The sequence below is a fragment of the Akebia trifoliata genome, chromosome 4, assembly GCF_017979445.1.
Source record: "Akebia trifoliata isolate Shusen 1 chromosome 4, ASM1797944v1, whole genome shotgun sequence".
NCBI classification, from domain to species: domain Eukaryota; kingdom Viridiplantae; phylum Streptophyta; class Magnoliopsida; order Ranunculales; family Lardizabalaceae; genus Akebia; species Akebia trifoliata.
Genome location: NC_141378.1, coordinates 16,413,450 through 16,557,628, shown reverse-complemented (window position 1 = coordinate 16,557,628; position 144,179 = coordinate 16,413,450). Strand labels below are relative to the sequence as shown.

Sequence of the window (144,179 nt, the reverse complement as noted above, 5' to 3'; positions counted from 1 at the left end):
TCACCTGATTTGACTCAACTGGATTTCGAGGTGACTCAACACCAAACATCGATTGAACCAACTCATCGATTTAATTCATCAGCATAGCCAAGACAACTCCAATACGAACTGAGTTATAAGGTTAGAGTCTTGATTGAGTTATTCATTAAATTTAACATTTTAGTTGAGAACAAAAAATAAATATTTATTTAGTTTAAAATATTAAAAATTATTTTTAAATATCTATAAATTTAGCATATTTATATTCTATTCATTTGGGTTGAAGTGCAAGTTTTCGCTGGATTATCTCGGTTGAAACTTGAGTAGTCGGGGTTTGAAACTATGATTAGGACCATTAGTCTAGAAAAATAATGGATTTGGTTAGACAGATGGTCAAGATCATGGTCCATTGTAATTCTTTGTTGGGCAATCATGGTTAAATGTGTCATAGCGGAGAAGGCAATCCTAGGCACATAACAATAGCACGTGTGCTTTTTAGAGAACATGTGACTAACAGCTACGGCTACGCTTTGGCCCATTCCAAGTCATTATGCATCAGGTATAGGTAGTGTATTTAGGCCCATTTTACTATTGGGTCGGGCTACGGTCAGATCAGGTTATGCTCAGGTCCTGACTCCTGACTCCTGAGTTCGATTCTCAGGTTTGAATGCGTTTGGGCTAGGCCTGATACTAGAATTTTGTTAATTTGAAAAGGATCAGTCCGACTGTTCAATTGGATAGACCAGGCATTTAAAGCCCAATATTTCCCTTGTCCACATTAACAAATCTTACTAGCAATTCTGTTGGATGCCAACCATTTTTGGTTTCCTCATCGATCAACCCAAGTGTTAGGAGTATAATGTGAATTCCGAATACCACTAGCCATTGACGTTCAAATATTTTTCATTTTGAAATTTTGAAATAGATCTCTTAGGTTTCTGAAATAATGATGTTTCTTTTGGAGAGATTTTATTGCCACACCAACTTTTGCTAACGCCATCCTAATTCATATGCTAATCACCGAAGAAGTAGCACACATATTTCTTGAGGTGGCATTATCAAAAGTTAGTGTAGCAAAAGTTGCACTAGATTTATTATGAAAAATGATTTGTAAAAACACACAATGCCAACTGTTAGAACTCAAATCCAACGGTCAAGATTTATCCTAGGTAGTATGCCACTTATAAGTGTTTTATCCCAATCTGTGGGTGATTTGAGCATGCCATCCACAATTTGTTCATTATTAGAGATATCCCCTGTGTTTTCAAAGTGATGACATGTCCCTTGACTTAGATCTTCTTCTCTAAGACTAACCTAAATACCCTTGTCTTCAACTTCAACTTCTAATTGGAATGCTTGATTTTCTTTAAAAATCAGTCGACCGATCCTGGCAGTCCACGCATTAATGCCCAATTGAGAAACTATAAGTATGAGGCATGCTCTTCCTCTCATCCATATAGTCTAGCCCCATCGATTGAGCTATAAGAAAGAATAGGAGACACCGCCTCTTTATGTTTAAACATTTCATTATATCACACTTAAGATCCAATGGTTTGGATCTATTTGTCAATATGTCATTAATATTTATGTTTTAGTTTCTTTAATTTGATTTGAAGGTTCTAGATTAAATATTACATGTGATGAGGTTAGATAAAACTCCAATAAATTAACCAAGCACTCAAAGACCACAAATACATTTGTGTTTTACCACGATTTCAAGTGCCAGTTGACTCTGTTAGGGCTTGCTTGACATAGATGTGGTTGCATGGACCATCATTATTAGTTTGGCTCAAAAGAGATAGGTTGACCCAAAAATTCTCTTTTGTTTCCCCTTCTAAGTCAAATCTTTAAGTCATCATCATATAAGTAACTAAAAGATGAGATGGGTTCATTTGAGCCTATCAAAGACTAAGCTTTATGAGCAAGTTGAGATAGGCCCATGGGCATGTCTTTTGCAATCATAACTGGTTGCATTTTGATTCATTGTTTCAAGCAAAGTCCTCTAACTGCAATTATACACCTTTTTTTATATATATATGGAGTTGGCTTAGGTCACAATTAAGAAGCAAGTGAGCATACACTCACATCACATCTTTCCCTAAGTTCAAAGAAAGCTAGAAAGGGAAGGGAGTGGACTCTCTATTACATTAAGGTGATGTGGAGTATTTTATTACTCCAATTCCAGAATGTGACATGTAGCACAATCATTTGGGTCCACACCCATAATATTTCGGCCTACCTTTGATGGACCTACACACCAAAAATTGGCCTAATTAATTATTTTTAACCACTTGTTTTGTTCATATTTTTCATATTAATCCTTTTAATCTATGATAGAAGAATTCATAAAACAGGCTGATTTGGGTGTCTAGGGCTACAAAGAATAAGGTTAGATTAATATGACACGTGTCAGTTTATGGTCAATGAGATCCATAAACTCCTTTCATGCATATATTTTATTAGACCACCCATGAAGCCCTTTTAATGTTGTATGGGTAAGATGATTAGGAATGTTAGTGGTTACGAGCTTATTAAGCAAAGAATATTATTATTATAAGATAGTTTTGGAGAATGTTGTGGGTCATGAAATGACAAAACTACCCTTTTCACATTTTATGTACTTAACTAATAGCCTTATATACGAGCTTAACCAATGTAGGCGAGTTTAGCAGTTCTGATCTTATAATTTAGAAGGCCATATATCACTGTTAATTATTATTTAATAACTTTTAATTTGTTTCACAAACAAGTATATTAAAATTTGTGAACAAGATATTGTCCATGATTTGAATTTTTTTCCATTTCAAAATGTTTTGTACATTTCAGTTTTTTTTTTAAACAATAACAAAATATTAAATGTTTCCAAAGAGTTTTGGGCTATCTCGAAATGTTTTAGTTGATATTGTCTCAATTCTCTTCCTGACCATAACATTACCTAGAGATGAGAATTTAAATCTTGATATTTTCATCAACCCAAACAATTCAATAATCTAGATGATGATGACAACAACAACGAAGCCTTATCCTAAAACTTTGGGTTCAGTTAAATGAATCATGTTCCTTCATTCTATTGTGTCCAAAGTTTATAAGTTTTTTATTATCAAAAGTGAGTTCATATCTATTGTTGTAATCGCCACGTTTTTTTAATTATTTGGGTCTTCCTTTAACTCGTTTAGGACCTTCAACTTGAATATAAATTCTTATTGAAATTACAATCGTTCTTTGTTGAACATGTCTAGAATATCTCTCTTGACTTTCTCTCCATTTGTCGTCTATTAAAACTCCGCCTATGATGAAGAAGATTCTTGATTAATTAATAATCTAGAATCAACATTTAACACTATAGCACTTAATTTCAAAAATGTTATTGCTTAATTAAATAGGGAGCACAAATAATATAAAGGAGCCAAGATATATTGCCACTCGCTTTCTAACACACAAAAATATCATCCCCATCTCACATCTGAGAAAAGTAGTAAAGATAGCTTTTGATGGATGAGAATGATCTTTCTTTTTTTTGGAATACAATGACTCACGCACGTCACATACTCAAAATACTCTTTTGACATGATATATGCTAGAACTGTAGATCTTTACTCCTCGGGATACATAACTTCACATCCCTATAAATATGTGGAGTTGTGTATCCCAAGTAATAAACACCTACGGTTCTAGCCCATGTCACATCAGGAGAGTATTTTGAATATGCCACGTGGGACGGTAATTTAATCATTACTCTTCTATTTGACAAAATTCGATCACTATTTGCTCAGTATGTGTGGTAAGAATGATATATGACATCACATCTTGCACCATCCACAAGAAGTACCATGGGCATTTTTGGTATTGCAATAAGCTTTACATTTATTAATATTATTGTGACTATTATTATTTAATAAATGAGCGCTGATAATCTGACTGAGGCACGTGGCAACTCAATTAACTTACCTGACGTGACAGGCTCGGAAATCGTAGATGTGCTCTCCTCAGGATACAAAACTACGGTTCTCCATAAAAATATATAATTTTATTTCCCGAGAAGAGTAGCTCTATGGTTTTCGAGTTTGTATCACGTCAAGTAAATCAATTGAGTAAGTCACGCGCCTAAGTCAGATTATCACGACTCTTAATAAATATTTTACAGGCTTATTATGTAATGAAATCATGGATAAATGAACCTATAGGCATTTTGGTCATTAAATTAAAGTTTTAGATAAAGTGGTCATCTCCTTTGGATGTTGAGGGAGGCACGTGTGAAATTTTTACACGTGTGAATGCTTACAACATATGTGACGAAATGCTAGGCTAAGCAGCCACCCATGGAAAAAATATGTTCCTTAGCTTTGTGACACAAGACAACCACCCATCAAAGCTGAAAAAGCTAAAAAGCCAACGGAGAATGCACACAGCTCACCAAAACAACAGTGCTTCTTGGGCTCCACCTCCCTCTCCCAAGTTTATCCTCCCTCCCTTACTTAGCCAAACATATCTATCATGTTAGGAAGTTTGCAAATTTTTACAATTTGATCATCAATTTGACATAATTAATCATACTCTTTTATCCTCGTTCGGAATCGTTAATTAATTATCCAAACATGTGCAAATCTTAACTAATAATATCGAAAACAAAACAAAAAAAAAGAATAAGAAATGGAAGCCATTTGAACTTTGAAGTGTTCCCAAACATTGCTACATTTTATATGAAATACTAAGCTTAACATGGGAAAATTACAATTGGATAAAATGTTTATAGTAGGTCACTTAGATCTTAATTTTTTTAATCTAATTGGGCAAACTTATTTCATCAAGATCGTCTAACGATAAGAAAACTTCATCCAAGCATGATAATTCTGTTCCATCTTCATCGTCGCATAAGCTTCCCTGAGAACCTCCATTCCGCTCGAACACTCGACACAAAACCAACTTACTCGAATCCTGAAAAAAGAAAATAAATATTAGAAACCTAAATTTTTTTAATCCAATTAATATACATTTAAAGTTTTTTTTTTTTTTTTGTGACGAACTATTGACACCAAATATTACATTTTTTTCTTCTCGACAACACTTACTATTTTTTGGGTTCCTCTTTTTTTAGAGGACCTACTACTTGACCCACAATCTGAGAGGTGAAACTCGTGCATTATCCAATTTGTCTTGACCCCCATTGGAGCTTCGCCGATATAGAAGCCAAAAAATTTCTTCATACCAACTTTCTTATTAGCACTTGTGACAACAGGTTCATCAACACCCAATGGTTTCCAATAACCATTAGCCGAAACTCGATTTGGCGTCCTTCGACTAAAGAAATACCATTGGTTACCACCCGCGAACGCCTTGCCTATAAGCTCATAAAAATTAAATCTTTAATTAAATGATTCAATGTAACTAAATTAATTGAGATTGATTGAAATTGCGATAATAAGTAAAAACAAATTAAGAATCAAATAATTGCGAGAAATACGGGACAACAATCATACCATTAAGCTCCCATGGATCATAAGGATAGAGATCAAGATCGGGGATGATATCAGGGTTGCAAGGTAAGAGATATGCCTTCCGAGAGAGGAAATGAACGACAAGTTCTTCGTCGGTTGGATAAAATTGAAAACCTGGTGGAAGGTTGACATTATCATCTCCCATCTCTAAAAGAAGATCAAGAATAAGGAGTTTGGTTGATTGGGTGTTGTTGAAGGTTTGTGTGTGATTGATATTTATAGAGTATAAGAGAGACAGAAAAATGATTGGGATGAGACAGATAAGGTGGTTTGATCGCAGATTCACGATAGAAAATTTAGTTGGGAGAGGTGTAGGCGGCGGATAACGGAACGTAATTAATTAATAAATATTCAAAGTTCAAAACTTCAAATAACGGGATCTGTTAGTGCTGGAGGAAGGGAGGGAGAAGAGAGGGTTTGGCTCAATTTTATAATACAATAAGGTAGGCCAGCATCAAACGTCATGCTTATCCTTCCATCTTTCTTCCACGTGGCATCATAATTCATGGGTCTTCATTCTTTTGTTCAATTAATAGCCCATCACCTAAGAGTTTATGATTTATGCTCTTGTAAGGATTAGGGGTGCAACTTGGTCCGATTCAAATTGAGAATCGAACCAAATCGATAGTTTGGGGATGGTTTAATTCGATTTGGAACAAGTTGTGATTCGATTCAAGGTTACGAAAATGGAGAATCGATCAATTTGATTCGATTCTCGAATCAAGTTTGTATAGCTATGGATAAATTAATGATTTTTTATAAAAAGATTAGTGATTTATTGTATGAAATTTTATGTCTATTTTTTCTTTAAAAATTGTTTCTTACAATTTATAGAATGTTGGCAACTCATAGAATCGAACCAAACTCACTTTAGTTCGATTTGATTTGGTTTGATTCCAGTGAAATTTGGTTCGGTTCTGATTCTTATTTAGTAGAACTGACCTATATTGGTTCGATTCTAATTTGACCTCAAACCGAACCAAGTTGTACCCCTAGTAAGCATGGCACAATCATAACCCAATAGTTAAATACTTTGCACTTAACTCAACTCGGATAATTATGAAAATATATTAATATTTTAAAGTAAAATCAAAATTATTTCTTCAATAAAATGTTATAGCCAATTTTTTTACCCCACTCGGAGCATTTTTGTCTTCCGAACAAACTGAACAAATTGGTTCTATTGAGTTTTGTGGCGATTCATTTTGAATTCTAACTCAATTGAGTCGAGTTGACTTGATGAGTTTTAAAACTATGAATTAATATAATACATTGTGCTTGGGTTGGGCCCTAGAATAAAATATGCCGACATTAACATGCAGGAGGATAGTGGCATAGTACACATAGTTTGGTGTGTGGATGTTGGCCAACTTTACAACCAACAATATTTTTTAGATTCCTTCTCATAAAAAATTGTTTGTTCAATATAAGTATCTTTATTATTATAATAAGAGAAGGGGGAGTAGAAGTGGTTCTACACTAAAATTTGAATTTCAAAAATACCCCCACATTTGTATTTAAATTTAATATAATTTAAGTCATTTTCGTCAAAAACCAAGAAAAGTGCAATCCACATCCTTAAAATGAATTGAGTTAATTTTCAAAATTATAAAAATATCATTTTGATGATGTAATATTCAAAAATCAAAACTATCTTTTAATTAATATTAAAATTACAAATAAACCCTTTGCAATGCCACCTTCTAGCTCATAAGAAGGAAAATGTTGAAGTTACATTAAAATTGACATTGTTTGGGGCATTACCAATATGGTTTTGTGCACACCAAGTGAGAAGCATCTATGGTTTTATACACACCAATATCCCAAATGATGCCAATTTCAATGTTACTCCAACACCACTCTTATTTATACATAAAATCTAAAGTGAGAGTATAATGAAAGGAGAGAAGAAAAAGTAAAACAAGGACACCTAGCTAATAGCATACGATAATTCTTATTCTTAGGCCTTTATTGGGAAGAAAAGGTTGATATAAATTGAAAAACCTATGAATATTTGTGGTCGTTTGGGTACCATGAGTCCATAACCTATGTCCTACCACCAATAAGGTTACGGAAAAGTACCATATTTTTCATCTTTAAAGTAGTTGAAAATTTGGATTTCTATTATTCCCTCAAAGAAAATCGATTGATATGCCTCATTCTTTAGAGAATTAAGAGAAATTAAACCTATGCAAATTTACATTTGTAAAACTCGAGATAAAGTAAAATGGGTAGAAGTATGATTCTAAAATGGGCTCAAGACCCAACCCGTGTCAATCTCAACATTGGCTAAATCAAAAACCTCTGTGATTGAGGGCCGTCAATTGATCCTTGATTTTATATCTCAGATTGAAGTTTTGTCTCGTTCACGAACGATATGAGTCATCTCATTGTCTCGTATGATTGATTTTTTTGCACGCAGATAAATCAAAAAGAAGAAGTGCACAAGAAAAAGGAGAAAGCAACAATCTCAATCTAGATTTATGTATCATTGATGGTTATTTATCTAATTCGGCACTTTGGTTTGAACTTATCTTAACTTTTACTTTGGTCTCATTTTATTCACATTAACTCAAGTCTAGATCTTTGTGAAAAATTCACTCATCTCTGCATTAAGAAAGATGAAGTCCTTGTTAAAGACTTAAAATCATAAATTAAGAACCCTAATTCATTTCAATCAACAATAGTACCTATAAACATGGAGATAGCTTAAACACAAAATAATATGATTACTTGGGGTTCATTAGTAGAATCCTTTAGTTGGTGGGTGACCTTTAAGAAGCCAGCAATTATGTTAAACAATTGACATGTGTTATTAAACCCATCATGAAAGAATAGTGCACTTAGAACTTATCCTAAGGTATTATTAAGAGCCGTGTTTTGTGACGTGTCACTCGACTGCTTAGAAGAACTCTTCTGGAAACTACTTGAGGAGACTGATTTTGACATGAGAAGTGACTTTTTTATCTCTTCTTTGACAAAAGTTAATTTAAATGGACACCTTTTCAAATGCCAAAACGGTAACTTTTAGTTGCTTTGTAAACTATTTTATGACTTTTCAACTACCGAAATGGTAACTTTGCACTTGAAGGGTAAAAGGTTAGCTTCACTGATGTCTTGATTTTATATAAAGTCGGTCAAATTATTATTTTTTAATTAATAAGATAAGCTGGGGTTGAAATGACCCCTCCCTGGATAAAAAAAAAACAAGCTCTATCAAATTATTGAAAAAAGCTCAGGTTGAATCTTAAAAAAGAAGTTGGAAGGACAGAGATGGCTCCTCTCACATCTATGCCGACATCCTATATAAATGCCACGTGGGATTATATAATAATCTTAAATTGTAGGGAAGGATTCGGTAGGTAACATTAAGAGCCAAAATTTATTATATATGACTTAAAACTATTAGATTAGATTGATATTCGTGAGGATGATCTTTACGGTGAGGGGATCATCCTCACAAAAAAAATCAGTCCAATCTAAAAATTTTAATCCCATCAAAAGTGATAACAAATTAATAGTAAAAAATCTACGATCTACAATTCAAAATCACATTTGATAGGGTTAGAAGTTTCAGAGTGAACTGGAATTTTATGAAAATAATCTTCTTATCATAGGAATCATCCTCGTAAAAAATCAATCAATTTCAAAACTTCTAATTAACTCCCTAACGTTGGTTGTTGAACACTACCTAAATTATAACCTACTTGATCAAATGAATATCCCAAATTTGGATATATTATTTTAACATTGAACTAAGAAGCAGTTTATTGCTAATTACGATGGTAGAATTTATTTTACTTTTTAAAATTGGTTAACAATTATGGTAATATTAAAATATGTATTTTATCAATAAATAAATAAAAATTTATACTAAAAATAAGAAAAATTTTATTGACACACTAAGAAACTCTGAGGTTGGACCAAAGTATAATATATATAAATTGACACTTTTTCTTCCCTATATATATATATATATATATATAGGGTCCCGTTCGCCACCCTTAGTTTTACCACACACTTTAACAAACGCGTTTTGTCTTACATAGGTTAGAAGTTCCGGAATGAGCCGATTTTTGGTGAGGATGATCTCTATGGTGAGGAGATCATCCTCACCAAAAATCAGCTCATTCCAAAATTTCTAACCCATGTAGGACAAAAAACGTTTGTTAAAGTGTGTGGTAAAACTTAGGGTGCTGAACATTTCCCATATATATATATATAGAGAGAGAGAGAGGGTCGGGTTCCTGCGACACACATTGCGGCACACATATAGACAACGTGTTTGTCTTATATGGGAAAAAATGTTTGGAATGGGCTGATTTTTTGTGAGGATGATCTTTGTGATGAGGGGATCATCTTGGCAAAAAATCATCCCATTCTAAAACTTGTAACCCCATCAAAATTGATTTACAAAAATTGGACGGTCTATAATTTTTCAACAAAAATTGGACGGTCTAGAAGTTTCATAATGAGCTAATTTTTGGCAAGGATGATCTCCTCACCACAGAGATCATCCTTACAAAAAATCAGCCCATTCCAAACATTTTTGCCTATATAAGACAAAACACGTTGTCTATATGTGTGTTGAAATGGTTGTCGTTTGAACCTGACCCATATATATATATATATATTGGCACTTTTTCTTCCCTCTATTTTCTTCTCCTCCTCGTCCGATCTCTCTTTCTCTTTCTAGGTTTTTTTCTTCTTCTCTTTCTCCTCCTCCTCGCCTGAGCCATTGAAATAGGTGTAAAATGAGAGATATGCCTTTTGAAATGGAGTGCCCACAACCATTTTTCAATTTTTAGAGGAGCCCTTAAAAAATGTAATGCCCTTAGAGTTTATTGGGGTATCAATAAAATTTCCCTAACAATAATAGTAGACCCATTCATCCTCAGCATCTTGGAGGGGAGAGAGAGAGAGAGAGAGAGTATTTAATAAGAAATGAGTAAGTCTAACCTTTCTAGCTCAGTAAGATTTCAAATCTTACCAAGTATAGATGAGCTCACCTTGTGGCATCCAATACCACAAGGTTGTAGAGGAAAAATTTAACGAAGTTTTAAAAAATAAGGGGTTATTTTTCACCAATAAATTTTAATTTTAAATTTAAGAATTTTATAACCATCAATTGTCTTTCAAAATCTTCTATCAAGCCCAATTTTTATTTTTATTAGAGTTTTTACATGACATGTAGAAGGCAATGTGTTGGATTGCCAATTTTTATATAAACTATATTTCTTTCTTTTTTTTATTTATTTCGGAAATAATCTATTTTTTCATTTATTTTAAAGTTATTAATTACATGTACAATTCCATTGTGTTATGTCACTGACATTTCTCACAATCAATAATGGATTATCAACTTTAGAATTCAGTATGAGAATGATTAACAAATGGGCCCTAAAAATATCACAAGTTAGAACTTTATGGATAAAATAGTCTTTAATTTAGATAATTTAGTATTGGAACCGATTTGAATCAATGGTAGGACCCAAGACGTGAGATATATGGGAATAAAAATGTTGTATATTATAAGTTCTGATTTTAGATACATTGATCCTAAATTGAAATGCACCCATTAATAGTTGGTCCACCTCTTATTGGACCTACATTATCATCATTTTAATTGAAGCTTAATCCAAAGTTGAATAAATCATGTCTTATGTTAATTTAGTTGTGTTCATCATATTGGTTGTCAATACCTCAATTCTCACTTCTTACTTTTTTTCTTACTCTTTTAAAATCTTTCAACCACTTGAGATTCCCTTAGTTTATCACTTATTGGGAAAAAAAATTTGCTCACAAAAACATGGGATCCACCAATCACATTAGCCCACGTGTATTGAATGGCATAACTATTATTTGTCTTATAAATTATTTATTATAAGAAAAATGCTGAAGTAACATTAAATTTGACATCGTTCACATGACTGATGTGGATGTGTGCATGGAACCATGGTTGCTTTTCATCGAGATATGAATGAGAAACAACGATGAATCTGTATGCACCTCTACATCAGCAATGTGTGAAACAATGCCAATTTTAATGTCACTTAAGCACGACTCTTATTATAATCTAGTTGGGATACAATTCTATTAAATATCAGAATGATACCTCCTCTTTAATCTTTTACCTCTAATTTTAGAGTAATGATTTTCTAGCTCTTGTGCATATTCAAAATACTCTCCTAATTGTGGCATGTACTAGAATCATAAATCTTTTTTGTCTCGGGATACATAATTGACATATTTATGACGATGTGCAGATGTGTTTCCCAAGGCAAAAAATCTATTGTTCTAACATGTGCCACGTGATGAAAAGATTTTGCGTATGCCACGTGGTGGAGTAAGATTATCATGACTTCTATGTAAGAAAAAAGAAAATGGCTTGTTAGGAGTGTTTCCTTAGGGGATTTTTCGCTGTCCTTCCCCTAGGGCTCCCAAATTTAATTTTAAAATTTCAAATATTTAAAAAGCTGGTGGGACGCAAATGGATTATTATATTGACAATCCAACCACACAACCTTCTAGATTTCATTAAAAAAATTCATGGTAAAAAAAAATTTCAAAAAAGCAAAGTTTTCCAAACTTGATCCAAAGTGTTGAAAATGGATGATTACCGAATATCTAAATTTAAAATTAAAATTAAAATTCAACAATAAAAAAAATTAAATTCATAGAATTTCATCCTCTACAACACTGCGGTATTGAATCATGTTTTTGAATTCCACAAGATGATCTAATAAGAAAATTACGTTTTTTTCACCATGGGAGGAGAGAAATTTTCTCTCTTATTGTTTACATCATTTTCGCCATATGTCAAACAGATGTTGAGCCGTGAAGAAAAGTTTGATTAGAAGTGAACGTAGAAGAAAATGAGCCAAGATCATCCACTTAGCGGATACCTTCTCTGAAAACAAGGAAAGTCTCCAATTATGATCTTAACCATATTTATGATTTATATATCATTAATCATGGGTTTTGTCAATAGACCTACAGTAGCTTATGCTTAAATTCAACAATTAGACGTCATCCATCAATCCAACAATTTTTTTTTTTTTGTATAAGTCGACTGATGTGTTTTGGCGAGTCATATAATCTAATTGACTCTCTTATTTTTCTTTTTTCTTTTTTATTTATTTATTTATTTATTTTTATTTTTTTCCGTCTAATGAGTAGTTTAGAGTCGAACCCATTACCTCAAAATTGCATTACAATATGTCAACCAACAAATTATGAGGTCTCTGGACCCTTAATTTGATAATCTAATTCTTAATAGCTAAGACCGATAAATCTATTTATGTTGTTGGACTCTTGTCTTGTGCACACATACACACCCACAAACACACAAAACATTGACTTTCGATACGAAAAGAAACTATTTATATTCAACCAAGGTTCAATGATGCCATTGTGACCATTACAGGTGTATGGGATCAAACAGTGATGCCATTTTTTTTTTCTCAAATTACATGAAGAAAATGTTATTCATAAAATAGTAGATTAAAGTATTCAACAATGTGAAATAAAGATAAAAGTTCTCAATGTCATAAGAGATGAAACATTAAGAGCCATACATTATTGAGTTTCCCACCAGACATAACAACTATGATGTAGACCTAAAAGATAGCGTGCAAAAAACAAAATTTGAACAAATTTCAAATCAATTTTGAATTGGACTCAAAACTCTCGTATAAGAACAAAAAAAACATCCAATCAAAAAGAAATTTACACCTTATTTGTGACAGAAACATATGCTAATTGTGATTAATGACCCCAAAGTCTAGACTCTATTACTTTCTTGGTCTTTGACCCTTTGATTTGACAGACCACATAAGTAATAAAGGGTGGATGAATTTTAATTCAAAAGCAATAGATCTCCCCCAAATAAATTCCCTTCCTTGATGTCCCTCTCATTAGTTTCAAATCTGTTCTAAATACCTCAGTCTGTGTGATTGTGTAATGGTAATTTTCATGCCTTGCATCTTTAGCTAACTTTGTACCCATTATGGGCACAAAATGAAATAAGTCTTATATTTGAAAAGAAAGGTTGCCCTCAAATTTTCTGTTCAACATAATTAATAATACACTATACACTCCACTACTTTTCAAAATAGTGTTTCTGCTTCTTCTCCTTTGATTTCTTTTTCAGTTCTTCTTTCTATTTCTTGTTCAATTCTTGATTATAATATGTTTTAAAAAAATCAGAAATTACTATTTACTTAATTATTCTTCTTGTGGACCTACATTCAACTCACGGGCATAAAGGTAAGCTCTTCAAATTGTGCATTGATAACTATTTTCATATATAAAAAAGAAATTATAAAATCAGGTATTCGCTATTTTCATATATATATATATATATATGAAAGAGAGAGTGACAACATTCGGTAGACAAAATTGTATGCAACGTTATAGACAAAGTGTTTGGTCCTATATGGGCTAAAAGTTTCGAAATGGCCTGATTTTTTGTGAGGATGACCTCTATGGTGAGGAAATCATCCTCACAAAAAATCAGCCTATTTCGAAACTTTTGACCTTATGAAAAGTGATTACAAACTAATGGTAAAAAAATGATGATCTATAATTCTTCAATTTATAAATTAAGGTTAAAATTTTTAGAATTAGCTGATTTTTATATGAGAAAGATTTCCTCATCATAAAGGTCATCCTCACAAAAAATCAGGCCATTCTAAAACTTTTAGCCCATATAGGATCAAACACTTTATCTATAAGTTTATCTACAAAATCCAACCTTATATATATATATATATATATATATATATATATATAGACACCCTAATTTATGTAGACTAAGCCCGAAAGCTCTCGAAATCTAATTAAGAAGATCCTTATTTAAGTCTTCAAATTGGATCGAGTGAGACTCACTTAAATGGAACCCAACTCTCTAAAACAGTATTTCAAGCTTATTTAAGCCAAACCATGGGTACACGGTCTAGAGAAATTTTTCTCAGGATCGTGAGTTACCGCATAATGCATTTGCTAACAGAACCTTAAGCAGATTATCGAATTAGGCACAATCAACATTCCAGCATCCTCACCCAAGGTCCATTTGATTGAGTTTGTTAGAATACACATGCTTACCATATTGCTTATGGAAAATGACTCCTTAAACCCCTCTATAATCTCATCTACTTTCAAAACTCAAAATAAATAATAGTTTTAAAGCTTATTTTAATGGTCATTTTGATAACCATCAATGGATGGGAGGGACAAAGGTGCCTAACACCATCCTTGTCCCTCAACCAAACTTCCTTATCATAGAATCTCTAGGAAGACATTTACCTATCCATTTAGATATATGAGTTATTACAAGTCAGATAATGATAAAAACTTAAAAAAATTAATTTTCATACTTTAAATTTTAATTATGAGTTTGAGAGTTCGATAGGAGTTCAGTAGCCGTCAAATTTCAAAATCTTAGATCAAGTCCAAAAAAAAAATTAAAAACATATTTTTTGGATTTAAGTTTTTTCACGAAATCTAAAGGTTGTGGTGTTGGATTTCCAATTTGGTGACCTATTTAAGCTCAACTGGTAAGATTTATATCAAACAAAGGAAAGTGTTCCTAAAATCTCTATTCTGTGAGAAAGATAAAAAAATTCTTGAACGAAATATATTAAATTTTAAGAAGCACTTTCTTTACTCATATAGTAAGATTTTAAGTCTTACTAAGGATGATATGCTCCGATGGATTACCACATTAGCAATCCAACATGACAGCCCTCTAAATTTCATCGAAAAACTTAGATAAAAAAAATTTTGAATTTAATTTTTTTATTCTTTTGAACTTGATCCAAGGTTTTGAAAATGGACAGCTATTGAACTTCCACTTGACTTCCAAACTTAAAATTAAAATACAACAATAAAATTTACGTTTTTTGTTATAAAAAAAAATCAAAATTCATAAGAGTTTTTATTCTACAATATAAACCATTAGATCATGTGTTTGGATGCCACAAGGTGAGCCCAAAAACCCTTAGTTAGGGTGAAATCCTTACTAACTTAGTAAGGCTAGTCGGACTCGTACATTTTTCCTCACAAAATTTGAGATCCAGCCATCACATGTGTCCTTGTGTATTGAAAGGCATCCTCAATTTGCAAGCACTAAAAAATTGTGTTATGTGACTTTCTTTAGAAAAAATATTATGCATCAAATCCTATCTATTCCATAATAAACTGAGATCTATTACTAGCCCAAGTTAACTCAACTATCCACTTAACACATTTTCATTGGTGTGGTTCAGGAAATCACCTGATCCCTCGGTCCAAATAAGAAACTATATATATATAATAATTCTATGACCCCTTACCCCCTTACGCACACCCCAATATGTTCTTGACATGACATGTGCTAAAATCATAGATATTTTTTCTCAAGATACACAACTACACACACACACACACACACACACACACACACACATATATATATATATATATATCGAGATGTATAGTTGTATATCCTGAGGGAAAAAAAATATATGGTTCTAACCCATGCATGTGTCATGGGGGTGTCAAAAAATAACGACTATATATATATATATATATATATATATATGATTGATTCATTAAGTTAAGCAAAATAGAAAATTGTTTTAGTAATTTCCTCAATAACTCAATTTTTTTTTTACGATTGCCTTCAAGCTTTATTGTAACCGGTCACATCTATCCACTTATGTTTTTTTTTTTTTTTTTTTTCAAAAATATAACTTTATTTATGTTCATGATTTTTTTTAAATTAAATCATTGTTTCCTATTTTTTTTTAATTGATTTGCAATAAGAAGAGTACAATTAGAAAATTCTTGTGAAGATCTTTATTAAAATATTTTATCTAAAAATTAATAAAAACCCTTTAGAAACTTTATTTTTTTTATGTAAAAAAAATGTAAGGTTTATGGGTTAATTTTAAGTCATAAAATGGAATCTTTATTCTAAAAATAAACTCATCAGCTATCAACATCCTTTGTCATCAAAGTCCCATCCTCGAGATTTGAGGTCTGTAAAACCAGTAATGTTCTTGCATTTCTTCTATCATGAATGGTATTGGATCAAATAAAGATTCGATTTGAAATCTTGGTCAGATATAAAATATAAAAAAAATGATCCATTATTGAGAGTTCTTGGTGGTTCAGCATTTTTGCTACCTTATGCTTATGTCAGGTACCACTAGTAAGTGCATCGCCCTCATGAATAGGACTCATTGACACTCCTACGCCGTGAATATTTGGTCTAGGCCTTAAAGGACCTGCATCATCATCATCATTATAATCTAAATTTAGTCCCAAAGAAAAATTGAACTAATTGTTACTCCATTCAATTTCGTTTGAAGTTAAGTCATATATTAGTTTAAATTCTGTTTATATGTATTGTCACTATCTCAATCCATGTTTTGGCCTTCGAAGTCCTGAGCTTCGACATTCTTTTTAATTATAGTTGCATTTTTTTATTGTGACTTCTATTGCAAGATTAGACTTTAATCTAGTGATTATGCTAAGTTTCTTTTTTGAAATCATCATCAATAGCAATGTTAAGATAGTTTTGCATGGATTAGGATTTTTTTTCTTCTAGATTTTGAGAGAAACAAGGGTTTGGGATTAAAACTTGAGTTGTCTTGTATTGTTTCACCTTTGATTCTCATAGTAAAAAAACAAAAATGTTGGATATACCTATGGACGTAAGCTTCATTGTCGAGCCACGTAAATCTTGATATTCTTTGGTTTGTTATTTATTCTTTTGTTATATATTTTCTTCATAATCATATTGAACATGTATCTCTAAAATGACAACAGGTTGTTATATCGGATCATTGTATATGAGCAAATCATGGGATTACTCAAACTAATATGATCATTTGTAGTTTTATCTCTCAAGCAAATTAAAAATTTTGGACTTTTTTCTTATGAGCACTTTAGGGGGTAAATTAGTTAGTAACTAAAAATAAGAGTCGTGATTTTCTGGCGCTCCCTAACATGGCATGGGTTAGAATCATAGATTTTCTCGGGATACATAATTGCACATCTCCATAAATTTGTGCAATTATGTATCCTAAGGAAAAGAATTTATTGTTCTAACACAAGCCATGTGAGGGAGTGTATGGGGCATCAGAAAATCATTATTCTAAAAAAATGACATTTCATTCAAAATATAAAAATGTAACTTTAAGCTCTACCAAATCAAAATAGGTCAAAATCACTTCTTACTTCTATTTTCATGTTTCCGCTCTTGTGGAAGTGCTTCTTAGGTTTGTTACCGAATGTTGATTTTAAATCCCAAAAGAGTAAGAAACACTTAATTCATATGCATTTTTGACTCATTGCCCTACAAAATTATCATATAATTTAATTAGAATGCATGATAGTACTCCAGAATCATACTCCTCTCTAACCTCGTACTTCCAATTTCACAAGCAACTACTTAATGTTCACCATCACCTCGTTCTTTTTCTTATGAATAATATATGGTAATAAAAATTATCACTAACAAAAAATTTCCTATATTTTATTTCTATGCCTTATATTTTGTTGATTGTATTATATTAATAGAATTGATTGTACGTCAAGGAGTAGATATTGTGCAACCTCTATCCAAACCCCAACTCAAATTTTTAGGATGACTTGTAATTCAATTTTCGTAACATTTACCTCAGGACCCATTTCATTTTTGTATGAATTTTAAATTCAAAAATAATTGATTTTAGGATCCAAACAAGGGTTTTCAATTTTTTTTTTAACTAATTGAGAGGAAGTACACCAACAATTTTCATAGAAATAGGGAAAAAATCTCTTTGTCCAAGCAAATCTCGAAAATTTCGTGTCGTATTCCCTTTACTTTAAATTTACATTTTATTTCGTGACTCTCACACCATTAAATTTTTGTGCAATATGTCGTTAATAAAGTTGTGCATCATATCATTAGTCTTACTCAAGAATATAGTGCTAGAACAACAACCGTAGTTTACGCTTAATTCCAACAGCTAAAAGTCACCAATTAAACTAACTTTTTCTTTAAGTCCACCGAAAGTTTGGCAGAATGGCATTAATGAATGGTCTGTGGGATGACAGTTGCATTTTGGGAAATCGTTTAATCTAACTGCTGATAGGGACACTTTCATGACTTTATTCTTGAGGTAAATCTATTTTGTTTGGTTTTTTTCAGGTGGAGAGATGTCCCATCAAATCTATAAACTAAGCACAAGGAATTACTTAGTAATTACTGCTCCATGATATGAGGCTGATGGTCTAGAGTCTAGACAATGTGGACTTTGTTTTTGTTTTTTTTTAATAATGTGGACTTTGATAATTGACCATTTCATCTAACAATCCATGAGGGAGAATGGGTGGAGAAATTTTTTACTTCTAAGTTTATAATCTAACAAACTTTCAAATAAATAATGGAAGGATGAAGTTGATCTTAAAGGATGGTAATTATTTAATATACCTTTTTTAATCTAAACAATTAGTAATTATTGACCACCAATCTTGTTTTTAATAAATAAAAATAATTAGTAATACAATATTATATTACTTTAAAGGTGCTTACCACGTTGGTTAAGATTTGTGAGTATTGATATCGGTACTTGTGCTCAAAAACCCGTCTAATCACTAATCCCTAATGTGGTTGGTTAGCAAATGATTTAATTATTGGCCAATCGAAGTGGTCTAGATTCTAGCTCAAAAGTGTTGTGCTTTTTTAAAATTTTTTGATGAAATATTCCACTTCCGACCAAAATGAGAATGCAATTTTGACCTCAAAACATTAAATGTTCTAAAAATATTTTGATCGAAATTTTCTCCCCCATCGAAACATTATATTAAATTTTATTTTAAACATTGATTTAGACTATTTGATACTATTTTATACCTTCAAGGCTATAGATCATTGACCTTCTGATATGACAATCCATAAGTGATAATGGGTGGAGGGATTTTCGCTCCAATCCACTTTACTTCATAAACGTTCCTTTCATCAGTTTCAATCAACATTCAAAAACTCAATATATATTATTATAGTCTGGTAATTTTCATGGCCTATATAGATCTTTAGTTAAATATCCATGATGCGAAAATGAAATAAGTCCCATAGTTGAAAAGATGGGTAGTTTTTTAATAACCGTTCAACTGATCAAAATAACAATTAGTAATTCAAGCATAATTATTATTTAGGGGTTATGTTGACTCCATTATATTTGATTTGAAATTTGATCTATCCTAACAAGTATGAGTGCAGATCAAAGATTGGGGTTCTCATAAGGGCCCAATCTGATTTGCTAATTTATTAGATCATCCATGTCATGAACCAGTAAGCATGGGAGAATTTACGGTGAGAAAAATGAGGGCACTTTCCCCTTTAAAAAATTTGAAAAAATATAAAAATTTATATGCTATTGTAACAAATACATTACGTGAAAAATGGGTAAATTTGATCCCTAGGTCCGTCAAATTTACCCATTTTTTCACATCCTGACAACAACGGTGGAAAAGCAAAATTCGTCGCGATAATCCTTACAAGAATTTTAAATTGTGTATAGGTCTTAATTGCCTTCACATAGACAAAATCATGGCTCCACCCTTGCCAGTAAGGACCCATTCTGAAAATGACAAGTTCTAGTGAAGAAGAATAGGACGTTTAAATTTTGAAATCATCGTATTCAGAACAAATATAAGATAAAGTTAATTGAAATGATTTTGGATTACGGTCTCATTTGAAATAAATATCCAAGTTCATTGTCCTGAAGGCGCGGAGAAGAAGATCCAAAAGGACTTGAATAGAGACATAAAAGTAGATACAAACTCACATTCATGAATAATGGAATGGAGGAACATGATTCGAAACCGATAAAAATCAGATTTGATGTTAAAAACAAACCTAGTGACAGTTTTTTTTTTTTGCTTATGTCAGACACCACTAATAAGTGCGTCAGCCTCACTAAGGGTGACGTGGTAACAAAGTACAGGTGAATCACTTGTGAAGGAAAACCAATACAGCCCCCACACTAGCAATCATTCATAAACTCCCGCATCATTTAATCCATTAAAATCTCCTTTTATTCTTTCATATTTTTTATTTGATAATTATATATTTTTTTTAAAAGTGTTACAATGGACCTTAGTGGACAATGAAGCATTATCATCTCAAGATCTTAACCCTCAATGGGTTTAAAAACAAGATCCCAATGACCATCTAATGATCTGGATGATGGTATTGGTGAATTACTCAACATGCGTGTGTATATTATCATTTTTCAAATTTTATAGGGGGGTGCGTGTGTGGGTGGAAGGGAAGAGTAGTGCCTTACAAGGACGTAAGCTGTGAGTTAGTGCCACATGCAGACACACACATACAGACGCTATAAGGAACACTCAACAAATATCTCAAACACACAAATCCTCATGATGACGTCTTATGATGCAATTTATAATTATTTTTATTTTCTAAAAAAAATAATGATCTAGTACATCTTTAGTACATTGAATTCGGCAAATGAACTTGATTTGGACCATTAAAACTTCCTTGAGTTGACTCTATTTGATTGGAAAGTGACTCAGCCCTACAACTTGAAAGAACCAAATCATTGATTCAACTCAAAAAATTATCAAGTCAACTCAAGTCATAGAATTGGCCTTGTCAATTAGCAAATACTCCAACTCATGAAATCAGTTGAGTTATTCAGCTATATATAATATTTTTGTGGAGAACAAAAAATTACATATTTTCATTTATTTTAAAAATATTTGTGGATTTAATATATGCTTATTTGACCAATTTGAGTCGAGTATTAAGACTATGGTCCAATCCTTAGTATGTAAGAAATCAGTATCCTCTCATATATTATTCATTGGAAGGAAAGGGATATGTATACATTACAGAGATCAATTTTGAATCCTAAATTAAAGCCTATACATTGTCATTGCCTAATTTACATTGCTATATAAATGAAAATCCAAACAATAAAAGTTAACTGTGCATAATTCAAGGAGATCACAGATTTTATACACTAACTATCTTTACATTCCTTAACACTCTCCCTCAAGTTTGGAATGTATGTTAATAATTCCTAACTTGCCAAGTAAAGTTGAGAATTGTGAAGAGCTCAGTGGCTTTGTAAAAATGTCAGCTGGCTGATGTGATGTGGATATGTGAGTTGTTTTGATCATTCCTTCTTGAATTTTTTCTCGTATGAGATGACAATCAATTTTTATGTGTTTTGTTCGCTCATGGAAAATTGGATTTGAAGCAGTGTGGAGTGTTGCTTGATTGTCACAATATAGATTGGCAGGATGTGAATGCTTTATACCCAAATCTTGTAGAATGTACTTCAACCAAGTAATCTCACAACAAATTGTAGTCATGGATCGATATTCAGCTTCTGCACTAGATCGCGACACTGTGGTTTGCTTCTTGATTTTTCAAGAAATTAATGATTTGCCAAGAAATATGCAGTATCTAGTAATTGATTGTCGAGTATCACGACACCTAGCCCAATTTGCATCGTAAAAAACATTTAATTTGATCGAACTAGCTGTAGGAAGAAAATTTCCTTAGCCTGGCATGTTTTTAACATAACGCAATACACGATAAGCTACTTCTAAATGTGGAACTCGTTGTTTGTCCATAAATTGGCTTAGAATGTAAACTGCATATACTAAGTCAAGCCGTGTGATGGTCAAGTAAATTAGTCACCCAACAAGTCTTTGATATGAAGAAGGATCACTAATATAGTCACGATCAAACTTATTGAAAGACAAGTTGTGTTCCATAGGAAAAGAGGTTGGTTTTGCACCAAGGTATCCAGCATCCTCAAGAATTTCAAGAGCATACTTTCGTTGTGAAAGAGCAATACCCTTGTTGGATCGAGCAACCTCTATGCCTAGGAAGTATTTTAATTGTCCAAGATCCTTCAATTTAAATTGATCCTTTAAAAACAACTTGGTGTCTTCAATATCTTGTAGGTTAGTTCCTACCAAAATGACATCATCTACATAAATAAGAAGAGCAATGAATTTACCACCTTGGGATCGGACGAATAATGAATAATCAACTTTGGATTGTTGATAGCCGACTTGTTTGAGAGTTATTGATAGTTTGATAAACCATTGACGGGAAGCTTGTTTAAGACCGTATAATGATTTGTGAAGTTTGCAAACTCGTATCTGCCCCTTTCGTCTAAAACCAAGGGGTAAGGACATGTAGACATCTTCATCAAGGTCTCCATGTAATAAAACATTATTGACATTGAGTTGATGAAGGTGTCAATGTTGAGTTGATGACAGCAAGAAGGAGACGAACAGTCATAAGCTTGGCAACTGGAGCAAAAGTCTCATGGTAATATAGTCCTTCTATTTGACCGTATCCTTTTATTACCAATCGGGCTTTATAACGCTCAATAGTACCATCAGGTTTGAATTTGATCTTGTATACCCATCTGCATCCAACGAGTATGATCATCGACAATAGTGAGAAAGTATCGTGCCCCATTGATTATAGGAATATGGTACCCTCCTCAGATATCAACATGAATTAATTCAAATGGTGCATGAGTATTAATAGAACTTAACGGAAATTGAGAACGAGTCTGTTTAGCCAATGGGCAAATTAAACAATCATCAATATCACAAAAAATCATGTCTTTGACGAAATGAGAAATCAAACAAAGATTCTTATTTGAAGGATGACCAAGGTGTTGATGTCAAAGCCTCGAGGAATGACAGACTATTGTGGTGACTGAGTTGCATCTAATTTTCTTCGAAGTATCAAGGTAGTAAAGTTCACCTCGTTTAGTTCCCGTCCCAATCATCTTCACCGATCGTTGGTCCTGAAGCATACAAACATCATTAGTAAATATAGCAAGACAATAGGAACTTCAAACAAGCTTGCTAATAGAAATCAGGTTTAATTTAAAGGTTGGAACATAAAGCACAGCATGCAATGCAAAATTGTCAAAATGGATGTTGCCTATATGTGTGACAATAGCCACTGCTCATTGGGAAGGTGGACAGTTCGGTTGGTAACTTGAGAATTTGTAGTCAACAAGTCAGGGGAGCAAATCATGTGATATGTGGCTCCTGTGTCGAGTATCCAACACATTCTCTCACCAAAAATAGAGGCACAAAAGGTTGTACCTGAGAGATCACTCATAGTGGATGCACTACCAACATGATTAGCCATGGAATTAGACTTATTGTTGTTGAGAAGTGTCATTAGATTCTAATATTGTTCTGTTATGAGGGTGAAGGAGGTGGGAGGTGTTGTTGTATTGGCATCAGCATGATTAACCTTAGGGGAAAAATTCTTACGTTCATGTTGATTAGGTTTACCACCGACGAAGTTCATCTTCTACAACTTACAACACACATCAATGGTGTGACATTTCCAGCCGCAATAATCATACTTAAGATGTGCTCGGCAAGTCTCTGAGGTGTGCCCAAATTTGTCACAAATTTCACATTTCAAATGAGGATTTTTTTTTTGTAAAATTTTTCCCAGAATTCCATGAGTTGTTCCTTATAGCAAAGGCCGTAATGTCAGACACGAGTGCACTTCCCTTTGATACTGCTCGTTGTCTTTCATCCTGGAGAATAAGAGAATGAGTTTTGTTAACTATGGGAAGTGGGTCCATGAGTAGAATTTGTCCCTGAACTGCAGCGTAGGCTTCATTAAGGCCCACAAGAAATTTCAAAGTCTTTTGACTTTGTTGGAACTACAAAATCTCTTTCACAATGCCGCAAATGCAAGTTGGAATAAAGCACAGTGTGTCTCATTCATCCCAAAGGCCCTTCAGCTTGGTATAATAAGCACAAATAGTCATGTTGTCCTGTTTACAATCATGGATTGCTTCTTCAACATGAAAGAGATGGACACTATTGATTTGTGAAAAACTCTCCTTCAGGTCAGTTCAAATTTCATGAGCAACCTTGTTATATATTACACTTGCTCTGATATCGTGTGAGATTGAATTGAAAAATCATGATTTCTCGAGATTGTTGCAGTACGTCCATTGTTGGAGTTCTGTGATGGATGTAGTTGGTAGTTTTTGAATGGTGCCATTGGTGAAACCTTCTTTGTTTTTTATGTTGAGGGCCATGAGCATGGCACAACTCCAGGTGTTGTAGTTTTCTTCATTCAATAGTTGAGTGACATGCACAACTCCAGGTTGATCGGAGTGGTGAAGCTAAAGAGGATTGTCCGAATTGTCATGTTTGTCAGCCTCAAGCTTGGCTTGCTTTTTTGCCATAGATATTGACTAGAGGAAGAAAGGGAAAACTAATGTTGTCAGGAGCTTTACTGCTTTTATACCATGTAAGAAATCAGTATTCTCTCATATATTATTCATTGAAAGGAAAGGGATATATATACAATACAGAAATCAATTTAGAATCCTAAATTAAAGCCTATACACTGTCAATGCCTAATTTACATTGTTTTATAAATGGAAATCCAAACAATAAAAGTTAACTATGCATAATTCAAGGAGATCACAGATTTTATGCATTGACTGTCTTTACATTCCTTAACATAGTAACCAAGTTCGGACTCGACAATTATTATCCTTTGGTTAATTCGGAAAAATTGGGGAAAATTTAGAGAGGAAGGATAGGTAAATAAAAAAATTGAGTGGAGGGATAAATAAAAAAATCGACAATTATGCTTGAAAGAAGGTGATCACTTCCCAAACAACCAATTAATTGTCGATTTTTTACAGAGTTAATTTTTTACTATTTTTCCAAAATTTGATGAATTTTATGACTATGATCCAAATCTTGACCCTTTTTATTAATTACATTAGACAGGCCTGGCCATTAAAAAAATAAGAGAAAGACAAGTGAGTGACAGAGGGGGGGTTAGGGGAAAAGGGCCAGGTCAGACAGTCTAGTGGACTTAAATCGGAAATTGAAGCCCAATCTCTTACTTTAATAGGCTTGGCCTTATCCACCTAAAAAACTGAATTTGGTCCATTTGCCTAGTCAAGCCCAATCCATTGCAGGCTCGACCAAACTATTAGGTGGCAAAACTATTTGATAACTTGTAAATCGTATTGTTAATGGACCAGACCCAAAGGACCAGACGATCAAATTGAAAAATGAAAACAGTTATGAGGCTTGTGGAGGACTTACAAAACTATGTCAAAATAATGGGCTAGAGCGCAAGAATATGTTCTATCATTTTTTCTCTAAAAAAACTCTAAAGCCATCTACAAGCCTCATACATATGGGTTTATCCATAATTAGACTAAAAAAAAAGACGGTTCGACTCATTTTTTACTTTATCTTCTTTATTTTGTGTGAATCACAACACATGAGATTCCTAAGAAACAGAAAGGAATGTTGGCCTTCTTATATCAACAATCCTGACAGTCACCATTTCAAGGGATAGAAAAGTTCTCATAATGTTCTCCATCAATTGTGGTGACAACATTTACACTTAGTGGTACACATTTATCCTCAATCGAACTCGTTCTCATTCCCTTAATTACCTAATGTATAGTAACAAACCATTTTTTACTTCTTCTAAAAGCATGGGTCAACTTGGTTGAGCTCTTCTAGGCTTGGTCTCTCCATAAACTATGAACCATGATACGGCCCAAATTACGAGTCCCTTCATACTGCAGAGGCCTAGTTCTGAGGCAGGGCCATAATTAACATAGTTCATGGACTAGGCCCATGAATAATGGAATTGAGTCTGACTAGCCTTGCTATGATAGTGAAGAAAAAAGGCCTTACTAAGTCTCGTCCACCATCAAAAAGACCTTGAGATGTGCAAAACAAGCCCTCAAGTTTTGTAATAAATCTCGAGGTCTTGTTTTATGCATGACGAGGTCTTTTTGATGGTGGATGAGGCTTAGTAATGCCTTTTTCTCCACTATCATGGTAAGAAAACGGTTTCATTTTTGAATTTGTGTATTGCTTACTTATTCTCAATCATTCACTTATTTTCTTGAGACATTTCACAAAACGTGCGCAACTTATGTCAAAATCCGATTTTAGTATACTGTTCATTTTAATTCTCAAAACATGTTTTTCCAGTGAATTTGTCACTTTTATAATCAACGAATTTGTTGATAAATTACTAACGAGATTGTTGATATGGAAAAATCGCAAGTATTTCATCAGCAAATTCGTAGATTATAAAATTCAAGAATTCATTAAAAAAACATGTTTAAGGAATTAAAATGAATAGTGTACCGGACTTAGAATTTCGTCATATTCAGCTTAGGAAATGAAGATTCACCCTATTTTCTTTATTTTTAATTTGGGGTCTAATAATTAAAAGTTGAGATTCCAAAAGCAGCTCTCTTACTTTGATGTTTCCACGATTGGTATAGATGAATTTCTTGTTCTCTTCATTTTGTTTCTTTTCTTGTTCCAGATTATTTCAAGGATTATGGGATTAGAACAAATTTTGATACTTCAATTAATGGCATTGGCAGCTTTTGGAATGAATTGCATTATTTAGTAAAACAACAATACTTAAAATCCCTAAGAAATAATAACTACAAGTAAACCCTAAAAAGAAATAGATTAAACTGGGGTCTTGTTAGCAGGTGTCCTAAGGGCACACTTTAAAGTGCAATAAATACACTCTGGAAATTGTCGTTCAATAACAGCTCAACCTTTAAGTTTTGCTAAATGTAGAAACTGATAAAAGATAAAGATAGAGACGTTAAGAAGCATTAAATATACCTTGGAAATAAGCATTTAAAGGTATTTTTTTTTTTTAGGAAAATTGGAAAATAAACTTTCAAAAGGGTATTTAATGCACCTTAACGTGTGTCTTTAGGGCACATGTTAACAAATAAACAAAACCCTAGATAATTCATTGTGTTTGGATCATACAAATCAGATAAGGTCCTGATTCAACAATATGAGAGAAAAAATATGAATAACTTCAAATTATGGATATGATTCGGGTTCGAATATAATGAAGTTCTTACTGGATTGGTATAATTAAATCCAACTTGAATTTGAACCCGACCCATTGACATCCATAATTTGGGTGAATTACTTATTTAGGAAAAAACTCAAATGGGATCATTATCATATATAATTAGCACCCACTATTTCAATAAATGAATACAGCTTACCTATGTGAACCATTAATATAAAATTTGATCCATTAATTCATTAAAAATGGAAAGATTTAGATGTGACCTTTAACAATTTCTATTTGATTACATTGTAAAATTTTCAATGGGAACAGTGACAACTGGTAAATATTTACTAACTTAGAAGAAGAAGAAGTTAATTTGTGAAGATTTAGAATATTTGGAGCATTTTAAGAAAGATTTAGGCGTACAAGTGTGGTGTAATTTCCAAAGATAGACAAATCCACTTGTCTCGACGTTGCTGTTTACAAGATAGAAATGTGATTCATCTCACCAATTGCTGTGCACCACAGCTATTATAAGTGCCACGTTCAACCTCAAGGATAAACTTGAGTTTTACCGGTCATTTGTCCCAAACAAGTAAAATAAGAGTGTAGATGTTATACTCCAGTGTGTTAGGTACTTACCCAACTCCACTTCTCCTTTGTTTGCCATGTCGCACACTCTTTAGGTTGATTGGCAAATGAATGATTAATCAATCTTATGGTGTGATTGTTTTTCTTTATGACAAATGCCTCGGAATCACCACCATCACATGTCTCAAGCTTGTTTAAAGTGATATTTGTCATTATTATGTATATTAGTATAATATCTATCAAAGAATCTATGATGCTTAAAATTAGATCATATCTTAAAATGTTAAATTAATAAAAATAAATATAAGAAAAATTCTTACTCATATCATTTTGATATTTAGAGTTTTGTCATAATCCATGATTTTAGTGAATCAAGATTATTCATTTTCTGATATTTATGTCGTTAATTACGTTTTTAAGCTAGTATCCCATCCAAAAACATAGTGACTAGCGAATTCTACCATCTACGTAAGTGTAGCCGCAATGGGTGGTCCACAGCATTTCTCGTGTGTGATCATTTCCCAACTAGAGATACCATTTTTCCTTATCTTAGCCAAATTACTTTAATACGGGATTTGTTTCTACTTTCTCAATATTAATCTTAAGGTGATATGTGTACGTTTGTATTTAGTTATATATTTTTGTTTATACATAACCAATAGTAGAGTAATTTTAAAACTAATTTACAATGGGAAGTACACAAATCCGTGTTTGTCCACTTTTTCATTGGTCAATAAGATCACAAAAAAGGGTGCCACGTGGTAGACAATGGGATGTGTAGTTGGGTAGCAACCCAGTTCTCTGAATTACATCATCTCAACTCCAAAAATAAGAAAACAAAAGAAAAAAAGTTACAAGAAAACAAAATACATGCATTCTTGTTGACACATTTCATCTCAACCCTCCAAGTTATAAACTCAACCTCTCTCCTCAGCTTCCATTACTTTGTTCTTATTGTTGTTGTTCTTTGCCTTCAAATATGTTTAAAGAGAAAAACCAAATTTCAGATACAATGGCACTACTCTTGGCTGTGATCATACTTAGTTGTTTTATAGAATCATCACAAGGACAACTCAGAGTTGGTTTCTACTCCTCAACATGTCCAAATGCTGAAAGAATTGTCAGCAATGTTGTTCAAGCAGCTACTTTGTCCGACCCAAACATGGCTGCTATCTTACTTAGGCTCCACTTCCATGACTGCTTTGTTGAGGTCTGTCTTTCTCTCAGTCTCAAAAACTTTATTAGTGTAGTCATGTTCTTGTTATGGTCTCACCTTAGTAGGTAGCCAGTATTTCACTGGAGCCCATAGAACTCTCTCATATTCATAACTGATTAATATGGTTGTTAATGTCTCAAGGGCTGCGATGGGTCAATACTAATTAAAGGAACGAACACAGAACAACAAGCATTCGGTCATCAAGGTGTTGGTGGCTTCGAAGTGATTGAGAAAGCAAAAGCTCAATTGGAAGCTATGTGTCCAGGCATAGTTTCTTGTGCAGATATAGTAGCCATGGCAGCTCGAGATGCCATAGCTCTGGTAAAAATTGTAATATTTATCAATCTAATATTATTTTTCTCAGTACAACCCATTGTTGCTAGCTTTCTTGTGATTCAGAGCAATGGGCCAGCTTATGAAGTTCCCACGGGACGAAGAGATGGTCGAATTTCGAATGAGTCGTTGGCAGACAACATGCCAGAAGTCGGTGAATCAATTCAGCGGTTAAAAGCTCTGTTTAGGCAGAAAGGACTTTTAAATAAAGATCTTGTGCTTCTTAGTGGTAAATTAACACCACCCATCTCTCTCTATTTTTTAAGACATAGTGAAAATTTCATTTTAGAAAATGTGGAAATTTTTTACATCGGTGGCCAACCTGACATAATCATCGTCCTTTAGTTCTTAATGAAGATTCATTTTGATAAGCCATTCATGCATACCATGTCAAATTCTGTTATTTTCTCTATATTGCCAACTCTAGGTCTTATTGAAGACTGATTTTTCAATAAGATGGACAATGATGATGAAATAAACATAATAAATAATGCGAAAAAAAAAAGGAATTTTTATCTTGCACATTATTAAAGCCAAATCAGAATAAGTAAGCCCAAAAATCAGATTAATCAGGATGATCTAAAATGCATACAAGTATAAATTACTATGTAAATGGTTTTGAAAAAAGTTCATTGGATCGCTGTGTCTTAGTTTAGTATAAATTAGCAAATGTTGTAATAACTTGAAGTGTAACAAAAATTTTACAGCTGCGCATACCCTTGGAACTACGGCATGCTTCTTCATGACAGAAAGACTCTACAACTTCAATGGGAGTGGTGCTTCCGATCCGAAAATTAACCCTCAGTTCCTTCCACAACTAATGGCCAAATGCCCACGAAATGGAGACATTAATGTTCGATTACCTCTTGATTTAGGAAGTGAACATACATTCGATGTCCAGATCTTACACAACATTAGAGATGGGTTTGCAGTTTTACAATCTGATGCTGAGCTTTATGCTGACAAGACAACTAGGAGTGTGATAGACTCCTACCTTGGATTCATGAACCCAATTTTGGGACCATCTTTTGAGTCGGATTTTGTAGATTCAATTGTGAAAATGGGAACTATAGGTGTCAAGATGGGTTCTCAAGGAGAGATTAGGCGAGTTTGTGGGGCTTTTAATTGAATTATGGTGGGTTCATCACATTACTTGGTCTGTGGTCATCATGTCATGTCTGTGAGTATGAGTAGTTAAACAGTTGTGTAAAGCACTCCCTAACATTTAAGTAATATGATCTCAACTACCTATCCTAACTATTGTTGTAAGGTTCACATGTTTGAATGAAATATTTATCTTTGAATTAATGGTATCAACTGAATGCAATCACCTACGAAAAGTGCGACTCGCAAGTTAAGGTGCTGCCACCTATACATCAGGAGATGGCGCCGTCACATAGACCCTGCGTCCTGATCTATATGTAGTGAGTCCTTGACCTGTGAGGCACCCTTACACTTTTGATTTTTCCGTTCTTTTTTACACATAAGACTTACAGGATCTTGTGTGGGTAGAAAATTGATTGCAGCTCCTTAACAAATCTTTTCTAATCAGCTTTTCGATTCTTGAAGGTTGGTTGGGTGATCCTCCCCTGATTTTTCAAAATCAAGGCAACTGATGGGACCTGCAAAGTGATTTTTCAAGTCAATTCACCAGAAAGATGATCATACCTTGTGAGGGAAGAGTCTAGTTAAAAAGATCAATTCCTTCGATTTATTTTTCTTAGAATAACATCAATACTTCATTAAAACCTGAAGAAAATATACAACCATAAAGGAAAGGCTCCAGTGAAGGTCCAGGAGAACCCCCCGAAATGCTCATATAAAGAGAACCCCTCAATACATCATCCATGGGAGCCATAAAAACCCAACTCAACATAGACATAAGATCAAAAATTTCATCTGAATACAAACTCCTCAAGAAATACCCCCTTAAACTCCTCCAAAATCTTAGACCAAAGAAAAATGGTTGCTTTTTTATCTTCAGGACTATAGCATTGGCTGCCTTCTCTTTGCCTTCAAAGGCTTTTTCCAGATACACCATTGTTTATTGTGAATGGTAATCTGTTCCATAACATTCTTTCTCAAATATTAAATGCATAAGAGGACCTAAACCGAAAACAGTAATAACCAGCACATATGAAATAACGCAAAGAAATAGGACAATGAAGAAAATCTTGGCTGACATTCTCAACACTTTTTTTTCACACGTGACACAGAATTCAAAATGATCTTTTCAGCAATAGATTAAATGATCAATGGTCCGCTTTGTTCCCTCTAAGGTATCTTTTTTTGTTTGGCTAGCCTCCCTAGAGAGGATTCTTACCTTGGATAATTTGTTTTCCCGAGGTTGGATCGTTCCTAATTTTTGTTCTCTTTGTAAGAGAGACAAGAGAATCTGTTAAAAAAAAATTTATTCATTGTTCTTTCTCCCGGGATATTTGGATGTTTTTTCTCTCCCATTTTCAGGTTGAGTGGGTTTTTCCTGATTCGTTCTTTTCTCAATTGGAAAGGTGGACTAATAATATCTTTTCTCTTAGAAAAAGACATCTGTGGGCTATACTAACCTCGGCCATTGCTTGTGGTCTTTGGAAAGAGCAAAGCAAGGAAAGTATGACCCAAGCCGTGTTTCTGGAGATTTTGGACCTCCTTTCTTTTGGTCCAAGCTGAGTACTGATTTCGTGGATGTATCTTTTCACGATTTTATTTTCAGATGGGATTCTATTTGTGATTTGTAGTCTTATTAGTTTGTACAGTAGGCTTTGGTTTGGTTATCTTTTCTTTGCTTTCTTTGTTTTTTCCTTTGTTTGTATGGTGGACTATCTCAGCCTCCCCTCTTCCTACATTTATAAAATTTTACACTTAATCTAAAAATAAAATAAAATTTGATCAGTGGTTAAGAATTTAGCAAGAGAGGGCACTCACACACACACAACGAACTAGGGAATACTTCTTTTTGTATATTGAACCATGCACAATACAATTATGAAATAATTTCTAACTAAAATACTAATCCCCCGACTTCAGTGATGCCAGATAACAACCCGGAAGTTCAAAATGGATGAGCTATGCAAAGAATTCTAACCGCGAAGGAGGGGGTGATTTACCTTGGAATGACTGAAAATAAGAAATGTAAGAATATCACAGAAGGGCTTGTTTCTAGTGTTGGCTATGGCCAGAGTGATCACCAAGCATGAAATTGTTGGTCAGTGCTCGTAACCACAATTGAACTGCAGCCAGGTGTCTTTTGAATCCCATTCTTCACCATCATCCTCCTCATCTTCTCTGCCTTCTCCCATCGATCTGAAGCAGCATAAATATTCGAAAGCAGCACATAACATGCATCATCCTCCACATCCTTGCAAGAATCCATGATACCAGCCTCCCCTATAATCCGCTCCACCATCTTTGTATCCAAGTGAATCTTACAAGCTCCAAGCAGAGCCCCCCACACCACATCATTTGGTTTCATTGGCATTCTCTTTATCAAATTGTAAGCCTCTTTAAGTCTACCTGCCCGTCCCAAAAGGTCAACTAAGCACCCGTAATGCTCAATACCCGCGACAAAACCATATCTCTCCTTCATCTTGGAGAAAATTTCCAATCCTTCTTTTACAAATCCCCCATGAGCACAGGCCGAGAGAACGACAAGAAATGTGATCTCATTGGGCTTCTCAGTGGACTCCTCCATTCGCCCAAAAAGCTCAAGCGCCTCTTTGCTTTGGCCATGAGAAGCAAGGCCTGAGATCATCGCATTCCAACAGACATCATTCCTAACTGTCATCCTTTCAAAGATTAGCCTCGCATTGCTTATATCCCCACATTTTGCATACATGTCGACTAACCCATTTAGAACAAATTGATTCAGCTTGATCTTTTTCCGATTTATTAGATCATGAATTTCTTTACCCGAATCTAATGAACCCAACTGTGCACAAGCGGATAACACGCTCGCCACCGTAACTTCATCCACCTCAAACCCCTCAGCTTGCATTCTCTCAAAGGCTTCCATAGCTTCCTTACAAAACCCATTTTGAGCGTACCCAGCAATTAACGCATTCCAATTCACCAAATTCCGCATTGAAACCCTATCAAAGATGGCCTTTGCTTCCCTGACTTCACCCTTCTTGCAATAACCCGCAATCATAGATGACCAAACAAAGAAATTCCGCTCAGGCATCTCTTCAAAAACCTCTCTCGCCGCCTCCATCTCTCCATTGCTCACATACCCGTAGACCAGCACAGTCCAAGTCACCACATTTCTCATCTCAGGTGGGACCTCATCAAAAAGACGCCTAGCGGCCACAATATCTCCACTCCTGGCAAACCCATCAATCATCTCTGTCCATGTTACCGATGTCCGCATTGGCATCTGTTTGAATAGAAACGACGCAGAACACATGTCGCCATTCTTCGAATACCCATGTATCATTGCATTCCAAGTCACAACATTTCTTTCAGGCATTTTGTCGAACACTTTACGGGAGTCGATTATATTATGGCATTTAGAATATAAGCTAACTAATGAGGTCCCTATCATCACATTGGATATGGACCCAGATTTGATTGATTCGGCGTGCAAAGCTTTTCCATGGTTAAGGAAGGAGAGAGAGGCACAAGCTTTGAGAATAACAGGGATTAGAGCATGGTGGTTGGTCCCTTTACATCGAATTTGGGTGTAAATGAGAAGGGCCTCTCTAAAATCTCCTTGAGAGAGATACTTCCTTATGAGTTGAAAGGAAGACTGCATATATATAGCCTCTCTATCACTCACACTTCACAACGGTTTTTAACTGTCTATTTGATTATCGTCGTGAACAGGGAGGAATCTACAAATATGGATAATTTAAACATAACCCTCCGATTTTGGTGATATTTTAGATCTATCCTCCATTTTTAAACAGATATACTATACCTTCAGGCACCCTAATTAGAAGCCGATGCTTGCTGTGCCCAAGTGTGTTTGGTTGTTTCGTTATGAATGGGACCTCACCTTCATTTAAAATTCATTATATTCGAAATGAGAAAATGACATGTTACAATCATGTTACAATCGTAAAATAAAACTGAAGGGAGCTTTTTTGGAATCATTGCTTTAAATCTCATCCAAGATCGAGACGATTTGTCTGATATGTCTCGGTATCGTCCACCAATAATACGGATAGATAAGTCAAAATGTATCGAACGAGATTTGAAATCATGGTTCATTTGTCTCATTGTTGAATGCGATGACTCAAACACATCAGAAAACTCATCTGACACGACTCGTCCATGGACGAGACATTAAAACGAGTTTTAAAACCATGCTTGGAACTACGTCAAATTCTTATTTTATTCATCTATTTTGTTGTACTCTATTGGGTCACCTTACTTAGAAGGCGTGCTCTCTTGAATATTATTACTAAACTAGTTAATATCTTGCTCCATTGTTCAAAGAAAAATGTTAAAAATGACTTGAAATAACACTCGAAGTGGCATAGAGTGTACTCGAGTGTGCAGAAAATAATAGATGCTCTTTTTTTAATACGAGTGTATAACACTCGAGAAAAATCGATGGTTCTCTACATACACAATGCTATATCGAGTGTTATTTCAATAGTAAGACTCTAATATGCTCGAGCTCCATACCATAATCATTGCTATGCAAACAAAGGCTTGGGGACCAACAACCTTGTATTGAATTACGAATTCCTAGATGTTTTTGTAAAACTTCTATTTTTTTTTCTTCTAAGTAAAAGAGGAAGTCAAGTGTGTATTTAACCTCCTTGATTGTTATATTCTATAAGATGTTGGCATGCAATTATCAACATACTCCTTTTTTTTAACTTACCAAAAATATATTTGATTTTTTTTTTTCCCCTTTGAAAACTATCTATCTACTACCTTAAATCTAGTGATTAGATCATTAGTTGTTGTAAAAAAAAATTAAGAGTTTTTTAGGAAAGTTTTGGTCATAAAATTTAAGGAGTTAAAGACAGAAGGGGAGGTTTTTTTTTTTCGGGGGGGGGGGGGGGGGGGGCAGAGTGACTTCTTTCTTAATAGTCCATAAGTTTTTACGATTTCTTAATAGTCCATTTAGTAAACTTTCTCTTTCTAAACAATCATTGGACCTCATCTCTCACATTTCTCACGATTAAATACCCTAATGGTTCAAACTCATTGTTTTCATCCAAAATATTAGATTTTTGGCATCTCCATCGAGTTTTGGAGACTCAATTCGAACAGAAAGGATTTAAGAAGTAGAATAAATCATTTTCAAGGTTTTTCACTTTTTTTCTTAATTTTTGGATGAAAAATGATCAAAAATTGTTCTTTTGGGTTGAAATCATCTAAACAAGACATTATCTCAAGTTTTTAGTTGCATATATTTTAGTCAAAAAATTTCAAAATTTGAAAATGGATAGGTTTTACTAGTGTCAAGTTCACCATATTTTATTTAAAAAGTGGCAAACTCAACAGTAAATAAATAGCGTCGAGTTCGATAGTAAATAAAAAGTTGTGAACTCGACAGTAAATAGTGGTGAGTTCAACAATAAAAATTGTGAACTTGACAATAACAAGGGACTGTTAAGAAAGAAAAAGCTTAGTAAATGTCCTATCAAGCTATTGCGTAAAATTTAGGGACTAATTAGAAAGAAACCCTTCCACAAATGTCTTTTAAGTAATTTTCCATCGTTTTTTTGTTACGACGGATCAATGATCTTCAGTAGGAAGTTTTAGACGGGGTTACACATTTTGGTTATTTTAGTTATATTAAGTTAATCTTTCAAAGAAGACCATGGTCAATGTGTGTGTCATCAATTTAAAAACATATTCATAACTTAAATATCCACCAAAGTCCAAAGTTGTATGTCTAAATTTCTCTAGGGGCGCCAATGGGTCCGTTCCATGATTTTAAACTAGGACAAGTCGATTTTATAACGTAGTAACATATGTGACTATGAAAGTAATAAATGGTGTGTCCATGAAAAGAATACGATATTCAAGGAGATTGAAGAGTATCTAGCAAAGTTCCTAGCCATTGCAAGTGGAAAAAATGCCGATGGGTTTATCCCTCGACGTCAAGTAATAATATTTTCGAGGAGAAAATAATCATTTTATTGAATCGTGTCGAAGAAATATTTTTTATTGATAGTTTGATGTCATTACAAGAACTCTTTGTAAGTTTACACTATAGAAAACTACAAGGGCCAAAATTGGAAAACACTGTCCCCAACCTTCACACATTTATCGATAATAATGACCTTCTAAATATCTTTCGCAGTCCCTACCATAATCTTTCGTACATCGTAAATTAAAAAAATGTAATATATCTCATGTACCATATTATATTGCAGTATGCACTCTATTATTTGGCATCCATTGTTGTCATATGTCTTGTTGAGGGCATGACACATTCATCCTTCCAATGGCCAAATAAATAAGCCCACACTTTGGCATTCCATCTTTATTCTTTACGTCACCGAAGTCCTGCATAATCAAATTAAAATACATTTCAAGCCTTCATTATGTAGAAAAATTGGCTACTTGATCCGTAATTATGAAAGACATAACGAATTAGTACCTTAAGCCAATTAATTAATGTTGGCTATGCTCTTGTAGGCCGTGGCAAAGATAATGGCTTCGAATTGATACATCATGCCATTTTCAAACGCCACATTTTTCCTCTTCGATTCACGATATAGCCAGAAAAACCTACTCATCACCATGTGATAGTCACCAAGTGAAATGACCCAAAAATGGATTTCAATGGTTCGATCAGTTCGATCATAGTAATCAAGTTCAGATGCAGCAATCATCCAAGGGGAGTCGAGTCGGAAAATTTTGGAAAAGTGTCGGGTGAGGATACTTAGAAAAAAAAATGTGGGACAGATGGATTGAAAAAATTAGCAACTAATTGAAAAATGGTGATTTTTTCTATTAAGTGCAAATTTCTTAGCAAACTCCCTATTTGGGAAGACCAAAAGTGACCTCAGTTTTACATTTAACCTCGCTATTATTTTTCCTTGAAATTCCACGTTTCTAGCTTTCCAAAATTACAAAAACTAAATACCCTTTTTATTATTCTATCTAAAAATTCATCTTAGGTAATATTTTAAATTATTTTTAAAATATAGTAAATGATAAAAATATGATCTAACTATTTAAATTTGTTAAAGTACTTATAAAAAATCTAAATGATGTATAAATCCCAATTTTTGTAATACACATGCATATGTGCCACCTACTAGTTTTATTTAATGTATGTAATTTATTTAGATTTTGTATATCCAATCAGGTTTGATCCAATCCATAATAGATCCAATTGATCCTATCATAAAAATCTTACAAAAACTTGATCCGAAAAGATTTTGATCTATGTTTGAAGGATATATACAATAAAAATAAACCAATTTGATCATTTTTCATTATAGATTTTTAGAATCTAATTTTTTTCACAAGTTGTGCTGGAGTAAAATTGAAATTAACATCGTTTGGGACATTGGTATGCATAGAATCATATATGTTTCTGTCGACAAAAAATTTCACAGATCTACCTTGAAATTCTAGGAGTGACATTGGAGAGGTTCAATTAGTTTGGAACTACCAATTTTCGTCATTGTTCGTGTTATAAGATAATCGTGATCTATAACTTGAGTAGATTCAAGGTTAAAGGAAAGGATTTTCTTACATTTTTCAACAGTGACAGATGCGATAGCATTGGTGTTGCGATATGTCATTGATGTTTTTATAGTAGACTGGAAGATGAGAGATTGAGATAGTCCCACCAAACGTGTCAAAAATTTGTCAACAACAAATTTCACAAATCTACCTCAAAATTTATGAAATAAGATCGCAAATAATTTTATTGATTTTGATAAAAAGTGATATAGATCTCAGTATTATCCTCTGATTAACAATCCAGTGCAAAAATAAAGTTGTCATGTGTAACATTCTTCTCTCTGGGTTTCGCACGTGATCGACTAAAAATGTTACTTTGACTGTGATTTTATTTGTGCTTGATTTTTTTGGGGCTTCTGTAGATTTTCTTCTCTTCGGACTTCGCGTTTTATTGTCTAAAAAAATTTTCTTGACTTTCGGAGAAATACTTTAGGCTAAATCTTCTCTTTAATTGGAATTCGAGTCTTTTAAAGAACTTTGTTTTATCTCTAGAGGAGAGCTTATTCTTCTCTAAGGGAGAGTTTATGTCTTCTGAAAGAAAGTGATCTAAATCCCTGTGGTGGGTCTTGCATGCATTTCACGAGCCAGAATAGTCTCATTATTGTTCTATTTCGCATGAAGCCATATACGATTCGGAAGTGAATCCTGGAGGATGCTAAGGTCTAGCACTTAATTCATTCACTTTGTCTTTCTTCTCTTTGTCTATCTATGATTATATGTCGTTGATGTAAACACTAAATACCCTATTTTTTACTTATCTGGTTTGCCAACTCGTTCTTTCTTGTATTAACGTCATTACCACTCATCCCTTTTTATTTATTTACATGCAATGTTTTGTTGAAAAATATTGCAAAAAAATTTCTACTTACTCACTACTTTTTCTAACTAATATTTTATGATAATTTTTATAAAAAAATTTACTTTAATTAATTAATTTTATTAATTAAATATCTCAATTTTCATACTTGAATTTTTTTTTTCCCACATCTCCCTTAACACTCACCAATATATCTAAGATTTATGTTGGTTTTTTTTTTTTAATCGATATCCTTATAAATAGTGGACCGGGTTCGTATCTAACTTTTGCCAAGTCCATAAACCATGGTCTTGTTTAAGGACTAGTCTCAGGGCACGTGCAATGTCCGCATATCACACACACCAGATAAGTGAGGGTGTATCGTCGCAGGTGGCCCTTGAGGAATTAATGCTCATACCAGGTATGGAAATCAATGCCTACGTGCATCAATCGCTTATCGATTCGAAATTACCATTGAGCTAACCCTCCAGAAGTTATTTATACTACTTTTTAATTAATTTATACTTAAGAAGTTATTTATAATTAAAGTTTATTCTAATAATTAAAAGTAGCTTATTGATGCAAAAAATAATTAAATGTTCAGATTTTTAGTTGATGACTTCACACCTTTTCTTAACCACACACCAATTTTTCTTATTAATGGACTATTTTATAATTTTTTGTTGGACATTTTTTACTCATAAAAATCCATATCTATTTCCCTATAATTATGTCACTTCACGAGGATTTGCGAGGGCAAAAATCTATGATTTCTAGGGCATGCCACGTCAGGCGGCGTGTGTTTGAGGAGGCGTTAGAAAATAACGACTCTATTTGTTATCCTATCAATATAAATTGTTTGATACAATCCTTCAAAAAATAACACATTCTGGAATATTCTATTAGGCCCAATTGCCAATTATTAAAGAGTTGACTTGCCCCAAAGAGGATATTTAAACCAAATTCGCTGTAAAGTTAGTGGGCCCAATTGTCTCACAAGCCATTTTTGGGGGACCTCGAGCCATTTATATTATAGAGAAATTTTCGTATAACTTATAACGAAATTTCGATCGGGCATACTGTTCATTTTAATTTTTAAAACACATTTTTCAAAGAGATAATCCTTTTTACAATCAGCAGTCTCATTGATAAATTAAGCAAATAACTTTTGTATTTTTTTAATAATCTATATCCCTATAGATAGCAAACCAAGCCTATGTCTAGGCTTTGCCCAATCCATAGACCATGGTCTTGTCCAGGACTAGTCCCAAGGCATATGCAATGCCCGCAGATCACACGCACCAAGTAAGTGAGGGTGCATCCTCGCAAGTGACCCATGAGGTATTAATGCTCATACTAAGTATCAAACTTATGACCTACGGGCATTAATCACTTATCAGTCCAAAATTGCCATTGAGCCAATTCCTCGGGATTACTAGCAAATAACTTATATAATAAAATAAAATGAAATTTTTTGGAGAAAGTTTTGATCATAAAATTTAAGAGGCTAAAGAGGAAGGTGTTGTTTTTTGGGGGATGAGGGGTGGGGGGTGGGGTGCTCAATGATTCTCAGCAACAAGAGGTTGAAGATGGGATTATATATCTCTTCTATTTTAAGTTAGTCTTCTATGGAAGACCATGATCATTGGAGGTGTGTCATCAATTTAAAAATAAACTTGTATTTTAAAACATCCACCAAAATTCAAAGATGTATTTCCAATTACCCTAAGGGTGTCAATCGGCCAGTTCCATGATCTTAAACTAGGACAAGTCGTTTCATTTCAGGTTGCTTGGTTGCTTGGTTTTAAAACTCATTAGCTATATGTGACTGGGAATAATAAATTGTGTCTCGAGGCAAAGAACATGATGTCCACGGAGATTGAAGATCATGTGGCATACTTCTTAGTCATTCCAAGAGGAGAAAATGATGACGGGATCATCTCTCAACTTTGAATGATAGTGTTCCAAAGAGAAAAGAATCATTTTATTAATTATAAGTGTACTTGCTATATGGAGAAAAACCAAATCTCTATTGCCATATTTAGATTATCAACAATTGAAGCAAAGTGTCACATATACATTTTCACAAAGACTAATGATAATCTGACGCTCCTTTTTTCAGACGCCTCCATATTCTCCCTAACCACAATTACAAAATCATAAATCTTTTTTTGTGTATCTCAAGGTAAATGATCTACTGTTCTGTGATGGGGGCATGTGGAAAAAAAAAAGCCTCAGATTTCACGATTCTTTCACAAAACCTGGATGCATAACTTCTTATAGATAATCATCTATTATGAATTTTTTCCTCATCAACTTATAAACCATATTGATGTCATCAGTTATAATTTGTGTGTCGAAGGAATAACTTTTATTAATAATTTAAGGTCATTATAAGAAATCTTGGTGAGTTTATAATATAGAAAACTACAACAAAATTAGAAAACACTATACTCAATCTTGGCGCATTAACGATAAGAATAATATTCTAAATATCTTTCATAATCTCTACCACAACAACCTTCCATACATCACAATTTGCAAATGATATACATTTAATATGTATGGTTTGTGGGGGTATTGCATGTAGCTGGGGATTTGAGCAAGATATGGTGTTCTAGGAGACTAATTGCCTCAATCCTGTTAGACAGGCCGATAGGTCTCGAACTCATGATAAAAAATAAAAAATAAAAAGATACATTGAATATGATATAATATATCTCATGTATTATAGTATATTGCACCATTTACGCTATTGTTGGGATTACTATTAATGCGCTCCTTCATCTTTCTCCTCCTTCTAATGTCCCAAAAACCTACGCTTCGGCATTCCATATTTATTTAGTATGTAAACAAAGTCCTGCATAATAAAATCAAAATAAATGTCAAGCCTTAATATATCATTATGTAGAAAAAGTTGGTTACTTAATCCATAATTGTGAAAGGCCTAATGAATTAACTACCTTAAGCCAATTAATGAAGGTTGGTTGTGCTCTTGTAACCTATGACAAAGATAATGGCGTTGAAGTAAGGAATCATGCTTGTAGATGCAAAAACTTGCATTACTTTGAGATCTATGATGATGCCTCGCGATTTCCTCTTCTCGTATCTCTGAGTGTACCTGCAACAACATCTCTCCGACACCTAAGTCAGAATCTTAGTACAAAAATAATGTAAAATTTAGAGGGGGAACTTATACATTTTAGTACATCTGTCTATCTATATTTATAGATATGAAATCTTAAGATCCCTTTAGATCCTATTACCACTTTGACCCTTATTCGATCTAGAAGGTAGATCTTCATTGGTGATTTGGAATGTATCTAGTAAATATCTGGTCCTCATACACACATTTTTTTGTGGCACTTTCCTTCACCAGAATTTTAACCTCTTTTGATCTAATCCCTGATTTTCTCCAACTTAGACCCGAACTCATTGTTGATTTGTAAAAGCCGCTAAGCTTACCCTCGTCTCTCCATATCAAACTTGAATCTCTTACGTGTTATGTGTCGTCCCTTGGTACTCAGCGAGAACTATCCTTCACAATGCCCATGCCAAGTTTTCTTCTTGCATTCTCAATATAGTTGGAAAAACCTACTCATCACCGTCTACTAATTAACAAGAGAAATTACACAAAAATAGATTTCAATGGATCCATCATAGTAATCAAGTTCGGATTTGGCAATCATCCAAGGGGGTCAATTCGGATAATTTTAAGAAAATTTTGGGTGGGGTGTACTTGAAAAAAATAATGTGGAACATATAGATCGAAAAAATCAGCAATTAATTGAAAATTGGTGATTTTTCAATTAGTTGCAAATTTTCTTAGCAAATTCCCTTTTCGATGTATTCTCCCAATTTTCGAAGAAAAAAAATTCAATGAATTTTATCACTTTGGGCTCAATAATCCATAAATGTGGGTCATTAATAGAGATATCTTAATCGATAACAGGAGATCTTCCTCGGAAAGTGACCTTTTGCTTGCACAAATCTTCGTAAAGTAGTAATTTTTTAAGCATTGTGTTTCAAACTACCTACAAAATTACATGGGAGGTAGCTAAGCATGAGCATTCCCATATGGCCCATCTCCTTGTTGAGCCCATGCACCTGCACATAGAGACCTCTGAACATGATTATTCGCTGAGATTCTGATTTGGTTAGGTTTGGGATCAATACCTCACTGGATTGAAATGTCGATCCAAACCTGATTTAATAATATTTGGGTCTGGATGATATCAAATTAATGTATATGTCTATAGTACATTTAAACAAATGATATATTATAGTTTGTCTGCATTTTTATGTATTATTGGATTGTATAAGTATCAATTGGGATTTGGGACTTGATTGACAATTGATCTGATTAAAATTGCTTGAGATCTTAATTGAATCAAGTTCTTTAGGGTGTCAATAGATTGGATCAGACCCAAAATCCGATCCATTTTAATCCAATAACATCGAACACAGATGAAGGATTTGGGTTCCGGTAGGATCCATCGATCCAATATTACTATGTTCAGATCCTAGGACTGATAGGCCTCAATCCCATAAAATGTGAGAGTATATAAATTATAGAAATATTTACCCGGAAGACCTCACTGTTGCATTTTTATTACAAAAACTCCCCTACTCTATCAAGTTTGTTGCCTCAACAAAACCTTACTTTATGAATCTGGCTAGCATGACTAATGTAGTAAGATTTTAAATCTTACTAAGGGTCGTTGGGCCTACATGGATTATCAAATTGGCAATACAACACCACAGACTTATGGATTTAGTGGAAAAACTCATATCCAAAAAATAAAATTAAAAAAAGAATCATTTTTTGGATTGATCAAATGTATTGAAAATGGATGGATACCAAACTCCCAAATTTAAAATTAAAATTAAATAGTGAAAATTAACCTTTTTTTCGATTTTTTTTTTTAGAGTTCTTAAAAATGTGTTCTTTATAACCCTGTGGAATTAGATTATGTTTTTGGATGCCAAAAATTGATGTGGTTAGGATCTCCTCCAGGTTATGTTAAAAAACAAATTAATCCCATCAATTTGAATTTTATGGCATGGATCACTAGTAGAAAGTTTGTTGGGTACCAAACTTGACAAAATAAGGTTCATTGGGTAACAAACATGATTAAGTATGGTTCTCCTGGAGTTGTCAGAACTCCAAGGGAGTTTTTGTAATAAAAATGCAACAATTACGTCAGCCAGGTAAATCTCTCTATATTTTGAGTTGAGAGATTTACCTAACTGACATAACTATTGCATTTTTATTACAAAAACTCCCTTAGAGTTTTGACAACACCAAGGGAACCTTACTTTATGAAGTTTGTTACCATCTAAACTTGACTTTATCATGTTTGTTATCCAACAAACCCTAGAATGGGCATCCACGTTATAAAATACAAATTTATGATGTTAATTTGCTACTTAACATATGTTGGATTGGATTCTAACCGCATCAATTTGTGGCATCTAAAAACGTGATCTGATTTCACTGGATTACAAAAAAAAATTATTCTAAGAACTCTAAAAATAAAAATCAGAGAAAAAATATTTGTCTCCACCATTGAACTTTAGTTTTAAATTTGAGAGTTTGATAGTCATCCATTTTAAACACTCACAATCAAATCTAAAAAGGGTTTCTTTTTTTATTTTTATTTTTTGAATCGGAGTTTTTTCATAAAACCTAAAGGCTGTATTTTTGGATTTCTAATTTGATTATTCATGCGGGCCCAACAATCCTTAATAAGGTTTGAAATCTTTCTAAGTTAATCGTGGTAGCATGATTCATAAAGTAAGGGGTTTGTTCAAGTAACCAAGTTTATAAAGTAGGGGAGTTTTTGTAATAAAATTGCAACAGATAGCCTGGTAAATGTCTCTAAATTATATTATATATCTTTACTATTATACAGTTATAATGAGATAACACCAAATAAGTGTTTGTTTACACCAAAATTTTGAGGATGACCCCATTTTTACATTTAACCTCACTATTACTTTTCCTTCAAATCCCACAATTCTAACTTTCTAAAATTTCAAAAACACAAAAGGTACACACAAAAAAGAAAAAAACTATTAATTATTTTATCTAAAAAATTACGGTAGTTAATATTTTAAATTACCCTTAAAACATGGTAAATGATAAAAATATGATTTACTATTTAAATTTGTTGAAGTAATTATAAAAAGAGTTGTGATAATACGACTCGCCAGGAGGCATAGTCAATCAACTACATGATGTGGTGTTCATGAACCATAGAAATGTACACCTTGAGATACACGATTGCACTTTCCCATAAAAATTGTATCCTCAGGAAACCATGTATCCCGAGGCATATAGATCTACAGTTCTTGAACTTGTCCACGTCATGGAGTCGATTGAGTATGCCACATAGCGAGTCATATTATCAAGAGTCTTATAAAAAATATAAATCATGTGTAGATCCTAATTTTGTGTAGTCTCTCTCTCTCTCTCTCTCTTTAATCCCCAACTGTGTAGACTTCTCTTGTGAAGTTAGGTTTTTCTATTTTTGTTGGGAAAACTATACTTCGAAGTAAGGTATTTGAAGATGACATTTTTTTTTTTTTTTGGGGGGACAAAAATCAACAGATTTTTTTTTGTTAGGAGTCCGAGAAAATGGCATTTAGGTTATTTCTCGTTAATCTATGAGAAAAGACTAATGCCAAGAGGCAAAGTCACCATTCCAATTTGTACGGTATCTCAAATATTCACCAAAACGCCAGTATACCCGCCTTGACCTAGGTCTTTTCCAATAAACAAATACAAAATGACATAATTACCCTCAACTTCAACGAGATATCCTATTGATTTATCTTCCCAACGTCAATCATCTTCTATCTCTCGGATAAAATATTCTACCTAATTTTCAGTCGTAAGATTAATCTACTTTATCCTTCATACCTAATACTAGGATAGGGTTTTTGAAATAAAAGAAAATGAGATTTTTTTTAATAGAAAATTCAAGAATCTTCTAAATAGGATTTAGGTAATATTTGAAATGGTGACTTAAAAGATGTATTAAATAGATTAAAGTTAATTTACTATAGAGGTAGGCAAGCTTGAAAACGATTAGTTTTAGAAAAAAAAAAATTTTGTTACATGTTGAAAATGAACGTATTTAGGATGTTATTTTTTTTCTTTTTTGTGGGGGTTGGGGTTAGCTAGAAAAGAAGACCAAGGTGAAAAAGGGTATACCATCAATTTGATAACACGTGAGGGGTATCTCAAATATTTACTAAAGCATATGGAATGTCTAAATCAATAAAAAAAATGAAGCGGGGGTTAAAAAATTGAAAGGGGGAGAGAGCAACACAATGAAAGAGGGCAAACCATCAAAACCTAGGGTATCTTAAATAATCAACAAAATTTAAGGGGTGTTTTAAAATACCCAAAACCTGATGAGAAAGGGAGGGTTGGTCCCTTCTTGTTTCCGCCCTTACCAATGAGGAGTCTACTAACAAAGGGAAGGGGAGAAACCTTGTATGTAGGGCTAGCAACGGATCAGTTCGGTACCAGATCAATACTACTCCAATATCAATCCTTTTTTTTTAATTATATACCTGATCCGTTTCATTTCATCCTCTTATTCTAAAACCGATCCAAACACATGCCTTATTTTTCAATGATCAATGTTCAAAAAATATAAAATCATATAAATTTTTTAAAAATCCACTTTTCATCTACAAATATAAAGGAAAATCAAAAAGACAAATGTTTTATCTATATGTATGTATATGAAATTAAGAACAATAAAAAAATATTAAAATATGTTTGGATCGGATTTTTTAAAGAATAGATTGAGGTAGATCCGAATCCAATCCAAAATTATTTTTAGATCTAAGATTCCAATCCAAAAATCCGATTTTTCATTTTTTTCTATTGTACCGGTTCAGACATCGAATATAATTTGGATCATTTCTAGTCCTACTTGTGTGTATCAAACAAGAAAATTCTAAATCCATTTATTATATTAAATGCAATTTTAAAATAAGTAACTAAGGTTACTAAAATAAATTAAGAAAACTCACCAGGCTCCGTACAACAATGCATGCTCTTGCACCAAAGTTATAGAGATTGTATATCGTTTCCATGAAACTTTGTTTAGAAATGTATGTTGGTGTGGAGTAAGGGTATAATATCAGAAGTTGACAAAAGATCCTTTTACAAAATGAAGTTTTTGTTCATCGTAAGCTCGATCCATCCACATCGAAGTCGAACAATCGTCTCTTTTGATGGTATGGTTGAGGATGGTAAGTAGGATTAGGCACATTGATGTTGCAAGGCCAGGGGGACTAACTCCTACTATCACTATAACTTCTTCCATTCACTTGCAGAATTCTTGCTCAGACTTTCATATTGTCTCCTACTTCACTCTCTAAGTTATGTTTCTATGATTTCCTGTGAATTGCTCATTGTGTTATGTGAGATTATATAGAGTGGAAAGGATACACATGGCTTTAGTTCTGACAAGGTTGGTGTACCAACTTTTAACGTTTTGATGGAGTCCAGATAGAATGCAGTTAAGGAAGATGGTTGTAAACCTGTCCCACACCTAAAAATATGCCACATAATCAAGAATTTTGATCAATTAATGTCTTAAAATATCTCTTTTATAATTTCTTTATATTATTGATTATGTGGCATGAATTGAGGTCTGGGAGTATCATTCTACCCTCGTCCGTAGTTGTGTACTCTCTAACTCTAGTTCTGACAAGGTTGGTGTAACAACTTTTGGCGTTTTAATCAAGTTTGGATTGAATACACTCATAAAAGAGGATTGTAAACCTCTGCCAAACCTAAAAACATGCCACGTAATTAGGAATTATTATTAATTAATATCTTAAAATATCACTCTTTACAATGTCTTCAGATTCTTGATTTTGTGGCATGTATTGAGGTCTAGGAGTAGAATTTCAACTCTCCTGGTTGTTTACGATTTGGCTCTCGTTCTGACAAAGTTGGTGTAAACTTTTGGCATTTTAATCCATATCGAATGCACTCTGGGAAGTGGGTTGTAAACATGACCCACACCTGAGGGTAGAGCCAAGATTTTTCCTATGTGGGGGCAATGAGAAGTATAATTTTTTGTGTGGGGACAACTAAAAGTGAAAAAAAGAAGTTGTGGGGGCAATTAAGAGTGGAAATTTCTTTGTGGGGGCAATAGTTGCAGATTTTTTTTATCCGCTGCTAAAATCTATTGCAATAGCTCACTAATCCATAGACTTTGAAAATTCTTGTGGGGGAAAGTGCCCCAACATCCCCACTCTAAATCCGCCTCTTCCCACACCTAAAAACATGCTACGTAATTAAGATTTTTTATCAGTTAATGTCTTAAAAGATCTCTCTTTGTAATTTATTTAGATTCTTGATTATGTGGCGTGTATTGAGGATTGGGAGTAGCATTTCAAGTTTTCAACCCTCCTCCCTAGTTGTATACAATTTGGACTTTTTGATGTTATCGCTTAAGAATCCAAGGTCCTTCCATGTCCTTTGTTCACACATGCAAAGAGTGGAACTATTTGTTCAATTGATCAAAAAGCACAAAATAAATCATTTATTTTACTTAGAAATTAAACAACTTTATGATTAAATATCTACTTCATTGGTGCAAACACCTATCTTTTAATTATTAGCTTGCCAACTCCTCCATTTTCAATAATGACATTTTTACCATTCATCCCATTTTATTTATTTACATGCAATGTCTTGGTTGAAAATTATTACAATTTTTTTCCAATTATTCGCCACTTTCTTCTATTAAATTTAAATACAAAAGTGGGGGCATTTATGACCACTAAAATTTGGGCGTCGAAACACTTCTACTATGCCTTCTCTCGCTATAATAGTAAAGATAATTTTTTAATTTAAATTAATTAATTTTAGTAATTAAATGTTGATTTTTCTACTTGAAAGTTTTTTTACACATTTCCTTGGACAATCATCAATATTTGAAGATTCATAGTAATTTTTCCTAATTTTTAATTAATATATTAATTATATTTAATTTTGATAAATAAAAATAGGTTTATTAATCCGACAAAAACAATTAAATATTTTGATTTTTAGTTGATGACATTACACGTTTTCTTAGTCACTCACCAATTTTTCTTACTAATAAGTAATATTACAATTTTTTTATGGGTTATTTTTCTCATAAAAACTCATATCTATATTTCCCTATCATTTTATGAGGACCCAATTAAGTGTCTCACACAAGACATTTTTGGGGACCTCAAGCTATTGATATAAAGAAAATGACAAATTCAAACCTCTGACGACACGTTATCTTTTTTTTGACTTCCATAAGTGTTGATGCGAGGTGACGGTTAGTTTATATCAAGTGCGTTTATTAACAGCTTGTTACCGTTTGATGTGTAGTAAACTTAAACAGCTCCAAAGTTGAATTTTCAAAGAGGTGTGAAAGGGGTTTTCGGTGCGATTGACTTTCGTATCACTTGAGTTGGGATCCTGTACTGCGAGGAGTTGGTTAGCTTCCCTAACCTATAGACTTGACTTGAAATCCAAATGACTTGGATAGCAAATTTAACGAGTTTGGAATCGTTCAAGTAGATGAAGATCAAAAGAAGGATCGAATATGATTTAATATTCCTTGACTCAACTGGATTCGGTTTGGATATGGATCCATCTCTAGATCTAATCGAATTCGAAACATTCTATTTATAAGTTTTTCAAAATAATATTTTTACTACTTTTTCATAGGGCTGGCAATGATCTAAACTGACCTGATATTTGATTTGTTTTCATCCGAAAAAATTAGAATTTGGATCTAAAATTTCAATTTTAGGATCAAATTCGGATTGACAAATGCATATGCAATAAATTTTTAGATCGGATTCAAATCAAACCCAACCCAATCCGATAAAAATTCGATCTAGATTTAATTTTAATTTTTGTATATGTATTAAAAAAAATCATACTCATTTGTTAGTCGTTGTTTCTCATTTAGGATTTTTATTTGTTTTTCTCTATCGTCTACTTCAAGCAAACGACTCACCTATGATTGCCAACACCATTTGAAATCTCTTGCACAAACGAAGAAATCAGTTCTCTCTCTCTCTACATTGCCATTTGTCTCTAAGTGGTGCTTGGCAAAATTTTATAACTCTCTTTCTCGATTTCCTAAAATTCATGAATCAACTGTATGTGATTTAAGCATAAACATAGATCTCCCCCCCATCCTCGCCCTAGTTTGTAACCTATGTTACCAGATTTGTTCCTCTTGATCCCAACAATAGAGTTCGTACTGAATTTGTGAAGAAATGCAACTTGTATTCTCTCCCATTTTGGTTTTGGTTAATATTAGAGATACCCATTGTTTTGGGGAAAAAAAAATGAATCTCTCCCCATTTTTTTTTTTAAATAGTAAGTCCTCCCCATTTTGGTGAATGTTAGAGATATAACTTGATGGCAAACTTATCAGTTTCTATAAACTGTAAAAGCATTTGGGTTCAAGTCCAATTTGCTAATCAATAAGACATTTACCCTGGTTTGATCTGAATAAGATTGGATCGATTTCAAATTGTTTAAAGATGTAACCATATCGGATTCAATTTAACGAAATACTAATCTAATCGGATTAGATCAGATCCAGAACATATAAGAAAAAAATTGGATCAATATTAGTTTGGTGTTGATTCTATACTAATCCAATCCATTGCCAACACTACTTTTCTATCGTATAGATTTTTATAAAACGAAAGAGTATAATGATAAAATAAAATAATATTATACACTTTTAAAGAAGTTGTTGACCTGAGATGTTCAGTATAGAACTTTAATGCTACGTTGTTTGAAGTTGCTACCATATATTTTTTTAAATGGGTGTGAATGGGCACTTGAATTAATTTTTTAGGAAAATATTTTTATAGCTTTGTAGTAACTCTATTTCATGAAAAAATGGTATGATCTACCTAAGATCTAGACAAGGGGATTCGGTTAGAGAATGGGGAAGGTGTTAGGCACTCCATTCTTTCCATTTAAAGTGATTATCTTTTCTAAAATTGACCATTTTTTAGGATAGTTAAAGAAAATAACAATAAAATAAATGACATATATGAAGAGGTAGGTGTGTGCACATGGTGAGAATGTATCTTTTTATAAGAAGATTTAATATTAGCGTTGACATGTGCGAATATCCTTTAGAAAATGATATCACATGGAATCATCACCTTTTACATAAGTTGGAATGTTGATTTATGATTTTAGAAAGATTTATGGATAGAATTCCCTTAAGTCCATAATCTTAATGCATGCATGCTTAGTTAGAAATTCAATATTTCAACCTTACCAAAAGAGTTATACATTTATTCATCATAACCAAATATGTGTGAATAATATACATTATGATGCATGTGAGATAAATGAGTTATAAAAGGCTTCAACCTTCATCCATTCGGTCAAACCGCTTCAAGCATTCTATGCCCAAGGTTGAAGTTCAACCTACTTAGGATGAAGGATGGTTCTTCATTATATCCTAAGAATTTTCTTAAAAAAAAATAAAAAGGGATAGAAGAAGAAAATACAAGTACTTAAAATAAAATAAAATCCTAACCCACTTTACTCTTTGATAGTCTTGAATGAGATTGTCTTGAGTAGAAGAACTTGGAAGTTGAGAGTTTTAGTTAAGAGTGAGAAATAAGAGATGAGTGATAATTTTTATTTAGGAGCTTGAAGGTTAAGAGAAAGTTGAGATATAAAGGTTTTAAAACATTAATTACTCATAGGAAATTATGCTATTTGTAAAGTTTTTGAATAACATTTGGGGATAAAATTGTCCAACCCTAAAAACAAATATAAATGACATGAGATTTTGGTTATTTCTTTTTGAATTTTATATCTTCATGGGAGTAGATGTGGAATTTATGAGATAAAATCATTAAAAAAAATTTGGTCTTTGATTTTTTGATAAATAGAAGTAAGGGAATAAATGTATTTTTGGGAGGGTAAGTATAATAATGACATGTATAAAAGAAAAGTAGTAAATAAAAAATAAACTTGAATTCTCTTATAAATGTCTCAAAAAGTATGGGTAGATATATATATTTGAAATGGATTAATAGGAGAGCTCTATGTATGTACCTGAAGATTCAATAATTTTTTAGAGTAGGATTTGAAATTCTCTTAATATTTAAAAATTTTACTAAAGACAAATGTATCTTTTTGGTTTGACTTCACTTTTTTGTGAGGAAATTCTTGAGTTTTCTTAAGAGAGTTGACTCTCCGATTAGGTTGGAGTATTGACCCACCAATAAGGATCCTTCTTGGATGTTGAAGCTTATAAGAGACCACCACATGTCATTTCTTGGAGGAGGTGTAAGACTATGGGTTTTTAAAGTTGGCATGAGGTCTAAAATGGGCTTGACATTTAATTTTAGACTTGGATTATGAGCTTATGATTATTTAGATTTGGGTATTTGGACAAGGTTTAAAAGTGAACTTAATATTAAGTTAGGGTATGGATAATAGATTGATTAATAGAGAATGTGCTTAGATTAGAGAGATGATATGAAATTAGATCAGTTCATGGGTTTGGAGAAGCGAGTTAAGGAGCTGGGTATGAAATTGTATGATGTTATATAGATGGACTAGGGATAATGTTTGGACATCCAAAATAATATGAAATGATGTATGTGTACATGTATATATGAAGAAATGCACCAAGTGACAATTATTATGAAAGATGAACCCATAAAATGATTTTAAACTCTTAATTGAAATCAAGTTAAGATTATTGAAAATTTAAATTTTTTCTCACAAGTTTGTGCAAATTAGAGTGTCTATAAAAGTAAAATAGAAAGAAAAAATGGACAAACGTTCTCAAATTATCCAAATCAATTCAAGTCATATCTGAATATGGTCTTTGTTTGTAGGATCTTAATCTAATCCAAATTTGAATTAGTATAAAATATCTAAATCAATATAAAAATTTCAAATCTGACCCATTTGCTCTACTTTTGGTATAATTTTCTCGAGCTATTGATCTCCTACTTGGATTGATGATTTTCAGATATTATGTTTCGTTCCTAGTTCTTCATGTGATGAAAATATGATATAAAAAAAAAGAAAAAGAAATTTAAGATGTCCATGTGGACACAGAGAGAACGGGGAGTTTTTTAGTGCGCAACTCACAGAAATACAGAATCTATTCTCTGCAAAGAAAGAAATATGGAGACCGAAAATAATAGATTCGTAAAACATCAGCCTATCAGAAGCCGAAGATTGTAGGACAAGCTTCGCTCAACGCGGGAATACTATCCCGTCACCTCTCTCATTTGATATAAACCCTCACTCTTGTCGAAGCTCATTTCTCTCTCTCTCTCTGGTCCTTCTGTCGAATTTTTTCTCTCACTCGATCCGTCCTCTCGATTCGAGGGTAAGATTTTAGGGTTTTCGATTCATCTGCTTTTGTATTTAAGATTTTGTGTTCTCGATTAGATATAAGGTTTCTGGACTTATAGGGTTTTCGATTTCGATTAGGGTTTGTTGTTGGACTTGTATTTTACGATTTTTTTTTTTTCGTTTATGTTTTTATCGGAATCGATTCAATCTCAGGTGTTTCTTTTCTTTGTTGTTGATTCCTTTTAATGAATTAGGGTTTAGGGGTTCTGATGGATGAGTTATTGCTTTAGAATTTTTAAGTAATGTGGGTTTTTGTTTCGCATGATCGGTCAATTGTTTGTTTTTGAGGCATTTTTTTTATCTTTTCCCCCCTTTCGATGCTAATGATGTTGAAAACAGGGTACGTCAAATGTCTGTTGATCATCTCACCATCAAACATTGGTGGCTTCTTTTGTGTGACTTTCTTTTCATGAATCGAGGCCGATTGTGGTGTCCCCAACGAATCTTGTTTCGGCACTGGACTTGACAGATCTTTGTGGGGGATTTTTCTTCCTTTCTTTCTGCAATTTGTTATTTAAAAAGACATCTTATTTAGTTGTGGGTTGAATTTAAAGTGTAAAAGGGTTCGATACGAACGGGGTTTCGAAAGAAGTAGTTGTTGTAATTCCTTCTCTGGGTTTTTAATGGTGAGAGCATCCCTCCCTCCTGGTTTTCGTTTCCACCCGAACGATGATGAGCTGGTCATGTACTATCTTAGAAGAAAAATCATGGGAAGACCACTGCGCTTCAACGTTATTGGGGAGCTAGACCTGTATAAGTTTGCTCCTTGGGATCTTAGAGGTATCAACCATTTTTCCCTTTAGCCTTATATATTTTTTTAACTGGAGTTTATGGAAATTTGAGTGGCTATATATTGATGGTTTTGAATGTTTTTGTTCTATATGCAAGCAATACATGGTTCTGTGGCTTTAAGCAAGGTTTAAAATATGAAAGTTTTGGTTGATTAAAAAATCACTACGGTATTGGCCCATACATTCAATACAAACCAATTCATTCTGATACACCCCTGATACATTCTTGAAACATTTGGGTCGATGTTTCGTATCAGCCCATACTGATACATTTTGATACATTCCGATATTTTAAACTATGGCTTTATGTGCAGTTTGCTTCTGATTGTATTATGTAACATTTTCTTTTTGTCCATAGTTTTGAAGGCAATCATATCTTCCACAAATGAAGTTTTACTTGTATGAGGAGAGTGCTATTATGCGAGTTTTTCACTTTGCACTATTTTTTTTCTTTTTGTTTCTAATCAGAGATTGTTTCTTATTTGATGAACTTCCCCCCTTTCTTGCAGAGAGATCTTGCTTACAAAGCAAAGATCTTGAGTGGTATTTCTTTTGTCCTAGAGACAGGAAATATTCAAATGGGTCCCGGACGAATCGTGCAACCGATATTGGATACTGGAAAACTACGGGAAAGGATAGAGATATTTGTAATAAGTCAGAGATCGTGGGGAAGAAAAAAACACTTGTTTTTCATACAGGACGGGCACCACATGGAGATAGAACAAATTGGGTTATGCATGAGTATAGGCTTGAAGACAAGGATCTGGTTGATAGAGGTGTCTCACAGGTAATTATTTGTTCTCCCTCATACTTCGATCACGTATAGTTATATGATCTTTACATTCTTATACTAGATTACGTTTGCTAGAACTCGATTTGTATGATGAACCAGTTAGAATACATTATGCATTTATGATCATTATTCTGTTCGAATAAGACCCCAAAACCTCAAATCTTTTTATAGGCATCCTGAAACCTCAATCTAGACCCTAATTTATCACTATTCAGATATTGGATTTTATCCGTTCCATTGATATTGGATGTTTATCATACTGGGATAAACATTTTGTGTGCTCATTATATGGTTATTTTGGTAATATACAAGTAGATTAGTTACCCCAATACAGGAATATTGTTATGGATGGTTCATGGATTGGGATATGCTTCCTTGTTTTCCAAATCCAGGAATTAGATACAGCCTACAGGCATGGTATCACCATTGTAGTTAAGGGCTAAAGGCACAGAGGCCTCTTGGAACATGAGGCTTAAGGTGCAAGGTGAGGCTGACACTTGAGTGAATAAAGGTACAATAATTTCATAAAAGTGACATTTAAATAATTAAAAGATAGGCTTAGATATACTTCTCAAAAATAGTAAAAGATTTTTTTTTTTTTTTTTGGATCGATAGGTTTAGATATTTTACAATTTTAATGTTTTTTGATGTGTAAAATTTTATTAAGAAGTGGTCAAGGTGACCAACAGAAAGAGTACGATAGAGAAAACAAACAATGAACTAAAAAGGTGGTTGGTGACAAACTCACTCCCATCTCCCAATAAAATCCTCAAAAAACACTCCCCTAAACTCATTGAAAACCATACACCAAAAGAAAACATGACTTGGAGTAGACAAATACAAGGCTTGCACAGTACCAGACTTTCCTTTGAAGACTCCCATGCTCTGTTCCTTCCAAATGTAACATCTATAAATAAGTTGTATACACAAGTTAGAGTACTTAAGTAGATTTAAAACCGAGAAGTTTAAAACAAAAAGTCACAAAATCCCCTCCAATATCCATATGCCAGCCACCATCCCCCTACCTTGAAGCAAATAATTAAGGTTTTGTAATTGTAATGTTGTTAATGAGAGAGATCTATGTATATGTAATGTTGATAATGTGTAGATACATATTATGATGTAACCAATACAAAAAGCAGGACACATTTGTTATATTCAATTTTCGGTGAAGTGTAGTTGAGATACTTGTCTTACTAAATCTGCCACTTCCTGTCCTGACCTCTTTTTAAGGCACTTTTTTGCTACACCTTGCCTTGAAGCATGCCTTGGTTACACTGGGTAATATCTGCGTGAGGTGCAATAAAATTATAAAAATTTAAATTTAAATTATGAAGTATAGGTTTTTGGATACTTTCCAATTATAAAAAAGAGAAGAAAAGGTACTTCGTTTGTTAGAATTTTTGTTGTAGTTGGATTAACACACCATGAAGTAACCACCATCCCACAACCGAGACTGTAACAATTATAAACAAGAGAGATCTATGTAAATATAGCGATGGTATTGTGTAGCATAATAAATATTGTTATGTGACAATAATAAAGAAAAACAAAATTGGATGCATATATTATATTCAAAATCCATTGAGGCGCGTGTCTTGCACCTTGACCGAGGCATTTTTAAGGTGTACACCTCAGTGTGCCTCACTGAATCAGCCTTGCTTCAATTGTTTTACCCCTTGTGGAATGCCTTAGGCACACTCCTTGACTACATTTATTAACACCACGTGTCATTTATTTATTTTACTTTTTTCAGGCTTAGCCTATATGGAAGATAAGAATTATTATTATTATTTGTTGTTTTTGTTGTTAAGAGAAGAAATTGATACTATTTCTAGAATCCCAAAAATGCAGAATTTATGGTTAAGAAAAAAAAATTCCTATGTGAATTTCTAAGTTTCCATACATGACTAGTGTTCTCCATGTCATGACACATGCAATGAAACCTCTAATACTTCAACTTTTTTTTCCTTGTTATCATAGTAACACCTTTTATAGTGTAACATTTACACTTTTTTCTTTGAAAAGACAAACATGAAAATTTTAGGAGTTAAGCGAATAAATAATTACAATAACTTACAAAATAGCAATGCATAGGTATTCATTCTGTACAGAGTCTCCATTTCAGTATTGTGGCAATTCAGCAAAGCTGGGTATATTGAAGGACCTTCTATATCATATGATAAAAATAATAAAGATTATAACAAAACACCCATTCTGGCGATTGCTACCTGGTCCACTTTTATAATGTGAAAAACATTTTATGAATTTTTTAATTGAAAATGTTCCTTTGTCGTTAGTCATCTTGTCATTTTGGCCAATGCTAAATATACTGTGATGTGGTTGTCTTGTCTAGTAAAACATGAGCTTGCATTTAATACCATATTTCATAAAGCACCTAGTGCATCATGTGATGCATTCCTTGCTTTATTAATTGATGTGTAGGTGACCAACAAATATATATTTTGCAGTGTGCTTCACTTCTACAGTTCCTTAATCCCTTCCCTCAAACTTTACGTGTGAATGTTTCTTATTCTACCTATTTGTTTCAGGATGCATATGTGCTTTGCAAAATATTTGAAAAGGGTGGTGTGGGACCCAGAAATGGTGAACAGCATGGAGCACCATTTAGAGAAGAAGATTGGGAAGACGATGTGGAAAACAATTCCATGGTGTCTTTCCATCTAGGTGGCCCTAGTTCTGCGTCGCTTGTACTTGCTGATGGCCTAAATACTGTCACAGAAAAGAGCACGATCGTCCGGCCTATTCCTTGTCAAAATGTGGAATCTAATGCTAGCGAGGAGGATGATATTGAATCTCTGCTGGCATTGCTGAAAGAAGATAATGGTGCTAATGACAGCAAAGTAACTGTTATTTGCTTACTATTTTGGCTTGATCATGTCTGCTATTTATGATAGGATTTGGGGTTTGGTAGGATTCAAAATTATCGTTACTATTATAATAAGATAAGGCGGATTAGAAGTGGTTCGACACCAAAATTTGGATTCCAAAAATGTCCCTACCTTAACTGTTATACTTCATATAATCAGGGTCGTTTTGGTCAAAAATCAAGAAAATTGCAATCCCATGTCTCTAAATCAAGTCGGTTAGTTTTCGAAATTACCAAAATATCATTTTTTTACTATTTAACTTCAAAATCACCCTTTAATTAATATTTTAAATTAAAAATAAGCCCTTCAGAGACTTGTGTGTTTGCACATGCCTCCTTCTAGTAAGTATAATGTCTTTTCTTCTGAATTTGATGTTTTTGTGTACTTCCATGAAGGTCTTTATTCAATCTCAATGTTATTTTCAATCTTTTTTTTTTTTGTTACGTAGATGGTGGCTAATAAAAAAGTCTTGTTTTTTCTTTTTCTGATTTATTCTGTCTTCTTTCATGTTTAAAGTGTAGATGAGTCAAAACCCTGCGTCTATTAAATATGACAATGGTACCCTGCTTTAATAGACAAATAGTAATGAACAGAAATTTGAATTTTGTAGTTGTTTCTGGGTTCTTTCTATTTTTGAACTTTACTAATCCAGCATTTTGTTGGATTTTCCAGAAGCCAGAGTTGATAAATCATGAAAATAATGTTGAAGCACCACCTTGTTTGGATGGCAATGATATTTTTAATGGCTTGGAGGACCTCAGCACCAAGGAAGAGCTGAAGACAATTGATAATTTTCAGCTACATAACCTGGGAGACAAATATGTTCTGGATCAAATGCTTCCGGAGGATGACGTACCCTTTATGGAATTGGATGATCTTGATAATCCCATGGAATGCCTTGCGAAAGCTAATTGTTCCGAGTACGTACAATATGACCACCATAGCACAAAGTCGCAGCTGAATCCAATTGACAAATTCCACCTACCAGGATATAAATTGTTTCCGAGAGATAATGTATCCTATATCGAGTTGAGTGATCTTGAGTGCCCTATGAAATACCCTGTGGAAAGTAATGATTCCAAGAACATCCCTTCTGGGGACTTCTGTGACTGCTCTAAGGAATGCAATACTTTGGATGGCTTGGTTAACGCAGCCCATTCTTCCAATGCTGTTTTGCCCCCTTATGGGGTAAGCACATCTCATGCTATGCTGCAAAGTGGACCTGCTTTATCTGAGGATCTCTTGGCCATGGTCTCAAATGTAAGTTCTTTCATTTTCCTTTATTTTTCATGGTTTCAAATCTTGGTTTGACGTCTCTTGTCCATGGACGAGACTGAGTTGTCTCAGACGAGCCAACTCGGCTCGGAAGAGATAAACCATTCAACTTGGTTTATAATTATTTACTCCTATATTTTAATATGGGGACGGCATCACCATCCGGCATGTTTTGTAAGCTGGGTTAGAAGTTTCGGAATGGGCTGATTTTTGGTGAGGATGATCTCCTTGCCATAGAGATCATTTTCACCAAAAATCAGCCCATTCTGAAACTTCTAACCCCAGTTTACAAAACATGTTGGATAAAACATTGAATGGTGATCCCGCCCCATTTATATGATCATAATTATCCCTTTTTATTATTATAAAATAAGGTAGATTAGAAGATGGTTTTACTATAAAATCATTTTATTTATATAATAAATGTTTAAATAATTCTAAAAAAATAATTGTTTTAATTAAAATATACAAAACCCCCTGGTTGGCTCAGATGAGTTTTACCGACCTCGGCTGAGATTTTCAAAATATCCTCCAAATCAACTTGTTTATCTCGTGAGATTCTGCAGATGTGAGATGGCATTTCTATCTGTATCATTCATAGATAATATCAAGATGAGTGCCCGAGTCATCTTGGTCACAAATGAGATTTAAAACCATGCTTCTTGTTCTTTTCTCCAATATATATAATTTTTTTTTTCTGTTAAATTTTTTAGTTGCAGCACTTACGTATATTAATATTGCAATTGTTACAGGATAATCAATTTGGAGGTTCTGCAAACTGTGAAGGCACCAGGCAAAACCCCGTGGCTCCTTCAGATGGAGAACCAGAGAGAGAATACACAAACACTTCAAGAGGTAGCTTTCGCCGTCCTTGGTGCCATTCTGATGCCAGGAACTAGCACTTTTATTCTCTGTTTGTCATGCATATATATCCATTAATGGAAGATGAAGAGTCTATTGCTCTACTTTTACTTTCTATCCTACAGTTTGCAGTTAATACTCATGTGGGTTGCAACCCTGTGATTAAATCTTCATTTTCTCTTCTTAATAACCTAGCTTGTTTATGTAGTCTCCAAGATAAAGGTTCTGCGACCTCTGATTTGTGCTAAGGGCAGCAGCAGAGGGTGCAGCAGGTTTTGTTGAATTCTCTTAATTGGAAAAAACAAATGTGTTGTAAAATTCTACTGCTTCATTATTGTGTAATGTTCCGTTCCAGGTGAACGGGAAAAAGCTTCCTATTCGAGACTTGAATCCCTGTTGAGTTCCATCCCAGCTCGTCCTGCTTCAGCAGCAGAGTATCCATCTAAAACTGAAGAAGGAAAGGGATCCAAGGGCAATAGTAGTCTCTTTGCTTATTATGGTGGCTCTTCCATTCATGTCAAAGCTGAGGTGACTGTAAGGTGTCGGTGCACTAAGGATGCTTTGTCAGTCAAGTTGGGGGACGTCCCTTGTATGTGTTCTGGGCACAACCTCATAAGGAAGGAGGCCTCTGCATGTGGCAGCGGGTTTACATTTATGTTTCTTCTTGGTGTGATTACAGCTTTGGTGTGGGTCTTTCTCTTTGCAATGGGTGCTAAATTAGGCTGGTGCGCATGGAAGCTAATTTTATCGTAGTGGTCGTTCTATTTCAAGTTATGGTTTACTTTATTGTGATTGATGACCATTAATGGATTACGATTCTATTTAAGATCTTACAGAGAACCCTTTGACTTGTCTTTCCAAGAGGGTTGGAATAATTATTTAGTGTTTTGGTAGGACCTTAGATGTGCTTCCAGTATTTTTCGGACCCTACATATTTCACTTATGATGATAATTTTTCTAGATATATTAGTAGAGGATTTATTATTAGTGTAAATGGGTTGGTTCGTGGAATCATGGTTCAAAATATCGTATTAGTCTGTATCAACCAATGCGAAACAATGAATGTTTCATCTATTTTTGGTGAGACTATTGGTTTTTCTTTCGGTGGAAACATTGTCTCAAGGCGAGATTTTTAAGTCAGTTTCACATATATATATATATATATTAATTTCTTCATAATCATACATCACATAATTAAGTTGGTAATTAATGTTTTAGTATATTTTTCTATCATTCAGCCCTATGGGTATTATTATTATTATTTTTATTGAAATGGTACTCTATATAATTAATTTATATTGGCTTTACCAGATTTTTCAGAGGTAATTTTGTGTCTATTCTTGATTATAGATAATTTATCTATGATTAAAGTAACCGGAAATGGGATTCAAATGTATAGTCTTTAGGATGACTGAAACATGTTAATGCTTAGACTTGGTTTTATGGCCTTTTTTTTTGAACTCATGTAATATGGTAATGGTCACGTGTTGGATACAATTAATTTTATAATGTAGGAACATGAATGCTCTGATGGACTCCTGTTGTACCCTCTTATCTTGTTTATGGACCATTTTTATTTAATTAAATCAATTTTTTTATCAGTTGATAAACATTGGGGCCCTTGAGATGTTGTTATAACTGCATAAAACCTTATGCAATTACGTTTTTCTTTTTATACATTTTTTGTGAGTATCCAGAAAATGCAAATATATATATATATATATATATATGGGTAGTTCATGGGACATATGTAAAAACAATGGTTATTCAAAATATGGGTTAGAGGTTTTGAATTGAACTGAATTTTTGCGAGGATGGTCATTATGATGAGAAGATCATCCTCATAAAAAATCAGTTCAATCTAAAATTTCTAAATCCATAAAAGTGATTTACAAATTATTAACAAAAAATCCACAATCCACATTCTAAATCACTTTTAATGGGGTTAAAAATTTTAGATTAGACTGATTTTTTGGTCGGATGATCTTCTAACTCATTTTTTGAAAATTTATTAATGTTACGTTGTTTTTACATATGTTTTTTCATATGTCTCTTGATCCGTTCCATACACATATATATATATATATATATATATATATATATATATATATATATATATATATGGGTCCCGTTCAGCACCCTAAGCTTTACCACACACTTTAACAAACGTGTTTTGTCTTACATGGGTTAGAAGTTTTGGAATGGGCTGATTTTTGGTGAGGATGATCTCTATGGTGGGGAGATCATCCTCACCAAAAATCAGCTCATTCCAAAACTTCTAACCCCATCAAAAATGATTTACAAAAGATGGACGGTCCACGATTTTTCAACGTGTAAACATGGGGATAAACATTTCAGAATGGGCTGATTTTTGGGGAGGATGATCTTCTAATCATAGAGATCATCATCACCAAAAATCAGCCCATTCCAAAACTTCTAACCCATGTAGGACAAAAAACGTTTGTTAAAGTGTGTGGTAAAACTTAGAGTGCTGAAATGTTTATCCTCATGTTTACACGTTGAAAAATTGTGGACCGTCCATCTTTTGTAAACCATTTTTGATGGGGTTAGAAGTTTTGGAATGAGCTGATTTTTGGTAAGGATGATCTCCTCACCATAGAGATCATCCTCACAAAAAATCAGTCCATTCAAAAACTTCTAACCCATGTAAGACAAAACACGTTTGTTAAAGTGTGTGGTAAAACTTAGGGTGCTGAACGGGACCTATATATATATATATATATATATATATATGGGTCCCTATCCGTGGCCAACAGTTTGGCAAACATTTTGGCAAACACTTTTTCAAAACATGGGTTAGAGGTCTAGGAATGGGCTGATTTTTGGTGAGGATGATCTCTACGGTGAGGAGATCATCCTCACCAAAAATCAGCTCATTCCAAAACTTCTAGCCCCATTTTACAAGTTGAAAAATCGTGAACCGTCCATTTTTTGTAAACCATTTTTGATGAGGTTAGAAGTTTTGGAATGAGCTGATTTTTGGTGAGGATGATCTCCTCACCGTAGAGATCATCCTCACCAAAAATCAGCCCATTCCAAGACCTCTAACCCATGTTTTGAAAAATGTGTTTGCCAAACTGTTGGCCATGGATCGCTACCCTATATATATATATATATATATATATATATATATAGGGTCCCGTTCGCAACCCTTAGTTTTACCACACACTTTAACAAACGCGTTTTGTCTTACATGGGTTAGAAGTTTCGGAATGAGCTGATTTTTGGTGAGGATGATCTCTATGGTGAGGAGATCATCCTCACCAAAAATCAGCTCATTCCAAAACTTCTGACCCCATCAAAATTGATTTACAAAAAATGGACGATCCACGATTTTTCAACGTGTAAACATGGGGCTAAACATTTCGGAATGGGCTGATTTTTGGGGAGGATGATCTTCTAATCATAGAGATCATCCTCACCAAAAATCAGCTCATTCCAAAACTTCTAACCCATGTAGGACAAAAAACGTTTGTTAAAGTGTGTGGTAAAACTTAGGGTGCTGAACATTTCCCATATATTTTTGTCCTACATGGGTTAGAAGTTTTGGAATGAGCTGATTTTTGGTGAGGATGATCTCTATGATTAGAAGATCATCCTCCCCAAAAATCAGCCCATTCCGAAATGTTTAGCCCTATGTTTACACGTTGAAAAATCGTGGATCGTCCATTTTTTGTAAATCAATTTTGATGGGGTCAGATGTTTTGGAATGAGCTGATTTTTGGTGAGGATGATCTCCTCACCATAGAGATCATCCTCACCAAAAATCAGCTCATTCCGAAACTTCTAACCCATGTAAGACAAAACGCATTTGTTAAAGTGTGTGGTAAAACTTAGGGTGCCGAACGGGACCCTATATATATATATATATATATATATATAAATAAAGTTTGAGGGATGCTATTAGCACTCCACCTTTTACTTATTATTACACCCTAATTAAAAATAAAGAGAATAAATGAATGGTTGAGAATAAGTTAGAAGTTTGGGGGCCATACAAACTTAAAAAAAAAAAAAAGATATTTAAGAAAATATTCATCCAATTCAAGAAAATATTCATAAACATCATCTGCTGCCTGTTTGAACTCTGGATTCTCTGATAGATCTCACCAAATTGATATAGATATCATTAGCTCCCTAAACTTCATACCATCCGATGAATCCTGAACTATTCTTTGCTTCTTCACACCGCAATCATCATCATCATCACCACTGCCATGTGAGTTCTCACTAGATCCACAACTTAGACGAAGATCCACCTGAATATTCTAACAACTTCGAAAAAATAAAAATAAAAAGATTAATTTTCATCGGTAAATTTTAATTTTAAATTTGAGAGTTCGGTAGTCATCCATTTTCAACACCAGCAATAAAGTTCAAAAAGGTTTTTTGGTTGAATAATTTTTCTTTTAAATCTGATTTTTTCCACAAAATTTTAATAAGCTGTAGTGTTAGATTATTAATTTGATAATTCATGTAGGCCCAATGACCACTCTTAGTAAGATTTAATATATTACTAAGTTAAATCATTTCAAAAAGTAAGGTTTGTCCAAATAACAAACTTGATAAAGTAAAGGAGTGTTTATAATAAAATTCCAACAGATAGGCCGGCCCGTAAATCTCTCTCAAAACTATGGTTAGAATAGGTCAAATGATTCTTCAAAAAGGCAGTACAAAATTTCTCATCAACCAATAACTAAGCACCACGTGGCTCAACTAAGTCCATTGAATCCCCGATCTTTATTCCTAAACTAATGGGTAATGTATGGTTGATTGATAAAAATGTTGCATTATTTTGGGTTTCAGAAAAAAAGAAAAGAAAAACGAAAGAGAAGAGAAGGACACAGAGAGGAGAAGAGAGAAACAAAACCATCTTTCTTCTCTTCTCTTTATCATTATTTTTTTTTTCTCCATTTTTAATTCTTTAACGGCAACCCATTGTAACAGATTGTAACGCCGTTAAGGAATTTTTTTTTGTTTACGTACGTGAAGAGAGATATTTGAATGCAGGTCTTATACAAACAGCTTTTTAGTACAAGATTACAACTAGACTCTCTCCCTTGGTAATCAGACGGTTACACTTGTTCCTTTGGCTTTGCAGTTGGGTGGGTCCCACTAAACTCTTCTCTTGTTTGATGATTTTTAAATAAAATAAAAAATCATCCCCTTTTTTTTAGTATAATAGATAATCTGTGCCCAATGATAGAGTTTGGTAACAATTTTACCAAGATTAATTCTATTTAAGGGTTTAATATCTTGAATTCTCGATTTTGAGAAAATTGCAAACTCTTTGAGAGACATTTCGGAGAATATTTCGAGACAAATTCAAATATTTTCAAAAGATTCAATGTTTGTGGCTCAATGTTTCACTCGAACAAAATGCCCCTATTAAATCATTTTGATTGATATAGAAGAAATTTTTTATCCATGATTCAAATTTTGGAATTAATTCGAGAACCAAAATTGTTATAAGCACAAATAATCTATTATGAGGTTGAGAATTGATTATTAGGATGAGTAAGAAATGAGACTTACAATTAATGCAAAAAAGAATTTCAATGCTTAACTTGAACATTTTTTTTTTCTTTCTTTTTGCATAGAAGATTGAAACAAATACTAAAATTTATACAAATTATTTCGCAATTAATTTATTGGGGAATAATTTTAAGGACGGTCAATATTGCATAATTCGCTGTTAAATTATTTTGACTTTTGATCACGAACAATGATTTTTAAATTTAAAAAAATTGAAAATTATTTAGTATTATTTTGAAAATAGCAGTTGTTATTTATAATTATTTAATTGAAATTTTAAAATTGGTTTTCAAACATGTTTTATGACCAAATTATTTTTTAATACTATGTAATGGTTAGTTCCACCATTAGGCAAAAGCAACATTATTTTAATATCACGGATAAAACTCAATAATATTATTTAAACCCCTTGCTTACAAGTGTGTCAAGAAATAGTAATAAAAAATTATAAGTCAGACTACTTACACCACTTATTTTTTGCACCCCCAAAAATTCTTTCAGCCTCAACACACCCATATTTTTCTGGTTACTCTTTGCACTCACCCCAACCTCATCCAGTCTTCTTCTTCTCTCTGGCCCTCTCTCAAAGGTTATGTAGTTCGACACCAAAATCTTTAAAAGAGATTTAGTAGGATCTCATCGAATTTATCTGAAATGACTACGTAGGCTCTTACAAATGTCATCATCGATAGGTTCTTAACGATTGCATTTAGGTAAATTTGATAGGATCCTATCGGGTCACAATTAATTTTTTGAATAATTTTCAAAAGATCCAAAATTAGATATTTTAGACGGATGCGAAGAGTTTTTTTTTTCTTGGTCAATTTTTTATTTCACCATTTTTTTTTATTTGACACTTTTAAGTGGACTCATGAAATACAAATGGTGGGTGCAAGTAAAAAGCCTATATAGTTATGTGTACAACTCCTTTCATATGAGTTGTGGTGGGGTGACATATAGGATTTATTATGATTCTCACAATTCTGACATGGAGATGCGCACATAACTATAGATGATTTTTACTCCTATTGTGAGGAAACACATCTACAGTTACATGCCCACTCAAGTCAGAATGGTGAGAATAGCAATAAATCTTGTGTCACCTCAACATTAGAGGTTTCATATTTCCAAGTCCCAAACTAATGTAAGAAGGACTACTTAGGTAAGTAGTAAGAATTTGTGGAATTGGTTCCCAAAGTGTTAGGTTGAAACCTCTTGAATCCCTTCTTAGGCTAACCACTAACCTACCAGGCAAAAAAATCAAATAAAATCCCAACCTAATATATTTTCATGATGACAGTTTTGCCCTTCTCCTACTAAGAATTACAAATCCCTAGGATCTTATACACTACTCCCTATCGTTGATCCATCATAATCAATGGCTCCAAGCACGATACGTAAAGCCTTAGGCGCGGTCAAAGATCAGACCAGCATCAGCATAGCCAAAGTAAGTAGCACCAATTCTTTATCCGATCTTGACGTGGCAATCCTCAAGGCTACAAGACACGAAGAACATCCAGCAGATGAGCGATACGTGCGGGAGATACTTAGCTTAACTTGCTACTCACGTGTCTACATCAGCTTCTGTGTTTCCACTCTCTCCAAACGACTCAACAAAACCAAAAATTGGACCGTTGCACTTAAGACACTTATGTTGATACATCGGCTTCTCACTGAGGGAGACTCAGCTTATGAGCAAGAGATCTTCTTTGCGACACGGCGCGGGACACGGCTACTCAATTTGTCTGATTTTCGTGACACGTCACGATCCGAGTCTTGGGATTTCTCCGCTTTTGTACGGACTTATGCAAGGTACCTTGATGAGCAACTTGAGTTTCGAATGCATGGTAGACGTGGAAAGCATGCCACACGTGTGGAGGATGAAGATGAGGAGGAAGAAGAGGCGGGTACTGCTTCGACACGGCGAGCGACGCCGGTACGGGAGATGAAGACAGAGCGTATCTTTACAAGGATTCAACACTTGCAACAGCTTCTTGAGCGATTTCTAGCGTGTCGACCAACAGGCAAGTATTAATAGCTTGCACGTGTGATTGATCTCCATGATCAGGGCTATCAATGGGCTGGGCTTGGAATTGGGTACTAGACCTGTCGGATACATAACTATATATTGATTTCTAAAATGTGTGGCCTCGCCTGGCCCAAAAAAATGCCGGAATTCACGCGGGCTGGGCCAAACTTGGACGTAGACATGCATTATTGGGCAGCCCAACCATTAGGTGGACCAGGTTTCGATTAGGATTGTGATGCTTATTAGAGCTGATCCAACCCATTGACAGTCCACATCTAAGGTTTATTAGGAATCAATTTCCCTAGGAATATCTTCCCAAACAGTAAAATTCTGACGTGGAGCTATCTAATAGGTGGAAGTGGAACTAAGGCTATAAATGACTTCGGGCCGGGTTCGGTTGAGCCCATGACCTGGCCCCAAAGAGTTGGATTGTTTCCTACAAACTTGTCCGGCCCAAGTTGGGTAGATTTTCAAGTTTTTTACGTTTTAAAATCATTTGGAACTGTTTGATATTGTTTCACTAAAATAGGAGTGACTCCATTATAATACATATATATATATATATATATAAACAGTTCGAAACGTTGTTATTTTATAATATATATATAATTTAAAAATCGAAATCATACATCTATCTAACTATATGTAATATAAATATAAACTAAGGGGACAAGTGCGACATTAATAATGCCCTAGTCCCCGCACAAATTAGTGCCTGTCCCTATCTTTCAAGGTCGTAGATTAAAGGTGTAATCATTGTTTGTTGGGCCGATTTAGTGGGCCCAATTGATACCAGCTGTGGAATGGACCTTAGCCTGAAATTTTGAATTTCCAAGTTGACTTGGAGAGGAGAGAAGATTTTAAGAAATGAGTCAAATCTAAACTCAATTGATTCGAGTCGAATCAGGCCATGTTTCGAGTCCACCCAACCAGATTTAAAACTATACTTGTTTGATTAACAAGAAAAATGGTGTAGATCGAGACCCTAAGATTAGAAGTTATTCCATGCATTACAACTCTTTTAAACTATATATTCCCTACCATTGGATCATTCTCATTGAAGCATCATCATTTCCAATCTACAGGAGCCACGAAGAACAACCGCGTAGTGATCGTCGCTTTGTACCCAATAGTGAAAGAGAGCTTCCAAGTCTACTATGACATAACCGAAGTCATGAGTATCTTGATCGATCGATTCATGGAGTTAGAAATCCCAGATTGTGTGAAGGTTCATGATATCTTCACACGGATCGCAAAACAGTTCGATGAACTTGACATGATCTACAACTGGTGCAAGTCAGAAGGAATAGCAAGATCTTCTGAGTACCCAGAAGTTGAGAAAATTGCACCGAAGAAGCTCGAACTCATGGACGAATTCATACGAGACAAGTCGGCCTTGGCACGTAATAAGAGAACATCTATGAACCAAGAACTGAAAATTGAAGTTGTTTCTGTAGATAAACAACAAGTTGTTGAAGAAGATATGAATGCAATTAAAGCCTTACCACCACCAGAAGGTTTTTGTGAAGTTGTAGAAGAGAAGGAAGAGATGACACAAGAAGAAAATAAAGAGAAAAAGAATTATACCCAACAAGAAGAAAAAGAAGTTGATTTGTTGAATTTAAGACATGGTGAAGAGACTAGTGAAGAACAAGGAAACAAATTGGCTTTAGCATTATTTGATGGTGATGCAACCACCACCACTACTACCACGACATGGGAAGCGTTCACGTCGGAAGGTTCGGAAGATTGGGAGACAGCATTGGTTCAATCACAAGGCCATTTGAATAATCAAAAGGCAGTGCTTGGTGGTGGTTTTGATATGCTATTACTCGACGGTATGTACCAACAATCAGCAGTGTTGGCAGTGAGTGGGGCCTCGAGAGCCACGGGAAGTGCTAGTAGTGTCGCGTTAGGGTCAGCTGGGAAGCCAGCAGCCATGTTGGCATTGCCCGCACCTCCGGTCTCTGGGGGTGGCATTGCAATGGCGGGTGCCGACCCATTTGCAGCGTCTCTATCAGTGGCACCGCCAACCTATGTGCAAATGTCTGAGATGGAGAAGAAACAGAAATTGTTGGTGGAGGAGCAGCTCATGTGGCAGCAATATGCAAGGGATGGGATGCAAGGGAATTTTAGGGTTCAGCAGAATCCCTATGCTATGTGAGGTTGCACCCAAGTTTGAAGAGGTACATAAAAAAAGAAGAAGGGTAATATGGTCATTTAGAGAGGTTATTGCCTTCGAGGGTAATCTGGTCAATATCTTTTTGTAGGGGAATGAAGAAGTCAAACTGTGAGGATAACATTGTAATGTACATGTCAGGGGTAATCTTGGTTAAATATAAAACAAGTCATCAATGATATTCTTTGTTCTTTATTTGTTGGGGGGTATGATATTCACTACATATGTACATATGAGGTCCTAATCCGTCAATTTTGATGTCAAAATTTTGTATCTACTTTTGATGAACCATTGAAATCAGCATTGACTTGGAAAACCCATCTGGATGATAAGAAATTAATTTACTATATTTGAGAAAGAAATCATACTCTAGACCTCTCAAAATAGATGTCTAAAACCTCTCAAAATCCTATTTTTCTCCTTTTATAAGGTTTTAATCTTTCTTAACCTTGTAGCTGCTCATATAGGCCCATGAAGACTTAGTAAGCAATCTGTTTAGAATTTTGTTCAAATTCATCTGAAGTTTGGGCTTTGGCTAGAAGGCTTACAAGTCTTATAGACTTCATTGAGGGGTCCTTAAAAAATTACATAACTCATCTTCTTCAGTACTGTTTGACTCAAACCAAGTCGACTCCACGAGTTTAAAACTATGGTCAGTGAACCCAACTTGAGAGCTAAAGAAGACCCGACGCTTCGAGTTCATTGCTACAAAGGGTCCAAGCCCAAAGTTTGATCATTAGATCCTCAATGACAAGATTTGGATTACACAATTAGAGTTTATGTCCCTTGTAATGAAACCGCTCAAGATCCAAGAACAATATGAATTAAGATGCAAGCAATACAAGAAACAAATATAGATCTCTTTTATAGAATAAAGAGAAATATATTAATTATGAAATGATTAACAGTAATTCCTTGTTGACCATTACCATCAGATTAAGATTAAGCGCTGTCACAAAGATTTACATCAAAAGATTATGGAATGATTATGAATTACTCCATCAACCTCCACCACAAACCATATGATAACACCTCTCTGCTTTGCATTAGAAAGTTTATCTGATGAGTTTAACTAGTAGTCTCGTTCTATATTTATTTATTTATTTATAGAGCTATTATTACCACATCAACTTTTACTAATGCCATACCAATTCTTATGTAAATCACCTAAAAAATTGCACACAATATTGGTGCAGTTTTAGTAAAAATTGGTGTGGCAATAACAGCCCTTTTTTATTAAAACTCTTGGAATTTTTTTTCCTATGAAGAAAGAGGGGTCAGGGGCTCACATTCTTTTTCAAAGTGGGATCTACCTTTTCTTTTGAGAAGTGGGACCCACACTTGTACCAAAGTCGATTTCGTAAATATTGTATTTGATGTCTTTAGCATTATTTCACAAAAATCATGTTTCCTTTATTTTATTTTAGTGGTTTGTTTGATATTAGAACCTGTGACGTTAGATTACAGATAATAAACAAAAAAATGATGTGAAATAAAGTAACAAAATATATTCTAAATACTATAACATATATTATCTTAATATTGAAATGATCGAGGATTGTATTAGATACAATAGCCTTAAGATAGATTTCACCTGTGTAATGTGCCAACAGTTTCTAGACTTCTGTCTCTTAGGATACAACGTTCTACACGTGTACAAGATAGCACTCCAAGTGTACACGTACAATTAAACTTATATTATGATTAGTACTCTCAAGGACACACGAAAAAATCTCTTGAAAACAAGAAGAATGCTATGTAAATAAAAAGCTCGAAAATTGGATAAATTCGAATGAGGAAAGTAATGTAAATTTATAGGAATAGAAGTGCCTCTCTAGATAGTCATCAAAATTATTAAAAAGAGTTGTGACTTTTCGAATAGACACACCTATCAATAGAGTTTGGGTTTGGATTGTAACTATTTGAACAGACACACATGTCTGTAGAGCTGAGTTGTGACTATTCGAACAAACACACATACTGAACATGGAGGATTTTCAACAACACCACTATAATACTTTCATTGATCTTCAATATTATGTTGAACATAAAGGATTTTCAAATCAATTTCAACTTAATTTCTTGTCAGTTATTGTCAAATTTGATCTAATTAAAGTAGAAAGAGGCAGAGAAGAAAAGGAAATAGAGATACGGTGGGAAGAGGCAATAGTGGGGTGGATAAGAAAATAAGAAGAAGAAAGAGAAGAACAAGGAAGAGGAGAGAGAGAGATTGGATAAGAAAATAAAATAGAGAAACGGTGGGTGTGTATGTGTATATATATCATTTTTTCATAGGTCTAAATGAAATCCAACCTTTACTAAACTTTTTAATCAGGGTGGGAATTCATTTTTCATAGAAAATGTCATATGCACATGAAAAATGTGGTTTTCTATGGAAATGAAAATCCCACCTATTTTTCATGCACAATTAAAAAGTCAATTGTACAAATTTTTAGCATTGCAAATAACAATAAGTCCAACTAGCGTTACTAAGTTAGTAAGGATTTCACTCTCACTAAGGATCCTTGGGCTCAACTTGTGGCATCCAAGAACATGACCCAATGCTTCATGATTGTAGAGGATAGAATTCTATGAACTTTGAACAAAAAATCTCAAAAAAGAATTATTTTTCAATGTTGAATTTCAATTTTAAGTTTGGGAGTTATGTGGAAGTTCGATAACCGTCCATTTTCAAAATCTTGGATCAAGTTAAAAAAAAAAAAATTTTGAATTATTATTATTTTGGGAGGAGGAGGGATTTGGAAGAATTCTTAATCGTTTGCAAATGTAAATTGTTAGTTTTGACCCTAATCTCAGGTTACCTAGGTGAATATATGAAGGACTTGGGTGCGCATAATGTCAGGGGTTTGGGAGTCACCAAGCTGCCAAGATGTTTTTGGCATCCGTACAACACCATCCTTTAATGTAGGCAATTTTGTAGAGTCATGTAAATCCTGTGTTCTTATGTATTTGTTTTCTTTCGATATTTTTTACTCGCGACACAACACAAATAATTTACTGTACATCAAACAAAGGTCAAAGTTATCATTCCTCTGAAAGCTTAAATATTAGATGAGTTCTAAAAGCTAATATTTGGCTTGTGATGTGCCTTGCCTTAAAATCCCTCTGTTTTGTCGAGCTCATTTCAAATGCAAATATTTGCACCTACAATTATTAAGAAAAAACTGCTATTGCCACACCAACTTTTGCTAAAGCCACCCTAACGGTGTGCAATTCTTAGGAGATTTACATGGGAGAATGTATGCGCAAAAGTTGGTGCGGCAATGGCAGCTCTAAAAAAACGTAAAGATTTTGAAGAATTTTTTATTATTATACGGTACATATCAAACACTTTTCACTTTTGCAATTGAAGTACCCCACCATACCCACCACCCCTTTTTGACTTGCCACACATTTATTTTTAAATATTTTCTGTTTTTTAAGTTTTACATTTATTTGACATTTTAACTATTTTATAAGAGCAATTAAAGCATTCCGGGGAAAGCCCCTCTAGGTTTTGGTAAATATTTAAGATATCCTATGTATTGTACAACTTGTGACATAACCCCTTGACTGTGGTCTACAATGGGAGATTAATAGAAAATGATTAAAAAACACCTTCTCATTCAACCTTTTACCAAAATTTCTTGATTTTTCATCCAAAGTTTCTTTGTTTTAAAAATCAATAATAAGAAACTAAATAAAGTTTTTGTCATTGATTTTTTTACAAAAATAAATCAAGGTTGAACAGGAAAGTCTTTTAGGAAAAATCAAGAGAATTTTAGAAATATATAAAAAATCAAGAACTACAAAATAAATCACATTTTGTAATCTAAAGATTGAAGAAGTTGATAATGATCGACTTTTTTATAAAGATTACAAAGAGTTTTGGGAAGAGATTAAAGAAGACATGGAGGGTACGTCAATCTAATATTCAACAAGACATGAAGGGGTATGTCTAAATTACCCTATTATAATAACCTTTTGAATTGATGCATAAGTTATTGTCTCATGAATTCTCGAGTTGAGTCAAGTTTTTAAATTTTAAAACATGACATTTATGTTTCTCCATTTTTCAATATCGTCCAGAATGAAGTCATTTGTTCATTTAGTTTGGAGTGCATCTAAAGTATCACACAATACCTTCGAGTAGAGAAGCAAAGGGGAACATAAAATGTTCATGATGTTAATCTCACCGTAATCCTTAAGTTATGAATAATGATTTTTTGACCCCTCCCCTCTGCCATACACTCTCTTATGCCTCCATCATAGAATCATAGATCATTTATCTTAGGATACATATAATCATAAATTTTATTATTGTGTATCTCAAGACAAATGATCTACGGTTCTATGATAGGGATGTATGTCAGAAGGGATGTCATATTATCACAATTTTTAAAAGTATAGGTTTATGACTAAATTTCTCATAAACAAATCTCCATAAAAATAAAATAAAAATGAAAAAGGAAAGTAAGAAGCAAATGCCAGGGAAGAGATTATATCACATAAGAAGTAGAACTTTTTGTTAGAATTTGTAGAAGTGCAGTGCTATTAAACCAATCACACCCAAAAAACAAAAGTTAGTTGCAACATCTTTTCTACTTTTTAATTGACAGCGACCATTATGCAAGAATTTTTCATTTCCAACATGTGTCACAAGTCTCTTCATCATTAATTTTAGCAACTAAACAACTGAAAATATTAGAACATTGAATTTGGTCATCCCCACTTATAAAGGCCATCATGCTAAAATATATACATTTTGCACAATTACCTCAACCCAATAACAATGTTGATGACATCTTAAATATGAAGTATTGCTAGCTTATAAATGAAGAATTCACTCATATGGTATGATTTAATCTGTTCGGAACCAATCAATTTAAACTACAATCGCCAACACACAAGCTCAAAGAGGACTCAAATCCGAGAAGGGTTTCATTGAACGTTAAATGTGCAAATTTGATGCTCCTTAATACATAAATTTGATGTCGAACCCCTATCCCCCAAGAAAATGTTCACAGAAAAAATCCCAACTTGATCGTAAAGTTAATGAATGCACGATAATAATACAAACTTAGTATAAAAAGGGGCCCATGTACAGTATGAACATTTAGCCTACTTCTCGGTGGAGTTACACGCTAAAAATCAGCTTAATTGAGAATTTATAACCATTGGGTCGAGTACCAAATAAATGCCCTTGCTAATGATTATGAAAAATGCTTTAAGATAACTAGGTCTTTAGGGCACACGTTAAAGTGCAATAAATACACTATTTTTTACCGAAGTGTATTTATTGCACTTTAACGTGTGCCCTTAAGGCATACGTTAACAAAATCCAAAATAATTAATGTTGCTATTTTTATCCTGGAGCAAGTTTACGTTAGAAGTTATGTTATTCTTCTTGAAAATTTGAAGAAAAATTACCCCTAAAGAGAAACATATGGCTAAACTTATTTAAAAAATTAGCTCGGTAATTATACAAGAGAGTTGCTATTGGCACCCTAACTTTTACTTATTACACCCCAATTAAAAATAAAAAAAATAAGTGAATGGTTGAGAATAAGTAAAAGTTGGGGTGCCAATAGCAACTCTCTCGTTTTTCTTTTACTGCATTTCTATTTTTTGGGGTTTAGGATTTTATGAGCTTAATCATAATTGTAAATAACTATTGAAATTTTTTGAACGAGTATTATAATGTTTTGTAATGTTGAGATTATAATTTGATCTAAACCTTTGTAATGTTTGAATAGTGTGTTCTAACATTTTATTGGAGTGTAATAAATACTTAAAGAAATTGAGGTTTAATAAGTAAAAGTTGGGGTGCCAATAGCAGCTCTCTTATATAATATAGTGTGACTTAGGCCCCTTCCCCATTTTGGTCAATCTTAGAAATATTCCCACGTATTTTCAAACTGATGACATGTTCCCCTTGAGCTATGTTTTATTTTCTAAGACAAAAATAAATGACCTAAGTATCTTTATCTTTAGTCTCTATCCAAAAATCCTTAATTTTCTCTCAAAATTAGTCATCTTAAACATTTTTTTTAATCCTCATTTTCAACCTTAAGATTCTATCTTGTTCAATCTTTAAACCTCAAGAGCAAGATAGAACTTTTGGAGACTTACACGAATAGATTTTTGGGTAAAAAAATCAAAGATTTCTACAAGACAAGGTTGAATATTAAGTTAAAAATAATTTACCCTCTTAAGATTTGTTCTTCTTTAGATTTCAGACTATGTTACCTAGTTCATTGGGTCACTTAATTCAAATTCAAGTTCATGGTTCATCACTCTAAAACGAATCAAAATTGTAGAATTAGCTTCATGGAAGGCATTTAAATCATTTATAATAGCTCAAATAAGAAGACACGTGTCAAGGGGCATGTCATCAATGAGTATATGAGCTCGTTATTTTCCACAAACCTCATAGAACCAAATCACAAACTGGATTCAAGAGCTTCGGTAAAACGAACAAATCCAATAATATTAATCTTAAGAACAAGATAAGATTTTTGGAGAAGTACAAAATGATGAATTTTAGGATAGAAAAATCAAAGATTTTCTACAATACATTGATGACGATGCGTTGAATAGGTTAAAAATAATTAAAATGTATTTAGTCATAGGTTAAATATAAGGGTATTTCGATCATTTGACATTAGTCTCTCATACAAAACCTAGGTCAAGGAGGATGTCATCAGTTTGAAACCATTATTATATTATTAGTTTACTGAGTCAAAAGGTTGCCTACTTGTTCGAACTGTGATCGAACATTGTTTAATTCAATCAAGTCAGGTCAATGTTCGCTTTGTAGTTGATTTACTTGGTAAAACAATTGAAAAACAAAAAAACTTGGACTTTTTCTTTTGGCTTTCTTCCTTTTTACGTGGAGGGAAATTCCATGATCTCTAAAGTATGGAAAAATATTCTTATTTGGCCACAACTGTTATTTTCCTTGTTCTTTTTAGGTCAACTATTATGAGAGATGTTATTGGCCTTTACTTTTTACACTTCAATTTGTTATATTATTTATCACACCCCAATTAAAGATTAAAACACACTCTTCAAATTATACATTTTTTTTTCTTAGATTTATCCCATAAGAGTTCTTCTTTTTAAAACACATGAACAAATTATTTTGCATGTTTCCATCAAAGATCACGACGACCTGATATAGTGAATCACTGATTTCGATAGTCGCAAGATAATGAACAAGATGAGATAATGGTGGATTTCATAGTCAAACAATGGCACGATCGATTATTTGTGATTATTCATAAAAATTTTCATGAAATTAAAAATACTTATTCAATGAAATCAAGTGGATATTCCTTCTTTAAAGGACTATGTAAATGAGGGAATATGTAAGAGAATAAGATGCATTGTAATGCTTCACTACTTGTATCATTGTCAATGCATCTAATCATATAAATGGTAGGTTGTGATGAAAGCCGATATATTTAATATATATCATTTATAATGTTTATATTAGTAAGTATTGATTATTAGAATCTCTATATTGATTTAGTTTATATATCTTGGTTGATATAATATTTATAAATATCTTATTAGGGTTCATGCAATAATCATCTAGAGAATTAATTTTTTTTCCTACAATGTTCAATTGCAGAGAAGCCGATAGTCATAGACTTTCTTGTTACCCCCTTATTGAATTAAGAGGAATTGAATTCTACCATAAAATTTCCTTTTATTTTACTAATATGTAAAGCCATGAATGTTATTACTTCATTATTGATTAGTAAGAAACCTGCCCTAACCTGGGTTACCGTTCAAGAAAAATATATATATATAGGAAATGTTCGGCACCCTACACTTTACCCTACGTGTTTTGTCCTATATGGGTTAGAAATTTTGTAATGGGCTGATTTTTGGTGAGGATGATCTCTACGGTTAGAAGATCCTCCTCACAAAAAATCAATCAATTCCAAAAATTCTAGCCCCATGTTTACAAGTTGAAAATTTGTGGACTGTCCATTTTTTGTAAACTATTTTTGATGGGGTTAGAAATTTTGGAATGAGCTGATTTTTGGAGAGGATGATCTCCTCATCATAGAGATCATCCTCACCAAAACTCAGCTCATTCCAAAACTTCTAACCCATGTAGGACCAAACACGTAGGGTAAAGCGTATATATATATATGGAAGTGTTCGGTTGACGATCTTAGGATGACAAAACACTGATAAAGAGATCATCCTTACAAAAAATCAGCTCAATTCAAAATTTCTAACCCACATAGGACAAAAAAATTGCCAACATTTTGCCATCCTATGATTGTCAGCCGAACGCTCCACAAATATATATAACTTCAATTACTTGAGTAACGCATGCTTCACACATGTATTTTCATTCCATATTTATCATGGGTGGCATTCGGAGGCTCTAAAGAGAGTCAAACATTTTTTCAATGTATGGGTTAGAAGTTTTGGAATGGGTTGATTTTTGGCAAAGATGATCTCTATAATGAGGAGACCATCCTCACCAAAAAATCAGCCAATTACGAAACTTCTAACCCCATCAAAACTGATTTACATAAACCGTACGGTCCACGATTCTTTAACCTCTAAATAAGGGTTAGAAGTTTTGGAATGAGCAAATTTTTGGTGAGGATGATCTCTTCTCCATAGAGATTATCCTTACAATAAATCCCATCCTGAAACTTCTAATCCCTATTTTAAAAAATGTGGCTCTCTTTATGGCCTTCAATTAAGATTAGGCCCGTATAAAAATCTAAAACCTAAAAATAAAAATTTTAACAAGAAAAATTGGCGTGCTTCTAATGGCAAGTCAATGTTTACTTATTCTCAACCATTCATTTATATTTCTAATTGGAGTGTAATAAGTAAAAGTTGGGATGCCAATAATAGTTATATGACAATTTTTTTGAGAAGTCTAGTCTCTCTAACTTAATAAGTTTTCAAATCTTACTAAAGGTCGTTGAGCTCACCTCTTTGCATCTAAATACCTTATCGGATCCCACAAAAATATAGAGGACAAAATTATGTGCACTTGAAAAAGAAAAAAGCTTAAAAAATATTATTTTTTATCATTAAATTTTAATTTTAAATTTGGGAGTTAGGTAGGAGTTTAGTAGTTATCCATTTTTAAAATTTAAGATCAAACAAAAAAATCGCTTTGTTTTAGTTAGTTTCTATTTTCGGATCTTACTTTTCTCAAGAAATCTATAAGACTATGGTGTTGGAATTGCCAATTTGGGAGTCCATTTGAATTCAAGGACCTTAATAAGATTTGAAGTCTGTCTATGTAAGTAAGGAAAATGTTTTTTTTTTCCTTTTCAATATCATGTCTGAGTGGAATCGCTAATAACCTAGTTGGCTCGAATCAATTGGAGTTTTGAACGTAGATATTTTTTCGGATCAAACAAAAAAATCACTTTTTTTTTTAGTTCTTTTCTTTTTTCGGATCGAACTTTTCTTAGGAAATCTGTATGACTATGGCGTTGGATTTGCCAATTTGAGAGTCCTTTTGAGTTCAAGGACCTTAATAAAGATTTGAAGTCTTCCCACGTAAGTAGGGAAAATGTTTTTTTTTTTTTTTTTCCTTTTCAATGTCATGTCTGAGTGGAATCGCTAATAATCGAGTTGACTCGGATCGGTTGGAGTTTGGAACGTAGATATTTTATTCAGAAAGGGAAAGAATCTTCTTCAAACCGTTAAGCCGCAGTCCAATTTGTCAGTAGGGCTTACTTATCTTAACGGCTCCGTTACATAATTTCGTTAACGGTGCTTAGCCGTCAACGAATTAGCACGTGGCACGCATGCTCCCTACCATTTGTTATTAATAAATGAAATGGAACGCATGCTCATGTAGTCATGGCATGTTATCATGCATGTATACATACATGTATATATGATGAATCATGACTTGGTGACAGGGACGTTTATCCAGGTTAGGGTTTTCCGTGTCCAGCAGTGGCTGTCGTCACCTAAGAAAAGAGGAAATTTTGCCAGAAGACATAAAATACCCTTATATGAATTTACTATAATGCCCTAACACGTATTATATGGTTATTACTTAATTAATCTAACGGACAGTGGAAGGAGGGCCAACAGATGGAATCTTTTTCTAAAGAAAATGGAAAAGGTTGGACACATGTAAGCAGCTTAATAACTACAAAAGCTATGGTATCAAGTTATTAAGTTACTATTGGATGTACCAAGGAAGAAAAAAAATGTTACACCAAGTGGAGCCAAGTGCCGGGATAGGATAAGGACGTGGTTGGCTATAGACCTGATTAAACTAGATATTATTTTGTAAAGGGTAGGGATCCAGTCATGTGTCCCTTTCCTAACCAAGGTCAGGTGGCACCCCATTTTATGCCACGTAGTATTGTTTTTGGGACCCACTGATAGTATGGATATGTGATCTATCCCTTGGTGAATCTGCACACAAAAAATCAGTTTGATTGGTAATGTGCATCCAATGATTATAGCATTGTCTTAAGAATAATTTTTAATCGTTGGATCTAAATTATTTTTTAAGAGAATAGATCTAGTGGATACAAGTTATTAAACACTATGATTTTCGGAATGTAGGTTCATCAAGGGATGGACCAAATATCCATATAGTCAATGGGACCACAAAAATGTCACATGGCATAAAATGAGGTGCCACCTCACCTTGGTTATGAAAGGGATACCTGATTGGATCCCTACTCCTTTGTAAATAGTTAATGCCCAAAAACTAAAAATATTTGATATAGGAGCAATTGCTATTATGTACATTGGGGTAATATATATATATATATATATATTGTTGATTTTGATGAAGAGGAGTATTAGAAGTGAACTAGAGTTTTCTCATGCCTAGGACTACAATTTGAGTTGCTTGAAGGGTAAATTCAGATTCAACCCAAGTTGTAGAACTCTCAACCCAAGCTCAATTCAACCGGCTATTAGGCCAAAGCTTACTAACCCAAGCTCATCCCAATCTTGATATTCTAAAATCAGGTTGAGCTCGAGTTAGCCCGAGTTATGTAATTTTGGGAAGGTTAGATGGATTAGCTTGTTGAATATTCCTAATTTCTTTTAATCAATAAATAATTTTTATCTCTTGAAAATAAAAAAAATACAACATAAAAAAGTAAATCATTGGTAAATAAAATTACATGCAACATCCAAATTCATCAATGAGAGAATATTTAGACAAACCATATTTAATCAAAGCTCACATTAATAATATCCAATTAATGATAAGATAAAATAAAAAAAGTTAAACAATAGTTACCATAAAAATATTTGCATGTTAGTATATCGACATCAGGTTCAGGTTGAGTCGGGTTGAGATATTCTAATCTAAGCTCAACTCATTTTCTACATCAACTCAACCCAGGCTTAGCCATCAATCAGATTGAGCCCGAGTTCAGTTTGGGCTAGCTTTCCTAGGTTGCAACCCTACTCATGGCTGAGCATCCTCAGGGGTAAAAAAAAGAAAAGGAAAACAATAATGTTAAAAGGGGTATTATTGAAAAGGTGGGGAGAAGAAGAAAAACAATATATTTGGTGGGGGGGGGTTATTATCATAAAAAAAAGATAAAGAGAGAAAATATAATAAAGTTGGAGAGATGTTCTTGGAAAGGGTAGAATAGAACGTATAATAAAGTTGGAATGATATTCTTATAAAGTAATAAAGAAAAAGAAGTAAAAATTATCCTTGAGATTAGTTGGAGATTAAATCGGTGGGGTCCACATTTATGTTTTATTATATAAATATGTCTTTTAAGAAGGGTGAGGTGAGCTGACTAGCTCTAGCCAGATCAAGAGAATCGTTTTTTGCCTTCTTTTCCTGTAGGTAATTAGGTGTTTCGATTCATCAGCTTATCTCTTGTTTGCCTATAAATTTGGTAGTAGTTAGAAAGCTTTGTCATAATTTTAGAGAAAGGAATGAGATAAGGTTCAGAGAGGATGAGAAAAAAGAGTAAAACAATGGTACCATGAAGCTAATTTGGCATGTTTTTTTTTTTTGTTTTGTTTTGTGGCACCTACATTAGTGCCCTTTGCAATAGAAAAGCGATCAATGATTTCTTGATGAGCATCGTTGCTTTAATCTTCAGGCTTTGTCTTATTTTTGATCCATTAACAATCATAAACAAGATCAAGGTTGCTTCACTAGATTTGTATTGATAAAAGTTAGTGCACCATAAAAGACAATTAGCGTTGGATGGTTAATAAACCAAACTCGTTAAATATGCGCAAGTGGTGTTCAAAGTGCCATAAGTCCTAAAATTGATGGAAACACAAAATTGATATAATATTGGCAAGCTAGGTTGGGGTTTGGTACAACGATTTAGTAATTCTTGATTTCATTGTTGATTTGCAGCACAAAATTTGTTATGAATTATTGGGGTGGTTATTTGGCCGAGATGGGTCTAGGGTGCACATTGAGGAACATGTGATAGGCTTGCTAACTAATTCTTTTAGCTTTGAATATTTCTTGTGATCTTCCATGGTGTGGGACCATGAAATGACTCGCATCATCGTTCTAAAGTTCATCTTTTCCCAATGCTAGTTTACTAAGATTAAATGACTAAATGTATCTTATTGGTACACAAATAAAAACTTTAATAGAATATGCTTACCATTTCTCACATTCATTTTCATTGAGTCCTTCGAGTAGCATGAAACAAGCTCACTGGTATTGCCTAGGGATGCCTCTAAAGCTCGAGTGAGTAGTTTGGGCACTGATAAAAAATAACTCATTGTTCTTTATGGACTTATCTTGTTAGAAGAGACACAAAAGATAAGCAATTACGCCATACCCATGGCTTTATATTGTTGTTAGTTTCATGAGCAACATCCCCTTCATGTTTTATTTTTTTATTGCTTTGCACCCTTTAGAGAGTGTGTTTGTTGCTAAATATGCTCATGCGTTGTTGAAGTAGCATGTTAGGTGTTTTGTTGCCTCCTTGGTGGTCAAGGAGAATGCCACACTTGGTTATACCACCTCATCTATAATCGGGTAAGGGAGAGAGAGCCTGATATCTGTAATGAATTATCTATTTATTTCTTTGGCAACCTCTAGAATGGCATCCTCTAGTGGTGAAGGCACATGTCCCATATGTGAAGTGTTGCCTTGAGGTACCACTGTTGGATAGTCCAATTTCCTTATTTTGTAATTTCCTTATGCTCTCCGACTTCTTTAATATGAGTTGGAAAATTCACATCCTCTTTATCTCAAAGTCATATTTCCAATAAAATCGTCAAATGTAAGTGGTAGATATGTTGCGATTTGTAGAGCCTTATGGTATTGGTCAATAAGGAGGTATTATTTATCAAGCTATGCACTTCGTTGGTAGAGCTCAGGCTAGGCTTGTTGGGGTTGCCCGAAAGGTGGGAGTTCAAGGGTGGAGCCCCTGAATCAAATTTTCCTAAGGGTATTTCTATAATTTCACTATTTTTATGTAAAGTCCTAATTGTTGGGATGTATAATAGTTCATATATATATATATATATGTGTGTCAGGATCCCTTAGTCCTAAGAACGACTCATGAAAAAAGCACATCATCCAAACCCTTTAAACACAAAATCCAATGTATGAGATTTATCCTCAAAATAAGTATGTTTGAGATTTGAGTTACTAAGATACTTATAAATCCCAACTATTGGATTTTGTATCTAAATGGTTGGGATTATGTATTTTCTTGTGAGTCAATGGATCCCATACAACAGTCGATGTTAGGGAGTCAACATGGAAGAAACACCTTTGTTCTATATGGCTTAAAAGTTTCATATTAGACTAATCTTTTTGTGAGGATGATTTTTATAATGAGAAGATCATCCTCACGAAAAATCAGCCCAATACGAAACTTTTAATCCACATAGGGCAAATTTTTGTTCCCAACGTTGACTGTTGACTGTAACCCTATATATGTTGCAATGATCCATTGACTCATGAATAATGACTCATGGAAAAAACACATGATCCCAACCATTTAAACACAAAATCCAATGGTTGAGATGTATCATCAGGATAAGTATATCTGAGATATGTGTTATCAAGATACACATAAATCTCTATGGTTGGATATTGTATTTAAATGGTTGGTGTAGTGAGTTTTCTTATGGGTCGTTCTTCATAAGTCAATAGATCCCAACTTTATTTATATTGTAGTTTTGTGCGAAAGAAATATTGTAATTTCTTTTTGGCCTTAAGGCATAGTGGAACTAGTGCTGCTCCATGATTTTTCATTTCTTTAGGACTTTTCATGTAAATCTTGTGTTGTGATCCACCTTTCTTGTTTATTTTTCTTTTTTGTTTGTTCTCTTCAATAATCGACATCTCAGGCTGAAGGTTGGAGTTTCCCCAACAAGATAAGGACTTTTGTTGAAATAAAAGTTTTAAGTATGATGTGAATTGGTCTTGTGAGAAGGTAGAGGTGCCCAAATTAAGCAAATGGTTGTTTTGTCATTGTTGTAGTGAGTGAAAGGAGATAAGGTTTGAAGGTGATGCGAGAGAAGCTTGGCCTCCCATTTGTGGTGTCAAATTGATTTTCTTCCTATTGAAGGTGTTTGGTCAGGTTGAATCTGTTCGCTCCATCTACTCGAGCCTTGTGAAATGCTCCATGCCCAGTATCATGTTGTACGATGGTGCTAATGGACCGCCCCCTCCTTGTGGCCTGCAAACTAATATCTCCATTGAACCCAAAACAAAAGCACAATCTTCACTCAAAGGTCAACTGAGAGACAAGAGTCGTGCATACTTTGAGAATAAGCATCACATGGGCATTTTATGATCATCGTAATAATTTCCATGTGGATGCCATATGACAATGGCAAGTCCCTCATATTTACAAGTGGAGCCACGATGTGTCATCTACTTGTCAATCCTTTTGCATCATCCACAATGGGTATGCATTTTGGGTTTATTACCTTCAATTCTATTGGAGTTCAGAACAAGGTGATTGGATTTGATTACATCCATTTTAATAAGATATCGAATTGAGCCTAGACTCGTAACAAAATGATCAATGCAATTACAAATAGATCTTGATCCTAATTAAAATTAAATCCGGTCCATTCATAGCCTCCTTAAGCCTTTTTATCTTCGAATGCTAACTCCTAGAGATTTATGTCATTTGAAAAAAAAATTTAAGTCATTGGATTTAGATCATATCTCCCTAAATCAATCTCTCTTGGGGTCTTCAAGTTTGAACAAGATTTTGAAACTTGTCCAAATTAGTGATGATTTGGGTGAGTCATCTCGTCCATCTCGGTTTGCATTTTTTATTTATAAAATTTACCTAGTGTCGAGCCTCAATGTTGGATATATGTATTATAGACGAAGTTCAATGATACCTATTGTCAAACTTTAACGAAATTGTCCAATAGACATTTTTGTATGTGAAAAATATCCACAACTATGAACTTTGACAATAGGTACTATTGAGCCTCGACTCTAATAAGTACATTCCAACGTTGAGTTTCGACAATGGATAAATTTTATGGACAAAACCTTAAAAATTCTGTGAGATAAAAAAAAATTGCTATCATTTTTAATTTATATAACTACAGATGAGAAATAAATCAAGATTATAAGAATATCGAAATGATTTAAAAAAATGATAGAAATAAAGGCGAGATTGATAGTCTTGGGTGACAATCTTCAACAAATCACGAATCAAACACAAGTGTGCGTAGATCCACAAGGTTCAATATTGTTCCTTGAATTTAGAGTCTCTTTGGTAGGTTTTAGTAGAGAATGGATCTCTCTCTCTTTTTCTCGATGGTATACTATGTTGAGATAGAGGAAGTTACAATTTAAAAGATTATTTTTCAAGATTTTAATAAAGAAATTATAATTGAGGGTATTTCTGTACAAAAACATGAGTTATTGTAACAAATAACCCTATTTTAAATATTAAAAAAAGAGTGACCCTTTTTTGTCATTGCCATAAACCTATGGAATTTTTATACTAAATGCCGATGACTTAAATACTTATTAAGATTGTGGCTGAGCATGTTCAAATATAAATATATAAACTAGACTAGATGATTTGGACGAGTCAACTCGGAGATACCCCATTTAAAAACCTCGAGTTTGGACCCAATGTAGCTCATGACGAGGTATCTCAATTATTTCAAATGATAAAGTTCATTCTAGGTTATTACCATGGCCCACCAATCAATAAATCTAAACCATTAAAGGCTTATCAAAAAAAGAAAATGATGGTCTCACCCAATCGTGGACCTTAAATAATCCCTTGCAATAAGACTACGCCACGTGGTATATAGAACCGGCTACCGCCTATGCTTGTAAAATATTCATTTAAGGAAAAAAAAAACATATTTTTTTTTACAAATAAACAGAAAATTTTGTGAAACCGACCGCCTTCTAAGTTCCCATCATAATTTTCCCAAATACAATTACGATATTACTTCGATCACTGGCTTCGTTACGGAGGAAGTGTAGTATATTATTTTAGTGATTTAGATATGCCCCTTCACATTTTTGATAAATATTAGAGAAACCCCCTGTATTGTCAATATGACGACATGTCCCTTGACCCATGTCTTTTTTGAGAGACTATAATACATATAACTAAAATGCCCATCATCTTTAACTTATAGTAGAAAACCTCATGAATTTTTTTTTGTGGAAAATGTTTCATCTACAAGATATTAACATCTTGTGTAAGATATGTTTGACTTAATGAATCTCATCTTCAATCCATCACCTTTGATATTTTGTAAACAATTCTTGATTTTTTTTTTAATATAAAAAATCCATCATTCTATTATTTCAAAAATTTTATATTATCCTTTAAATGGGAGAATCCCACCTTCGGTGAGACAAAAACTCCTTGAAGAGCTTGTGTAGTCTCACTCTTACCATACTCACTAGGTAATTACGGGCCATACCAATCTTGGGGGGTGGTCCCAAGTGAATCATTGCTTTCATGGAATTTTAAACTCTAGACGCATGCTTCTTGAGATACTTATTAAGGTTCAGTTTGCCATTAGTTTAACCCCTTGGAATTAAATGTTGAAGGAGATTGAGTATAGGTGTAAATATTTTACAGTAAATTATTTTAAATTATTAATCTTTACTTAACCTTGCGTTCAATGTCTTGCTTCTTCGAAAAACGTAATTTAATTTTTAGGGTTTGAAGGTTGAAGATAAGAGTTAAAAAACTTTATAAAATGTTGAAGAAGACTCGAATTAATTTTGGGATGAAAATCAAGGGCTTCTTAGATAGATAATTTATATTTATTTGTCTCTCACCTAAGCCCTAAGTCAATAGGGGTATCTCCTATATTATCATAATATTAAGGGGGCATTCGTAACACGATTGCGTTTTAGTGTTAAAGTCGGTAGCATGGATGATGATGATGATGATGACATCCACAAATGTGTATCATAGCATATGTGAGAGACGGGAAGAGGATTTGACTTAGATGGACAAAAAGGTAAAGAAGGGAATGAAACAAATTCAATCCCATTGAAATTAGTTTTGACGTCCGCAAGGACACTCTCCCCCCTTTCTCTCTCTTCAACAGCGAAGAACAACTGAGAGAAAAATTCGGACTCACCGCAGAAATTAATTGATACAGAGAAGACTCTTCGAAACGAAGAGCAGAAGAAGAAGAAGGGATCCTAGAAAAAGTTCACATTTAATCGAGCTGAAGCAGTCAAAGAGATCTAGTAAAGTTTTTCTTTCTCAGCTTTTTTCCGATCGAAAGGTTTGGAGTTTGGGAGAGACTCGGTAAGTCCTTCAATTAATCCTTCTTTATGTTTTAGGGTTTCAGTTTCAACTTTTTAAAACCTTTCGATTTCACTTCTGATCTCGTTCGAGTTTGATGATCTTTTAGTTTTAGTGAGGTTTTTTGTTTTTTGTTTCTGTTTTTTTGGTGTTGTGAAAGATTGGATTTTTGAGCTTTGAAGCTTTGGAAGATTGGATTTTGGTGTTGGTTTGAGCTGAGTTTGTAAGGTTTTGGAGCATAGTTTGTGGATTGAGACTGCATTTTGTAGGATGGTTCGGAGTTTGATCGATCTGAGAATTCGTAAACTATATGGAGATTCTTGTAATTGGTGGTTACAAGATTGGGGTTCTGTTGAACTAGTAGGGTTTTAAAATGTTCAGAATCAGAGCTTGTTTGCTTGATTTTACTTTTTTGGTACTCTACTCAAAATCGGATTTTTCGATGCAAGGGTTCACCAATTCTGTTGGATTGAGTGAGAACTGAGACGAAAGGCTTCATTCTCTTTTCCTGATTATCATTTATTCGAATCTATTTGTGCTAAATTCGCTATTTATGCTATTTTAGGGATTTCGTTTATGCTTCTGTGGGTATTTGTTAGTTTGTAATTCTCTAGGAAAGATGGTTCCTTCAGGGCCTCCGACACCTGTTGGTGGTGCCCAATCTGTGTCCCCATCTCTTTTGCGAACAAATTCGAGTCTTTTGGGAGCTCAAGGAGGAGTAATCCCTTCACAATCGGCGTTTCCTTCACTTCTTTCGCCTCGAACTCAGTATAATAACATAAACTTGCTTGGAAACATGTCCAATGTTTCATCCCTTTTGAACCAATCCTTTGGAAATGGTGGGTCGAACTCGGGGATTTCCGGTTCAGGTAGTATCCAACGAGGGGGCGTTGATACAGGGGCAGAGTCCGATCCGCTTTCTAGTGTAGGCAATGGAATGGGTTTCAATCCTTCGGGTGCGCCTTTTACTCAGTCAAACACGGGGAATCCCAATTCTTCGGGTTTAACTCAAGGGCAACAATTTCCCAACCCTTCAAACAATCAGCTTTCACAAGATCAACAACAGCATCACCAACTTGAACATCAGAATTTCCAACAGTTTCCCATTCCTCAGCAACCACCACAACAGCAACAGCAGCAGCAGCAACAATATCAATCGATGCAAGGTGGGTTAGGCAGTTTGGGCCCAGTTAAATTGGAGCCACAGATGAGTAGTGATCAAAATGGGCCACAACAACAGTTGCAATCCTTGAGGAATCTAGCTCAGGTGAAATTGGAGCCACAACAGCTTCAGAATTTGAGAAACTTAGGGCCAGTAAAAATAGAACAACCCCAGCATCATTCGGATCAGTCGTTGTTTCTGCAACAGCAGCAGCAGCAGCAGCAGCAACAACAACAACAACAACAGCAACAGTTCCTCCATATGTCAAGGCAATCTTCTCAGGCCAATACCCAGATGAATATTTTGCACCAACAGCGTTTCTTGCAGCTTCAGCAACAGCAGCAGCAACAGCAACAGCAACAGCAACTCTTGAAGTCACTTCCTCAGCAGAGGTCCCAATTACAGCAACAATTTCAACCGCAGAATTTGCCTTTGAGATCGGCTTCTGTGAAACCTGCCTATGAACCTGGGATGTGCGCTCGACGTTTGACGAACTACATGTATAAACAGCAACGCAGACCAGCCGTAAGCTACTTTCATTCATGAGATTATGGGGGTGAGGAACTGTTATAAGTTCTTGTTTGTGCTTAAGCCCATCTTTCATGCAGGATAACAATATTGATTTCTGGAGGAAATTTGTTACGGAGTTCTTCACTCCCAATGCCAAGAAGAGGTGGTGTGTTTCTCAGTATGGAAGTGGACGGCAAACAACTGGTGTTTTCCCTCAGGTCTGTTTGTAGGTGATATCATTGTCAGTTTTGAACCTTTATTTGCTATAATCTGTTTACTGTTGGTTTCACATTCTTAATAATCATAATAGGAATTCAACATGTTCATGGATAGATATGGACTAAGTCGAAGACCCAATATTTACTTTCTTTCGTGTGAGATGTTAACATAATGATACTTCTAAATGTGATTTTTGCAGGATGTATGGCACTGTGAAATATGCAATCGCAAACCTGGTCGTGGTTTTGGTATGTTGGACTTTTCCATGCTTTAGATAATTTTATTTCTTTGTATCGTACAATACATTGTTGTGACCTATGAAACGTTCTCTTTTGTTCTTTCTGATGTGTTTTATTGTACTTTCAGAGACAACTGTTGAGGTTCTGCCCAGGCTGTGCAAAATCAAGTATGATAGTGGAACTCTTGAAGAACTTCTTTATGTTGATATGCCACATGAGTATCCGAATGCATCAGGTCAAATTGTCCTGGATTATGCAAAAGCAATACAGGAAAGTGTTTTTGAACAACTACGTGTAGTTCGGGACGGTCAACTTCGTATTGTTTTCTCTCCTGATCTTAAGGTGAGATGCTAGTAGAATGGCATTTGAATGCAGGAAACTTCTTTCATTGAAGCATTATTGATCAACATTATTGTTGTTTGTTTTGCTAGATTTGTTCTTGGGAGTTTTGTGCTCGACATCATGAGGAGCTCATACCTCGAAAATTGATAATATCTCAGGTAAAAATAAAATGGTTCTGCATTGCAACATGGATGCCATTTTTGGAGCTTTAGCTTTATAATTATCATGGTTTGTAAATTAACTACCTTGCGTTTGGCCCACTTCCCCTATTTGATTATAGTTGCTTTAGAACTGAACTAAAAATTAGGACTGACTTTGCTTTATAAAGCCAAGCTAACTTGACTTTGCTGAAGTCTATATGACGTGCCGGCCCATCTGTATCCCTCGTTGTGATTGGGGTTTGATTCCTTTTGATCTCCATGTCTATCGCTTTGTTGTGTTCACATGTTGGACACATGTCTTCAAATAAACCTTCATTTATTCAAAGTTTTTGTTTCCAGCTATTATTTGTATTGTTCACATGGCTTTTATGTTTTTCAGATAATCTAAATACAGTTCTATGTTGAATACTTAAAATGAGCTAAAGTATTTTTCAAAGGTATATTTCTCAATGTGTGGATTGAAGTGTAGTGATATATCAACGTACTGGGTTTGTGGATTCACTATGTTTGACAGCAGTAGGGGAGTCTATGTATATGGCTTCTTTTAGATTTAGTTATCATCAGCATGACCACCACCTTATCGCAACTATGTAGATTTGTTTCATTATATATTTTGCTTTTATGGTAATAATTTTAATTGAATTAGAGTAGTAATTGTTTTAGGCTCGAGGGTGCCAACTTAACTAAGTTGGTAAGGCGTGTGGAGTTTTGATCCTACAATCTAACCTTGTTGAATCCACCTTCACTATTGATCACTAACCTCTTGCCTGCCTTTAAAAAAATATTGTTTTAGATGTTTTACATTTAAATCTCCTCATTCCTTCTATTGATGGTCATCATTTGTTAGTTTTTGTTATTTAACTAATTTTTCTAGCTTATTTTCTTAGATATGACGTCTTTTGGGTTTTTTAGAAGCTCTCATTTTTGAATTATGATTCATTTGTCTGGCTTTTATGTTGTTACATTAGCCTATAAACTTCTGAAGATGAACACAATAAACTTGGTAACGCCAATAATTTTGTTACAGACATTGTCAAATTCTTACGAGCTCTTTGTACTAACTGATTTGCTTTCGTTACAGCACGAACAATATGTTAGATATTTCTTCCTATAAAAAAGAGTAGGGAAGGTATTTCTCTACAATCAGAATGAAGTAGTTCCCTGGTTAGTTATTGTATGGTCTCGTTCACATTTTTAGGTTGGATTAAAAGGGAAAAGATAGATCTGGCCAATTATTGTGAATTTCTCCTTCTATAGGTGTTGCTGCTTAAAAGATGCAGTAGGCTAATAGGATCAAAACCCTCTGTGAGTGATTCCTATACCATATGGTTTATTGCACCCATGGAACTCTTCAACAGGGAGAAAACTGTGAGCAAGTTGGAGAGGTGTTAATTTTAATTGTTTTCATTACAGCATCTTTGTTTAAATGTTTGTGGGCTTTACTTAGAAGGATGTTTTATGCAAACTTAAATTTTTTACATCATTATGTCGTTATTATCCATGTTATTTTCAGTTTATTGCACACTCTTCTGCACTGAGTTGCTTAATGTCTATTTTGAATTTTTTTATTTATATGTTTTGGGGTGTAAAGTGGAATGTGGAGTATCATTGTCACATATAATGGATGTTGATGGTGGGTTATGCTTCTACTTTGCAGGTTAGTCAGCTTGGAGCAGCAGCTCAGAAGTACCAGACTGCTACCCAAAATGCATCGTCCAGCTTATCTGCTCAGGATTTGCAAAATAACTGTAACATGTAGGTTCTCGTATACTATGTTATGTGTTTCATATAATATTTGAGAAAACTGTGGATTGGTACCACATTTTTTTGAGAAAGGTCATTTGTTAGTTTCGTTGATCTCTGTGTATATCAAATTGTATGCTTTAATTTCCTGCATGAGGAGAAATATTCAAACCTTAACTGTCTGGCTGCTATTTATTTCCCTCCCGCATTATTTGAATGTATCCGTTTACATATTTGGTTGAACCTTGACACATATTTAGTAAGTGTCTCTTTGACACTGTTTATATGTGCTTGTTGTTTTTGCTATTAATTTTGATTAGGTTGCGAAATATACTAACTTGAGTACTGGCTATACTATGTAAATTCATGGGAATGCATGTATGAAATATTCTTGTGAACTTGTTACTAGGAAATTGCATGATATTTCACTTCTGATTGACTGCATATAAATGCAAATTCTTTTGGGTTGCTGTAACATGCAGCACCATGGGAATGCATATATGTTGTTGAAATGCAAATCTGTAACTTGTGAAGTTCATGAGGCCATTGATCAGTCAATTTTGATCGACAGCATATAAGAGCAATTTTGTTTTTTTTTTTTTTGGGGTGGGCAAGCTGAACCTACAACCTTGCATTGCAATCTTCCAAATTGCCAACCAACTGAGCTATGGGTCCATCCCAATTTATTTATTTATTGTTATTATTATTATTGTTGGTGATGGGAAAGCTGGACTTGAACCCATGTTCTCTTGATAAGTTTTGAACCCACAAGTAAAGTTTTCATGACCTCAAAGCTGCCTTTGTGATAGAAGTGCAAATTCCTACAGCTTATTGCGAAGCTTCACAAGCATTTACTAATGAAATGAGTGGTGCTATTGTGTTGTCTCTTTTAGGAACACATTTATTTCTCAACCTAGCATGATTGACATTGGTGTTGTTCGTTTTCATTCTATTTTTGCGCCATTCAGGTGCTTGACCCAAAGGACTTGTTATGTGGAATTAATTATCCTGATGGGTGGTGTTTCTTTTAAGCATTGTAAGGTTATATGTTTTGTTCGTGGTCCAAGTTTGATAGCATGTTTAAGTTATCTTTTTTTTTCAGGGTTTTTTCTTGAGGTGGGGTTTATGGTTATAGGGGCATGGGTGGTCTTTGTAATATTGTATCATTGTACCTTTTTGCTGAAGTATAACTCAAAACATGTTGCGCCCGGTCAAGTGTGTCTTTAGGGTCGGTCCAAGATAGTTTGGGTTTGGGCTTGTAACTAATGTAAGTGGCCCACTTATGTGGTGCTTCTAAAAAGGGTTTTTTTTTCTTTTCTAAGAAGTCTTGAGTCTTTTCTAGAGAAGAGAGTAGAGAAAATTATCACAAAAAAAGAAAAAAAAGAAAAAAAAAAAGAGGAGTGTAGAGAAAGAAAGAGAACTCAAGAGAGGAGAGGTTGAAAGGTTTGGGAAGATTGAGATCTAGAAGAAGGTGAAGCTAAGTGATAGAGGTGAAATTGAGCTCTAATGCTCATACCTCCGTGGGTGTAGCCTTCGGGTGAACCACGTAAAATCTTGTGTTGTGGGTATTGTGTTCTTACTCTTTTTTTGTGTAATTGTTTATCTTCTTTGCATTTGCTACCATTAGTTGGGTTTATCCTTTATTGCTATAGTCAAACAAGGTCTTGGAAGGTGTGACATACAAGGTGTTTGATCAAGTTACTACGCTTTTCTCTTTAGCTTCTCTCCACTGACTGAGCCTTTTTTGTTTCTTCTCCCAGTTTTATGAATCCATTTCACTTTTCAAAATGTAAAAATAATTCCATGTGATGTATGCATATTTTCCCTTTTATTTGCTTTGTTTTCAACACGTTGTGGTTCTTTCTCTCTTCTGTATTTCTGAATAAGGTAACTTTTCCTGGTAATCCATTTTTAAAATTCTGAATTTTTTCATTTTTTTCTTTTTTGTCATGAGTGATGAAATTATGCTCACCCATGTTGAGATTTCACTGTTAGATTCTTGAATTCTACTTTTGCTAGTGTTGACTAACATATGCAATTTTGCTCCAGGTTTGTTGCATCAGCTCGTCAATTGGCAAAGGCCTTGGAGGTGCCATTAGTAAACGATCTAGGATATACGAAGAGATACGTGCGATGCCTTCAGGTATTTTCCTTTATGCTATATCAGGTCAATGCAAATTTTCTCTTGATTTCAAGTTTGGCACGTGAACTCCTTTATGGGAATGTCTTGTATCTAGTGAATCTTCTGCTTCCTAAGATATTTCTTGTGACGCACTTCAAATTGTGAAAGATGTAAAAACTACGACTAACATTGTTGGCCAAGTAGTTTTGTGCCGGACTTTCTAAAAAAATATCTAACTTGAACATTTCTCATGGCCTGCCAAAGACCTTTCTGTTGGATTCAGGTTATTTGTTTCTAGTTAAATATGTAGGTTTTTTTTTTTTTTTTTTCAACTATGACATTCCTAGCTGGACTTGTTTGGTCTCTAATGCACCCTGCTTCACATTCTTTCTACACATCCAAGATAAGTAAATGTTGTGGAATTCGGCAAATTATTTATTTGTTTTTTCTTGAAGACCCTTCCTTTCCAAACTGATTAACTATTTTCTATATAGAATCTCGCTTACTTTTACACACCTACATGAGAAAAATAAACATGGAATTAATTGTTTATTAGTTCAGACTTATTGTATGTAAAGGCTCGTAAAGGGGGTAGGCCTGCTTTTTGGTAGATTTAAGGACATCAAACCCTACAAGGTATGATGCCATGACAGTACTGTTGGGACTGATTGCAGTACTCTTGAGACCATTCTTGTGGACTTGTATGATTATAGATGAATATGGTGTACCTAAATGATGTTTATATTGAAAGATGAAAAGAAGAGGGGATGAAAATAAGGGATGTGAGAGAATAAAGTAGTGGAATCTAAAAGGTGAAAAACGTTTGACTTCTGTAAATAAATTGATAAAAGTTAAAATGTGGAACTTTGAGCCATAGACTCCAATATGTGAGATGAAGTAGCTAAAAGCATCAAGAGTGTAGTGAAACATTACTTGGGGAATCTATGAGAAGCCAAATTGAAAGCTAGAATTATGGAGAGGCGTTGTTCCTAGCACTTTAGAATAAGTATATCCAAGACTGAGTACGTGTAGTGCAACCTTAGTATTAACATCCACAAAGAGACATGTCCAGTAGAAATTAATGGTTTAGAAATACCGCAAAGCAACCATTTTCATTATCTCAGGTTTATTATACATGAATATGGAGAGATCAAGGATAATCTTGCCCATAGAATCAGAGCTGGATGCTTAAAGTGGAGTGCAGTTTTGGATTGCAATCGCATGCCAAGCTAATTACAAGAGGATGGTAAGACCTACTATGTTTTATGGAGCTGATGTCGGACAGTCAAGAAGCAACCTGTTTATAAATAGAGTGTGGTAGAGATGAATAAGTTGAGCTAGATGAGTTGCAAGACTAGGAGAGGAAAAATTTAAAACTAAACGCAGTTGAAAGAATGTAATAGTAGTTCTGATAGGCTATCAACTAAAAGAAAGTCAGTTGAGAGGGTTTGGGCATATTCAACGAAGATCGATTTCAACTCCAATTAGAAGGAATTTACAAGTTGGAGATTGTCAAAGAGTGAGAGGAAAGCCAAAAAGAACATAGATTGAGATATGAGCACACTTTCAAAGACGTGCCTTTGGATAGGATTGAATGGAGAAGCATAATTCGTCTAGGCGGGATAAGGCTTCAATTATGATGATAATGATGCACTGAGCTCATGTCTACATGGGCCTACAGACCCTTATTAAAAACTATTATAAATTAAATCATGCCTTTCACCTTCTCCGATTTAATCACGACTTTTTCAATAAGACACGATTTTTCAAATTACAAGCGTCACTATTGATTCACGATATTTACGATTAAATCAGGAAAAATGAAAGATTACTTTGATGACTAGTAAGAGGATTTGACCTTGATGAAGATGGTGGTAACCATTTTACTAATAAAGTATAATATAATGATGATGCAAATGAGGATAACATTGATTTTGACTGGCACAATATAAATCTTGAATGTGTTAATAGGCATATTGTTGTGGATGATATCAATATAATGTTCGGTGATTTATGATTGTAATTTAATATGAGATTTGGTGATATAATATGATAACACTACCTGTTAGGAATTATTACACAACCCTAGCCCTAGCTCGTTTTTTCCCCAACTTATTTCAATTTTTTTTTTCTGATTTCACTGGATTTTTTTATTTTGTCTTCTGCCAACTTATTCCCGAACCCCGACTTGGTTCATGTTTCAATGCATTATTTACTTATTTATTTATTTTTCCTTGGGAAGGAAGTACTACATTTTCCCTCCAGTTTTGATGTTTTGGCGGTAAATTGCAGATATCAGAGGTGGTTAACAGTATGAAAGATCTGATTGATTATAGCCGAGATATGGGGACTGGACCAATGGGTAAGCTTCATGTATTCGTGTTTCTCTTTTCTTTTTTGTGCATTTTGTGGTAGCAGCCCTTGTTATGGAAGGATTAGAAATTTCACAGCTTCCAACTATGATATCTTATCTGTATTTAATTGTATTACACTATTTGTTCTGCATTTGTTATATATAACATAGTAGTTTTATCCCTATTTTATTTAGAACCATCTTTAATCATAATTGAATAAATTTTGTATATATTTTGGTCAAAATGATTCTTAGGTCGTTATGTATATATTATATATATATATATATATATATATATATATATATATATATATATATATATATATATATATATATATATATATATAAAATTTGAACCTATTTTGTCATTCCTTGTAGTTAATTAATTAATTTTTTAGTTTTGGAGTTTCTTGTTTAATTAATAGTTGAACCTATTTTGTTTCTTCTTCAGCAAGTTTGATCAACTTCCCTAGGAGGACCAATCCTTCATCTGGACTCCATGGCCAAGGTCAACAACCTGAGGAGCAGCAGCAGCAGCAGCAACAGCAACAGCAACAGCAGCAAACCATTACTCAGAACTCAAACAATGATCAGAGTTCTGTCCAGGCAGCCATCCACCTCGCGGCTGCTAATGGTATTGTTAGTGTAAATAACACTCTCAACACTGCGTCCAACTCTACCTCTGCCAGCACTATTGTTGGGCTTCTCCATCAAAATTCCATGAATTCAAGGCAGGAAACCCCAACAATGAACAATGCAAGCAGTCCTTACGGTGGGATTGCAGTTCAGATTCCATCCGCGAGTTCTTCAAGTTCACTTCCACAGCCTCAACCGAACCCATCATCTCCTTTCCCATCACCGACACCATCCACATCTAACAATCCCCAACATACTTCTCGTAATGGCTTACCACCATCTGCTACCACCACAAATATGTGTTCGGCAAATTCACCGGCAAATATTTCCATGACCCAACTGCCAGCTCAGTCTAATGAGGCTGATCCGAATGATTCACAGAGCTCTGTTCAGCAAATCATACAAGAAATGATGATGTCCTCCCATCTAAATGGTGGGGGTGGTAACATGGTGGGTGTTGGTGGCTCTTTAGGAAATGATATGAAAAACATAAATGGGATGGTAGGCAACACTACTATTAATGGTGGGAACTGTCTTGTTGGAACTGGAATGCTGAACAATAATTCGGGTATTGGTGGTGGTGGTTTTGGAAACATGGGTGGTGGAATCGGTTCATCAGCTACAGCGAGTGGAATCAGGGCGGCCATGGGTTCTAACTCCCTGAATGGGAGAGTGGGCATGCCTTCGATGCCCTCAGATCCAAGCATGAACAACCATCAACAACAGGATTTGGGGAACCGACTATTAAATGGCTTGGGAGCAGTAAATGGCTTCAATAATCTCCAATTCAATTGGAAATCGTCCCCATAGAAGCCTTTTGGATGATCCTACTTGATATGTTTCTATTCATAACAAAGGCTGCTTTGGGTGGTGGAGGGCTTTTCCTTCCACCACCTCTGTACACTGGGACTGTCCTCCCCACGATGTGAGTTTCGAAGTACATACCATGGTTTCAGTTCAAGGTTTTTCCTTCCACTTCTGTACTAATTTTAGGAAAAAAAAGGAAAAACATATAGCTTAGTTTCTACAGTTGAATTGCTATATTGTCCTCTTTTTTTTTTCCCCCCCCCCTCTTAACTCTACTTAGTTTGTAAGGGCCCCTTCTTGCAGCTGGTGCATTCATATACAAGCTCGTCCTTTCTTTTTCTCTCTCCCACACCCATGTTGGCTCATGCACACAGGAAATGCAGGTTGTACTTTGAGAATAGTGATCTCGGGCAAAATAGAATTTTTTTTTTTTTTTTTTTCAAATTTTGTTGTCAGAGTAATGTGGAAGCAGGATCTGAAGATGACATGGCATAGACATGCCATTTCCTTGGGACTTTGTTTTGAAGGAACATGAATCACATTTTACAAATCAAATTATTGGATGGACTATATTGAGGATGATAGAACCTATAGAAGAGAGATCCAAGATGAGAACATGAGCAAAACTGTTACACAGTGTGATGGAAAGCTTAAAGAATGTCAGTGGGTTGAAAACCCTGGCAACAGAGATTTTCATGGGAGCCATAAATTCGGCTGTCTTATTTGGAGAACATAAGTAATCATTAGACCTCGACTTCATTAAAGACTAGTGGTTAAATAATACAAAGAGTGTCACAAATGCTCCTATACGTTGAGATATTTTGTTTTGGTCTTATTTATTTTAGTAGTGTAGTTTCTTATACATCCCTCCAAAGTTGTAGTTTTACCGTTATCCCCTCTCTGATCTCATCCATCTGCACATTTCGTCCTATTTGATGGATGTGAGAAATTAACCTATGGAGCTTCATGAAAATGCACATGAGAGGATATAAATTTGTACCATCGCCAAGGTTTTGAATCTTGGATGAGATGTCAATCTTATGAGATCTGTGTATCGGAAAGAAGACGACGAAGAGAAACAAGGGGAAATCGCACATTCGTCCTTAGTATCCACATTTAGGAATGATATCCAGATGACTAGGTCACTTGGGCAGCAGACGATTTTCATTCACACGGCGTTGGTAATGTAAAGAAATTAAATCTCCTTGCCCCACTAATCGGTAGGCTGCAATAGTTGATTGCTTGACTGATCAATTGCTATTTACTGTCTTTCGCCAATATTATCATATCTATTGTTTCCGAACACGAGAAGATTTCTTTTGTCATCCATCAACAAAAGAAAAAAAGCGATCTACGGAGTGGATAGAGGGCAGGATTTTCTTATTTTGAGAAACGGGTACAAATTTCTAGGAGAGGTTTGGAGAAGGATAGGGCTAATGGCACCCCAATTATTACTAAGGGCACCGCAATAATTTACAGTTCATCTTGTTTTGATGGGGTTAGAAATTTTGGAATGAGCTGAATTTTGGTGAGGATGGTGTCCTTACCGCATAGATTATCCTTACAAAAAATCAGCTCATTCCCAAACTTTCAACTCATATAAAGACAAAAAGAATTGGCTATGCTGTGGAGCACCCTTAGTAATAATTGGGGCACTTATAACAGTACCCTCTGGAGAATGATCCACTCTTTAAAATTTGAGAGCTGCTGTAAAGGTAGGGTGCCAATATTAGAGCTCTCTCTCTCTCTTGTTAGATTTCTATTTTTTAGGTTTAGGATTTTATATGAGCCTAATCCTAATCGTAAACAACTACTGAATGAGTGTTATAATGAAGATTAATAAGTTGAGCCAGATCTTTGTAATGTTAGGATAGTGTGTTTTAATCTTTAATTTGGGTGTGATAAATAACTTGAGAAATTGGGGTGTAATAAATAAAAGTTAGGATGCCAATACCAGCTCTCTAAAACTTCTAGGATTGAGGTTTAAAGCACTAAAACACATAACCAAAAGTATTTTGCTTGCCAACAGCCAACCAAACTGAAACTTCAATTATTTGCCTGCAACGAACATGTTTTTATTGACAGTTATTCATATAAAAGAAAGGTTACAAATGGGAACTCAAGAAGTTTCTTTATTTATTTTAACCAACTCAAAATCTCACGTATAAAAATCTTCAGTAAACATGTTATTTACTGTCAACCTCCCTCAACAATGAACCCATTGTCCACACTTCTGGGTACCAAATGTGAATTTGAATAAATGTTCACGACGGTATTTGTATCCATTTCTTTGAAAAAAAAAATCACAATATTTTCCAAACCTCCCAAATACCTTTGTCGATGTTGCATTCACTTGCATCAACTATTCTACATGTCAATCCTGAGGATCGCCAAGATAGTATACAAGCCTTACCGAACAGAACAGACGAATTGGTTGAAGAAAAAGCCGATGGCAGGCAGTAGTTCAAGGCAGTCAAGGCGAGGGTCCGAAGGAGAGCTAGCTGAAGTAGTACGTTAGCACAATTTCAAGAACAGAAAAAAGAATGGGAAATTATACTAATTTACACTTTGGGAAGAGAAAAGACTAAAAACTGGTACCTCTTCTTGGCACGTTTCCTAGAATTCATAAGTTCCACCAATGATGGCATAGGCCGAGGTACCGGAACATTCATCGACCTGTACAACTTCCTCAAGCTCTCATTGAATCTCTTTGGTGATCCAACACTAGAATGTGAAGCACTCTTTACACCTTCAATCTTTTTCTCCGCTTGTTCCTTAAATTGTGCTTCAACCGCATCATTCTCTCGCAAGGATGATTCTTGTTCTTCACATTTATTGGAAAAGATATGTGGGGTGGTAATAATTTTAATGGGTACAATTTTCTTCTCTTCATGCAAAAGTTTCGAGTCCTGGAGATCCTGTCTTGCTCTTCCGAATAATGTGATGGGTGGCCTAGTGTTTGGAGGAGACAAATTCAAGCGCAATTCTATACCACAAGTAGATAATTTCTTTGGTTGCAATTGGTTGGCTTCTGCAAAAGTTTGTGTGGATCCTACCACCATAGAAGAAGAAACCACACTTTTGGCTGGGAGTTCAGGAAGTGTAGAAGCTCGTTGGGAAGTAGACACCAATTCTGTATTAATGTCCATAAGCTTCCATAGAGGGTCATCTGAAGCTATTTGAGTGTTGAAACAATGGTTCTTAACGTAATCCAGCTCCATAGCCCGACAAGTGGGAGTTGTTGAAACAACCCTCTTGGGCTGCAAAAGCTGTAAGGCCCACTCTAATTCTTCACGGGATGAGTGCATCGAGTAACATATGTGCCAAACACCAAACACATCCCTCTCTGCCCCCTTCGGTTTCTCTTTTCTTTGTTGTTCGGCCCCCGAACTCTCGTCGCATGCATACCATTGTGCAGAGGGACGGATAATGAGAGGCTCTGGTTGAAAGTTCGCTCGTGCCTCAGTGAACTTTGCTTGTGCTCTTTCATACACTTTTGGGGAACCATCAACAACTTGGAAACGGGAAGATGAATCTTCGGAGAGGATCTCTGGAGCTGTGAGTGCAAGAGCTTGTAAACATTCTGCATTGTCAATTTTATCGACATATATCTTGGACCCAAATGTTTGGGATACTTCCACGAGTATCTCTTCCTGGCCAAGAAGACTACATGTTAGGTACACCACTGGGGCATCTGGATGCTTCCATATGCAATTGATCACCTGCTTCACCAACAACCAGTTCAAAAGGTTACAAAGGATTCTAACAATAATAACAGTTACAAGAAATCTCTTTTCTTCTTCTTCAAAAAAAAAGAAGATTTAAGGACTGTTTGGTAACACAGACAAGTGGGATCACCACCATGCACTCAAGGTAGAGCTCGTTTAAAATGCGTTTTGTACCTCTGACGATTAAAACAATAATTAATAATATTAATAAAAAAAACTAGACTTAGAAAAAATAACAACACATTTTTAAGTTTTAAACACAATTTTTATGTTTTAAACACATTTTTTACGTTTTAAACAAACATGTAAAAAAGAAGAGTTCTGTGTTTCTTTTACCACAATTCTCTTCTAATTATTTTCAGGATTTTTTTTCTCTTCTTTATTACATCATTTCATAACAGAGAAAACAAAAAAGAAAAGAATCGAGCTCAACAGTGGCAAGGTGCGGCCATAGCAAAGTACCTGGCGGATTGCTGAATATTTGCTTGGAATCTTAATAGAGGATTTCCCAAATGTGCAGTCCAGGAATACATAATCAAGGCAACACATGGGCTCTCCTCCTCTCTTACCTACATATTTCTGCGGTAAGTTTTGCAAACATTCAGGAGTGAGCCTGCAATCTCCAGTGTGCAAGATATTACCGAAATTTCCTTCAAACAGGAACATTACGGCTCCTGAAGTTAGCAAGATACAAGCAAGACATGAGATCATCTCTATCAATTAAGTTCTTCAACGTAAATAAGAGAAAGAAGATCCAAAATATCCAAAGATGAATGGAGCAAATCCATGGTGTTATAGTCTTATAGTCACTGAAATCAACACAACTGCTAATGGTATCTAAAGGATGGACAAAGGAAAAATAACATTATTTCTCTTTGTCAACCCCACTATTTTTAGAATGTTGCAATGGATACCATAATAAAAAAACCTGCTCCCCAGGATGAAAATTAAGAAGCATGTAGCCTATACTTGTTTGTTTGACTACTCTATTCATGATTTGATTTTTGAATGCTTCTTAAAATTTAATTATGTTGAACTCAAACAACACAACTACCAAATAAGATCAGCAAAATAACAATGGTACCTTATCTTCTAAAAGGCGAGTGTGCCGATTAGACATAGACATAGCAGAGGAAATAAACATTTATGACCTTGTTATCATAACTTCAAGATGCAATAGTGTATGATTTAAAACTAATTTGGGAATATTTTTTATGGTTTGCATGCATAGAAGTACATATGTAGTCAAACAATATGAATTTTCTGGTGTCATTTATTTGACACCAACACATACACACTAATCCATGTCTCGTAGCCTAGGTAGTTTAAAAAGGATTGGGAAAATTAAATATGCTATTGGAATACGCAGCTAAGTTCGTGAACTAATGTACAGAATGTTGTGAAACAACAAAGCAGTAAAGAGAACAAATAAACAACATGAAACACACAAGGATTTATGTGGTTCGGCAGTGTGCCTATGTCCACAGATCAGAACCAATCTTCTTCACTAATAAATCTCCTAATCAAAGGAGAACGGTACAAGAAAAACACCAAAGGTTTTAATCCCAAACCCAAGCCCTGAAACCCTTGTACAACCCTCTCCTTTTCTCTCTCAAATCCTAGAAGAAGAAAACTATTAAGTTTTTACAACCCTAAAAATCTCTATTGATAAAACCGGGAGTTACTAAAACATTTGTATCTCCCCAAAAATTGAAAAAACCCTATTACATAATTCCATTTTTAGTAACCCTAAAAAAAAGGAAACAAAATACAAGACAATTACACAACAAATGTCATACTGGTAATAGAACTTCATGAAATCCTTGGTCATATTGCTCAAGAGGAGAAACATTATGGATCAGAAAAATCCAAGATGCATTACCAAAAAACCATTACGTGGTCATACAAAGAAAAGAGAAAGATGTGTGAAGAACCATAATGAGACGATAGTTTTATTGACCATTTTCTTACGAAAAATGTGATCAACGACAAAAACACTACAGGATCACCCATCCCTATCATTCATCTAATTGTAAGAATCTCTCAATTGCTATACTTCAATGAATGGCGTGTTATAATCATAGTAAAGGGTATCAATTTTATTGTAGAGGGAGAATTCCTAGAAGCTTGTCAATTGCTTTATTGCACTGTTGAATTAAAGGAAATTGCGGATCTTACCACTTTCCATACTATGGTTGAGGTTCTTTGGATTAAGAGAACAAGAAGCATCTGTTTTTCAATTGTGAAATCTTGAGATTCGTTCGAAAGCAGATGTTATATCTATCAAGTTACAATAGAAACATTGAGGAATCTGAAACTTGTCAGTCTGGACAGATCATACAAACTTCCATAAACCAAGATTGCAATTTTAATATAATCCACCAGTATAAGTCAGTAATCACAACATTGAAGCAGAACAGCAACAAAGAATCAACAAAAGATCACAATTTCAACCAAACCCATACAATCAGAATCACAAACCCATTAAAATAAATAAATAAATAAAAGGAAAATGGAAATAACCCGGGCAGTGATTCGCATCGAAAGCCGTAACAAAGAAAGTGCCATCTGGATCATTGATTACAACTTGTTCACCTACCTCTATTCCTACAAATAATGAGGAATCAATCTGCCAAAACAAAACCCAATTCAAGGAAAAAAATATCGACGTGGGTATCACAGAAAAAGAGGAAAAAATGAAAATTTAGAAGAAAGTTGGAGAAAATAAATCAGAAAACCTGAGGGAATTGCTGGAGAATCAAGGATTTGGTGATATGGGTAGAGTAAATTGGGTATGAGAAATGGGTAGAGATTCCAACAGAGTGATCTTTGTGGGCATGAGTGAGGAAATGATGCCTTTTTCTCTTTGAAGGAGGACTCCATGTATCTACTGAGAATGGAAGGCCTTTGGGCATATCTATTGGCATTCTTCTTCTTCTGAGAGAGTGAAAGAGAGACTAATAATAAAGTTTCATCTTTTTTAAATTGAAGCTTCCACAAGAAGGAGAGGGAATTGGGGAAAAAGAGGAGATAAAGAATTTTTATTAAAATGTAGGACTGTCAATGGATCGAGTCCGGATCAAATCGGGTTCAATTTTGTATCAATCCAATAAGGATCGGATCTCAATTTTTTTTAACATCTAAACACAATCCATTAACAATTGTATGGGGTCTAGATCGGATCAAATATGATTTTATATACAAAATCTAAATAATCTTCATATATCTCAACAAATATATAATATAATTTATCTGCTTTCTAACATTTTATTGGACCGTGTGCTTATCGGATTGAGATATGATTGATCCAGATCCGAACCAATAAGATATCAGATCGAAACTTTATCAGATTGGAGCTTGATCGGAATCCATAACATCAATCCAAACCTAAAGTTATTGGAATAGATCGGATTTCGGGTCTGATTTGATCCGTTGATAACCTATATAGAAGGTCATTTGGGGGGTGTTTCGTTACTGCTATAGATCTGTCCTGAATAGTGCACACTTGGTCCAGAACGTGGGACATTTTACACTAATATGCCCCTTATTTTCATGAAATTATAAGAATGTCTCTTATTTTCTGAAATTAGGATGAGATCCCTGTGTTTAAGGGTTGCAATGGGTCGTGTAGGGTCGAGTTTGTGTCATATTGCACTAACGGTATTTTGAAAATTTACCTAACCCGACCCATTTAATAATTGTGTAACATCTTTAGATTTGAACTAAATTAAAGAGGTAAACATGTTAGACCCATGTAACCCATTTAATGAACAGGTTGGATTGTGTAGTGTTCAAGTTGATAGGAAAACCTGTGTACACGATCGAATTATGACCCAAAAATGAACAAATTACAATTCGAGCACGAACACAAACACAAACATGATTACGACCCAAATAAGATTGTAATCTGTGTCCACCAACCTACCATCGACATAATTATCACAAAACATAAACCATGTTCCACAACCATTAAATGAATTATATATAGGCCAGATTACACATTGGTCAGCATAACACATTCAATTACACAATAATTGAACGGGTTGATTTCCCCACTTCAAACACGACCCATTTAAAAATGGGTTATATAGTACAAACCCGTTAAGTTCGTGTTGTTTTCAATTTGTTTTATAACGTTTTCACGATCCACTACAAAAATACCCTTCTCTCACACAAAAATTCCAATGGGAGTCCAGAAAATTTTTTGAAAAAAAAAACCCACCCTTAAATCCTTCGATTGTGTGATAAAAGAAGGCCATCCTTGCAAAAGTGGCATTTGGATTACGACAAGACTAGATTCTGTTCTCCAGAGTCAAGAATATAGCATTGGCCATAGGATAAAATAGAATCGTTTTTGATTGAGGACCTTAATGAGACTTTTATGATGTCTTTCTACCTTCTAGAAATTTGATTTGCATCCAAACAATTTGATTATGATGATCATCGAAGCCTTATCTCAAAGGTTTGGGATCAATTAAACGAATCGTGTTTTTTTTTTCATTTAATTGTATTTGCAGCCATGTCTTATGTTATTTTGAAAATGAATTCATATCCACATCAATAGCCCCTAAATACACATTTTAAAATCTCTCTCAATGCAATGCTTTGGGGTCTCTCTATCATTCAGTCCCCAAAACCTTAAGCAAGGATTTGAGATCAACTAAACAAACCTTGTTCCTGCATTTCATTCTATCTAGAACCACATAAATCCCTATACCTAATTGAGAAGAATAATCATTCAAATTCTTGAAAAGGTTTTAACTTTGTTGAACTTACTAACTGAACATGAAATGTGCAATACATTAACGATAATACAACATTTGATATGCATACAGTAGGGATGGCAAGTGTGACAAAAGAAATCAGCAACCCTCGGGAAGAACCTTCTTCATAGAGTACAAGGGCATCCGCCAACATGTGCATGTATTAGGCCTTCAGAGCCTACATTTTAGAGTCTCTCGTAGTTGAGCCTATCCGACTGCATATGAGGTACATGAGACATTATCACTACAGTAAAATGAAGCATGCAACAACAGAAGACTTAGCTTTGGATAGAGTAGTATGAAGGAACAACAGTCATTTCACCGACCCCAAATCTTTGGGATAAGGCTTTGTTATTGTTGTTAATCGTTGAGATGACCCAAAATTTTGGTTAAGGCATTTTGATGATGATGATGATCTTCACAACAGTTTCAAGAACATGGTTCACGTGGGCAAGGGCAGGAATACTTCTCTCCACTGTCCGAGGAAGAAACATCATCCACGAATTATCTAATGAAGAATATTTCAGTTAGTCCACTGTAACTAGGAGAAGAGGATCTCTGAAGGATCTTGGGAACCTCCAAACATCTATTCTTTCTCCTATTTCTAGCAAATTGACGAAACTACCCTTGTAGTTAGGGCTTTCCTCATTAATGTTAGGGCCACAATAGTCTGCTGAAGGTTCCAGAATTCATGCCATTTTTGCATGACCCATACAGATCATATAATCCTTCTCTCACAAAGCCTTATCCCAAAAATCTGGAGTTTGGCTTAGCAAGTCCTGTCCCTCCATCCAGTTTTGTTGAAGTCATCTCTTCTGTTAATTCAAGTGTATTTATAACCTCTCACAAAAAAATGTGTTTACTATTTTTTTTATTTAAAAGGTTCACATCATAACTCCAAAAGTACGCACCAAAGTGTGTTTTGTTTTTTTAAAATGTTAAGGCAGTCTAATATGTGTTTGGACAATGATATTTTATCTCTAATACTTAATATAAGGATGACAGTGATGGTAGTGATGGTGTGAAAGAACCTTGATAAGCATGTCTGTAGGAAGCCAAGCTGGTGCAGTTGGGATCCCAACCCAAGCAATCTGTAAACCACGTATTGGCAAGTCAGGTGAACCCAAATGTAACTAGAACATTAGCCCAACATCACATTGAAAAATGTTTAGTGCAATTTCAATTTATAACACTAAGGAGAATTGATAGGCTAATTCATTGCATAACAATACAAGCCTTTTATTACTCAAGTTTCACAAGCACAACATAAGAATTAAACTAATTAACAACCACGCAAACAAGCAAAAAATAAAAGCAGAAGAGTAGACATTGGAAAAACAACTAACTTACAAGTGCATACTCCCCCGTCTCAAAAATGCGTACGTCCAAGACCTAGTGGTATCACTCAAACAACTTAGAAGAAAGCAGATAGCACATAACAATGGAGAATGAAAAATACTACCAACGAGAGTGCCTTAATTTAAATAAGTGACAGTGTTAAACAGTAATAGGAAATGCCCTAGGCATTTAATAAGTCTTGCTTCAAAAGTTACAATGTTACCTCACCACGGTCTTCATAAATGTAGTCCAAGCCTTTGTAATAAATTGGATGACCGACAGATAAATACTGCAATTAAAAACATACATATTAGTAGTTATTTGTCCTATTACGGTTGCTGCAATAGATCCAAATTCTTTACATGTTAAAAAGTAAGAAAGAAAGAAAGACAAAAGGAACAAAGTTCACATTATATATGTTTATTTGTCACACAAAAGAAATTTGAGATACTTGAGAAAAAAAAAAAAGCTACTTCGAAGAAGATTAATGGGAAATGCAACGTATGCAGTAAGTTGGTGCCCTTTGTGATAGATATCAATTCAGAAAGATCTGAGATGACAACCCTTGTAACAATAAGGATCTCGCTTAACCCTTGTAACAACCCCAAGTTTCATTTCAACATATCAGCCAATTGAGCTATGGGTCTAAGCCAAGAACGGTTATAAGAAAGATGGGTTTTAATTGGTTTTCAAGTCAGATCAATTAGTACTCACCAAGAATGAGATATTTTCAGTGAAAGATTATTTTCAAATCGAATGTAATTATAGGATACTAAAACGATTGAATCTATCATAAATGGCACGGTAGATTAAGATGTGTAAACTTTACTTCATCAAAAAACAAAAAAATGATGATTATATGACTTTTATCCAAAGCATCCTTAGACTCTTGAACAAAAAATTGAAGTGTCTGTAGAATTGAAAATTGCAAACAAAACTCATAAAAAAGCATAGATACTTATTCAATTTGAAAAAGAAAAATTCAAATACAAAACAAGTCAGATAAAAAAGATAACTTTTTTTTATCAGATGTAATTGTATTTGAGATTGACCCATTGATGCTTTTACCTAAAGTATCCAAATTTTGTTATCTTTTCTGCAGTTTTCCCACTATTTGACCAATCGTTATTGGTTAAACATCTAATACATCAATTTTTTATTTATTTATTTTTTTTATAAATAAATAAAATTCCTTCTTTGATTTTGTCAAATTGGTTGAAACAAAAACAACTGAAATTTGAGTAAATTGGGGGAGCAAATGCAATAGTACTCACATTGATGCTGTTAAGATACTTCTCCTTTTCTACCCTCACAATCTGACCTTTCTTCACTGCAATTGAGAAATTTGGGTTCAAATCTCGACCATATATTGACAGAGAGAAAGATAGAGATGCAGAGCTTACACGAATACACAGGCTTTTGGGGTCTCTTTACAGGCGGAGATTGGGTAGTCGCGGAGGAATCTTCAGTTGCAGTCTTAGAGAGCTTCTCCTTCTCTGGTTCGGTAGCATTTGATGCTCTAATCGAAGGCATTCGAAGAGGATGTCTATTTAGGGTTTGTGGGAATTGAAAAGGGAGAGAGAAGGAAGTGTGAGAAAGAGTTGCAGAGAAGGCCATGGCCATGTCCAATGAGAGAAGACGATCTTTGCTTTAGTGTCTGCCATTGCTTGTAGATGATTTTGGCTCTGCACCTCTCCATTACCCGCCACGTGGACCAAGTATAGTTCCTGAGTGGCAAAGGCGACCTTCAAAACCGGTATCTGGAACGAGTTGACTCGTCCGCGTCAAAGATGATTTGAACTAGAGTTCCAACGGTCCGGTTCAAACCGAGATCTGTAGCTTTGAGTTGATTTGGTTCAGTTTTGAAACAAATTGAGATTTGAAAAAAAAAAATGCTCAAAGGACCTCAACATTGTACCTTAGCATCTATGGTTCCTATACAATTTCACGTCGGATGTGTGATATGAGGTTACTCCAGCACGGCTTTTAAGAAAATGTAGAACTGATTAATTGGGTTCGATTTTCAATTCAAGACTTATATAGAACCAAATCAAACTAAGCACCGAACCCTTATAAGATACATAAATAAATATACATTAATTTATTATGGATTTGTTCATGAATGAGGGTAGAGGATGGTTGATTTTTTTACTTTTATTATTGTGTCTATTAGGGGTGTAACTTGATTTGGGTTGATTCAGTTTGTGGCAAAATTTGAAATCGATCTGACCCAAAATACCCATAAACCCAAATCAAACAAAATCAATTTAAGGTCGATTTGGTTCGGTTCAATTCCATAGGTTGCCAATATCCTATAATTCTGCTTGGAAACAACATATTTTTAATGAAAATAAAATAATAATAAATATAAAATTTATAAGATAAATCATTAATTGATCCATAAAAAAATGTCATTCATTTATTCATAAAAGTCATTAGTCTACGTGTTAAATAATCATTAAAAATGTAATAAGTCATTATGAGTTCGGTTCTTGATTTGGTTTGGTTTTATACAAGCTTTGAACCAAGAATCGAATCAAATTGATCGATTCTCCATTTTCTTAGTCCAAAACCTAACCGCAACTTATTCCAAACCAAACCAAATCAAAACCATCAGTTATTAATTTGAACCGAACCAAATTGCACCCCTAGTAACTACTACTTAGGATTTAAGACATATATTAATGACTTATTGTGTGAAATATTTTATATTTATTTATTAAAATATATATTGCTTCCAAGCAAGTTTCTAGGATATTGATAACATATAAAATCAAATAAAATTGACCTCAACTTGGTTTGGATTGGTTCGAATCTTTGGACAATTCAATTCGGTTATGGTTCTTGTTTAGTAGAATTGACTTAGGTTCGTTTGATTTCGATAGTCCTAGACCAAATCAAGAAGTTGGACCTCTAAATTGAATTTAGCAACTAAAATCAATAATTTTTTTTATTTTTACTTTTATAAAATTATATTATGAAATAAGGTTTACGTGGACTGAAGGACCACCTATCTATGTGAACCAAACCTTGCGTGACAACTGAAAGATGAGCAAGTTTTATATGAATGTAAAGTATAAAATTTTACGAACACCCAACAAAGAAAAATAAACAATTTTTCTCAACTGTATTTAATTTTTAAATTTAGATTTTAGTGACTGTCAATTCTAAAAGTCTAGATCTACCATGAAGAAGGAATTTTTTTTTTCTTTTTCGGAAATTCAAAATCACTCTAGACCATAAAATCTATAGGGTTGAGGACCTTCTGCGAGTCCACATGAGGGGTTTGGTCCATGCTCTACAGGGTCCTAAGTAATAATAATGGTTTGAGTCATGTTGGAGTGACCTCAACGAGGGACACCATGATGTGGTGGCTCGCACATATCTGTAGATGCATTTTAATTGTATTTCATAGAAAATGCATCTATAGACATGCACACATCACCACGTCAAGATGTCCTTAGTGTGTCTCTCATTAGGGTCACTCCAACATTAATATTTTGGTTTAGATTCTCATGACTTATGAAATCCAATGGTCAAAATTATCCTCAAGATATGTATCCTTGACAAATGTGCCAACGGGATGCATCATATCATACTAACTATCTCATCAATTAGCCCAAAGCACGGGATGACTCATTTGAGTAATCTTGGTATGTTCTAACCACCTACTAAACATAATTTCTCTCTATATCGACACTCATTGCCCTTCCCTTCTCAGAGTTCACCTCAATTGATAACAAGTAATCGAGATAAAAGAAATCCACTTGACAATTGTTACTGATATGTTGTCAATGAATTCGGTAAGAGAGATTCTAATTGTCGAGATTGTCCTTTTAGAAATTGTAAATTATCCATCCCGACATTTGAATAAAAATCATCGAGATCAATATTCAAATTGGTGAGATCAACCTTTTAATAATCATCTATTTCATCATTTCAACATTAATTAACGATTCAAATTATGGAGATCAACGATTTGAATTATTTATCTCAATGACTTGAATAATCAATGTTATATTTTCATATGGAATAACATATCCTTACGTATTTGTATGATTGCACTGAATCCATTTACAAGAATATATGAACTCTTCGAGGAAAAAATGATTATGGGAAAATTAATTTTATCATCCAATTACACCCAAGAAAATGGCAAAAAGAGAATTGTTCTTTAGCTCTAGGGGTGGAAAAACCACTTATATTTTGGGGGTAGGGTGGGAAACGCATTTTCACCCAAGGTGAAAATCTACTATGTAGTTTTAATGGTAAAATGAAATTAACGAAAAATTCATTTTCCTTTGACAAGTCATTGAAGATGAGGGCATTTAGGTCGTTTTATTAAAATACATGAAAGGAGGGACAGGGTCAAGGGGGAGAATACATAAGTAGTTCATAAACTTGGGTGCGTCTAAATTTATCTAAACTTTAGAGGAGAAAAATGTAAATAAGAATTGTGCTTTCTTTTGAGAGATTCTATTGCCACACCAACTTTGTCTAAGAGCATTCCAATTCATATGAGAGATTCTCTCTCTTTTCCATCCCCCGAGACTGAAACAAAAGCAAGACTACTAATCAAAGAGAGAGAAAGGAGTAATGGCGAGGGTGCAGAGCGCACCAGGAGGAGAAGGAGAGAGAAGGAATTTGGGTGAATCAGCAGGGCTTATCCTGCGCTCCACCAACAACCCTGAACCTCTCTGGCCCACTGTAGACGGTTCTCTTGGCCTCACCGAAGAAGACTCGATCAACTATGCTCGAAAATTCTTCAAGTTCGGATTTTTCTTACTTCCTTGGCTTTGGGCTGTTAATTGCTTATATTTCTGGCCCGTTCTTCGCCATCCCTCTTCATTCTCTCGCCTTCGCCGCTGTAAGTCATCGATCCCAATTCTTGATTTTGGTAAAGTTTTCAAGGAATCGAAGATAACCCATTTCGAAATTTTGAAGTTTTGAGTTGTGGGTTTCTCTGTTTCGGTCTCTATTTTGTACTTTTATTGCACTTGGTTTTGATTGTTTTAGATAATTTAGATGAGTTGTTGAGTCTCTGGGGATGCTTATTTGCTGTTTTGGACTCTGGGTTTCTTGTAGATTGAATTGATTAGAGATTCAATTTTACATATTGTGTTATTTTGCAAAGAAATGGGAAAAATGGGTTAAAATTGTTGAATTTGATGTGGGGTTCCTTTCTTGCTGTTTTTAAAATGCATTTAGACCTTCTTATAGTGAGGCAATCTCTCAAAATCTAACACCATTTCGGTCATTGGATGCATTTTAAATTGAGAATAACCCTTTGTTTTGGATCTTGTTTTGATATTTTTTTTTGTAGATCAATCTACTTGACAAAAGACTCCATACTCAAATTGTTTTCTTTTTTAATAGGTTAGGTCTAAAATTTATCAGGAAAATAAAACAAAGGAGGTTGAGGAGACCTCCTTACACACAAACAATGAAGACTACAAGTAGCCACAGCCTTGCACACTCTCCTTGCACATAAGTTCTCACTTTATTCAAAGAAAATCCTCAAAAAATATGCCATTAACTTTCTCAAAGGATTTTCTTCAAAAAAACATGTTGTATGCTGATTTTCTTCTAAGAAAATACTGATAATGACCTCTTTTGTATGCCGAGCACCTCCCTATAGAAACTTGGCTTTTGCGCTCCTTCCATATGTCCCAACAAATAACAAAGGGAATTAATGCCCCATTTTATCCACTCTTTGGAAGTAGAGTTCCAAGTTTTGCCACTTTTGAAAAGGAGATAGAATGGATCGAGGAATTTGGAAGTGCGAAATGAAATGAAGCCAAATATCTCGAGGAAAAGGACAATGAATTGAGAGGTGGTTGACTGATTTTCCATTGACTTTACGAAGTGAACAAAAGTTAAATAAAATAATTCCCTAAGCAATAAAAAGGTCAACTTGGATGGAACTTTGTGCCCCAAATAGCTGATACTGAAAATTTGGCGATGATTCAGTGGCAGACATGCAGCTAATAAGCTAGTAATTGACTCCAATTTCCACTCATTAAAGCTTCTATTGAATCTGAAATCCCAAGTAATTTCTCTTTCAGGACGAATTATAAAATTTTGGACAGGAAAGTTCTCTTTTGAGGAAATAGAATATAGATTTGGAAATTACATTTCAAGTAGATATTTACCACACCAGAGATTTATTTGATTTGTCAAAATAAAAACAAAAATAGAAGAAGCACTTTTAAACTATTGAACTTGATGTGGATTAGTCCCCCCACCCTACCCACCCCCTCAAGGATTTTTGGTTCCTTCTTTTTTAGGTAGTTTATTTATTTATTTAAAAAGAAAAAAAATAAAGAACCCTTTACAACAAGGAAGAGAAAATACATACAAGTTGGTTAAATGGATTGATGGTGGATACTCATAACAAGGAATAATGCATGTAGGTTAGGTACTTTAGGTTGATATCAATGCATGACTGACCTGTGCATCAAGGGAAACAAAAATGCATGACTCGAATAAAGGTTTCATCAGCAAACTTATGTAAAATTTGCAAAGAAATGTGTTAGTTCTCTATTTAGGGGTGACTGACCTTGAAAATCGGTCAAACATAATTATTAATTTTCTCAAGGCTAGTGTCTGACATGGCCCTTGGTAGCCAATCAAATCCCTTGACAGGGTTTTATCGAATTTGGACTTTGCTCACTACCTTTTCAAGTCAACTCTTTGATTTTTTGGCTTTAGATGGACTTCTGGTTGTTTTGATGGGCTTCAATCCGGAACCAGTGATTTCCAACAGTCCAGAAACTCTCCCATCTTTATCTCCAATAGACGCCCAGTTCATAATCTGATCCCTAATGGATTTGCACATTTCTCCAGCATCCCAAAAATTTATCTTCGAAAATCCTTAGTTACACTTGTTCCGAATATCCCATAGGGTGTAATGTACCACCCTCCATAACCACTGATCATTGCACAAGGAACTCACATGACCATGAGCTGAAAACAATGAATCATATTCTTAGGAAAAGCCTTACTGCCACAAATAAATACTAAAAGGAAGATCCACACCTTCCATAATAATTTACGGTGAATGAATAGGTTGTTCACACTTTCCTCTTGCTACTTGGAAATAATGAGTCTATCCGGGATTGTAATCCAACAACAATTGATGCGATCAAGAGTTGAAATCTTTTCCTAGACAAAGGGTATAAACAGAGGCTTGCACTCTACGAGGCACCAACACTCTTCAAATACTAACCACACCAATCCAATTGCTAGAAGTTAGCAGACCAAATAAAAATGAATATGAACCTCCTCCAATCGTTTCAGAAGCTCCAAACATTGTTCAATCTTTCTGTCTAATAAATTTCCATAGAATTCAAGGCACCATACAATCTCATCATTTCTTCTATTAAAACATGCATTCACCATAGGCCCCTTAGAGGTGGACAAGGACACACCTCACATAACTTTCCCATGCTGCATCAATTTTTCTCCCTAAATTTCATCCTCTCACTACCCCTCATTTTTTTGTTGTTGATAGGTATAGGGTTAGTGGTTAGCAAATGAAGTTGGGATTCAAGGGGGTTTGAACCTAGGACATGGGAACAACACTCCACGCACCTTACCACTTAGCTAAGTTGGCACTTCATCTCACTACCTCTCCTTAAATGCTATTCTTCCAAGAAAATCATTATGCTCCTTCATAATCCGTTACCATAAACAACTCCATAGTATGAAGATACTTTCTTACTATCCCAGCCCCTTCGAAGCACCCAATATTTATGGATGATAATTCTTCTCCTCAAAGCATTTTTTTCTTTACTAAAGTGATCAAACCCTAGCAAGACTCTGTTGACCTTCCTCAATCTTCTCAATTCTATCCCCTTGGACCTCTAAGGTTTGCACTCAAAATTTCATTTAACTATGTGGAAAAGCTTCTCAGAGCCTCTGCCATTCTATGACAAGGATTTTTGAACTCCAACTTCCTTGTTTCATGAGAGGCATTTTAAAGATTGACATGCGATACTTGAGAAGTCTTGCAAGAGTGCTCTTAATGAATTATTCCCGCAAATCAGAGAGCTCTACTTTAAACACTGTAATTTCCTATCTGTTCTTTTCCTTTTTTTGATGAATATAAAACTCTATTGAGAAAGCCAAAATACAAAGAAACCAACATCAAACTAAGTTTGGTTACCCATGTATCAAGAAAAAAAATGGCTAACACCACCCCCCCTCCTCTCCGCGTGTGCATGAAGTAATGTAAGTCTACGTGGTTGTATCCTTACAAGACATTTTTTCTATTATGGTGAACAAGGCCAAAAGTATAGCAAGAAAGAGAGGATCTCATAATGTTGCCAAAGGGTAGGCATTACAAAGCAACCTAGGATCAACTTTAGGTAGAAGGTTTACAAACAATTTCTTGTTGTCTAGAAGTCATCATTTTCATCAAAGTGTTCTCCAACAATTTGGGATCAACTGAATGATTCCTATTCTTCCATCCAATTTTTTACATTATTGCAAGTGTGTTACATCCTCTTTCATCACATCAATCCACATTCTTTTGTGTTTTCCTCTTGCTTTTGTAGTACTTTCGACTTGCACGTTTCTTCTATTGAGGCTCTAATCGCCCTTTGTTGCAGGTTACCAAACTATCTCAATTGACTTTCTCTTAGTTTATCGCCCATTAGGGCTACTTGTACATTTTCATTAATTTGTTCATTTTAAAAATTTTCTTTCTTAGTCTATCTACACATCCATCTCAACAACCTCATCTCTGATAGGCTTTATCTCTTAGCACATTGCTTCTTGATCATCCAATGTTCAGCTCCATAAAGTAAAGATGGTCTTATAAAATATTCCTTTTAATGTGATTGGGATGCATTGATCACATAGCATTACATAAGCACACCTCCACTTTAACGATTCAGCTCTAATTCTATGAACAATATCCTCCTCAATCTCTCCATCTCAATTTCAGGAGAATGGAGCATCACCTGTACAAGAATGCCATAAGCCTCATTTTTGCTTCAATATTTGTGTAGTACCATTCATTTTGCTTATGCTGTTTAAATGTTCGTCTGTTTTTTATATGATCATGACTTCTGTCATCATGCTAAAGGTGCCAACATGGTAAGTTTGTAAAGTTTGTGACTACTGACTAGTAACACTACATATCTGGACTCAACACCTGCTTGCCTGCAAAAATAAACTGTTGCCATCATGCATGTTCTTTCATTTCCTGTAATATCAGTGGGCTTTCACAAGATTTAGATGACATATTGTCAAACTTCTCTAAATCGGCAGAGTTTTGTAAAACTTCCACCTATTGATCTAAACTTCCTTGAATTAATTCCAAATTTTAAACAAGCCGAGTTTAGGGAGAAATTGCAGTTTAATACCATGATTTTAGGGAGTCGTAAAATAAATCTGTATCGTTGGCATAACATTTAGGCCTTGATATCACTACCACTTGTAATCATATGTTCTATATGCCAGACTGGACTACATAATTTATTCTTGGGTTTTATCTGGCTCACATGTTTGCTAATCTCACTAGATGTTGTAGGAGTTCTAAGACTCTCTAGTCCCCAGCATAGTGACAAAACTTTGCGATTTGTTGAGTAGATCGCAATTAAATTCACCATTTTAATAGTTGTCAATTAAATCGCAATTTTTTTTTTTTTTAAAGCTCAAAGTTTTTAATTGATGATTTAAAAAAAATCATAGGTTATTTTTATTTTTAGGATTTTTTAAGTATTATTTTTTCATTTAATATATAAAATATATATTTTTTATATTTAAAACAATTATTTTTTTACATTTTAATTTATCCTATGTTTTCTCTATTTACTGACTTTTGCCGACTTTTTCCGAAGCTCTCTCTTGTTGAATTATTCCCGAACCCCAACTGTGTCACTATGGTCCCCCAGTATACCACATGGAGAAAGATGAAGGTGGGTTAAAGGGAGGATTAACCAAGGACGCGGGATCAACACTCCACATGTCTTACCAACTTAGCTTAGTTGGCACTTCATTGATAGACATAGCCTTTTAAGATGTCTCTGAGAATCCTACGATGTGCAAATGTCATCTACCAAACTTGGATGTGTTCCTGTCACTTCTTTCTTGTTGAAGTGTAGATGCACTAAGTATTGATACATTGATTAATTAGACATACAAAATTGATGAGTCCCTACTTAGTCATTTACCATTGAAGTTTGAACATTAGTGCTTACCATCGACCACACCTAATAGAAAGTGAAACTGCTGGAATGAGTCTAGTCAGTTTGACAAACTGGTTATGTGTGGAAGCAAAATTCTTCTTTGGTGCGTTGTGGGTACAGGTACAAAACCCATAATTTTCAAGGTTTGGCTTCAATGGTTCCTAAGTGTGATTTGTGCTTGAAGTATCACCTTCCGTATTTTTTGTCATCTTAGTTTTGTTGCCTTCGGGAAAATTCAACTTTGTTAAATATAAATGTATTTTTATTATTATTTGAATGCAAATTCAAATTTCCGAAGTTTCTCTTACCTAACCTTTTTTGTTTCGGTTTTCGAGAATGTTTAATTCAAATATCCCTTTTGCAGATGTTGTTGGGTCAGCAATTGGATTCGTGATATTCACCGCACTTCTTTCTTCATGGGCACTCACATTCAGTATCGGTGGAGAGCGTCTATTTGGTCCTGTCTGGGGGCGTCTTGTCATGTACAATGTTGCCGACAGACTTGGCCTTATAGGTTGGAACTAACATCCATACACCCTCCTCCCAACTCTAGCACAAGTTACAACATACTCAAATGTAAAAGCCTATCTTCAATATCACATTGTTTGATATCGAAAGGATCTCAGAAATATTGTTGGGATGGTGGTATTATGCATGGAAAACACCATTGGAACTAAATTTTGCAAAACTCTCTTTTGTTTTGATTTCTCTTTGTTTGATAAGGTTAAATACCTAATGGGTAGTCTGAAAATCCAAAATGTGTCCATGTGGCTGAGCCATGATCGGTGGAACGAGGTTAATGTGCCTCCGAGATGTATGAAATGAAGAGTTGGACCAAATGTGATTAGGTATGCCCATGTACCCATTGACATCCCAGGTAGTAGACTATTTTTCGGGCACTTAGGTGGAATTAGGAGAGAGATGTTCTGCCCTAAACTAACATATGGTTAATTTATCCTCAGTCTCCTCTTTTATTCTTAGCTCGAGTTGAATCAATTCTACACAAATCCTTCTTTATCTTATAAAGCCAAACACCCTACCCTGATTTCTCTCCTACTTTTGATTACAAGTCTGAAAGCGAGTGACCCTTAAAAGAGCTAACATTCAAGATTCAAAATTCTGTTTTGAGGCAATGTTTTGATCAAGAGAAAAATTGGTATGGTTTTGACCAAAAACATTTCAAGACATTTTGTAAAATTACCAAATAATCCGACCGTTCTTTGAAACTTCAATGGTTTGGGGTTCAACATTTTGTATTGGTCTGATTTCTCTAGTTGGTGTAAAAGAAAATTTGGAAGCTTTGGGTGCTTTTTATCTCCTTTGCAAGTTACAGTAAATTTTTGTTGGGTGCTAGGTTGCCCTTCATTAATAACAAATTGTTTCAAATTTATTCAAAGATACCCACAAATTTGCTTGAGCAAGCATGCAAAATTTTACCATTCAAAAAATCATTGTAAAACTTTGCAAATTTACAAGCATACCGGGCAGGGCCCAAGGTCTGGGAAATGAGTTTCCTAATAATATGGTTGCAATGTCACAGCATGCAGTTTCCATCCCAACCTCTCATTTAAAAAAAAAAAACAAATAAAACGACCATGGATTAACCCAGCAAACATGCCTTGTTGGTGGTGAACCTTACAAGTAACAAAGACTTATTAAGTGAAAAAATGTCAAGAGGTATGCCAAGTCTTCATGACCAAGGTTTTCAAACTCGGTTTCGTTAGAATTGGTTCAAGTAATTTTAAATAAATATATAATTGTATCTAGAAAATTACTATTTTTCTTACAAGTCATCTTGGATATCGAATGGGTCAATGTGATGGATTACCTATGAGAACGTAATGAATAAGAAGAATCATCTCGGTCTCTAATGAGTTTTTAAATCTCGCTCATAACACCTCACATAAAATGGGATGATAGGAAATTAATAACAAATTTCTTATCCTTCCCCCACACAATAACCCTTATCAGAGTTGAAGCGCGTCAAGTTGTTCTATTCCATGGCGGCCTACGTCTCCAATCACATCACCATCTGATCAAATATCAAACAATGATTAAAACCATTTGTAAATGATAATTCTATATAAAATTCATGCAAATCAAAGGATGTAAACTTTTTTTTTTCCAAAAACCGTAAGGGTAGCTAAGCTGTCATTTTCTTATGGCACTAATAATTCAATTAAGGTAACTCAATCCCTTACGATACAATGGACCATTGGACATTTTTGTTGCTAAACGAGATTAAACAAAATAAGTTACACAAAACAAACTCTTAAAGATCAACCAAGTGTACGTGACTTCCATTAATTAAGATATCAAGAAACCCAAAAAATAAAATAAAAATCCAAAGAAACCAATCCTTATGGGTCACTTCCCATGACATTGTGTTGGATTACACGTCATAACATTCTAAGTCTAAGAGGTATGTTTATGGTGGGGATTTCCAATTTCCTATATAAGATCTTAAATATTTAATGTGGCCAACACCATAAGCAACTAACATGTAACAAAATGCATTAAATGAGAATATATATATATATTTTTTAGTGTTGTAGTGTTCTACATGAAGCATAAGATGGTGACCCTTAAGAAGAAAAATGGGGTTTTATATGATATGGGTGAGTGTAAAAAAGGTGTGGCCGTTGAGGAGTGGGAAGAATTGTAGGGTTTGATGGATTAGTCAAATTGGTTTGTTGATGTTTTCAGTCTTTGTTGATGTTCAAATTGGTGTGGTTGGGAAAGGATGGGTTAGCTTGAGAGAGAGAGAGAGGTGAATGGTTGCTTATGTGGATTTCTTGGTGATGTAAAATAAGTTTTCTATGGTTTTCATGAGAATAAGATGAAGTGGAAAAGGGATGTTTGTTAGTGCAAGTAACTGAAATGCTTTGCATTTACTGTTTGAAAGCTATTTCAAACCTTTCTATTCATGCTCAAGGAAATTTATATATATATATATATATATATATATATATATATATATATATATATATATATATATATGGATCAGGTTCAAGGGCCATATGAGAAAACATATAAGAAAACTTTCGACGGTAAATAAAATTTTAAAATATGGGTTAGAAATTTTGGATTGAGCTGATTTTTTGTGAGGATGATCTCTATGATGGGAAGATCATCCAAAAAAAAAAAAAAATTCAGCCCAATCTGAAACTTCTAACCCCATTAAAAGTGATTTAGAATGTGGATCGTCGATTTTTTACCAATTTTTATCACTAATTTGTAAATCACTTTTGATAGATTTAGAAGTTTCTGATTGAGCTGATTTTTTGTGAGGATGATCTTCTCATCATAGTGACCATCCTTGCAAAAAATCAGCTCAATCCAAAACCTCTAACCCTTATTTTGAAAAACGAAAGTTTTCTTATATGTTTTCTCATATGGCCCTTGAACCTGACCCTATATATATATATATAGGGTCGGGTTCCTGCAACACACATTGCGACACACATATAGACAACGTGTTTATCTTATATGGGCAAAAATGTTTGGAATGGGTTGATTTTTTGTGAGGATGATCTCTGTGATGAGAGAATCATCCTGGCAAAAAATCATTAAATTCCAAAACTTCTAACCCCATCAAAATTGATTTACAAAAATTGGACGGTCTATAATTTTTCAACAAAAATTGGACGGTCTAGAAGTTTCATAATGAGCTGATTTTTGGCAAGGATGATCTCCTCACCACAGAGATCATCCTCACAAAAAATCAGCCCATTCCAACCATTTTTGCCCATATAAGACAAAACGCGTTGTCTATATGTGTGTTGAAATGGTTGTCGTTTGAACCTGATCCATATATATATATATATATATATATATATATATATATATATATGGGTCCCGTTCAGTAACAAACATTTTGGCAAAACATTTTTCAAAACATGGGTTAGAGGTCTTGGAATGGGCTGATTTTTGGTGAGGATGATCTCTACGGTGAGGAGATCATCCTCACCAAAAATCAGCCAATTTCAAAACTTCTAGCCCCAGTTTACAAGTTGAAAAATTGTGGACCGTCGATTTTTTGTAAACCATTTTTGATGGGGTTAGAAGTTTTGAAATGAGCTGATTTTTGGTGATGATGATCTCCTCACCGTAGAGATCATCCTCACCAAAAATCAGCCCATTCCAAAACCTCTAACCCATGTTTTGAAAAATGTTTTGCCAAAATGTTTGTTGCTGAACATTTCCATTTCCATATATATATATATATATAAGGAAATGTTCAGCACCCTAAGTTTTACCACACACTTTAACAAACGTTTTTTGTCCTACATGGGTTAGAAGTTTTGGAATGAGTTGATTTTTGGTGAGGATGATCTCTATGATTAGAAGATCATCATCCCCAAAAATCAGCCCATTCCGAAATGTTTAGCCCCATGTTTACACGTTGAAAAATCGTGGACCGTCCATTTTTTGTAAATCAATTTTGATGGGGTTAGAAGTTTTGGAATGAGCTGATTTCTGGTGAGGATGATCTCCTCACCATAGAGATCATTCTCACCAAAAATCAGCTCATTCCGAAACTTCTAACCCATGTAAGACAAAATGCGTTTGTTAAAGTGTGTGGTAAAACTAAGGGTGGCGAACGGGACCCATATATATATATATATAGGGTCCCGTTCAGCACCCTAAGTTTTACCACACACTTTAACAAACGTGTTTTGTCTTACATGGGTTAGAAGTTTTGGAATGGGCTGATTTTTGGTGAGGATGATCTCTATGGTGAGGAGATCATCCTCACCAAAATCAGCTCATTCCAAAACTTCTAACTCCATCAAAAATGGTTTACAAAAAATGGACGGTCCACGATTTTTCAACGTGTAAACATGAGGCTAAACATTTCGGAATGGGCTGATTTTTGGGGAGGATGATCTTCTAATCATAGAGATCATCCTCACCAAAAATCAGCTCATTCCAAAACTTCTAACCCATGTAGGACAAAAAACGTTTGTTAAAGTGTGTGGTAAAACTTAGGGTGCTGAACATTTCCCATATATATATATAGGGTCGGGTTCCTGCAACACACATTGCGACACACATATAGACAACGTGTTTGTCTTATATGGGCAAAAATGTTTGGAATGGGCTAATTTTTTGTGAGGATGATCTCTGTGATGAGAAAATCATCCTGGCAAAAAATCATCAAATTCCAAAACTTCTAACCCCATCAAAATTGATTTACAAAAATTGGACGGTCTATAATTTTTCAACAAAAATCGGACGGTCTAGAAGTTTTGGAATTTGATGATTTTTTGCCAGGATGATCCCCTCACCATAGAGATCATCCTCACAAAAAATCAGCCCATTCCAAACATTTTTGCCCATATAAGACAAAACGCGTTGTCTATATGGTTGTCCATATGGTTGTCGTTTGAACCTAATCCATATATATATATATATATATATATATATATATATATATATATATATATATATATATATATATATATGGGAAATGTTCAGCACCCTAAGTTTTACCACACACTTTAACAAACGTTTTTTGTCCTACATGGGTTAGAAGTTTTGGAATGAGCTGATTTTTGGTGAGGATGATCTCTATGATTAGAAGATCATCCTCCCCAAAAATCAGCCCATTCCGAAATGTTTAGCCCCATGTTTACACGTTGAAAAATCGTGGACCGTCCATTTTTTGTAAACCATTTTTGATGGAGTTAGAAGTTTTGGAATGAGGTGATTTTTGGTGAGGATGATCTCCTCACCATAGAGATCATCCTCACCAAAAATCAGCTCATTCCGAAACTTCTAACCCATGTAAGACAAAATGCGTTTGTTAAAGTGTGTGGTAAAACTAAGGGTGGCGAACGGGACCCTATATATATATATATATATACAGGTTCAAGGGCCATGTGAGAAAACATGTAAGAAAACTTTCGGCGGTAAATAAAATTTTAAAATATGGGTTAGAAATTTTAGATTGAGCTGATTTTTTGTGAGGATGATCTCTATGATGGGAAGATCATCCAAAAAAAAAAAAAAAAATCAGCCCAATCTGAAACTTCTAACCCTATTAAAAGTTATTTAGAATGTGGACCGTCGATTTTTTTTCAATTTTTATCACTAATTTGTAAATCACTTTTGATGGATTTAGAGGTTTCTGATTGAGCTGATTTTTTGTGAGGATGATCTTCTCATCATAGTGACCATCCTTGCAAAAAATCAGCTCAATCCAAAACCTCTAACCCTTATTTTGAAAAACGAAAGTTTTCTTACATGTTTTCTCACATGGCCCTTGAACCTGACCCATATATATATATATATATATATGGGAAATGTTCAGCACCCTAAGTTTTACCACACACTTTAACAAACGTTGTTTGTCCTACATGGGTTAGAAGTTTTGGAATGAGCTGATTTTTGGTGAGGATGATCTCTATGATTAGAAGATCATCCTCCCCAAAAATCAGCCCATTCCGAAATGTTTAGCCCCATGTTTACACGTTGAAAAATCGTGGACCGTCCATTTTTTGTAAATCAATTTTGATGGGGTTAGAAGTTTTGGAATGAGCTGATTTTTGGTGAGGATGATCTCCTCACCATATAGATCATCCTCACCAAAAATCAGCTCATTCCGAAACTTCTAACCCATGTAAGACAAAACGCGTTTGTTAAAGTGTGTGGTAAAACTAAGGGTGGCGAACGGGACCCTATATGTATATATATATGGGAAATGTTCAGCACCCTAAGTTTTACCACACACTTTAACAAACGTTTTTTGTCTTACATGGGTTAGAAGTTTTGGAATGGGCTGATTTTTGGTGAGGATGATCTCTATGATTAGAAGATCATCCTCCCCAAAAATCAGCCCATTCCGAAATGTTTAGCCTCATGTTTACAAGTTGAAAAATCGTGGACCGTCCATTTTTTGTAAATCATTTTTGATGGGGTTAAAAGTTTTGGAATGAGCTGATTTTTGGTGAGGATGATCTCCTCACCATAGAGATCATCCTCACCAAAAATCAGCCCATTCCGAAACTTCTAACCCATATAGGACAAAACGCGTTTGTTAAAGTATGTGGTAAAACTTAGGGTGCTGAACGGGACCCATGAACAGCGTTCCTAAGACTCATATTGGGACTTACATTGCGACACACCGTTTTGTCTTATATGGGCAAAAATATTTGGAATGGGCTGATTTTTTGTGAGGATGATCTCTATGGTGAGGAGATCATCCTTGCCAAAAATCAGCTCATTATGAAACTTCTAGACCGTCCAATTTTTGTTGAAAAATTATAGACCGTCCAATTTTTGTAAATCAATTTTGATGGGGTTAGAAGTTTTGGAATGGGATGATTTTTTGCCAGGATGATCCCCTCATCACGGAGATCATCCTCACAAAAAATCAGCTCATTCCAAACATTTTTGCCCATATAAGACAAAACGGTGTGTTGCAATGTGAGTCTCAATATGAGTCTTAGGAACGTGACCCTATATATATATATATAGGGGGGGGGGGGCGTTCAAGGGCCAACTTTTTAGCAAACTTTTTGGCAAAACATTTTTCAAAACATAGGTTAGAGGTTTTGGAATGGGCTGATTTTTGGTGAGGATGATCTCTACGGTGAGGAGATCATCATCACCAAAAATCAGCCCATTCCAAAACTTCTAACCCCATCAAAAACAGTTTACAAAAAATGGACGGTCCACGATTTTTCAGCTTGTAAACATGGGTTAGAAGTTTTGGAATGGGCTGATTTTTGGTGAGGATGATCTCCTCACCGTAGAGATCATCCTCACCAAAAATCAGCCCATTCCAAAACCTCTAACCCATGTTTTGAAAAATGTTTTGCCAAAAAGTTTGCTAAAAAGTTGGCCCTTGAACGCCACCCATATATATATATATATATGAACAGCGTTCCTAAGACTCATATTGGGACTCACATTGCGACACACCGTTTTGTCTTAGGAACGTGACCCTATATATATATAAAATAGAGAGAGAGAGAGAGAGAGAGAGAGAGAGAGAGAGAGAGAGAGAGAGAGAGAGAGAGAGAGATTTTTGATGGCTTTAGATATTATAGAGAAGGAAGTTAAAAAGAGAGTTTTTCCATGAATTTCTATTTTAGGGAGGAATTAAAAAAATGGGAAATTAGGTTTTAAAAGGATTTGGGCCCAATAATGTATAGCCCACCTCTTGGTGAACCTACACTTAAAATAATTGTAATTGAGTAATGGTTAGAATTCAGAATTTTAATAAAAATTGCATGGACTAAATGGACTCAACTCATGTCTTTATCTACATAATTGCATTATTTTTAGAGAGACATTTAATCTCATGTGCCATATATGTGAAACACATTCATATCAGATCAGACCACGGGCCCAAGGATTGGACGATCTAGATTGGTAATGAAAGCTTTTAATGGAGAGAGAGAGAGAGAGAGAGAGAGATTATTGTGTCATGGTTTTCCAATTGTTTTGTTATCGGTGGGTTAAATATTTAAGATGGAGAAATTGGCATAAAACCAGCTGTGAGCTGATTGTGCACCCACTATCCACAAATAAAGGGAAGGAAAAACAGGAATAATTAATTAGGTGACCTTACTATTTTTAATTTACTTATTCAATTTTAATTTTTAATTTTTAATTTTTTTTTTTTTTTGAGATGGTTGTGAGCTTTATATTTTTATCAATAACTTTTTGAGATTGAATTTACTTGCAAAATGACTATAAAATCCCAATTTTTAATTATATTTTATTAAAAATATGATATTAGAGAAGGGGACGGTTCGAGGGACGTCGTTGAAAACATGTGAGAAACCCATGTTTTTTATACGTTGGATTGTGAGAAATGAACGGCTGAGATGCATTCTGACGTCAAGTCCAATTTAATATACGAGTTTTAGAATTTTTTAAAAAACTCCCTCATTTTTATTTTATTTTAAGCTAACTCTCTCTCTCTCTCTCTCTCTGTGGATTGTATTTGCTGTCATTGGATTAAAAAAAACAGGGAAAGAGAGAGGGCATGAAGGGTTGGGTTTTCGTGATCCATATACCTTTTCGGTTTGCTTCTAATTAAAAAGAATGATGCGAAAAAAATGGTGGCGAAACTTTGAGGCTCAACTAGCGTTCTATCGATACCTTTCGGATTTACAATAGGTGCAAAATTGAAAGATCATGAAGGATCTGATTTTAAAATTTTTAAAATTTAGTTTCACCTCATTTTGATTGTTCTGTGGCGGACATAATAGAGAGTATAGAGGTCTGTGTTGTGCCTTTCTCTGTTAAAAAACACCAACTCTCTTCTATTTATAAGTTGAAAATGAAGCTTTACCCACCTGAACTTTATCCCCCATTTTCGGATATATATATATAGGGAAATGTTCAGCAACAAACATTTTGGCAAAACATGGGTTAGAAATTTTGGAATGGGCTGATTTTTGGTGAGGATGATCTCTACGGTGAGGAGATCATCATCACCAAAAATCAGCCCATTCCAAAACTTCTAACCCCATAAAAAATGATTTACAAAAATGGACGGTCCACGATTTTTCAACTTGTAAATTGGGGCCAGAAGTTTTGGAATGGGCTGATTTTTGGTGAGGATGATCTTTACGGTGAGGAGATCATCCTCACCAAAAATCAGCCCATTCCAAAATCTCTAACCCATGTTTTGAAAAATGTTTTGCCAAAATGTTTGTTCCTGAACGGGACCCATATATATGGGTCGGGTTCCGTATACCCCTATTACGACTCACATTGCGACACACCGTTTTGTCTTATATGGGCAAAAATGTTTAGAATGGGCTGATTTTTTGTGAGGATGATCTCTATGGTGAGGAGATCATCCTTGCCAAAAATCAGCTCATTATGAAACTTCTAGCCCCATGTTTACAAGTTGAAAAATTTTAGACCGTCCAATTTTTGTAAATCAATTTTGATGGGTTAGAAGTTTTGGAATGGGCTGATTTTTTTTCAGGATGATCCCCTCATCACAGAGATCATCCTCACAAAAAATCAGCCCATTCCTAACATTTTTGCCCATGTAAGACAAACGGTGTGTCGCAATGTGAGTCGTAATAACGCCATCTTATATATATATTTCTTTCCAACCAAGAGCAGCTCTCTTGGTTTAACATGTTTCTATTTTCTAATGAAGTTAAGACAACAATATTAATTTTTGTGATCTTTGCATCTCTCTCCCTGTTTTTTTTAATCCAATGATAGCAAATACAGTCCTGAGAGAGAGAGTTAGCTTAAAATAAAATAAAATAAAAACGAGGGAGTTTTTTAAAAAATTCTAAAACTCGTATTTTAAATTGGACTTGACGTCAGAATGCATCTCAGTCGTTCATTTCTCACAATCCAACGTATAAAAAACATAGGTTTCTCACATGTTTTCAATTACGTCCCTCGAACCGTCCCCATTAGAGAATGCCAACCCGCATTTATCTATATATATATATATATATATATGGGGAGCGGTTCAACAACCCTAAAGTTTGCCAAACATTGTGCCAAACATTTTTCAAAACATGGGTTAGAAGTTTGGAATGAACTGATTTTTTGTGAGGATGATCTCTATGATGAGGAGATCATCATCACAAAAAATCAGCCTATTCCAAAACTTCTAACCCCATCAAAAGTGATTTACAAAAATTGGACAGTCCACGATTCTTTAATTTATAAAGTAGGGTAAGAAATTTCAAAATGAGCTGATTTTTGGAGAGGATGATCTCCTCATCATAGAGATCATCCTTGGGAGCGGTTCAACAGTCCTAAAGTTTGCCAAACATTGTGCTTAACATTTTTCAAAACATGGGTTAGAAGCTTTGGAATGAGGTATTTTTTTGTGAGGATGATCTCTATGATGAGGCGATCGTCCTCACCAAAAATCAACCTATTCCAAAGCGTCTAACCCATGTTTTGAAAAATGTTCGGCAAACTTTAGGGCTGCTGAACTGTTCCCTCCCCCCCTTCCCCCACATATATATATATATATATATATATATATATATATATATATATATATGGGAAATGTTCAGCACCCTAAGTTTTACCACACACTTTAACAAACGTTTTTTGTCCTACATGGGTTAGAAGTTTTGGAATGGGTTGATTTTTGGTGAGGATGATCTCTATGATTAGAAGATCATCCTCCCCAAAAATCAGCCCATTCTGAAATGTTTAGCCCCATGTTTACAAGTTGAAAAATTGTGGACCGTCCATTTTTTGTACATTATTTTTGTTGGGGTTAGAAGTTTTGGAATGAGCTGATTTTTGGTGAGGATGATCTCCTCACCATAGAGATCATCCTCACCAAAAATCAGCCCATTCCGAAACTTCTAACCCATGTAGGACAAAACGCGTTTGTTAAAGTGTGTGGTAAAACTTAGGGTGCCGAACGGGACCCTATATATATATATAGGGTCCCGTTCGGCACCCTTAGTTTTACCACACACTTTAACAAACGCGTTTTGTCTTACATGGGTTAGAAGTTTCGGAATGAGCTGATTTTTGGTGAGGATGATCTCTATGGTGAGGAGATCATCCTCACCAAAAATCAGCTCATTCCAAAACTTCTAACCCCATCAAAATTGATTTACAAAAAATGGACGGTCCACGATTTTTCAACGTGTAAACATGGGGCTAAACATTTCGGAATGGGCTGATTTTTGGGGAGGATGATCTTCTAATCATAGAGATCATCCTCACCAAAAATCAGCTCATTCCAAAACTTCTAACCCATGTAGGACAAAAAACGTTTGTTAAAGTGTGTGGTAAAACATAGGGTGCTGAACATTTCCCATATATATATATATATATATATATATATATATATATGGGAAATGTTCAGCACCAAACATTTTGGCAAAACATTTTTCAAAACATGGGTAAGAAGTTTTGGAATGGGCTGATTTTGGTGAGGATGATCTCTACGGTGAGGAGATCATCATCACCAAAAATCAGCTCATTCCAAAACTTCTAACTTATGTAAGACGAAAATGGTTGGCTAAAATGTTGGCCAAAATATTTGGTGTTGAGCGGGACCATATATATATATATAGGGTCAGGTTCAAGGGCCATGTGAGAAAACATGTAAGAAAACTTTCGGCGGTAAATAAAATTTTAAAATATGGGTTAGAAATTTTAGATTGAGCTGATTTTTTGTGAGGATGATCTCTATGATGGGAAGATCATCCAAAAAAAAAAAAAATCAGCCCAATCTGAAACTTCTAACCCCATTAAAAGTGATTTAGAATGTGGACCGTCGATTTTTTTTCAATTTTTATCACTAATTTGTAAATCACTTTTGATGGATTTAGAGGTTTCTGATTGAGCTGATTTTTTGTGAGGATGATCTTCTCATCATAGTGACCATCCTTGCAAAAAATCAGCTCAATCCAAAACCTCTAACCCTTATTTTGAAAAACGAAAGTTTTCTTACATGTTTTCTCACATGGCCCTTGAACCTGACCCATATATATATATATATATATATAGGAGCGTTCGACTGACAATCTTAGGATGACAAAACGTTGACAAAATTTTTATCTTATGTAGTTTAAAGGTTTCAGATTGAGTTGATTTTTTGTGAGGATGATCTCTATGATGAGGAGATCATCCTCATTAAAAATCAGCTAAGCCCATCAAAAGTGATTTCTAAATTTTTGGTAAAAAATTGATGGTTCACACTTCTAAAATAATTTTGATGGGGTTAGAAGTTTTAGATTGGACTGTTTTTTTTTTGGTGAAGATGATCTCCTCACTAAAAAATCAGTTCAATTCGAAACTTTTAAGCCATATAGATAAATTTTTTTTCAATGTTTTGTCATCTTAAGATTATCAGCTGAATGCCCCTCACATATATATATTAGGCTCCGTGGACTCATTAAAAATAGTTCATTTAGAAACATAATCTTGACCCTAAAGCATAGAATCCAATTATTGGGATAAAATATATATCTTGAGAGAAGAGACATTCCTTATTGGATTTTGTGTTTTAACTATCGAGGTTGCATATATTCATCTCTAAGACTTCATGGGAATGTTAGCAAGCTCCAAAGCCTTTTATCTTTCATAGTTGCTCTTTAAAATTATTTATTATTTTATTTTTTAGAACAAAAAAGGGTAACATGCTAATTATTTATATATATATATATATATATATATATATATATATATATAGAGGGTCCCGTTCAGCAACAAACATTTTGACAAACATTTTGGCAAACATTTTGGCAAAACATTTTTCAAAACATGGGTTAGAGGTCTTGGAATGGGCTGATTTTTGGTGAGGATGATCTCTACGGTGAGGAGATCATCCTCACCAAAAATCACCCCATTCCAAAACTTCTAGCCCCAGTTTACAAGTTGAAAAATTGTGGACCGTCAATTTTTTGTAAACCATTTTTGACGGGGTTATAAGTTTTGGAATGGGCTGATTTTTGGTGATGATGATCTCCTCACCGTAGAGATCATCCTCACCAAAAATCAGCACATTCCAAAACCTCTAACCCATGTTTTGAAAAATGTTTTGCCAAAATGTTTGTTGCTGAACATTTCTCGTGTATATATATATATATATATATATATATATATATATTTAATGGTAATATTTACAATGTCATCGTATAAAGACTAATACATTTTTCTTTTTCATTAAAAAATAAAACAGACAAGGATATTATTAAAAAATGAATATGGTGGAGAATATTAACGTCCCCATAAAATCTTAAATATTAACATACCCTTGTACAAAAATATTCTTAATGATCTTTTCTAACCATTCTAAGATTCATGAAAATCCTTAAAAGACTGCGGGAGGTTGCATGATAGATCATGCCAAAGTTTCAAATAATGTCATTAGGTCGTTTGATAGGCATGAACTGAAGTAGATAGTTCAAGAAATATTTGGAAACCTTATTTCAATGATATTTGGATTTTGAAATCAAAATTTAAAATTTAAAATTAAAAAAAATGATAAATGCGTCACTATTTAAAAAAATAATATTGGTAAATAATAGCCATTGCTTAAGTATTTTTTGTTCCTTCAAAATCACAAATTCTAAAATAATGCCACTAACAACACTGTACGATGTGTTGTGAAAATAAAAATCGTTGTTATAAATAGTAAAATGAACCAATAATGGAACGATAATTTTCATAAAATGGCAGGGGTACCAAACATTATCATCATACATAATTGTCATTATTTATCATTAATAACATTATTTACAGCCATCAAATAGTATTATAACACAATCTAATTTTCACATTAAAAATCTAAATAAATGTAATGCGTTCCTCTATACTAAACCATATTTTTAGACACTCATGAGCTAAAAAATGATGAACTAAGATTTGCTGTTTTGAAAGTTACGTGTTAAGCTGATGAACCAATGGCATGATGCCATGTGTATTAAATGAGAAAAAATGATTGGTCATTAAGAAAATTCGGGGAGAAAATTTGGGAGTAGTTTAAGTACTTTATTTTTAGTAACTTTTCAGTGCAGATGGCGTTGTCGAAACAACAAATCTTTGTTCCAAATTGATATCATGTAGGACAACCAAATCATATAAGGACACAAAACACAGCCAAGTTGACCCGAATTGGATGGATTTTGAAGTAACTCGACCCCAAAACTTGATGGAAACCACTTGCCAAGTCAACTTGAAAATACACCGATTTAGTTTTGAAAATCTACTGAATTGTTATTTAATATTTTCTTATGCACGCAAAAATATTTTTTAATTATTTTAAAATAATTTTATATTTATAAATTTAATTAATTTTATTTGACTAATCCAAGTCAATTTGATTCGATAGAATGGACATTTTGAGTGGAGTTTTAAAACCATTTTCAGTAAACAACAAGCACAAAAGGAGGAGAAGAGGAAAAATCTATTTTGATATTCTTAATCTCGTTAAAAATTGAGAATTCATAGATAATTGAGAAAATTTTGTTATATAATTTATTACGTCGAAATGGATTGATCTTTGGTAACAAAGCTTGAGGTACATTACATCATAAGATCATCAAATATGATATCGTAGCCCCACTAACGGAAATTAATACAAATAATAAGAAAGTAAGAAGAAATATTAAATATAAACTAACTCACATTTAATTGGTTATGGACCCATTGTTGTTCCTCATTAATAAATTTCATCCTTGCTTGCTTAGCCAGGAAAAAAATAAAAATAAAAATTTGATCCATTAATTGTTCAATTGATTTTCGATCGCACGAAAGGATGGCTCAAATTCACAGAAAAATGGAGTTATCTAGACATCAATTTCATAGATGCACCAAAAGGTGCACTCTTGAACTATATGAAAAGATGATTAATAAGATAAATGATGTTGGTGGCTTTAGCTTATCTTGATGGAAAGCCATTAATATTTTGATTACGTGGGGCTTATAAAAATGACATTTAGTTAAAGAATCATTTTAATATTATATATTACCCTCTTTGACTTGCCATCTTTATGGATGTAGGGAAAGAGAGACGGCCCACCCATACTTTCTTGATGCCATACTTACACTCTTAATAATAGGGAAATTACTAAAACAGGTATGTATCTAATCAAAATGACTGAAAATTTGTTATATTTTTTTTTAAATATTTACAAAAACAATACTCATATATCGGACTTTTGTTAACTATATTTTTCATTTTTACGAAAACAGTGATGATGTATGTTCATTGTATAGTGGAATGCAAGTTCAACCATTTTGACAAAAAAATAATAATAAATATTTATTACAAAATCGGACATACGATTACTTTCATAAAAAAAAGATCATAAAAAAAGATTGTGATGTTGCAATTATACATGTCTCTCGGAATTAATTAATTAATGTCCATCTCCTTATTGTTTACGCCAGTGTATAGTAAAAACATCTCCATCTTGTAAGGGGCTGTTCCTCTCCTTCATTTCACCAATGATTCAACTCAGTAGAGGATGTATTGACCATTTGTATTTTTTTTTTTAATTTAATTTTTTGTTATTATGATCATTAATTTGAGGAGAAGTTTGATTTTAAAACTTTGGTTCGAACAAGAGGAGTACGCCATGCACTAATGTGACTTGGATGATCATCTCCAGATTGGATGCTGATGAGCACATTGTGGGAGGTGCTAACTTATTGATAATTAAGTTGGTAATATGGGATCAAAACCCAACCTCCACCGACTTGTTCATACAATAAAAGTCAGTTATGAGTGGAAGTCACCATTAAAATTAATATAAAAAAAAGGAAAACTAATAAGAAGAAAGGAGTTAGTTTCAAAATTCAAACTTAAGTCTTCAATTAGTTATACAGGACACGTGAAGGCTTAGAAAGTTTACTAATTATGTTCAATAAAATATAATTCTAAATGAGGATTTGATGACAGTAAATTTACCAAATTTCTACGACATAAATAATAAAAAGATTGCCTTGTCCATCTCTATTCCTCAAATACTTCTCACAAGTGTTATCAACAAAGAGCTAAACAGGGCAAAGTCTGATAAATTGAGTGCAGGTTGTGTTGGGTAGGACCTTTGTAATAGAGTCAATATGATTTGCCAGGTGGAATACTCAATCAATTCTCTGACGTGACAAGTTTGGGAATCGTAGATCTGTATGCCTTAGGTACACGTTTGCACTTCCCATAAAAAAGTGTATCCCAAGAGAGTTGTGTATCTTGAGGCGTACAGACTTACGGTTCTCGAACTTGTCCATGTGAGGGAGTCGATTGAGTATGCCACTTAGCGAGTCATATTATCATGACTCTTTGTAATATCATAGTACGAAACATAAGAGTTGTGATAGTTAATCTGACTACCCCACGTGGCACACTCAATCGACTCTCCTGATGTGATAAGTTTGAGAATTGTAGATTTGTACGCCTTGAGATACATGATTCTCTCGGAATACACTTTTTTATGAGAAAGTGCAGTTTGTATCCCGAGACGTATCGATCTACAATTCTCAAACTTGTCATGTCAAGGGAGTCGATTAAGTGTGCCACGTGGGGTGGTCAAATTATCACGCTTATGGAATTTATTGTTAAAACACCGAGTGACAATTCATGAGTTGGCTTAGATAAGTCAAATAAAAATATACTTAATTTATAAATATTTAAATTTTTTATTAATTTTAAAATAAATAATAATGATCTTTTTGTTCTCTAAAAATTTTAAACACACGAAAAATTCTAAACTGGCCGAATATTTTTATTATTTTTTTGCCTAATCATAGTCCAATCATGTTAGTCATGCTAGAACTCACGCTAAGGGTTCTAAGAGCCTGACTATAACATCAAGCTATATATATATATATGGGTCTCGTTCGGCACCCAACCATTTACCCAACAATTTGCCCAACATGTTTTGTCCTACATGGGTTAGAAGTTTTAGAATAAACTGATTTTTTGTGAGGATGATCTCTATACCAAAAATCAGTTCATTCCAAAACTTCTAACCCCATCACAAATGATTTATAAAAAATGAACAGTCCATGATTTTTCAACTTGTAAACATGGGATTAGAAGTTTTAGAATAGGCTGATTTTTGGTGAGGATGATCTCTTAACCATAGAGATCATCCTCACAAAAAATCATCCTATTCTAAAACTTCTAACCCATGTAGGACAAAACATGTTGGGCAAATTATTGGGTAAATGGTTGGGTGCTGCACATTTCCATATATATTTGGGTTGGCTCAATCAGTGATGAGTTGACTTGGTGACTTAGTTCTGAGCTACTCACCTCAAAATTCAATCAATTTGAGTAAACTCGGCAAAGTTTCGAGTTAACACGTCTAGTTTTAATATTATGGTATGAAGATTGAAGATGTATACATTAAACTTATTTATTAATGTTCCATTTGGTTTTGAATGATTAAACATAAAACCATGAGAGAGAGAGAGAGAGAGAATATTGTTAAGGAAGTTATAAGAATAGGTGAGATTTGAGTATTAGATAGAGAATTACTGTTATCAACCAAATGCGAAACAAGAAAGGTGTGGATCCTGTACGTCAGAAGTGGGATATTGTTAAACAACTCTTGATCTCTTATTTGCTTGCCATGTGTCATACTCGCTCATTTGTGGACCTGATTAAAGAGAAAATATCAATTTTTATTGGAATCTCTAACCACTAAATTCAAGTAATTTAGTCATCAGCTGGTCCAAAATGGCAACTAATTAAAATGCTGCAATCTTGTGTCTGAGAATGACAATGTATCCTCACTTTTGGTGTTGGGTCCACAAAAAGGTAAGTTAACATTTATTTTGAGAATTGCTATTGACACCCCAACTTTTACTTATTGTACACCAATTTCTTAAATTATTTATCACATCCCAATTAAAGATTAAAACACATTATTCAAACATTATAAATTATAATCTCAACATTACAAAACCTCGTCGTTGGCCACTCACAGGAATTTATACCTATTTACTTGTCTTGGTATGTGTCGTTTGTGGGGTATTACATGCACTCGGAGGGGATTTAGGTGAGATATAATGTTCTAAGAGGTTCGTTACCTTGTAAAAAAAAAAAAAAAGATCTTCTTTTGATACCTCAACTTTTACTTATAATTAACTATTCACTTATTTTCTTTATTTTTATTGGGTGAATCTCTATTTTGTACATTGAATATGATGAAATTATGAGTTTGGTACATTATTCATTTTAATTTCTAAAATATGCATTCGTCATTTTTATAACCTACAAACTTGTGAGTTTGTCACTTTTAATATCTATGAATTTGTAGATATATCAATGAATTAATTGATAATCAAAGTGACGAATTCAGACCAAGTGCATGTTTTGAGAATTAAAATGATTAGTGTCTGAAATCAGAATTTGAACATAAGTTGCCCATATTTTAGAAAAAATCCCATTTTTTATTTGGGGTGTAATAAGTAAAAGTTGGGGAGCCAAAAAATAAAAGAGTGCCATGTACGTATGAGGCATGCAAAGGGGACATGGAGCAAGTTATCTACTCAACTACTTCAAGTATAGGATCAGAGTGGTGGTCAGGAGCTATATATATATAGTCTGATAGTATCTTGTAAAACCAACAAAAGTGACTTCTCATCCACAACCCTAGCCCACTTCTTCTCCTTGATTGATCTTCTTCATGTTGTTGTGATAATTATTAATTGATTCAGGAGAAATTGTAGAGGTGTGGAGCTATGAGGATGGAAGAAAATGGAGGCAGTAGTGGTAATGATGATGAAGGGAAGACTAATTGTCCAAGAGGACATTGGAGACCTGCTGAAGATGAGAGACTTCGTCAGCTCATTGATCAATATGGTCCCCAAAACTGGAACTCAATTGCAGAAAAGCTTCAAGGAAGATCAGGTCAGCTCTCTCTCTCTCTCTCTCTCATCATCATCATCATCATCACCAACCCATCTTCTCTCAGCCTTTGAATTCTCTAAGAGGATGAGTAGAGGAGAATAACTCTTCTTATTGGCTTTCAAATTCTCTAACAAGAGTTAGTAGTTTAGAATAATATCATGTACCATATATGATGCATCCACCCTGAATCTCTCTCTCTCATCATCATCATCATCATCACCAGAATAACTCTTCTTATTGGCTTTCAAATTCTCTAACAAGAGTTAGTAGTTTAGAAAAATATCATGTACCATATATGATGCACCCACCCTGAATCTCTCTCTCTCTCATCATCATCATCATCATCACCAACCCATCTTCTCTCAGCCTTTGAATTCTATAGGAGGATGAGTAGAGGAGAATAACTCGTCTTCTTATTAATATTGGCCTTCAAATTCTCTAACAGGATTTAGTAGTTTAGAATAATATCATGTACCATATATGATGCACCCACCATGAATCTCTCTCTCTCTCTCTCATCAACAAATCTTATCTCAGCCTTCAAATTCTCTATAATAGGATTGGTAGAGGAGAATAATATTCTTTGTATATTATGATGCATACCTTTCTCTCTCCCTCTCTCTAATTGTTTCTTAAATTCTATGTAATGGTTTTTTCTTATTTTCCTCATTCATTGCAGGAAAGAGTTGCAGACTGAGGTGGTTTAACCAGCTAGACCCTAGAATTAACAGAAAGCCATTTACAGAAGAAGAAGAAGAAAAACTCCTTGCAGCTCATCGTCTACATGGAAACAAGTGGTCTCAAATAGCTCGATTATTCCCTGGTAGAACCGATAATTCTGTTAAGAATCACTGGCATGTAATCATGGCTAGAAGGCAAAGAGAGCGATCAAAACACTTCGGAAAGAGAAGCTATCATGATTTTCTTCAAAGTAATTCTACAACCACCACCTCTAGTACCTTTCTTGAAAGCTATTCAAGATCTCATGGAGACCATTTCTCAAGTAAAATACTTGAATTCGGTGACAGTTCCAAAGATAGGATCTTTGATGTATCTCCTTCGAATTCATCGCATTCTTGGGCTTTTCCTCGATCAACAACTACAACAAATTCACAATTATTGAATAATTTTGAAGGGGAAGGAAGGGATCACTTATATAATTCAACTTCTAGTTATTGCTTCATGGGGAGATCAAATAGTTCAGACCAATCACTTTACATCTACAATACTAACTCTTCAATCTATGGTGGGAGTAGGAATTTCATAAGTGCAGCTGCACTCCCTACTTACAAGAGAATTAATGTTCATCATCCCTTTGGATTCTCTAATCTTGGTGATGGTTATGAAAGAGATGGAATTATCAAGAACGAATCAACGCGATTTGGGGATAACCGGGCAATGCTCTCCAGGTTGAGATTGACCAGCCAACAAGTAAAAGGAGATGAACCCATCAAACACAAGGATGTTCCTTTCATAGACTTTCTTGGTGTGGGAATCTCCTCTTGATTATCTCCCCCTCCCCTCTTCTTTTTTAATCTCTAGATACACTTTTTATATTCTTATTTATGTGTTTATATACTTCATATACTCAAAAATATGTAGTGATTTAGCTAATGTTAGTTGATCTTAGCGGAGAGGTCGATGTTCTTTTTCGGCTGATAATATATAAATTACTATATATGTTCAAAGTCTTAGTAACTAGATGATGCTGAAATTGCATTAGTTGCTTGTTGTCAAGTTTAGAGTATCATGGGTTTTGTTAATGTGTTTTAGTTTCACAATCTATTGATTTCTTTTTGAAATATAATTATGTGATGTGCAATTGGTTATAAAAAATCAAAGTTCTAATGTTTCATAATTGGTAACAACTTTTGAATTTCTCTCATATTCATGCTGTTTCCATTTTTTTTATAGCAATTATGCTTCCATGTAGTATTTTAGAATTGATGATGGGTGAAAGCCACATCCTTTTTCATGCTTACCATTAATGCTTTTGTCAAGTTTGCTTTAAGTATTTCTAGGGCTCAAGAATTTGCTCTATTTCATAGTTCATTAATTCTACTATTTTTAAACATGCATGATAGCTTTTACAACTGAAATGCATGGTTTCAAAGTAGATGATATAAGGTAGTGCTCATTGATTTCTCTGTGTCAACTGAACTTATTAAGATATGGTCTTTTTATGCTCTGATGAAGTGCTTTTTAGTGGGTGAATATGTCAAATATGGAAAATAAAAAAGAGACAACATATGAGCTTTGAGGGTCATGATGATGATCTTCATTCAATATAAACCATTCAATTTTGGTGGGCCATCTTTTGGGTCACTATAGATTGTCATCAAGACCCACATGAGGCATCAAATTACAGGATGAAGTAGTGAACATTTTTCTTTTGTATTTTAGTCCAAAGTTTTATTCAAGAATCTGTCTAAGATAGCATCAGTATGCCTAGTGTAGTTTTGTGTTTTTACACACCATCCAAGTTGTGAACCATATAATGTAAGATACAGCGAACATCAATACATCATGTTTATAGTTTGGAAGCTAATTACAGAATAAGACCCGAGTTTTTATTGAACCCTAAGTGATTTTTTCACATGGTGGTTGAATTATGTCAATACGAAATAAGAATAAAAATTCTACTTGACCTAAACATTCCTTAGAAAACACTAATTGATACCTTAATTAAAAAAATTAATTACTACTATAACCATAAATAGATCTTACACCACAACCTTTCATTTTGATGAAATACACTGACAATGATATGTTGTCTCTCATCAAACCCATTGGAATTAACGATCATTGTAAATTCGAGAGTGGAAACCATCTTGCTTCAGCACAATCATTTTCTTCCAAGATGATCGATTTCTACTTTGCACCACCGATTTCATCAGCATCATGTTAATAAATTGAGCCTATTAGAGGTGTCGAGATGGATGATCAATGAAAAGATTTGGAAGCTAAAATTAGAAACAAACACACTCGGAAAAATGTAGTGGCTCAATATATGAAAAATGACTGAGATGGTTTTGACATGCTCAACGAAGGCCGATTACAACCCCAATTAAAAGAGATATTCAAGTTGGATAACGTTGAATGGAGGAACATAATTCATTTGTCCGACCTCAAATCTTTGGGATAAGGTTATGTTGTTGTTGTTGGAGAATTGTCATGAATTCAATCCGATTTCTTGATGATCTGCTAACAATCCAGTTTGTTGTTGTTGTTTGGTTTTGATCTGACCCATTTTCTATTCCTTATAACCCTAAGCATATAAAGGGTATTTTAAGGGTTCATTCTTAACGTGTAGTAGAGAGCCCATAGAAAGAAAGTGATAAAAGGTGTAATAGGGGACTAGGGTTTCTGAAAAAACTTTGTAAAATTTCGTTGAAGATAGTGGATTAATCATTGTTGTCCATGGACGTAGGCATCTTGTTGAATAATGTAAATCATGTCTTCTATTTTCTATTTTTTTCTCTATTTTCGTTTGCATTCAATTTCTTGCTCGTTGTTCGTTTTATTTGTTGCATGCTTTCTCACAATAGTTGTTGTACCACGGATTTGGTCAACTTGATGGTGTTCATTTATCCCCATATTTTGAGGCATTGGCTAGGTAATAAAATGCAATATATTGAAGTGAATGATGATATATATATCCCATCATTATGGGTGTATCACATTACAATAGAAGCTTGTGGTGTAAGTAGGCATCTATTTGACCTTAAAACGGGCTCCACCTCAGGATCAGTAAATTTGCCAGTCACTTTTGGATCTTAGATTGCCTCAATGTAGGGTCTGACCGGCATAAGATTTGATTACCCCACGTGGCACACTCAATCGACTCTCCTGACGTGACAAGTTTGAGAATCGTAAATCTGTACGTCTTGGGATACAAAATCGCACTTCCCCGTAAAAATGTGTAACCCGAGGGAATCGTGGGTCTCGAGGCATACAGATCTATGGATCCCAAACTTGTCAGGAGAGTCCATTGAGTGTGCCAACTGGGTAATCAGATTATCACAACTCTTTTGAAAATGAACTCATCTTGATTTGTATCAATTTGAGCTAGGCTAAGGAGCCAAGTTAATGGACTTGGGCCAAAAGAGTGTGGATGTGTGTGTGTGTGTTACGTGCCTATATTTTGAAAATGGAGTATTGTAGCTTGGGTTGCTAAGGAGCATAGGATCAGAACTCACAAGTTTAAGAGTTGTTTTAGAATGTATGTGCTACCTGGGAGAAGGTAGTTATTTCCCTTGTAAATAGTGGGGATGGTTTTGGAAGTAAGTGCTTTACTTTGAGAAGGAAATAATTGAGTAGTGGACATGTTTTAGAAAGTAGTTTCTCTAATTTTTAGGAGTGGTGCATCGTTCTAAACTTTTGTAAAATCTATTTAAGTTATCAATTAATTTGACTAAAGCATGTAGATAATTATTATTATTAAAAGTCCTTTGGGATTTGGAGACTAATCATCTTTAATCGATTATTTTCACAATGTGACAAAAACCTATATTTGATGGTCTAAGGCCATTGAATTTCATAAAATTTGACGGACCAAGACGTCAAATTTTTCATTGTTAATTTTTTTTCGATAGACCGAAACCATTAAATTAATGGAGGATGGGAGATATTTGATGGCTCTAATCCATCGAATTGGGGATCATCTAAAATTTGTGAGCTTTGGCCCGTCAAATTTTCTTGTCAAAATTTTCAGTTTTCACATAACGTTTGAAAGTCCAATCTCCCTCGAATGAGATTAATTTTTTATCTTTCTTCATCTTTTATTATTTTTATGATCCGAGCAAAGTATTGTGTGTGTGTGTGTGTGTGTGAGCACGTGAAAAAGAGAGAGAGTTAATGGTTGTTGAATATGGAGTTCACTCTTTATAGAAATTAGAAAAAAAAATCTCTAAAGATGGAGAGGAGAGAATGTTATTTTCCCAAGTATAGAAGGTTCTGGAGATTTTATAGAGGGAAATACTCAAGATGTTGTGCATTCAAATCAAAACTTCCCACTATTGTTTGAACCCATGCATGGTAGTAACATTCCCATGTATGATAAGCATGAATGTGACCATCATGGTCATGTGGGTGGGACTAAGTACTCCGGCCCACACTCACTCATGGTGTTGACATATCAAGTGAAAACCACGTTCACTTGATAATTACCTACAAGAATTCAGATTTTTTTTCCCCATGATTGCTCAGCTGAGGCTGTTGAGCCTCTCCCTTTAATTAAAATCAAACACGAGAATAATTACCTATTTGTTCATCCTTAACAATTCTCGTTAACTCTTGAGGGATACAATTTTTTTACTAATGATGGATAATCTTCTGTTCACAGCCCCCATTCTTACTAAGAAATTAATATCTTATATATCAAGAATCATATTAGAGAGCGCCAGATTTTTTTTACATCGAATGCCGACCTAAGGCAATCCTCCTTTATCCGGACTTGAGAACTGCAAGTTGGCAATGTAATTTAAAGGAGGATATTACAGATGCAGAGTTATGAAATAATTTTTATAGAAAATTATTTTCCAAGAAAATGATTGTTCTATCTTGGGTGTAAAATATTCTCTAACGTGACACCCGGAGAAAATGATTTCAGGCCAAAAAATCTTAATTTTATCATCCCACTATTACCCAAACCCCTAAACTAAAAATCAACTCCCTTTTTTCTTATATTTTTCTTGGTGCGACCAAACATTCACAATTTTTTTTTTTTTAGGTGAAGAGTTCACTTTCTCAAGTCCATTTTCTTGGGAAATTGATTTTTATGTGTAAACACTTTATCTGCAATTATACAAACAGTAAGTCAAGTCAGTGGCGGTAGAAGCAAGACATCGGAGTGGGGACTCGGGACTTTGGGGTTGGCACTAGAAAATGGGAAATGTTCTGTTACTTCTTAATGCACCAAGATATGAGATTCCTACCAACAAAACTATAAATATATATTGGTTATGCTTTAATTTTTATGGAAAAGTTATAACTACTTATAGTTTATTTTACAATTAAAAAAAAAAAAAACTACGAGTAAGATAATAAAATGGATTATTGTTTCTTTTCTTTTCTATCGAAATAGATAATTGGTTAGAGACTTTTCTTTTATGTCAATACGTAATTCAAGGTTCAAAGGGTATTTAATATTTGAATAAAGCTGAAGTGACCTCAAGTTAGAATCTCATATCACACATCTTGACGTGAAAGTGTATGAAAATCATAAATGCTTTTCATCGAGATACAAGTGAAAAAGCATCTATGATTCTTATCTTACTTCACATCAAGAAGTGCCATATTTATTACTTGGTGGCTGGTATATATAAATCCCAAACTAATTGGGTTGTTGGGGGGTAAGTTAGGACTGACTTCTAATTTGAATTGAGTTTTGTGTCCTACTTTTTGCAATCAAGGCACAGTCTAATATAATATATTAAGTGGAGACATGAGATATAAGTCGTTTATCAATTAATAACTTTCATGAATGATTGAAAAATTGAGGTCAATCAAGGAACAGTCTAATATAATATATTAAGTGGAGACATTAGATATAAGTTGTTTATCAATTAATAACTTTCATGAATGATTGAAAAATTGAGGTCAATCCAAAGTAGTTCACTACTCTATTTTAATTTAATCTTACTCTCTAGCACATAGTTTTAATTCCAAATCGCGTTTTTATTTGGTAACAACATGCTCACATGGGGTTCGATTTTTGGTCATAAAATATGGGCCAGACCGTCAGATCACATCTAGGCTTTGGTTTAATAATCCATTATTTTTGGATTAAGAAGTTTTAGACAATCAGTATTTTTATTTCTTATATGCATTATTTAATTTTCTGAAGTTGATGAGTGGACTCAATTATGCCATGTGTCACAATTGGCCAAGGTGATAGATGGAAACCTTTGGAATAGTGTTAACCTCTAGTTAATTTCATTTATACTAGACTCGTAATAATATGACTCACCAGGTGGCACACTCAATCGACTCCATGACGTGACA

General features: G+C 34.2%; 10 protein-coding genes across 15 annotated transcripts; 6 read left to right on the top strand and 4 right to left on the bottom strand.

The window, feature by feature from the left end:
* Positions 1–4,639: 4,639 nt before the first annotated feature.
* LOC147404182 (NAC domain-containing protein 104-like) lies at positions 4,640–5,860 on the bottom strand. The gene is made up of 3 exons (XM_086437711.1): positions 5,457–5,860; positions 5,049–5,317; positions 4,640–4,914 (listed from the first exon to the last, which is right to left on the bottom strand). The coding sequence occupies exons 1-3, from the start codon at positions 5,617–5,619 to the stop codon at positions 4,762–4,764; spliced, it is 585 nt and encodes a 194-aa protein (XP_086293837.1). The 5' UTR covers positions 5,620–5,860; the 3' UTR covers positions 4,640–4,761.
* Positions 5,861–28,843: 22,983 nt separating this feature from the next.
* LOC147404181 (peroxidase 43-like) lies at positions 28,844–30,811 on the top strand. The gene is made up of 4 exons (XM_086440038.1): positions 28,844–29,164; positions 29,312–29,491; positions 29,570–29,732; positions 30,211–30,811. Exons 1-4 carry the CDS (start codon positions 28,934–28,936, stop codon positions 30,630–30,632), a joined length of 996 nt encoding a protein of 331 aa, XP_086296164.1. The 5' UTR covers positions 28,844–28,933; the 3' UTR covers positions 30,633–30,811.
* On the bottom strand, positions 30,228–34,455 carry LOC147404180 (Pentatricopeptide repeat (PPR-like) superfamily protein). 2 transcript variants are annotated; one of them, XM_086440036.1, is made up of 2 exons: positions 32,608–34,454; positions 30,228–31,125 (listed from the first exon to the last, which is right to left on the bottom strand). In XM_086440036.1, the coding sequence occupies exon 1, from the start codon at positions 34,248–34,250 to the stop codon at positions 32,685–32,687; it is 1,566 nt and encodes a 521-aa protein (XP_086296162.1). In that variant the 5' UTR covers positions 34,251–34,454; the 3' UTR covers positions 30,228–31,125; positions 32,608–32,684. The 2 variants fall into 2 exon arrangements, with proteins under 2 accessions (XP_086296162.1, XP_086296163.1); XM_086440037.1 differs by lacking the exon at positions 30,228–31,125 and adding an exon at positions 31,165–31,564 and having other exon boundaries at positions 32,608–34,455.
* Positions 34,456–53,213: 18,758 nt separating this feature from the next.
* Positions 53,214–61,022, top strand: LOC147404179 (NAC domain-containing protein 82-like). Of its 2 annotated transcripts, XM_086440035.1 has the most exons (8): positions 53,214–53,374; positions 53,740–54,180; positions 54,701–54,978; positions 57,537–57,848; positions 58,548–59,135; positions 59,903–60,005; positions 60,220–60,283; positions 60,367–60,571. In XM_086440035.1, exons 2-8 carry the CDS (start codon positions 54,024–54,026, stop codon positions 60,368–60,370), a joined length of 1,506 nt encoding a protein of 501 aa, XP_086296161.1. In that variant the 5' UTR covers positions 53,214–53,374; positions 53,740–54,023; the 3' UTR covers positions 60,371–60,571. The 2 variants fall into 2 exon arrangements, with proteins under 2 accessions (XP_086296161.1, XP_086296160.1); XM_086440034.1 differs by lacking the exon at positions 60,220–60,283 and having other exon boundaries at positions 60,367–61,022.
* Positions 61,023–64,838: 3,816 nt separating this feature from the next.
* LOC147404178 (putative clathrin assembly protein At1g03050) lies at positions 64,839–70,093 on the top strand. 2 transcript variants are annotated; one of them, XM_086440033.1, is made up of 3 exons: positions 64,839–65,137; positions 66,905–67,591; positions 68,682–70,093. In XM_086440033.1, exons 2-3 carry the CDS (start codon positions 66,946–66,948, stop codon positions 69,758–69,760), a joined length of 1,725 nt encoding a protein of 574 aa, XP_086296159.1. In that variant the 5' UTR covers positions 64,839–65,137; positions 66,905–66,945; the 3' UTR covers positions 69,761–70,093. The 2 variants fall into 2 exon arrangements, with proteins under 2 accessions (XP_086296159.1, XP_086296158.1); XM_086440032.1 differs by having other exon boundaries at positions 66,868–67,591.
* Positions 70,094–87,219: 17,126 nt separating this feature from the next.
* SEU (SEUSS transcriptional co-regulator) lies at positions 87,220–98,156 on the top strand. Of its 2 annotated transcripts, XM_086440027.1 has the most exons (10): positions 87,220–87,522; positions 87,680–89,206; positions 89,290–89,409; positions 89,610–89,658; positions 89,777–89,991; positions 90,081–90,149; positions 91,810–91,907; positions 93,945–94,038; positions 96,310–96,379; positions 96,822–98,156. In XM_086440027.1, the coding sequence occupies exons 2-10, from the start codon at positions 88,139–88,141 to the stop codon at positions 97,814–97,816; spliced, it is 2,778 nt and encodes a 925-aa protein (XP_086296153.1). In that variant the 5' UTR covers positions 87,220–87,522; positions 87,680–88,138; the 3' UTR covers positions 97,817–98,156. The 2 variants fall into 2 exon arrangements, with proteins under 2 accessions (XP_086296153.1, XP_086296154.1); XM_086440028.1 differs by having other exon boundaries at positions 87,220–89,206.
* A 1,693-nt stretch (positions 98,157–99,849) lies between these two features.
* On the bottom strand, positions 99,850–104,554 carry LOC147404176 (DNA repair metallo-beta-lactamase family protein). Of its 2 annotated transcripts, XM_086440030.1 has the most exons (5): positions 104,280–104,553; positions 104,065–104,170; positions 102,004–102,215; positions 100,412–101,535; positions 99,850–100,314 (listed from the first exon to the last, which is right to left on the bottom strand). In XM_086440030.1, the coding sequence occupies exons 1-5, from the start codon at positions 104,466–104,468 to the stop codon at positions 100,311–100,313; spliced, it is 1,635 nt and encodes a 544-aa protein (XP_086296156.1). In that variant the 5' UTR covers positions 104,469–104,553; the 3' UTR covers positions 99,850–100,310. The 2 variants fall into 2 exon arrangements, with proteins under 2 accessions (XP_086296156.1, XP_086296155.1); XM_086440029.1 differs by having other exon boundaries at positions 99,850–101,535; positions 104,280–104,554.
* A 1,730-nt stretch (positions 104,555–106,284) lies between these two features.
* Positions 106,285–109,343, bottom strand: NDHO (NAD(P)H:plastoquinone dehydrogenase complex subunit O). The gene is made up of 6 exons (XM_086440031.1): positions 109,046–109,343; positions 108,917–108,972; positions 107,866–107,931; positions 107,655–107,696; positions 107,336–107,395; positions 106,285–106,519 (listed from the first exon to the last, which is right to left on the bottom strand). Exons 1-6 carry the CDS (start codon positions 109,263–109,265, stop codon positions 106,490–106,492), a joined length of 474 nt encoding a protein of 157 aa, XP_086296157.1. The 5' UTR covers positions 109,266–109,343; the 3' UTR covers positions 106,285–106,489.
* A 2,837-nt stretch (positions 109,344–112,180) lies between these two features.
* LOC147404174 (gamma-secretase subunit) lies at positions 112,181–118,516 on the top strand. Its single transcript, XM_086440026.1, has 2 exons — positions 112,181–112,509; positions 118,203–118,516. The coding sequence occupies exons 1-2, from the start codon at positions 112,239–112,241 to the stop codon at positions 118,361–118,363; spliced, it is 432 nt and encodes a 143-aa protein (XP_086296152.1). The 5' UTR covers positions 112,181–112,238; the 3' UTR covers positions 118,364–118,516.
* An 18,384-nt stretch (positions 118,517–136,900) lies between these two features.
* On the top strand, positions 136,901–138,911 carry LOC147404173 (uncharacterized). Its single transcript, XM_086440025.1, has 2 exons — positions 136,901–137,174; positions 137,854–138,911. The coding sequence occupies exons 1-2, from the start codon at positions 137,006–137,008 to the stop codon at positions 138,678–138,680; spliced, it is 996 nt and encodes a 331-aa protein (XP_086296151.1). The 5' UTR covers positions 136,901–137,005; the 3' UTR covers positions 138,681–138,911.
* Positions 138,912–144,179: the final 5,268 nt, after the last annotated feature.

What these genes read in the sequence shown, in the direction of transcription:
- LOC147404182 (XM_086437711.1), bottom strand. Translation starts at nt 5,619, where the DNA reads ATGGGAGATGATAATGTCAACCTTCCACCAGGTTTTCAATTTTATCCA. An exon ending in TGATCCATGGGAGCTTAATG is followed by an intron (nt 5,318 to 5,456) that starts GTATGATTGTTG and finishes ATGAGCTTATAG; the next exon opens with GCAAGGCGTTCGCGGGTGGT. An exon ending in AAAGAGGAACCCAAAAAATA is followed by an intron (nt 4,915 to 5,048) that starts GTAAGTGTTGTC and finishes TTCTTTTTTCAG; the next exon opens with GATTCGAGTAAGTTGGTTTT.
- LOC147404181 (XM_086440038.1), top strand. Translation starts at nt 28,934, where the DNA reads ATGTTTAAAGAGAAAAACCAAATTTCAGATACAATGGCACTACTCTTG. An exon ending in TCCATGACTGCTTTGTTGAG is followed by an intron (nt 29,165 to 29,311) that starts GTCTGTCTTTCT and finishes TAATGTCTCAAG; the next exon opens with GGCTGCGATGGGTCAATACT. An exon ending in AGATCTTGTGCTTCTTAGTG is followed by an intron (nt 29,733 to 30,210) that starts GTAAATTAACAC and finishes AAAATTTTACAG; the next exon opens with CTGCGCATACCCTTGGAACT.
- LOC147404180 (XM_086440037.1), bottom strand. Translation starts at nt 34,250, where the DNA reads ATGCAGTCTTCCTTTCAACTCATAAGGAAGTATCTCTCTCAAGGAGAT.
- LOC147404179 (XM_086440034.1), top strand. Translation starts at nt 54,024, where the DNA reads ATGGTGAGAGCATCCCTCCCTCCTGGTTTTCGTTTCCACCCGAACGAT. An exon ending in TGCTCCTTGGGATCTTAGAG is followed by an intron (nt 54,181 to 54,700) that starts GTATCAACCATT and finishes CCTTTCTTGCAG; the next exon opens with AGAGATCTTGCTTACAAAGC. An exon ending in ATGGTGCTAATGACAGCAAA is followed by an intron (nt 57,849 to 58,547) that starts GTAACTGTTATT and finishes TGGATTTTCCAG; the next exon opens with AAGCCAGAGTTGATAAATCA.
- LOC147404178 (XM_086440033.1), top strand. Translation starts at nt 66,946, where the DNA reads ATGGCTCCAAGCACGATACGTAAAGCCTTAGGCGCGGTCAAAGATCAG. An exon ending in TCTAGCGTGTCGACCAACAG is followed by an intron (nt 67,592 to 68,681) that starts GCAAGTATTAAT and finishes TCCAATCTACAG; the next exon opens with GAGCCACGAAGAACAACCGC.
- SEU (XM_086440027.1), top strand. Translation starts at nt 88,139, where the DNA reads ATGGTTCCTTCAGGGCCTCCGACACCTGTTGGTGGTGCCCAATCTGTG. An exon ending in TTGCAAAATAACTGTAACAT is followed by an intron (nt 91,908 to 93,944) that starts GTAGGTTCTCGT and finishes ATTTTGCTCCAG; the next exon opens with GTTTGTTGCATCAGCTCGTC. An exon ending in TATGGGGACTGGACCAATGG is followed by an intron (nt 96,380 to 96,821) that starts GTAAGCTTCATG and finishes TTTCTTCTTCAG; the next exon opens with CAAGTTTGATCAACTTCCCT.
- LOC147404176 (XM_086440029.1), bottom strand. Translation starts at nt 104,468, where the DNA reads ATGCCAATAGATATGCCCAAAGGCCTTCCATTCTCAGTAGATACATGG. An exon ending in CGATGCGAATCACTGCCCGG is followed by an intron (nt 102,216 to 104,064) that starts GTTATTTCCATT and finishes TGCTAACTTCAG; the next exon opens with GAGCCGTAATGTTCCTGTTT. An exon ending in AATATTCAGCAATCCGCCAG is followed by an intron (nt 101,536 to 102,003) that starts GTACTTTGCTAT and finishes TTGGTGAAGCAG; the next exon opens with GTGATCAATTGCATATGGAA.
- NDHO (XM_086440031.1), bottom strand. Translation starts at nt 109,265, where the DNA reads ATGGCCATGGCCTTCTCTGCAACTCTTTCTCACACTTCCTTCTCTCTC. An exon ending in TTTATGAAGACCGTGGTGAG is followed by an intron (nt 107,697 to 107,865) that starts GTAACATTGTAA and finishes TGATACCACTAG; the next exon opens with GTCTTGGACGTACGCATTTT. An exon ending in AGACGGGGGAGTATGCACTT is followed by an intron (nt 107,396 to 107,654) that starts GTAAGTTAGTTG and finishes CGTGGTTTACAG; the next exon opens with ATTGCTTGGGTTGGGATCCC.
- LOC147404174 (XM_086440026.1), top strand. Translation starts at nt 112,239, where the DNA reads ATGGCGAGGGTGCAGAGCGCACCAGGAGGAGAAGGAGAGAGAAGGAAT. An exon ending in ATTCTCTCGCCTTCGCCGCT is followed by an intron (nt 112,510 to 118,202) that starts GTAAGTCATCGA and finishes TCCCTTTTGCAG; the next exon opens with ATGTTGTTGGGTCAGCAATT.
- LOC147404173 (XM_086440025.1), top strand. Translation starts at nt 137,006, where the DNA reads ATGAGGATGGAAGAAAATGGAGGCAGTAGTGGTAATGATGATGAAGGG. An exon ending in AAAGCTTCAAGGAAGATCAG is followed by an intron (nt 137,175 to 137,853) that starts GTCAGCTCTCTC and finishes CATTCATTGCAG; the next exon opens with GAAAGAGTTGCAGACTGAGG.